Consider the following 132,635-nt stretch of genomic DNA (forward strand, 5'->3'; position numbering starts at 1 on the left):
CTTCAATGCCCTTCTTCTGTGCGCTTCTCAACCGTGCAATCAGCCCGTCCTCACACTCAGCCACATACACAGCACCCGGCAGTGAATTTCTACTCGGGGTATCCGTGTACTCCATATTTTTGCCCGGCCTATGACATACCTGACACTTAAAATCGCCTTCGTTTTTTCGCAACTTCACCAAGTCGTCTATTTCTCTTTTCTCAGACGGCGCCAGTCTTCGCGGTCTTTGTACTACGGGTTTGTCGCTTTTCAACACGATTTTCGCGGTTATCCCGACATCCCGCGTCTTCTCTGGCTTATACCCCCTAAAGATATCGCGAATCGCTTCACGGTAGTGAGGTTCCTCTATGTGCGCTACATCTATCTCGTCAAACTGTTCTATCACGTTGACCCTCAATATATCCGACGCGTCTTCGTGACCGTCAGCCTGCCCGTCGGCCGTCATTACCTTCGTAAATTCACCCGAGGTCTCATTGTCAGCGGAACCCAAACCATCAAACTTAAGTTTACAATTTCCTAGCGGTGGTGATCCTAACCTCGCATACTCGTCTGATCGTATGAACGTGAGATCACTACCCGTATCTACTAACGATGTAATCTTACAGTCATCTATCGACACTTCTTTCACGTACTCCTTCTTCTCGGGCCTCGAGATGACGTAAGTCTCCTTTGGTCGTGCAGTACACTTCGCCGCAACATGTCCAAATTCGTTGCAGCTAAAGCACTTCACACCTTTCTCTTTCTTTGGACACGTAACACTTAAGTGATCGTCACCGCCGCAATTGAAGCACCTTTTGGGATCACTGCTCGTTTGCCTCGACTGCTTCCGTATTGCTGATCGTTCCGCTTCATCGTCCTTGCATTCCCCAAATTTTGTTTTCGTCCTCATCTCACTTTTCATCGCTTCATACCGCTTGAAGCGTTCCTTCAGCTGCTGCATATTCCTGGCCCCGTATAGTATGGCTTTATTCGCGACCTCATCGGGAATACCCTGGATAATATAGTCGATTACCGACTGTGTATCGACTCTTCCTTGTCCCGCAATCTCACGCATATTATACATATACTGAAGCAGACTCTCGTCTGTTCTTTTCGTTCTATGTGCTAATTCTTGATGTACCTCCCGGTCACTCACTATGTCTGGGAATTCATCTACCAACGCCTTTTTAAACTTCGCCCAGGACTTCGTGCATCGTTCTTGGCGTGCGAAAGCTTGAGCAGAGCCTGTGAGAAGCTTTCTGGCGAAAACCACCATGTGGATGTCCGACCAGCCACACACTTCCGCCATTTCCTCGAAATCCCTTATCCATTGGCTCACATTCGGTAGGTCATCTCCGCTGAATTTTCCTAACGAGTCTTTTACGTCTTCAAACGTTAACACCGTGCACTTAGGCTCGTCTTGCCCTCATCGTCTTACCACTGGAGTCACCCGAACTCCGCCGTCATGAATACTGAGATCGTGATTCCCTGGACCGTTGCCGTCTAAACGGTCCCCAATCACGCCCATCTCGTCGTCGTCGTCGTCTTCTAAAACATCGTCGTCATCATCGTCTTCTTCTCGTGCACCATGTTACCGATCTAAACGTACCGCAGCCAGCAATCGCGCTACCAGCTCGCGCATTCTACCCGTTAATCTCAGCCGTCGTTTTCTCAGCTCGTCTTTTAACTCAGGTATTCGCATCTGAGCCACCTGCTCGTCAGTCAAATATGCTTCTCCTGCAATGTAGTTACTCATCGTTCCGAAATATCACTTTCACTTGCCACTTAGCGCTCTAGATCCCGGCTGAGCCCCCAAAATTATGTAGTATCTTAATGGGTCTTAGAGGAAAGGACAAGTAATGATGTTTTGATTTAATTAATAATATTCGAAGCAACGAAATAATTACAATGCTGTCGTACGTCTTATTTTCAGACGCGGCTTTCGACTTCCCGATTCACACTCTTCGGCTTCTACACTCGCTCGCTCTCGCTTCTCAATTCACACTCTGCACACCTTTTGCATCCGTTCTCTCCGGCTTCTCAACTAATACTCACTTTAACGTCTCTTTGTCTTTTCCCGCCGTTCGAGACACGTCCCGAAACGCCCGTGGCCAGGGTCACGCGCGCTCTTTCCACGAAACTATCCACTTAAAAAGGATCGACGACACATTGATGTACCCGACGATGCCGCGGCTCTCGCGACATTGTTTACGATTCGGCAGATATCTTAGGCCTTTTGCCCACGATACTACATATATATATATATATGTGTGTGTAGTAAACAAATTCTATCAACAATACAGGTGTAATATTATTTAATATAAACAACGTATATAATTTAACAGAGACATTGATCTTTTTTCGTAAGTTTGATTAATTTCTTATTTCTTAATTTCTTCTCACTTTTTAATTCTATTTATTCAAAACATATATATTTAATATAATCGATACAGCTGCATAATGCGAAGCTTCATTAATTAATATCAAAAACGTTCATCGTTTTCAAACGTCAACTGTAAAAAAATAATAATATATAACAAATTATTAAAAAACAAAGTATGCGGGGAATCGATTCTCGATTTTCAGGTAAACATTGCACCAAAGACTTATAATTTCCCGTTTAGATAATCATCGTTATTGATTGTTATAGACGCATATTAATTGTTGTTCATTTTTGTATTTTATCAAATCATTTCATAATAAAAAAAACTCGATTTTCAGACTTCAGCATCGATCCCAACCAAGGTAGGCCAATATGGAAATATTAAATTCACAATAGACGATGAGACAGCAGCACTGATACCGATACGGATTCAAACTTCGTTTTCCGAGACATTGTCTTAGAGGAAGCATAAAGAACACCCACAAGAAAAACAAAGACGGAAATCGAGGAACTCAACGTGGAAATGGAAAAACTTCTAGAGACCCTTTAAAGACGAGATAAGAGGGAAATAGTTGAAACAAACAACAATATAGAACGATTAGAAGGAACTCAGAAAGCCACAAACTGAATATCAGAGTATGAAGAGGAATGCAAAAAATACAAAATAAAAAGCGATGAGGAAAAGTCAAAGGTTTGAGAAAGTACCTAGGAAAAACAGCAAAAAGGTGGTACCAAACAAATCTACTGAAAGCTGGAGGACACAACTGGGAAGATTGGAAAGAAGCATTTCTCAACGCCTTTAAGAATAAAGGTTGGCCTGCAATACGATATGCTTACAACTTTAAATACCTTTCAGGTTCGTTCGTAGAATATGCAATAGAGAAAGAACGACTAATATTGGAAGTAAAAAGGGAAATGGATGAAGAGGTGAGGATACACCTGATTGTCATTGGATTACCTATCGAAGTCCAAGACAAAATCGAAAGCGATAATATACAGACAACAAATGACCTAATAGGAATTTTGGGACAATATGAAGACTGGAGAAAAAGGAAAGAAACACAAGAAAGAAAGATAGACATGGTTAGAAAGGTAAATCCACCATTCAAAAAAAAACCGTGCACAATCTGTGAAGCACTGAACTTCCCGGGCCGATTCCACCCAGTGGAATTATGTAGAAATAGAGACAGAAACCCCCAGAAGAAACCCAAACAAATAAATTCACTGGAGGCGCTCACATCAGAAAATGAAATAGCAGGAACATCGGATGGGAAGGAAGAAAAACACTAAAATGCCCGGAGAAGTACGAACCATTGATAAAACTGCGAGTTAAAGTCAACGATCAAAAAGAGATTAAAGGTGTTTACGGGAGCGAATGCAAGTTTTATCGATCAAAGGATCATTGATCAGATAAAAGAAGACAAGAGCATGTTCAAAACCATCAATGGGGAAGACTTCACGAGTAGCCGGGCAAGACTAAAAATGAGGATAAACAAGATAGAGAAAGAGATAGATGTGTATATAGTACGCAATAATAACTTCACATATGATCTCATCTTAGGGCTGGACGCCATAAGGGAATTCAAACTAAGACAAGACGAGAATTTGAGGGTTAGCCAAAAAGTAGACGACAAAGAGGAAGTAATATTTAATAGAAAAGAAGAAAGAAGAAATAACCAGAGAAGAAAGGTAAACGTTACCGAACACAAGGAGACGGGTAAGCCTATGGACAACCTAGAACACCTAAATAACCTACAAAAAATAGAGGTAAGCCAACTTATAGAGAGATGTATTTGCTAAACACAATGTGGGAACCAGGAAATCACAAGAAGCTTCTATTAAGCTAATCGAAAATAAATACATATCAAAGAAACCATACAGATGTAGCATTCCAGATCAGAGAGAAATAGAATTCCAGATTACGAAACTACTAGAACACGATCTCATAGAGGAATCAAGTTCACCATTTGCAGCACTAGTGACACTAGCCTTTAAAAAAGAGTCGAATCGTAGAGATAGACTATGTATTGATTTCAGAGAGATAAACAAAATTGTAGTTCCGGAACCACAACCATTCCCAAGAATTGAAGATATCATAGTCAAAGCGGGAAATTGCCATTTCTTCTCAACGTTTGACATTAATTCGGCGTTCTGGTCAAAGAGGCGATTCAGTACTGGCAGCATTGGTTAATCGGTAGATACTTCACTGTCCTTTCAGACCATAAACCGTTGGAATCAATGAGAATCAAAGCAAGAACCGATGAAACTTTAGGAGACCTGATGCACTACTTATCGCAGTACGACTTCAAAATCATCTACTCACCAGGAAAACACAAGATAGAGGCAGTCGCACTATCCAGGAACCCCGTCTTAGAAAGTTTTGAGAACGAAGAAGAGGTTTTGAAAGTAGCGAATATTATAAAAAAACAAGACATAATCCGAGATCAGAAAGAAAACAGAGAAGATATTAAAAATACGAAAGACCTTATAAAAAAATCAGAGATTTTTTTTAAAAATATTAAAGGACGCCAACGTATATTCGTCTCACAAGAGTTTAGTTTAGGCGAGCATATCATAAAGACGGTGCATGATTTCTTTGGCCATGTTGGAAGGAATCACATATTGAAAAAAATCCGACCCTTTTATTATTTCAAAAATATGGACCGAATTGTCGACAAATTCTGCAAACAATGCGAAACCTGCATTAGGAATAAAAGCAGAACGAGAAGACCGATCGGGCTTATGTGGAGACTAGGACCAGCGAGGAAACCGTTTGAAATAATGTCATTCGATACGGTCCGAGGTTTTTCCAACAACAACTCACCAAAGAAGTATATGCATATACTCATAAATCACTTTTCAAGGGCTGTTTTTATGTCCACATCGAAAACACAACGCGCGGAAGATATCATAAAACTTATAAACTCGACAGGAGAAACTGACTCCATAAAAATTATCCTTGCAGACCGATACCCAGCGATGACATCCAAGGAAATTCAAGAGTACGCGAGAGAGAAAAACATTAAATTAATTTTCACCTCGACAGACTGTCCATCCTCCAATGGACTAAACGAGAGGGTAAATCAAACATTAGTAAACAGAATCAGATGCAAGATCAATTCGAAAAAAAAAAAGAAACTGGACAAAGATCGCAGAAAAAAGCGTAGAAGAATACAATCACACCAGACACAGTGTAACGGGATTTGCCCCAAATCACTTACTGTATGGGAAAATGATCGAAATCATCCCTAAGGGAATAACAGAGAAGAAGATAAACTTAAAAAGAGACGGAGAAGAAGCATTTAAAATCTCAGCAAGAAATTTCGAAATCAACAAACAAAAATATGACAAAAAAAGACGAGAACACGAGTTTAAAATTGGTGATACGGTCTTCACCCACAACGGAAACAGAATGAATAGAAATAAGCTGGAAGAAATTAGGAAAGGACCTTTCAAAATTTTGAGAAAGATTTCAAACTCTATATATGAAGTGGATAACGGTAACCGGAGATCTGAAGGGAATTTCTTCAAACTGGCCCGGAAAAACGACCGAACAGAAAGGAAGTCGATCGAAGAGCTTCCGTTCCAACAGCTTCGACGTGTCGACATTGCACGGAGCTAAAAGTAAGCTTAGCGGATCCTCGAAAGCCGCTATTTCGACCTTTATGGCACCGTCGAATTGGTTCACGAAGAGACACCAACCGATGTCGAAGAAGCCGGAAGATTTAGTAACGGCCAGTTTAAGTCTCAAGTTCGATAAATCGAAGGTAGTGAAGGCGGTGAAGGAAACGTTGGGTAAAAAGTCCCCTAATAGCGAGGTCAAACACAAAGTCGTATGGGACAACACTAGTGGAACCAAAGTGGACGCTCAGGTAAGTTGTATTTCTCGTTACGATATCGTTTCTTGTTTAAGAGCCATCGTAGGTGAAAGGGGGAATGAAAAAGAAAATCGTAAATCGTAAAATCTCTTCCAGAGAATGCACTTTATCGTAAAAATTAGTAAAGTCAACAACAACGTGAAATTAAATAATTGTTGTTTGATATTCTGTATTATCGATATAGGTGAAACGTGGAGAAGATAATTTGCAATCATTGCGGACAATATCGCAGTGACATTATTATCAATCGGTAATATTAAAGATAAAATTCATATGGGATGAAAACAGAGCGTCAAAAGTGGTTATTTTCCGATCTTCTTGCGAAGGGAAAAATGTTTAAGAACGGCTCTCAGCAAGGAATAAAAAATGTTATTACAGTTCCATTTTCGTGTTCGTTTTTTTTCTACATGATCCATGTGAAATAATTCTTCAGATGCTCTGCTGGTAAATGAATCGACGTTTGTAATAGAGGAAATATGAAGTACAGCGAGATCGTTGTTGACTATTGTTCTACACCGATATCGACAAAATAATTCTTCGACAACTCTATTGATAAATCAATTGTAGTTTGAAATCAAACGAATCTGAAGTACCATCAGTTTGTTGCTACGAGAACAATAGTCACCAACGATCTCGCAGTAATTCGGATTCGTTCGATTTTAAACTTCAATTGTTTTACCGACAGAATCTCTGAATAATTATTTTGCTGGTAAATTCTGTTGGTATATCGATTAGAGTTTGGAATCGAGCAAGTACGAAGTACAAGATGGCTATTGTTCTCCAGTAGCAACAGTCTGATAGTATTTCAGATTCGCTTGATTTCAAACTTAGTTCCTTTGGTTTAATTACTGATTTATCAGCTGGATCAAAATTTAAAGAAAATGAAGATCAAGTGTAGCGCGTAAGTTTTACCTCTGCTTAATTTTTTCATCTCTACACTCATCTTTTTCAACTTCCATGTCACATTTCGTATAAATGCTAATAATTCTTTGTTTTTTTTTTGATAAATTCTCTTAAACGTCGCACAAGAATTTTTCGTTCGCGAGGAGGTGCAAAAATGGCCACTTTTTGACTTAGGTCAAAATTTGCAAATTTGGGGTTAGCCCCAACTTAACCACACTTTTAATCCAACATGAATTTTATTTTAATATTACTGACCTCTGATGGTGGATCTGCGATACTGTACTTAATGATTGTAAACTATCTTATCGACTTCTCATCTATATTAATAATATAGAAATGTTAAATATTATTTTGAATATTAGGAATATTAAATAACAGTTAAATACTTAAATATATGTTATTTGATTTGTTTTAGAACGAAGCTCATTCTCTGGAGTGAAACCTTTAGTTTCTCTTTCTTACGCGATAAAGGAGAGGTGCAAGGATTTAAATATTTATAACATTATGACCTTTATTCTTTAAGCATGAAAATATTTTAAATACAAGCATATAAATATTACATATAAATATTTCTATTTACATATACATCAAGTAAATTTACATGTACATTTTCATCTTGGTAAAAAGAACGTGTAAATTATCGTATTTACTATTACGTATTTTAACGCGAAATCTCGTTTCATAAAAATTTTCATTCAAATACGTAAATACATAATATTCATAAATTTATAAGAACAATTTTGTCCGTAGGTATTTGGTAGCGCAATTGAGAAGATGTTAACGGCGGAAAAGGGAAACGATACGGGGGCTTCCGGGTCGAGCGGAAAGCCCTCGGTATCTCCGAACAAACCAATGTCAGGCAAAGTGACAAATTGGTTTTCAAATACCAAGAATCAAAATCGGAATCAGACGGAATCCAGCGAACCGTCTCTCTGTTCTTCCCTAAAGGACCTATTCAAGAAGTAATGGGGAAGAACAAATGCTAATAAATGTTAAGTGTCTCTAGTTTAATTAACACTTCTTTATCTTTATCTTTATTAACACTTATTTATTTAAGAATTTATTCAGAGATTAACACGACCTAATAGATGACTGACAATCTGGTGTAATTCAAATTAACGAGCTATACTTTCCTTGTATTTTCTTATTGCTATACCTCTACAATATTCTTTTATCGTATCTGTCGATTTTAATCTCACACAAATATCTAATAAATGTGTATACAGTAGTTGACGAAAATATTAGATAGAAGATTTTTGCGAATATATATTATGTGTGTTAGTGTTTTTCTTCACTTCACTTCAATGTAACGAGACGTGTCTATCATGATTACACCGGTAAAAATTGAGACTAATTTGGAAATATATATATGGAAGCTAGAAGATGCTTATTGCAGACGTACACATAGCAAAAAACTAATGTACAATGTAAAGAGTATTTTTAAACATATGATTGATTAGGGGTAAAAATGCTCCTACTAAAAATATTGTGACTTATTTATACAATACATAATTAACTGTCCAAATACCGATGGTAATCAATAAGCATCTTATAATTCCTATTTACATTTGTTTCAAAAGCTTCTTTCGTTTCATAAGGAAATAATAGATGCACGACACTTTTTGTTTTATATTATTCTATCGATTTATGTATGATCTATTTTGTAGTAATAGAACAAAACGAAAGAAACTTTTGAGACAGCCTAATGCATCTTGAAATTCATGAAAAGCTTCAACAAAATATTCATGGAAAGTTTCTGTAAGCGTCCGAGTACTTTCGTGAGCCGTTATATGTATAATAATTCGTTACAATGTTAGTGATAGCTTGGAAAGTGAACTATTTTTATTATACATCTTTTTACTTTCCATATTACGCTCATAGATACTCTAAAACGCCGCGATACTAACTCTTATCTATCATGTTTACGAATGCCTATAATTTGTGAAACCGCTTCTGATTTTACGGAAATTTTGCAGTTGCTTGATGAATGAAACAGATTTGTTAAGAGAATCACATGTTATAGATACCTGAACTGTGATTTATTTAATATATCTTTTCTGATTTGTTATCCTGCAACATTTCCATGTTTTACGAAGCTTTAAATTAAATTTCACAAGTTTATTTTCCTTAAGCTAAAGACGATGCTGGTGAAATATTTATTTCTGAAGTAAAAAGTAAAAATATAGCTTACATATTGCTTGTATTTAATCATGTATTACGATTAATCCTGTTGCGATACTCGTATATTTCAGTTAGGCTCTGGTTTTAGTAAACAAGAAAGATTTATAATATCTTAAGAGGATGTTTAGCATGAAATCATGCTAATAAGAAGTTTTTCATGTTTTTCTTCAGGCTTAAAATATTTTTTAATGTTGTGAAAAAATTGGGTTGAAAATGAATAAAAGGGTGCAACAGGGTATTTAAACAAACTAATGTCTCTTATATGAATAAGTCGAGTGATATGCTGTAAATTATTTTCACAAAAAGACACCCATTTTTATTATTGTTTTCTAAACAAAATTCAATAATAATAGGAAGTTTCTTTAACTAACATTTAGTTATCGATCCTATTTTTATTGAAGTTTAACAATACTGTTCAATGTTAATAATTATTAATTTATAAGTGAAGGGTAATTCCAACGAAGAAAGATATCATTTGCAAACAAATAGTTTCAGATGAAATCAGCATTGGTACTGTAAATTTAAGATATTATAAATCTAATATGTATTGTATCGCAAAGCGGGATTCATGATGAAAAATTAAATATAAAAGTCCATGAAATTTCGCAAATTTAAACATCTCAGTTGATACAGCTTTAATAAATGTGGACAAAAGTTTAGTCTATCTTTATATTTAAATAACGCATGATATTTAATTCTACAGTATAATTAAACAAAGATTCGAAGCTGAAAATTTCGAAATATAATTGAACAATATATCGTACAATAAATGTTATATGATGTTCTGTAAAGGAGAATTGCATTTTTATGAAGAGGATCAAAGATAAAAGAGATTTTTGTTGAACGATACGACCGTTTCGAAATTCCATTTTGATCTTGTGTATGTATAGTGTATCTCGTACAAAAGATATTACAACAAGCGTCCAGTCATAATGTGAAACATTAATCAAAATTTCTAATCTCGAGTGTTTCAAGTCCCAGAACTCATCTTAATAAATATAAGAAGGACAGATTAAATTCAATCTTATTTTTCTAATTTTCTCGTTAATAATTAAATATGAGCATCAATCAATCAATAGTTCATAATGCACGGTATAATGCGTGTATAACATTCATCTGATTTCAATTAACTTACGTTTAAGCAAAATAATTATTCGAACTAGTTTATCATTCACATTATTACACATTTTAATTGTATATATATCTAGTACAACATAGAAAGGATATTTTAGGATTATGAGTATTCCTTTAATTTTTAAGAAGAACAATAAGTATGCATAGAGTATTTCTTTTATCTCATATTCTAATTTCACCACATTGAATTTTCTAAAGAAAGATGATCTATTTATTTTAGATAACGCAAATCCTTTATTTTAGATATGCAAAGTCAAATATATTTTTGTCAATAAAGACACAAAAAATCTTAGATGTCTAAATGTCAGCTTTAAGAACAGTAGACTTGCCTGCCTTCAAACTTAAATGTCCTTTCCAGTAGTAAAACTTAAAATGACATTAACAACGGCAGTAATATTTACGCCTACAGATGGAGGATATTAGACTTCGATTAAAATACAAGTAGCTCAATAAATATGAGTCTAAGTACGATGGTTAAAGAATAACGATTCGTCATTCTTTATTCCAGCGCTTAATGCTATCCTTCTTTCAACAAATACAATCCTAGAACAATGCCGCTGAAGAGAAATGTTATGCGTGAATTTATTTGCCTTTGCGGGACGAAGGTTTATTAAATTATTAAATGAAAATATTAAATGAAAATGAATATGTATAATTGTGTGTATAAAAATTGATATATGTATGTATGTATAAAATATATATATGTATGTATATATATATATATATATATATGTCGGGTTGGCGTTAAGATTAGAGTTAGGGATAAGGGCGTGAAACGAATCCCTATTGGCGCTAGACGTGATCGTTATGCAATAGAGGAGATATTTACTAGTGCAAATATGACTATGATGGAATTGGACAAGTAATCGCGATAATTAGATACTCGAGAAGCAAATGACGATGATCCTAGGCTCAATAACGAATCCGCGGTCAACGGGATGACGAACTTTACCCTTCGTTAGCGTCTAAGTTACACTGTATGTTAGAGCAAGGGGCAATTATTACGTATACGAAAGACAGGTCGATTGCCGATGAGATCGCACTAGAGTGAGTGGCTCTCCGTCGCGGTGACGCTGTCGAAGAAATCTATGATGGGTGTGCCTAAGGGAACGAGATCTCGGAGTCGTCATCGACTCCAGTCGGAGGTTCGGTACGCATATCGAGATGGTGTGTAATAGAGTCGACAAGTTAATAGGAGCCCTTAGGGGAATTCTACCCAACATCAACGGGCCGCCCAGCTTGGCTCGTAGGCTCTACTACAACGTGTGGGAGTCCATCGTAACTTACGGAGCGCCGGTGTGGGCTAGAGCAGCGAATGCCGATAAGAACAGGTAAAAGCTGAAACGAGCACAACGAACGGCCCTGTGCATAACAACGCCGGCATACCGTACCGTCTCCCACGCGGCACTTTGCGTGTTGACCGGGAATCTCCCGATTTACATAAAGATAAAGATGCTCGGAGAGACCTACGAGAGGAACAAGATCCATGGGTCCAGGATTGGCACGGATGACGGCTGCAAGCTGAAGGAGGAACTGGAGGCGATTCGCAAGAAGGCCCAAGATGACTGGCAGAAGGAGTGGAACAACCACAAAAAGGAAAATATCACAAAGAAATTAATACCGAGTGCGCTGCTATTTACCAAAAAGAAGATGGACATCGATCACCACACCATGCAGCTGCTAACCGGGCATGGGAGCTTCGGTGTCTATAGAAAAAGGATTGGCAAGGACAGCGACGGCAACTGTCTCGACTGTGTAGACCCGAACGACGATGCAGAGCACGCCCTCTTCGCGTGCCCGAAGTGGACGGACAGAAGGATCGAGCTGGAGAACGCTCTGGGCGGGAAGATAGACGTGGGCAATCTGATCGCCACGTTGACCGCCAAGAACGAGAGCTGGAATAAATTCAGGCAATTCTGCAAGACCGTCATGTGTCACAGGAGGGTGACAGCGAGGGCCTGGGAAGAGGCAAGGGGGAGAACGAGCGAAACAACAACTACGTGGAGCAATGAGGGCAAGAACACGAAACAACGAAAAACCGCAGAAGGAGACCAGTCCAGTATTCTGAACTGGCTGAGAGGACGACATGAGCAGTAACTGCCCGAAGAAGTAGATACAACGGGGCACGAAAGGACAACCCTGATGACTGCCGACAGGTTTTACCGGGGTTGTCTGCCCTCTAAGCGGAGGAAGAAGGAGGAGGGGTTTTTAGTGGGTATGGCAACGACAACCGACCGACTCCCACATAACCCAGTGATGCGGGTCACTGGGCACGCGTAATAGCATTTTCCCCTCCCCACGCAAAAAAAAAAAAAAAAAAAAAAAGGGCACGAGATCATCGGATTCTTGGACAGCGGAGAAAAGTCTCCGTTCGAAGGGTGTGGGAAATTGACGTTGCTGTTAATTGGTCAATTTCCATGTTGGTGGTTAGAGAAAGATATTAGCTGTCCTTGGGAAAAGTTGCTAGCGGGAAGCGTCGTTCGTGGAAGGATAGATTTCTCTTATCTTCCCATAGTTGGGGCACAGGCTATTTGTCTATTTGAAAGACTTTGTATAATTGAAACTTAATATTCGTAGCCGGTCCTCGCCCAGCTAAACATATACTGTGAAGATGCGTTGGCATCTGGCAATCATCTTACCCGAAGGACAAAGTCTGCGTGTGGCGAGCCACGGGGCAGAAACCATTGAAACGTTTACCGTCGTGCCCTGTCCCAAGTATTTCTTTTAAGAAGAGCTATAGAATTACTTCATGCCTTTGTTAGACAAAACGTTCATCCCTTTGACCGCGGCTACGTTCGGCGACTGATTGTCGCCTCACTATCATAAATCTCAAATAAATACAGTCGGATCGAATGACGACAGTTTCTTAATACGGCTATGGTGAAATCTAAATTTCAATACTAGGGGTCTTCCCAAAGTTCCAAAGGGAACGTTCCGGTGTTCTTTCATCTCCGACATATATATATATATATATATATATATATATATATATTATTATAATGACTTATTTTAATAATGACTTAATTTGTATAGTAAAAACAGCTAAAATCTCATGTAAGATTGTTGGGATGTTACGTGATATTTCTGTTGCATCATTGATTATCGTTATACTTTGAAAAATAATTAAGGAAGCGAACAATGCGTGGACGATTATGGCAGTTTTATTAATAAACGAACGTTTAGTAGAGAATATGGATTTATTGGATAAGTAAATGTTTCATTAAATGTAACTGCTACATGCAGAATAATATGTTGTTACATGTATGAACTAAAGTTGATGTAATACTCATATTGTATTTATGGTTTCAAAGAATTAATAAAATCTGCTGAGATTCAAACGTATACTCTCCCTTTTATTCTATGAGAATTAAACATTTAGAAGATTTTATGAAAATGCACTAAAAAACAATCAGAAGCATCTGTTTCTCCTCTTTTTTTTCTTTTTTTTTTTTTAAATATGTTGATTGCCACGCGATTTTTATACTTATTTTGACTTGGATAGATAGATTAAAGCGTACCATACCAAGACATTTCATTCTTGCAAAATATTCTAGTCTATTTGCGTACGTGCTCATAATCTTGGCTGATAACCGCCATTCGCTATATACATCGTTGGTATCGACGTCAAAGGATTAACACAGACAAATACACAATCCATACAATCCGATTTGATTGATTTTAGATCTTGCATCAAACAGATCTCTATATAAACAGATAATTTCTGATTCTAAACATTTGTATCGCTTCTTCTTCCGCTTTGAAATCCTCTACAAACGCCTTTTATAGTCGTTCAACTTTTCAGCTCACAGAAAAGAACATTACGCGTATTCCTAGCAATCGCCCAAAGACTCGAACGTGTGCTTCGATAAAGCTCGCTTAACTTTCATCGACACATCGATAACTTTGCGTTCCAAGATGTTATTACGCCCTAGAATCCCTAACATAATTTTAGAACCAGAATTTCTGTGCAAAACAATTCCATCGCTTTGTCACGCTTAACGGCTCAATCATCGAAACATGTATCATAACGCACGAATTATGATAAAAAAGAAACTGTCTTTCGAATAAAAGCAATCCGTTTGCCAGGTGCGCTTAAGGATGTACAGGACGTCGACGGAGCAAGTGTACGAAATACAGCCGCTGGAGGGTAACAGTTCCGCTCAACGTTACACTCAACAGCCGAAACAACGATTCTCTGAAATGCCTACTCCGTCGGTTTCGCCGACGTCTTCTCTCCGAAAGCGCGTCTCGGAACTGCCAAGAGCCGCGAGTGCATCCGTTTCCGGTGCTGCGGGCATTGTCTGCTCTAATACGGATCTGATATCGATCCTAAGCTCGTTAGAGTCTTCCGCGACGAAAATCAACCGATGCGGCGAGGAAGCGCCGAGTTCCCGGGACGATAGCAAATCAAACTGGCCCGGAAAAACGACCGAACAGAAAGGAAGTCGATCGAAGAGCTTCCGTTCCAACAGCTTCGACGTGTCGACATTGCACGGAGCTAAAAGTAAGCTTAGCGGATCCTCGAAAGCCGCTATTTCGACCTTTATGGCACCGTCGAATTGGTTCACGAAGAGACACCAACCGATGTCGAAGAAGCCGGAAGATTTAGTAACGGCCAGTTTAAGTCTCAAGTTCGATAAATCGAAGGTAGTGAAGGCGGTGAAGGAAACGTTGGGTAAAAAGTCCCCTAATAGCGAGGTCAAACACAAAGTCGTATGGGACAACACTAGTGGAACCAAAGTGGACGCTCAGCTAAGTTGTATTTCTCGTTACGATATCGTTTCTTGTTTAAGAGCCATCGTAGGTGAAAGGAGGAATGCAAGAACGCACATAATACGCAAAAATCTATGGCAGATTCAAAGTACAGTACTCGTTGTGATATTCGGTAAAGATAATAAGTTCTCCTATGGAGATTTCATTTTTCAAATTATTCTCGTAAAAGTACGTATTTGCATAAATAAATAGCACACGGTCTCTGCGTAAATACCCAGGCCAGTTATAAATATTTCAGTTTGCCAACGATATCCCAACATGTGGGACACTCACATGTGTGCTACTTCGTGAGCGATGATAAAGGCGCTGGTCAAGCCTTCGTCTCGATTTAACGCGCACGATCTCGCGGGATAGCATACTCCTGACACAGGTGCGTAACCGGAAGGACCTCCTATATCTAATCGCGTCAACCATACAGCAACATCGTGATTTACGTCCTTCGAGGACAGCATCTTTCTGTTCCATTTGTTCACGTTCTCGAGAGATCGTCTGGCATCGCCACGGCGGACCTACGACAACGTTTAATATTTTCTTAATAAAAGCTAGCAAATATTACGAATATATTATATTTATTATTACATCATGCATTATATACTATATATAAATATTCGTCAATGATAATAAATATATGTGCAAGTAATCATGTTGTTGATTGTAATCAAATGTAACTTGTAACGCTATTAGTATTTTAATCTTCCTGAAAAATGTTGAAATGTTGATTCAACAGCAGAGAAGAATAGCAGAAAAAGAAAAGTAAAAGGAATCGCAAGTGTCGTATATCAATGATATTATCATAGGTCTATAACATTAAATTAAGATTCTTAAGAGATGAAAAAGGTTTAATAGTCGATTATACAGATATTTCGGATACACGATAAATGCGAGGTTTGTCAATGATCCGTGAAAATTGTTTGTTTGGAAATTTGTTTCCAAGGGATCGTTCACGGTTGTCCAATTTAACAAAATGGAACTCGTTGCATTTTATCGACCTAAAACGTCATGCGCAGATATTTTGACCTATATAATTTATATACCATACACTGTACAGATAAGTAGAAAATAAAATAATTGACACTCGCATATGCGTATCTCAGATAGTTACTACTTTAGTTAAATGATTTAATTTAATGGAAATCGCTTACCATAACGTCTCGTTTTTCCGCGTATAAAATCATTCGTACGATCACTAGAATCATGTTGGATTCGAGCGATGGGTCCATGTAAATTGCACTGACCTAGGATTAAAATACGTACGAAAATGTAACAGGCGTTAAAACAGTATTACAGCCTTACAAATAAATTATTATTCAAAACTCTCGTAAATACATCGTATCTTATATAATTTTCCTAAAAAATTAATTTTATTCGTTATATTTATCTTAGGAAATGTACGTTATTAATCTCAACAGCATTGGAAAACCAATTACCGAATGGCTGAAATTAATCGATTACAAAATTCCATTACGGATAAATTATTTGCAGAACTCTTTAAAAGATACGTGTAAGCTTTGAACAGTGTAAACAGAAAATACAGAGCTTCCATCCGAGTATACGATCGAGATGTTTGAAAGCAAGTAGCGTACCTTGAAAATACAGAGATACGCATAACTCTGCCCTATGTTTCCCGGTTGCTCGCGTACATATGTAGGAAAAGGTATTCTATATCTAAGTATAATAACAGAATTTCGTTTGGTATTACTTACGATGTTTAAAAGAGCCAAGATATATTGCTGTACTCGAATTCCATGAAAATCTACCACGGAGTAATCAGCAGCTATTCCAAGCTCTAGCCATCGTGGCGGCGAATCCTTAGCAGTTGGTCTTTTCTCTAGAAATGACTTATCTTAGAAATCGACTTATCTTCCACGAAATTAGAAAGTCTACTCGACTCGACTTGATAGCTTAAACGCATGATTATTAAAAGCATAAATTAATATCTACGAGCAAGTATTCGTGGAATAATTATTATGATATAAATAATTATTTCAAAAGTATAATTTCAAAAATATCAATTCGGTATCACCGTGAATTTCATCCTGCAAATTTCTTTAAAATTCTTGACAAATTTTGGTAAACGTATTCCTCCAGCAAATTTGTCTATTTTTCTATTTTTTTACATTAAATTAGGCAAGATAGATAAAGATTCGTGCAATGGACAATATACATATGTGTAATAGACAGGGAATAATAAAATAAATTAAAAACAGCGAAATATAGATGAACGTGTAGAAGATCAAGCGAGAGTGGAACGCAATAGGGAGAATAATTGTAAACCGAGTTCCTTTTAAGGCTGAAGATAAGCTATTCTTATATTACATGCTGTTATTATTACTTTTGTACACGATAGATTGGAATATCAGTACAATTTCTTTCTTTCAGTAATATTCGATGATTCGTTAATTTATTAACCGCTATATTGTACGTGGTAAGTAAAAAAGCAACGATTGTACAAGAATGGCATTTGGAAAAATATTTGACTTACTTGATAATCTGTTCCTTTGCCATTTAGGACCAGAGAAGTATCCAATTTCCTCGGGATTTGTTATTTTATATAGGTTGGGGTTGATAATCAATCTCGGATCCACTCGGATTGGTTATCACACCTTTTATTTTCTCTCTTATACAAAACACCAAATCACACAGCAAACGTTTAAACTCTCCCAATGCGTCTTAGCAATTAAGGCGTGGTCGACTCCTATGACAAAAGAGCGTCGTTAGGAGTCGTACCAACACAACCCTAGTAACCTTTTAGTAACTAGCGGTCATACCAACTGAGCATTTCTCAACAGGATTTACGTCGATCGATAATTCTTCCACTATTGTATCGTTGTATTCTGTGGAGACATCGTCTTTTTCATCGTACAGAATCAATTTCTCAGCTTCTGGGTATTCCACGTCGAAGACGTCACCGGAAAGATTATAAAATCCCTGAACATCGTGGCTTAAGGAATCGCGTTTGCTTCGTTTCGACTTTCTCTTACTTTCTTCAACTTCGAATTTATTCGATTTCCCTGTAACCGAATTATCAACGTTTTACCACGTTTGCCTGTCTTATCTTCGCTATTCTCGTTACGGATAAAATGAAAAAATAGTTGCAAAATTTCTGAAATTGTAAATACGACCAGACTGGAACGTATCAACGACATATACGGTGTCACAAAATTGTGACAAGTCAATATTCCAGTTGTTAGTTTGTTGAATTTACGCCACCGCTGATTAAACGTATCACGCTTTAATAGAAAATTCAATTTCCCAGCGGGGAAAATGGAATTTTGCGCTAATTAAAGTATTGCGCTTTTGTACAAAATTCCATTGTTTTCTGTTGCCCGCAAAAATGCAATTTTACGACGGACATTTCAGACAAATTTCCATCAGACGGCTTTCCATCCGTAAAAAAGAATGCTATCTATAAAAGTGTCAATGGAAATTGATCAAAGTAACGTCAAACAAACCCGTTTAAACAGCGAGGTAAATAGACCAATTGCTTTTAACAAAACCTGTATCGTTGCTCTTAACCGTTTCACTTTTAAATATCAATCGGCGCTGTTCCTCATTAAAATTTCGATTCAAATCGAACGAGAAATACAGCGTAACACTTGGAATTTTCTATCGTTTCTCAACCATACTTCGAACATTTACGTCGCATTCTTCGATTCATAGGATCGCGATGTTGGATTCTTCGATTTCGATACAAAAACGTTTCACAGCTTTCGACGCGGGCAATTTAATTAAGAGAACAAATAATTTGTTTATAAACTGCCAATTACGTGCCTTGAATTTCCGATATATGCAATAAATTTCATTGCTACTTGACCTAAGTGGGTCATAAAGTTGCAACCGTGTAAACCGTGCCACGTAATTTTATTGCATTCAATTTTCCACGTTTCCAACAATTTATCAAATTAGAATTTATCCGCGCATCGTACGAAATTTTTCATAAAAATTGATTAATAATAGTAGATATATAGCTCCTCGTATTCGTAAAACAGATTTTTAATCTGTAAACAACGAGTCGTGGTAATTACGATACGATCGATTTTCAACTTAGCAAAATTTGTTTCCATTTAACATTCACATCCAGATTGTATTTCCTTTGTAATAAATTAATTATATAATTAAATAAATTTATTATTCGAACCGATATTCAGATACAGTTCGAGTATACTTGATAAATTTTCAGACTCGATTCTCCAAGTCGAAAATGAGAACGTTTTATCCTATACTTTTTCTTCATTTTTCCACAAGGATTCGCGTTGTTCTCGCTTTCAGACGTTGTTCCGTTGCATCCTGTATATACGGGGTGTGCGAAAACCGTGTGTTTAAACCGTCAAATTGTAAGGAGTTGATTTACAGACAAGAAGAAGAAGAAGAAGGAAGAACTTTATATAATGTTCGTCAACGGACGTTTCTTTACAGAATTACAAACGAGTATCGTTCGTACGAAACAGGTAACGACGCGTTTTCCATCGCAGCGTGCAAAAGTTCGCTGTATTATCGTGTCAGCGCAGTTGCATGCTTTTTATCATGCGACAACAAGCCCGTGTCGTTAATAGCTACAATAATGATACAATGAAAAATTATTATCTGGTATGTTTGATTGGTCGTTGGAGAACGTTGTCCGTGTGCTCGGATAGAAGCCTGACATCGATCAACGATGGGAGTAATACGATCTCGTACACACAGTTGCTAACAATTCGATCGAGTTGCAAAAACCGCGTGTTTTTACTCGTTGCGCTAGTTGTTCACGCGAACTCGCATCTCCAGAATAAACCTTCCGTTTTACAGTTGCGAAACCATAAATACAGAAAAGAAAACGCAGTTCTTGAAACTCTGACGAAACGCTGATAATACGGTCAATTGTCGCGTGCCGTGGAATGGAAAATTCGTCGTTACTTGTTTCATACGTACGATACTTGTTTGTAACTGTGAAAAAACGCGTTTATTGCCCAGCTTCGTACGACATGTTTTTCGGTAAATATTTACAAAGCGGACAATCTCGCCATATTCAACGGCTTTGAAATATGTTTGCCAAGGCTAATATTCCGAACAACTTTTTCCTGTAATACTCTTTACCGTCGCTCTGCTTTCCGCGATATTCGCAGCAATTTCTGTCTCGACGACAGCGATGATTTCGTAGTTTCGTTTTTCTCGATATCACTGCTAAAGCTTTTCCTACCTCGAATAACGACGCAAAGCTTCGTATGAATCGTATCTATCCTGTTACTTGATACGCGAATTTAATTCGCGGTAGCCTCAATGATGTTTCTTCCCTGTGCGAGTTGAAAATGATTATCAGAACTGCATATATATATATATATATATATATAAATGTACGGACATCAACGTCCGAGACGTTCGTCCATGCCAAACGGTAACGCGTACAGGAAACATTTGTTCAAAATGACTTTGACTTTAGCTATATTTTTAAATTGGAATTAGCTAATGGTCGTTCGCTTTGTAAATGATTATTTCTTTTTCTTCTTTTTGCCTGCAGATTAAGCCCTCCCTGTTTGACGGTTTAAATTTATTAAATTAAATTTATTAAACCGAATATATATATATATATATATATATATATATTCGTTTGTACTACGATTACTCTCATACTCTATGTATGGTATTATAATATCGACGCTATCAGTTCTTACAGTATCACGATCAGAGTCAATTTTAGAATAGAAGAAGCAATTAACGGCGGATCGCAAAGTAAGAAGCTTATAACATAATTGGCAAGGAAGTCGGTAAATCGATCAACCAATCACCTACATCCAACCGTCTAACGAAAGATGAAAAGCCATCGCGATAACGATCCTTCTCACCTGCAGGATTTTCCGGATTCACAGACACGAAGCTCGAATTATTCCTGATCGACCACCACTTTTCGTTTTTCGGCTGAAACATCACATGCTGGCCATTCGTCAGCGGCTGAACGAAGAACGATCTCTGCCCGATCAACATCAAGGCGTACACTTCTTCTTCGCATATCGTCACGACGACGAAGGAACTCGCGTCTCCTTCCAAGCTGCCTTGTCGAAGATCGCAGTTCGCCTTGGCGTTACGTCGCTCGGACTTGGTTTTACCCTGACGCACCCAATTCACGGTGAAATTCGACGACAGTATCAATCGATCGTTGGCCATGGTCCTTAAGGTCCAGTTGCTGATCTCGAGGAACACCGGCTCTTAGTGGAGATACTCGCGCCAAGTTTCTCGGTCTTCGTGGGTCGATCTTCTGTTCCGCGCGCTCTCATTCGGGATCACTCGAGGGTAAACGATCTCGTACTCCTGCAAGCTTTGCAGAAAGTCGCTCATTCGCGACTTAGTAGCGATCGTGCCGAGCAGCCACGTGGCGAGGAGAAAACTGGGAAGTTTCGATCGCGTCATGTCTCGCGCGCTTTGATCGAAATTTCAATAGGATTTTCTGGCTACCCAAAACTCGCCAGGCATGCTCGTTCACTCGCAGACGTAGTTATCGCGATGAAAGCAGCTAATTCGCAGACCCGATATTCTCATTTCATTTCGCCGGTTCGTAACGCTTTCGAAACGCCGTGTCATATAGACGCGGATGCGACGATACTCTCGCGTTCTAACATTTTCAATGTCTCGCGCTTTATCACGTAGCTCGCGCGGAAGTAATACGAAGGTGAATCGTTGGTTTTAATACACAGGGTGTTGTTTAATCGATCGTATAATGGAGAAAGGAACGATTCTACGGTACACCAGAGATGAAATGAAATCATAGAATGCAGTGGTTTTGTAGGTAGTGCTTTATCGAAAAGATTAACCGTGAATATTTGCTCGACCTATTTATACCAAATTGATACAGAATCTTAAAATACAGACGAATCTTTCTCAATTTCCTTCGATCATCGTCTCTAGGCGTACGAAACTGCCTCGTTGAATTCGAACGTTCGTCGATTTCCTTCGACGTCTTTCAATTTCTTCTTTTTTCAATCGCCGTTCGCCTTCTCAAAGCTGTCTTCGAACAGAATTCTTAGAACGACTTCCAATTCCTTTCGATTCGTCCAATCGTTTAGCTTTACGAAACTGTTTCGCTAAACTCCTTTTTCCACTGTACTTGCGTATCGTAACCAACTCGTGGGCGGTAACTCGCGTCGATTAACGATTCACCACCAGTAAAGTAACCGGGAATGCAGCAAACTAGTAGTCGGTAGAACGAAGCGGAACGTAAGTGGAGCGAGCGATAAGAGCGATCGCGACAATCGCACGCCTCGCCGTGCGATTCCCACGCGAGCGAATCATCAAATTCGAGCCAAAGATTCTCACCAACTCGAAGATTCGCGCCAGTATTTTCCACGCGCGCGTCACAGAAATTCGAACGACTTTCGCGAAAAGGACGGAAGGATAAGACGATCGATCGGATCTCGGGTCGATCGCGATACCCCCGGACAGAAGGTTTCGACGAAAAAGTGGAGTAGACGCGACGAAGGAGCGTCGTGCAGCAACTGGTGGCCAATTTATTCACCACGTGCCGTAGGAATTTAATTTTCTTTCGCGCAAGAACGATCCACCATCGGAGAAAGTAGAATATAATTAATTTCGATCTCGCGTCGATCGCGACGTTCCGGATGGAACGTTTCGCCGAAGAGGTGGAATAAACGCGACGAAGGAGCGTCGTACAGCAACCGGTGGCCATTTTTTCCACCACGTGGCACCACGTGGAAATTTAAACGTTTTCCATGAAAATGATGCACCATCGGTAAAAGTAAAATACGATAATTAATCGGTCGTCGAGTCGAACGTGATATTCCGGATAAAATTTTTCGATGAAAAAAGTGGAGTAAACGCGACGAACGAGCTTCGTGCTACGACTGGCAGCCACATGGAGGGATGAACGCGGCTGGAAACGCACGCGAGTGCAGCGGCGAATTGTGCGTAAGAGTAAGCGCGAACGCGAGACTGGAAAAAGCACCAGCGCTTACCGCCCACTGAAGTTCTAATAATGGCAGCTTTATGTGCAATCACCGAGAAACGAGGATGCTGGCGAACGCATTGTTCGACCCCGACCGAGACGATTTAACAAGGGCCGAGGATTTCATCTTGAACGTTGCTCTTGTCACGACCGGCATACTTCAAATCCGATGGACCGATGATGGAGATAGAGATGTGGCGGCCTTGGCGACAATGTTGTGTACAATTTTCTAATGTTATGTGTCCACGAGAAAATTCCCATTCTATTGGGTTTTCTCAAAAGTTTCTTTCGTTTTATAAGGAAGTGACAGATGCACATCATTTTTTGTTTTACATTATGATTCATTTTGTTCTATTAGTAGAAAACGGATCATACAAAATTCAATAAAATAATATAAAAGAAAAAATGTTGTGCATCTATTATTTTCTTATAAAACAGACAGAGACTTTTGGAACAACCTAATATGTTTCTCATTGACATCCTTGGGAATTAAGTAGAGGATAATGGAAAAATGGAAATCGATAAAAAGTATTTATTATTATATCGAGAGTTTTAATGAGTTTTTTTTTTTTTAGAAAAGTTTGTTACTTTATACAATTTATTGGTAGTGTATTGCTATAACAATTTTTCTAAAATTTACAATTTAAATTACATTGGTTCGTTGAACGATCGAGTAATAACTTAACAGTGTTTTAAATCTCATTCTCGTAGATTTGATTGTATTTGTAATTATTATAATTATGAGCATCGTATTCTTAAGAACATCCCCTTTTTACATTATCAATTGTTCTTTGATTTATCGACATCATTAGAACGAGAACATCATTATTATTTTCTTATTTCTGAGCTTCGTATTATCGATATCGTCGTAATTTTATTGACTTATTAATCAATATTCATCGTAATATTATTATGAAACACATAAGGAATGAAACTCCATGTACACATTTATAAAATGAAAACAGCATTTTCATTGGTAATGCGATAAATCTTATGTATCGTGTTGTTGTGTAATATTACAGTGTATGTTACAATGTACGTGTAAACGCGTTAATAGAACCAATTATTCTCATCGGCGACTAAAATGATTCACGATCGTGTGTTACTTCGTCTGCAATGTCAGGACGGATACATGATAATTGTTAATGTAATTTGTAATACTAAAGCTAGAAACAGATCGATCCCTCTTATCGTCAGATCGTTCGCAGCACCGGTACCGATATTGCAAAACGATTTCTCGCAGCAAGTGGTGCAAGCGGAGAGTTTTGTTCGTTCACCGACCACTATACATCCGGAGTCGCATTTGTTAGTACACTTTCTCTCCACCGACCAAGTTTGTGGACTAGACGTTGAATCTTCGGTGCTGGTAGTGTAAGAAAATCGCTTTACCTGAAGAGAAAGAAGCAAACGTGAAAGGAATATTTGCAGATTTTAAACTTTCACGATGTTCGTTATATGACATGTCCTAGCGGATCGCAAGAGACACTCGTACGCTAAAATATAGTATTTCTTTTAATTTTGTCCGAGTACGAGCTCATTTTGGGCGGCATTAAACCACGAACTTGATAGTATCGAGCGAAAAGAGAAAAAAGAAGACTGAAAAGAAAAGATGAGAAAGAATTCTACATGTACGTAGAATGATTCTTGATACTAAAATTAAATTAATATTTGCAACAATTCCTTGTTTCACTCTGTATGACATTTCACATTGGAACTTGTAACGAACACGAGTGAGTGTGAACGTAACATATTTTTAGTCAAGGGAATATCAATTTTCCAGAATATCTCGCATCATTTCCAGAGAATACGGCTCGTTCATGGTTAATTCGGTCGGTTAATATCGATTACGGATTTCGTAAAATTTTTGCCGTGTATGTGCAAACTGTACAATTATATCATATCCAATATCATTGTTGATTACCAATAAATAAGAAGAACAAATAAAAAATTGCATTTGCATATTCCCTCAAATGTGTACACCATGTACATATGTTCCTATAAAGCGGATTCAATTTCAATAAAGTACGTAATTATTATGAAACTGAATTGATCGACTATATTGAACATTTCCAAACACTAAAATCGCGTTATGAACGAAATGAAACTGTGGCTCTATCTTGAACAGCTTTCTCTCGCTCTCTTGTTGACGATAACTAATATCGCTTTTAGCTAGCTGTTTGCTATATTCTGTTTGCTTTAAAAGCACGCGATCAAAGCAAAATATCAAACATCTGCTGAAACACGTGCGTGACCTGTGTATAATCAACAAGCGTTTGAATCGCTGTTATCATTTGTCATTACCATACAGGTCCTTTTATCACCAGTGCACTTGTGCCCGAAAGTGGTGAAGTTTCCGGTCAGATTGGCGCATCTCTCTCCATCTTCCATTGTATCACACTGATGACACCATAAATCGTTTGCTCGTTCCGACGCTGCGTGAGTTCGATGTTCCGTAGTTAACAGTTGGCCTGATCATCGGACACAATCAACCGACAAATACGTATTAATTAATAGAAATCGTGATTTATCCTAGATTTCTAAAGATTATTAAAATCGACGTAGGAATCGGACGTAAGACGTTGGGCAAATCGTTGTCTACTTTTTAATGCTTCGCATCTTTCTCTCTTTTATTTCTTAGAAATTACTTCCTTCTACTTCTTCCTTTCTTTCATTTTTCAAACAAATGTGTCGTGCTTTCATTAACGTCAGATTTTTGTACATTTTTGTACAAATAAATAGATATTAGTCTTGACATTTACAGACACATCGGCGATATGCGTAAGATGAAATTTCGTCGCGTTCGTTGACAAGATTGCTAGGAAGATTGCGGAAAGGGATATCATCGAGGAAATCGTCTAATAAGGTGAAACATCGGTTTAGGTTTCTTATTTAGAACGGAATTCTTCGGATGTTTAGCTTTTCCGTCGAATAGCGTCTCTAACGATATTTCGCCAAATTTTCCTGCTGTTCTTGCGATACGTCCGACGGTAAGACTTGGCAAGCAAAATATCGTAAACGTATCCGGAAATTACGAAAAATTTATTTCGATTTATTTCAATTAAACGTATTCCGAGAGCAGCAAACGTATTCCTTATCCATTGGCAGGTAATCAACGAAATCATACACGGGTACTTAAAAATACCTACAGTTATGAAAGATATTTCCAAGTTCGGAAAAACGCTTCCACGCAAGTTTGATCAATCGTACCAATCCTCTAGAGTTTCAGCTTCTTAACAGATTCGATCATCTCCGAAGACTAAACAGACGGTATACGACTACGTTTGCATCTACACGACAATTGGATCTACGCAAGACTGCAGATTCGATATCCACGAAATATTCTATGTATATTTCATGAAGTTAAAAATTATACTGTTTTATTTCACATCTGGTTCCAATAGAATAAGATGGATTAAACGTAATTCAATAAAATAATTTAAAACAAAAAATGTTGTGCGTCTATTATTTCCTTATAAGATAAAAGACACTTTTGGGACGGTCTAATGTTAAAAATTCTCTGTGAAAGTTGATTGTAATATTCTTCTTATCTAAAGAAAAAGAGAAAATAGAAATAGATGTATTCAGTATGAATTATTTATTTTATACATAGGAAGCATAGGCAAGACGGTAAATGAAAAAGGTAGCCTCGAAATGAGAATTCATCGCGAAGCTTATCACGGAAGAAAAGTCAATTAAATGCACCGTGTACGATGATCGTTGTTTACACGATTCGTAACACAAATGGCTAACACCTACGAGTGAAGGCTTCAACAGGTGCACTTTCCTCTATATGCAGTTTATATGTAGAGGAAGATCTTCGCTATAAATAGACGAAACATCGTTCCTTCAGACATCTAGTGAAAACTCCCTCAACGAAACACGCTCCTAAAACGCAACTTGCTCGTAAAACAAATAGGGCCATGTAACTGAAAGGAACCTCGAGAAAGAAAGAGAAAAATGGGAAGAAACAGAAACTTCCATTTTCCATTACAGAAACGCTCTTTGTTGAAAGAAAAATTCCTCAAATTAAAAATTCTCAAAGACGAAATACCGCCATTGTCTATCCTGGCAAATTATCTTCCGTCTTAACCAGTTACCTACTCTTGACGAGTATACTCGTCACGCGTAAAAAGCAGTTTTTGCTGTTTAAACTGCAATTTCAGCGAAAACTAAAATATATTCGTAAATTTGAAGACGTTTCGACCATTTGGAAGCCAGGACCAGGTAAAACGAACAAATGAAGAGATATAAATAATTATTATGAAAAAACTATAATACAGCGTGAACAAAGTAGTTGTTCTGTCCTTTCTAACGCATTTTAGTCGCATTAGTCGCAACGGCTAACTGGTCAATACATTGTCGAGTCGATCAACTTTGGTATTCCGATCGTATCGACGTGAAAATCGGCGTGACGAATAAGGCGCAAGAATCGTTTTCTTCTCTCGCAAATACCGAAGATGGACAACGCGTATCGGCGAATTTTTAATTTCAGAAAAATGTAATTTGATTCGTGGCGAAACGTGTGAGAAACGCGTCGAATTAAAGAGGCGAAGGTTTAAGCAGCCCGACAAAGCGAGTGAAATGCGAGGCTTACCATTGATGCTTACGACCATGGAGATAGACACGACGATCAGGAAGTACGTGACAGGGTACATGTATCGGCCATGTTGATAACGTCTAGCGCGTCACATTCGAAAATAAATTCGGCTGATGTCATTGGCGCATTGATCGCATGCTGGTGTATGGCGGCGAGCGCGTTGCGACGCAAAACGAGCGGATTTGGGTACAATAGGCAGCCATATTGAGAATAGCCGGAGTCTGCGCTGGATGGGTACAGCTGCTCCAGAAACCTTGAAGCCCAAGGAAAATCAATATCCATGGCAGCCGGAAGGTCCTGTTCGTTCAGCGGGAACGTTTGACGTCAAAGTTTCTGCGCATTCGCATCACACCCAGAAAAAAGAAAATTCACTGTCACTGAATCAATGATTTGTCGACACCGCAACTAAAATTCAACTTACAATGCCTCGAAAGCTAAAATAGTCCGACACTCGCCGTAAAAATATCTTTCGTTTCGTACGTTCATTCGAACGAAATAACTCGTCTGCAACTGTGGACCGAACCATTTGAATTTTGCTCGACGAGTTAGAGGAAATCTTCGAAATGTGTTATTTAAATCTTCGTTACAGGTCCAGCTAGAAAAGTTGTAAAAAGCTACCTTTACTTTCTTCTTCGCTATTCCGACTAATTGTACTTCTTTCAACATTTCTTTACACGTCACCTATTGTTAATCTTTCCAATTCTTCTAACTCGTAAAAAAAAAAAAAAAAAAAAAGAAAAAAGGAAAGAAACAAATTGTTTGACTCAATTTTTGAAAAGTTATTCTGTTTTAAAGAACGCACCAACGCCTCCTATAGCCCGTTACACGAGACTTCGGGATTTTGTTCGTTTTGTAACGAAACACGACTATCCAGATCACATTGGTAGAATTTGAAATCATCCTGAAAGTGCAAATGTAAAAGGCAGAAAATAGTTGTGGCGAATATTTGGGGGGAAAAATAGTACATAGTATAGATAGGTATTTTGAGCGTACAATAAATATCAAAAATTATTCCATTGAATATCAAGACGTATCGGTACAACAGATAATTGACTGTTTAATTAATTTCGTGAAATTAATTTCCTCCACGAGATACACCATAAAGAGCTATCTTCAACATGTTATAGACGCGAAATACTGTCCCATTGAACATTGAGATGCATCGATGTGATGGATAATTGACTGTTTAATCACTTTTGGAATCTCTGCGAAATATACACTCGCACTAAATATCTTGTTACTTAAAATACAATATAATATGTAATATGCGATATGTAATATAATATGTAACATACACGTACACACGCGATATATTTATAAAGAAGCACGTATCAGAGTTGGAATAATTTCGTGAGCAACAGTAGACGGTAAATGTAATTTGCAAACGACCTCTTTATCAAATATCGATAAACGCGATCGATATGGAAGGGATCAGTCCTTATGCTGGCCAAATATTCCGTCATCATTCAAACATCCATCGAAACTAATCCCAGTACATACCATTCGAATAATCGAGTAACTTCGTTATCGCGTATGATACAGTGCAATTACTTGATTGCAATGATATCTCAACGATTATTAACAGATACCCAGATGTCTCGACAGTTGCAAAAATCTTTTATAAATAAATTACACGTGGCTCGCGAAGCTGTTTCAACGTTGCTGGAAACTTTTTGCGTATATGATATACGAAGCATTTCGAAATGATCATTGCAGCACTGTAGCGAGACACGCCTAACTTGATCGTATCGGTGAAATTTCAAACGGATTTGGAAGTGTGCATAGAAGTTATATTTATCAGGGACACGTACTTTCCAAAAATCATCAAACTATTCGAACAGTCAAGTATTATTTAGTATGTTAATAAGTAATACTCTTAAAGAGTTAGAAAGAATAAATTTTCGGAAAATGGAACAATTTGACTTTCAAATGGCTCGTACGTGATGTAATCATCTGTTTGATGAACTTTTAATTGCTATCGTAGATAGGATCGTAAAATACTACGAATGTTACAGACATTGTCGTGATTTTCCTATAAAGTAACACACGACGCGTAGTCCGTTTGATGTTCGATTTGCTTGGCTCTTGTAATCCAATTTCAATAAAATTGTACAAAATGCACGTGATACGAAAGAAAATATAAAATATACAAAATACTCTTTACTTCTCTTTTTTTTTTTCTTTTCAATCATATCCTCAAAAATATGAATTTGCATCAAAATCTACAGTCTAATTAGAATATTAGAAAGAATATTCAGACAGACGATGTATATAAAGGAGATACAAATTACGACGATGAGAGAACTCGCAAGATATTTGTATCTGTGAAATTGCAACTGTTGCGTCGATAAATATCTACGCCGATTAAATGTTTGATACACTTCGGATTCTCATCGGAAAACCAGTAATAACATATTTCTATTTCGTAATATATTTCTGATGTACAGAGGATGCTCTCAAAAAAATATACACCCACTTTAATTAAATGGTATCGTAAAATTGCTGCATCGTATTATTACAATTTTTATACAAATCTTCCTTTCCTTCAATTTTGTGTACATTTCGGATGTATTCCTTTCTTTTAATCCTATTAATGGATCGATAGATTTAATTTTATAAAATTGATTTTTTGAATATTTATACATTCCATATCTTTTTAAGCACCACGTCACACGATTCTTTCGGTAGAAATAACTGCGTAAATTTAATAACTGCGTAAAATTACATTTTCTCTGTACCTGGGAGCTTTTGCGCGGTGAATTTTATACGATCGAAGCCCCTTTTTCGAATGGCATGGGTGCTTCGGCATGGGAAAGTGCCTCTCCATTATCGTTTTAGCTGGCTGTTTCCATTTGTATAAAATCGTCGTTATTATCGTCTTTATCACAACGAAACCATCCCATTACATCAGTGTATTTAAGGTTTCCCCACAGTTACCCCATCATTCGAGCAATCCACGTGCTTTACATAATTCTCAATATCACGTTTCCATTTTCTAACATCTGTGACTGTAGCTTTTCCAACGTCACGTACTCTTGATGAATTCTATCGCCGATTCTTACACCACCTCCCACCTTTTTAATTAAATTCTATTTTCTTTCTGTACGACTGGAACGTTGTTAGTTTCATACCAAATTCTTATTTATCGGAATTCTATTCTATCGAACAGAGAAAAGAATGTGTAGATTTTTTAAAAAGAAACTTATCCGTCACTGAGAAATGTTAGGTTCGATTGATAAAACGTACAGACACCAGAGTATTCGTGGGAGCAGTCGAACATCAACGATCTCGGCATATTCCACCTCAAACGCGATTCCGTAAAATTCAAACTAATCGTCCAGCGAGCTGTTCCATGTTTTCCAAACTGAACAGATCGTGAGCATCGGCCAGCGATATGGGAAATGAAGATAATTTCCAATTGTTCGTAACATCTGACGATCATTCGACTTAAAACATAGTTCTCGCGGTCGCGGCAAACAAGTTACGCAGGCAATTTGTCAGCTGTCGAACGAGAGAGCTGGCTGGTCGTACTGCGTTGAAGCAGAGCGATGCGAAGAACGGGAGAGACGCGAAAGGGAAGCGTTCACCGAGAATACGTCCGTTTCGTCTTTCTCGTTAGACGGTGGAAATGAATTGGCGATTTCACCATGAATACTACAAAGGAAGTTAACGCTGTAACTGGCGCGAGTTTCGCGTGAAACGTAGCCTTTGACGAGGTGAAAGCCGGTTTGTTTGCACGTCTCGCCGAACAAATCCGATAACCAAAATTGTCTGACGAAATTGTTTTACACGAGCCGTGTTCTCGGTAACGCTAGCGGCTATTTAATCAAAATTGTCGGCCGCGTTTCTCGTTGGCCGTTCGATCGACCAACGTGTAATTAAAATGATACTCTTAATAGATCCTCATGGACAAAGATAGCGAGGCTGGCAGTTGGCGAAGCGAGCTAAGCAAATAGCGAATTATATCGCGTGTTATAACTGGATCGTGGAAGTTTGCGCATATTTTTACACTGATAAATTAACCCTGCTGCTGATCCTCTTGTCGTAAGACAACATAGGAAAATATATAAGTAAATAGTATCGCGAATAATTACGAATAATTGCATTCATTTTCGTTAAAGGTAAATTATATTGTATTTACGTGCCAAGGATAGAACTGAAATTGCCGCTAATATTGATTTATTCTTGTTAAATTTCAATGTCAGAATAAAAAAGTTTAGTAGTTAGCGGTTGCGACCTCTTTGAAAAGCGTGTACCTAAAAGTGTGTCGCGAACAGTAAGCGATGGCGAGTATACTCGTCGAACACGGAGTACGGGTGGCTGTTATAATATAGAATTAAGTTGTTACGAAACGACTGTTTTATTTTTCAATTTAGTACTGACGGGGCTCGTCGTAACGTAAAATACTGCCATCTCTTCGTGACGAGTATACTCGTGGAAAACAGCCAATTGGTTAAACCAGGACCAGATCACGATACCGTTTAAAGATGAAATTTGTAGAATGGTTAGAGTTAGAGAATATCGGAACTTTGTATTATTATAACGTTTACCATCGCTGCGCTCTCGATATTAACCCTTAACTGCTGCTCTGGGACTCCCAGACGATATAAACATCCGCGTAACTTCGCTCTCGAGCAACGCGTGATGTCAAGTAATTTTCAATTAAGTCGCCCCTTATGACTATAACTTATAACTTCTGATCTTTGTTCCGTATAGGAGTAATTGAGAACGTACAACTTTCCTTTCGCTTTGTTTCGTCTTGTCCATTATGGATGAAAATGCGATTATAGTTACGAAACGAATCATTCTTCGTTGATCGCGATACAATGGAAATGTTTACAGCGAACGTTCCCGAGTGCTTCGAATAAAGAAAGAACGATGCAATACGATACTCTTTGACTTATAAATAACTTTCCTTTGAGACCAATCGGTGGATCAATTTTCTGGCTCCGCAGACGCAATGTTACACGTAATCCTAGGAATCGTGAAGTTTTCAGTCTTTTCTAATATTATTTTTCAACTTGAAATTCAATCTATTGGACGTAGGAATATTTTTACTGTAAACTATTAGAAAAATGTCCATCGTATAATCGACGAGCATCGCGAGAGTAATATCCAGGCTTTAAATTCTAAAGGCTCGTTACCGTACAACTGTAGTAGGCAACGTCGTTGCTCTAAACACGTACGTAATTTTGTTCACATTGTATAACCGATAACTATTTTCTTTTTATTATTTCTTTTTATTCGAATGTCCTTCAGCTTTCGCTTTACCACCGTACATCATCCCTACGTCATGCACCGATACTATTTTTCTTTTACACTGTGACACTTACTTCTCTGCTTGACCATGAGATCCTGATCATCATGCAAATGGTCTAAGACTGTTGTCGTAATACTCTACGGAATAACTAAAATTGTTGTATCGTTCTAACACGTTATAGATTTTATTAAAGAGGAACGTTTACTCGATAGAAGACTCAGATTCATGAAATAAGACACCGGTTTTCCCTGACGCCACTTTACGATATAAATAATTAAACTTTTTCTCCCTCGTATATGGAAAGCTTAAAATACTTTTCCTGTATTATCTATGCCAAATCTCCTGTCAATTTCGTTACTAAAATAAATGTTACAGTTATCAGCAATAATCGCTTGCACTCGACTATACGTTTCTTTAATTAAAAATTTATCAAAGCGAAGTCTTCGATTCTTTAAATTCTGCAAAATTTGATGAAACGCGCAATGACTCGAAACTTCCGACGAGTAATGTACGCGAAAGACTCTGTATACTCGTTAGGTCGTTCCTCAAACGAGAAACAGATCAAACTGTTCGCGTTCGAGTCAAACGTAAAGGGAAAAGATTAAATTTCCTAACTTTCCGTCGATAGGATCTTCATCGATGTTTATGACAGTTGACTTCTCTTAATTAGCGAAGCTTCAAGCTTTCGATATTTCCAAGTTTCAATAATTCTCATTCTCCGTTCGCCTTTCAATGACCGTTATTAGCGTGAGCGTGTGTCAATAATCAAAGCGAACGATGCTCTTTTGAACCTTCCTTTCCTCTTCCATTCGTCTTCCTTTTCAGAACGGAATAATGGCTAGATCTACTTTACTCGTTGCGCTGATTTAACGAGTGCGTGTTTATTCTCTCTTTATTCTTCGTCTGCTTCTGCCCTCGCATCTGTTGAACATCGATTCGATTGCTGAACTCGACTGTGTGATTCTCCTATCAGGAACGACATTTGCGTCGGAATATACATGTTACGGTCGTTCTTTAAAATTCTTCTAAATTAAAAGTTCCTTAAAACTCTCCTAGCTGCAAAGTTCTTCTCCTGAAAGAGTCGCGGTAAACGTGGATATCTGACGTTACGCGTTCGTTAACGAGCTTCTCTTATGTCAAATATTACAAAGCAACGATTTACCCAAAATATAGAAATATCTTCCGAAATAGCGGACTCATCGTTAGATTATTAGATCGCGGATGTTCGTGCATTTGTGGGAATTTTAAAAATGCAAAAGTCCATGAAACGTTTAGGAAACGTAGAGGATGAAATAAATCTTATCTATATATATCTTGAATATGTTTGTGTATGAATATCTTATGATTTGTGTGTATGAATATCTATATCTTTGTGTATGAATATGAATATCTTTGTGTATTTGCTACGATATAATTATTAAAAAGAAGAAGAAACTTTCGATCATGAGAAAGATGGAATATAATGAAATATATTCAGACATTGAATAAAAATTTTTATTTTCATTTCGGAAGATGGAACGAACACAAAATATGCAGCAAATTTTGCGAATATTTCAAAATGAAGGAACTGCGCAAATATAAATATTTGCAAGTTAATTGCACTTAATATGGAACACCTGACTTTAAAAGCTTCCCAAAAACAGAAACATGCTTTTCTTTTCAATTGCCTTCGAGAAATTAATAAGTCCTTTCTGTGTCGCTTTATAAATTCTTTTAACATCGATATTACGTTTTTTCCTAATATTAAATTCTAACAATTTCTTACAATTTTTCAGCTGAAAGTTGTATTAAAATAATTTTGGCAACTGCTGAAAATTGTTGAAATTGTTGCACCAAGAGCGTAATTTCTGGGAAAAAAGGGTCGATGAGAACTCAAATCCTTCCGGGACTGTTTTACTCGCTCTATTAAACAAACATGTTTAATGATAAATCATGCAAAAAGTAATATTTTTTACGTTCATTATTTAACACGACTCTCAGAAAAATTTTATAGGCTGTCAAACGTAACAATCAACTGCATTCGATCAACGCATGCTTTCATTTTTAAGGAAATGTTTCATTTATTATTTGCGTTATTACTTTAATAAACGTTTGCTATACCGTTAACGTTCATATCTATAAACCAACGTTTACTTACAGCTTTACCCTTACATAACGTCAATCTTCGAAAGAATTACGGATTTTTGTTATACAATATATTAATCTTAGTTATTATAACGTTAAGTTATTAGCAAAATTACAAGATTGAAGTTACCAGAAGAAAAAAAGCGAGGTGTTCGTTTCCTCTTTTACAAATATAGAAGAGGAAGGTTGCTTAAGAATGATTAAAACGTAAAATGAAATTCTAATTAAATAAACGCCGTATTACCATTTTTCTACTATAGTTTCGAGTAAATTCCGCGCACTAATCGTATTTCTCTACGGCACAATAATAACATTCTGTTAATCAGCCTTTGAAATGTCACCGCAAATGTTCCATGTGCAACGTGACGTGTATTCCGTGATAATTTTCTTAAACTATATGAAGTTAACGTTTATAACATTCTATAAAGTAATAAGCAAACTAAATGAATAGCCTTCATCACGCTGTATATCCTGTTTGCATATTTAATATTAATATCAAAGCTTCCATGCAAAAAGATGTTTTGATATTTTGCAAGCGTATTTTATTACCGAGTGCATAATAATTCATTAACAATCCCCACGATTTATCGTCACAGTACGAAAGTACGTTCAATAATTTACATTCTGTTTTTAAACAGCCTGTTGTAGCTATACTTTGTTTTCACGTATTTCAAGTAAACATATCATCGATAAATAAACCAGTACAAACGCTATTATATCGATGCAAACGTTAAAACATTTTCATCATGGTGAAATGTATTTGGTACATCAATTTTAGCGAATTCAATTAATGTATGACGAATGTTAAGCATTTACTTTGATTCGTTGAGTTTTAAGAATGAAATTAATTAAAATTTCCTTCAATCAAGGTAGATGTAATTTTAACAGAAAATTCCATTAAATTTCTATAAGTATTTCTAATGGTTACTCTTATGCCTATAGATAAAAATTAAAAAGCAAACTATCCTATAAAAATTAACAGATAAGATTATTTTTTCCTGTTAATTTCTATGCCATAATTGCCTCTTCGATTCCCCATTTCTCTACGATTTATTCGTCCCGTACACAATTTTAACGTAATATTTGTAACAACAGACAGAGATACTTAGTTAGATTTAACACGATTCTTTTTTTCGCTTTTGTTAAAAAATTATTCGCAGACCGCAGCTCCTCCTTCGATAAATTTTAATTCTCATTACGTGTACGTACATAAAACGTAGCGAGTACGAAACAATCACAGAATAACGTGATCTTCGATGAGATGCGATGTTTTAATAAGTTCTGATAATAGATGCATCATTAAATATGTAATTGGAAATGGTTGTTAATCGCGAGCATTAAATAATAATGTAATTTGAAAATAAATTAAATTCGATATATTTATACCGAATATATTAAAGACGTTTTAACATCGACATATTCAACATTTACTACTATTTTCCAGGCACAATATCTTCTTGTCGTTACGTATTTGAAACCTCCATAATATCTGAACTTATTTTAGCGGACACAGCAGTATGTAATAGTTACATTAATGAATAAAAAAAAAAAAAAAAAACAACAACAAATCGCGAGTATCTTCGTTAACTTACAAGATACGTATTATTAAATAACATTCCAAACAAATATAATACTTATTAATTGATATATTAAATTCGTCGGATGCAATTTTTTAATCGCACATGAAACAAACGTATATTTCTCATTTCGTTGAATTGTTTTCTACATTTAAATTATTCCTGGATAGATGAGAATTATACGAAACTCACGAAATAAGGAAATAAGCAAAATAAAAAGAAAAAAAGAAGAAAAAAGAGAAGAAACTGGTAGATTTCACTTATCGTTAAACTTATATTCTTAAACCAAGTTAAACTTAGTTCGCCATCTTCGTGATATTACGCAATTCAACAAACTGTCAGATGCAAATACAACGTTAACATAGAATTGTAACGATAAAAGTTATATTCGAAGTTATGGTAATCTCTTCTGCTATGACTCATCATTGTGCAACTGTAACTTATACCATTAACAAATCTGTATTTTCAGCCACGTTTCTAACTATAATCGTACATTCCATGTACATAAGTAATGTCCACATTGAGGAACGTATAACGCTTAGTTAATAAATTCGAAACCACATCGTTCGCGTGTAGTCCACGCGAACTATATTTGAATTGTGTTAAAATGGCAATTTGTAAATTTTATACGTCATATCGAAGGGATTAAGGATATTGAAGGAGAATACATAAATATTCGAGTCGCGTACATAAGTCTTAATATTATAATAATAAATAATGTAGTATCGTGGAAAAAAGGCCCAAGGTATCGGCCGAACCGTATACAAAGTGGCGAGAGCCGTGGCGCCGTCGAGTACATCAATGTGTCGTCGGTCCTTTCAAGTGGACAGTTTTGTGGAAAGAGCCTGCGTGACCCTGGCCACGGGGTTTCGGGACATGTGTTCGATGGGACGAGAAAAGACAAAGAGACGCCAAGGGTAGAGTTAGTTGAGACGCCAGCGAGAACGAATGCAAAAGGCGTGCAGTATAGGTTGAGAAGCGAGAGCGTGCGAGTGCAGATGCCGAAGACGAGAGTTGTAGAGTTGCTAGCGTTGTAGAGAGATCGAGTTGTTAGTTATAGAGTTGCGAGAGTGATTTGAACGGAATAAGACTTTTGTGTTTTAGTTCAAGTTGAACATTTATCGTTCTCTGTCCAATTAATCTCTGTTATTTTTATTAATCTTAATAAATAGCATTAGGAGAATTTTACAAATCTAAATCATCCTAATCCTATCCTTTTTCCGATACTACAATAATAAGTCATAAATAAGTCATAAATAAATCATAAATTTTCATAATCTTAGTACGTTATTGATCTACGATATAGTAAAAGTTCTATACAATAAGTAATAAGCTTTATACAATAGCTCGTGGTTGATAACTCCGCGTTAAATACAATTTATGGCAACAAAATTTTATCCTATTCTAACAGTTCGTGGAAATAAAAATCGGACGGACTTAAATAAAAAAGACGGACTTATGTAACTTCCAGTTGGCGAACAAATTAACGCAAGTTTCCAACGAATGAAACGCGAATAATGGGCCAAGGAATTTCCGACGATATGAAGGAATTAGGTAACGTTGTCGGAGAAGAGTGCGCGAATGTAATACAATACCTTGGAAAAGTAAAACGTTTCTTTTAATAATGTAAATGGGCTGAAAAATATTGCGGCAGAAGCGAGCAATTACTGATTCTACGTGAAAAACCGAGTGGAAAATGTGGAATAAAATTTGTAAAAATTTCAGTACACCGGTTAAATCCTCAATTTCGATCCTCGGATGAAAAAAAATTAATTGTAATAAATCATACCAGGTGTTTTTCCTATCTTTCTTATTTTTCACGTAGAATCACACTCTGTGTTTCTATTCGATCTATTGGCCAAAATCTATAAAATTCACGTGGCGATCAACGTATCGATGCATTCTGTCAATTAAAAAAAGAAGATATAGCTTAACGTAGAATAATCTTTTTTATTGCGATAGTGATGGAAATTTCATTATCGAGATTAATCGTGAGCTTGTTGAAAGTCTGATCGGCGCTATAACGAAAGAGTAGTTAGGCGAGCGGAATCACGGCGTGGAATGGAAAAGCGTGAGAAAGTAGTCTCATAATGTAATTAATGATCGAGGAATCGAAATTCTGTCGTATTTTACAGCGAGGATAAGAACTACTCAAGCGACAATCGAATGTCACTTAAGCGCTCTGGAGATGGAATCAATTAGTACTTGAGTGGCGTTAATTCTTGCGCGAAGATCAATTCTCGCAAACTATTCGAAAAATAAGGATTAAAAGGTTTTTACATAGGGAAGCGTAGGATTGAAGCTTAGGATTTAATTTTGACGCGAATAAATGAAAGTTTAAGAATCGAGATATAATTGAAATAAAAGTAGGATCGTTAAATTAAAAAACGTGAATAATTCTCAATTTTTGTCGCATATGAAGTATAGACACAAGTCTTTCAAATAATAAAATATTTAACCAACGTTAAATATTTAACTATAACGTGAAAGTAATATAAATGTAAATGAATATCGAACATTCTGAATTATAACACCAATTAATCGCATGCTAATTAATATTTATGAATCATAAGCGAAACACGATGGAAAATCGAAATTCGATATATATATTTCGAACCGTAAAAATAAGATCAGTAGAATGAACATGAGTTGGTGTACACTAGTTTTTTATTAAATGAAAAATAATAGATACGAATAGTAATAATAATAGGATATTTCTTAATTAACTTTTTCATTAATAGATATTATGTTTACATATATACAAATAAATATAATTTTCTACAAATAATATATATGTTATCAATTTAGGATATGAGTATAAAATTTCTCACCATGTCACAAATTTTCCCGAACGTTATTTTTCGCATTTGAACTTGCAGTTGGATACTACGACTATATTTCTTATATCTGTTTACAAGTTTAATAAAACTATTTTACGCTATGGCTTCGCTTGTTACTTACGGCTTCTTCAAACCAAGCGATTAAGAGATGGAATAAAGCTGAAATTACGTGATATAATATGCGCGTATACTTCGTGTGCCTGACATTGCGAGCATCACACTACTTACAAAGGAGATTTTACCATGTATAAATCATACTTTTACTTTAGCAGCATGATAAATTTTATCCGATTACTTGAAAGCTGTTTGTATTCCGAGTTATTAAGCATCGTTATAACAACGAATGGTGTTGATAATTCTCTAATTTATTTAAATTTCCAAATTAACATAAAGTGTTACGTAATCATTTTATAAATGTCTTAAAACGTTATGAAAATTATTTTATATCAAATCTTCCCTTAGAGAACGTGGGCAGATGAATATTAAACTTTGATGGAACGCATCTAACGATTAAATATTACATATCTATGAAATTCATCTAAATGATTAAATATCAGATATCTATGGTATTCATCAAACGATTGAATATGAAATAATATAAAATAAATATAAAATAACAGTTAGCAACATTTCGATATTATGGATTAATTGAATTAACTTTTAAATCGAAACACAAACGTGTTAACTACAACCTGCGGATTAAAGCGATTACATCTTTTTCCTTTTTTTTACTTTTTTTTTTTTTTTGATAGGAAAACTTCAACCAATACTTTTGTGTAAGCCTGTGAGGTAAGCCTCGACTTCTAAACTAACTTCGTAAGCTATAGAACTAAAAGAGCATAATCGTAATGTGATACGAATAGTCGGAAGAAATTTAACATTTATTTAAAAATTATATATGTGTATTTAAAAACCACTATATTACAAAGTCTTTAACTATATTTTTATGAATCTGTATAATTTGTTAGAATTTTAAAAGGATACATATATATATGCAAGCTCCCTAGATTTCATGTAGGATAGGGATTCTTTTTGTTTCGCGGGTAGCACGACAGGCTGTGTTTCACGGACAGACCGATCTTCCCTTGTTTTACGGACGACCATTTTAAGAAGCACGTTTTTCCCGAACGGACGGACAGAGAGTTACATCAGAGACAAACAAGGTTACGGAATAGTTATTTAAGATTTTAAAGACTGAAGAAGAAAGATCGGTAGCTCAGGACGTTGAAAATCGATTCTCAATTTTCAGGTAAACATTGTACTAAAGACTTGTTATTTCCCGTTTATATAATTATTGTTATTTATTGTTATAAACGCATATTAATTGTCGTTTATTTTTGTATTTTATTATTTACTTTATAATAAAAACTCGATTTTCAGACTACAGAATCGATCCCTGAATTATCACCAAATTACGATCTTACAAATCGATTTTCACTACGCCATGCCGTTAGAAGTGAAGCTACGTATCGCCATGAACGAGAACGCAAGGGGGAGAAAATAGAATGCATAAGAATCCATAAGAAAACCAGAAGATGAAGTATGTGATGTCTTTCCTCCAGAATATCAAGCAAGAGATCATCGTCCGCGATTATTCAGTTTATCGATAGTGAAGAAAGCCGCAAACAGCTTAACCAAGGTAAGCCATTACAGAAACATTGCACTCACGATGGATGACGCAACGGCAGCGTCATACATCGGTACAAGTTTAAACTTCGTGTTTCGAGATATTTACTTAGAAGAATCGGAGATCATCCCCACAAGGAAAATAAAGACCGAAGTCGAAAAGCCCAATCTTCAAACAGAAACATTATTAGAGATCTTCCAGAAACAAAACATGCATGAGAGAGAAGGCACAGACTTTGTCATAAAACAATTTGATGGAAGGCAAAAAGCCACAGATTGGAGTATGAAATATTCATATTTCACATACGGATCCCTTCCATACTCTAATATGAGTATGAAACCGAATACGAAAAATACGAAATCCAAACTGATGAAAAAAGGATCAAGAATTTGAAGAAATATTTGGGAAAAACAGCATCAGAATGGTACCAAGCAAATCTGCTGAAGGATGAAGAATACAACTGGGAAAATTGGAAGGTGGCAGTTCAAAAAGCTTCTGGCAATAAAGGTTGGTCTGCAGTACGATACACTTATAACTTTAAATACATTTCAGGTTCATTCACTGAATATGCCATAAAAAAGGAATGATTAATATTGGAAGTAAGGAGGAAGACTTCTGAAGAGACAGGGATAAATCTAATTGTTATTGGATTACCCATACACATTCAAGATAAAATGGATAAAGAAATAGTACAATCAACAAATGAGTTAATCGGATTCTTGGGGCAATATCAGACGAAGGGAAAAAAAACACAAGGGAGTAACGCAAGATTGGACAGAAAGCCAGAGCCACTGTCCAAGAAACAACCTTGTGTGATTTATGAAGCACTGAATTTCCCAGGTCGATTTCACCCAATAACAACTCACCAAAGAAATACATGCACATACTCATCGATCATTTTTCAAGGGCTGTTTTTATGTCCACATCGAAAACACAACACACAGAAGATATCATAAAACTTATAGACTCGACAGGAGAAACTGATTCCATAAAAATTATCCTTGCAGACCAATACCCAGTAATGACATCCAAAGAAATTCAAGAGTATAGGAGGAAAAGGAACATTAAATTAATTTTCACCTCGACAGACTGCCCATCCTCCAATGGACTGAACAAAAGGGTAAATCAAACATTAGTAAACAGGATCAGATGTAATTCAGACAAAAATAAGAGAAACTGGACAAAAATCACAGAAGAAAGCGTAGAAGAAAACAATAACACCAGACACAGTGTAACGGGGTTTGCCCCAAATCATTTACTGAATGGAAAAATGATTGAAATCATCCCTAAGGAAATAATGGAGAATAAGATAAACCTAAAAAGAGACAGAGAAGAAGCATTCAAAAACTCAACAAGAAATTTCGAAATCAACAAACAAAAATACGATAAAAAAAGAAGAGAACACGAATTTAAAATCGGTGATATGGTCTTCACCCATAACGGAAAAAAAATGAATAGAAATAAGCTGGAAGAAATTAGGAAAGGACCTTTCATAATTCTAAGAAGGATTTCAAACTCCATATATGAAGTGGATAACGGTAATCGGGGATCTGAAGGGAATCTGTTTCACTCCCCATTCGAGGGGCGGTGTAAACTCCCTAGAGTTCCTGTAGGATAGGGATTCTTTTTGTTTTACGGGTTGCACGACAGGCTGTGTTTCACGGACAGACCTTCTTTTATTTTATGGACGACCATTTTAAGAAGCAAATTTTTCGCGAACGGACGGACAGAGAGTTACATTAGAGACAGACAAGGTTACAGAATAGTTATTTAAAATTTTAAAGACTGAAGAAGGAAGATCGGTAGCTCAGGACGTTGAAAATCGATTCTCGATTTTCAGGTAAACATTGTACTAAAGACTTTTTATTTCCCGTTTATATAATTATTATTTATTGTTATAGACGCATATTAATTGTTGTTTATTTTTGTATTTTATTATTTACTCCATAATAAAAACTCGATTTTCAGACTACAGAATAGATCCCTGAATTATCCCCGGATTACTATCTTACATATATGTACATATTTGTATATATATATATATATAGAGAGAGAGAGAGAGAATGTTACAAGGAAGTAATCTAAAACTCCGTAAATTTGTAGTACATGTTTAATGAGAGAAGTATAAAATATCTGATAAGCGTAGATCCAATAATTAATCCTATTTATTTGATATACCGTACTTTTTATTTAACATTTAAATCGAACGTTTAAATCGAACCCTCGATAGAATAGATAGAATAAACGTGTCCAATAAAATAATCTCGTCCATCATCTGATTTGAATCCAACGAATTTTTTTTTATGAATACACATAGAGAGAAATCTACCTATTGTGGACACACGTACAAATCAATAAATAATGCATGTCGTGGAATATCGGCTACAGAAGGAATAAATAGAGAATTATGTATTATCCACAGATGGCAGTTATACAGTGACTACGAAAGGTATTTAAATAATATGAATATAAATACATGATACACGTATTAAACTTGGTATTATTTAATGGTACTTTCATACGATTATAAGGATTTGATTTGAAATATAAAAGCTGATAGGAAAACGGTTCATTGGAAAATATGGACACGCGCAAATATTTTCTCGTGCCCGCAGTATATTAAAACAGAAAGTCAAATATTTGTTATGAATGGCGAAGGATATTTTTCTCTTCTTCTTGACCCAGCAATTGGATTTCATCAATATTATATAACGTTGATTAAAATTTACTTTTCTCTCGAGTGAGTACTATAAGATCACAAAATGACATAGATCTTTTCTTTGCAACTTGCTGAATATAAAACTGCGTCCTTTTACAGGCAACCATGTATATTCCAAGCGTGATGAAGGGATTAGATCATCGTATCGTAAATTATGCTTACTTCCAACCCCAAAGGCAGACTTTCTATGTGCTTGTCTCTTTGCTTCGAGGGCCAGCGAACTCTTCACTCTATATGACAGAAACAGCCTAGAATCCAGGGGGAAATTTGAAAGTCAATCAAGGAAGGAACTGCAAGATGGACAGAGCAAGGTCTCGTAGAAATGTATGTGAGATTCGTTTCTCGCAAATTACGAGATACGGAAACGTTTAAAGTCATCTACAGGCGGAAATCTGTTCAAGACAGTCGCGGTAATATTTCGACGTTATATTTCATACGTTAAGCCAGCTATTATTTAAATATGTTCTTTGAAATTAAGTAAAATCAAAGTAGCTGAAAAAGTACAGCTGATAAAATTACGTTCAAAACGTGAATGAACAATAATTTTTACTTTCGTTACGCTGTTGTTATCTATTATCCATTATTTCTTATGGCAAGAAATGGGAACGTGCTTAATTTACGATAAAAACGAGAAACAATACGTAAAATATTTTTCACGATAAATTATTTTCATATTGTTTGAAAGAATTGTACGCTTCCGCGATATAAGTGGCGAATGTAATTGAACAAGAATCATTTTTGATAAATGTAACAGATATATACCGTATATATATGCAAAATATATTGTAACGTGTTAATTCATAAAGTTACGTAAAATTATTGGAAATCTATGTACGTAGGTATGTTTAAATATTTCATTCATGTTTTTATTCCATTGAATTGCAAGTTATATAAAATCATTTCATTAATAGTATAGTTCAATGATATAAGAATTGCGAATTAAGAATATTGTTTATTAGTGATATAAATAATTAAATTAGTAATAATGTATACTTAACACGTTCTTGTATTTTGTTATTAAGGTAGAGTTAAATGGTTAAAGAATTAAAATTATTTTGTTCTTCTTTCAAAATTATTTCAATCTCAATCTCATGTTTTAGAAGGGAAAACTATAATTTTTGTTCTTAAAACATATCATCCCCTAATAGTCTGCGTTCGAATCATGATTATTCTAAAAACCACTATGATTGTGTTATTGAAACAACGTCATCAACTAGTTTCTTAAACTATGTAGATGCTATTGAAACAAACTACGTACATGCATAGTAAGTTTATATGAATATTAAACATAAGAAACTTCGTTTGACTTGATTTGGCTGAAATCAGCTTGTCGAAGTGCATCATAGAAATAAGTCACGTCGATCAAAGTTGTAGCGCAATATCTATTAGACTGTCATTAAAGTCATCGTTGATACATTAATAGATGGTATCATACAGTTAAACGACATGTCATAATATTCTTTCATCTAAACCATAGTAGCAACAGACTGTTTCCTACAGACTAGAGGTATTTCAGGGGACGATCATATAAATTCTTAAATACAATAATGTATAATACACATACGTACATACATGAACCAAGTCTGTAAGCATAATCTATAGACTATAATAAATACGTGAAACATTTTGAATTCTGTATTAGATTTGAAGAAATCTCGAATAAATCAAAAGATATTAAATACTACAAAACTGTGAGCATTATTAAGGATTAGGATGTGATATATTGAAAGATATAAATATAATTTATGAATAGTTTCAAAGATGAAGGTGAAAGAAATCTGTAACAAGAATTAGTCCCTTAAGGAAACGTTAATTACTTTGTTACTGTAGAAACACTTGTGGATTCTTCGTTATAAAACTAACAATTATCTTTCATCTAAAGGATATGTTATAATACAAAGATCCTTAAAATTATTCGATGGAATATCCTATTGATATTAATGCTGATTACCTACTTTTTAACCTATCATTTACAAAGAACAGTTTATTTATCGAAGCTATAAACTTTTTTGCCCGCTTCAGAGCTTTCATCGACGATTTATGACGTACATGGTGCAATAATGCCTAATGCGATTCTCTTTAATATCCCATATTGCATACATTCTCGTACCGATTACACAAATTGTTTGAATTCAAGAAACATGAGATCACTATACCGGTATAAATTTGTTATTTACTTGATCTGAAATATCCTTTCAAGTTTGAAGTGAAATTGAAATTCTTTCAAATAATCTTTGACTTAATATATTCCCTATTGATATTGATTCGATATTGATTCCCTAAATTTAACTGATTTTACATGTATATCTATTTTACGATTTAAGCATTACATGTTAGTTTAAGTATCATTTACATACCAGCTACTTGAAATCCATTTAATTTCATGTAACAACTAATTACAGAACAAGGTTTAACTTTTACGCTAACTAAGCTCAAAATGTCCATGAAGCATGATTTGTTTCTGGAAAGTCATTTAACTATTTTAACTAACGAAATGTATAACGAAAACTATCGATTTTCAGAACTTTATAATATAATGGAATCGTTTTACATATTTGCGGACAAACAACACAACACAGTTTTCGTCTATGAATACGAAATAAAAAATTTAAATAAAAATTATATTAATCCTTTCGGTACGAGTTGTTTTTTAACATCGATAGTACGTATAAAGCAGTAAAGCATGTGCGTGACCTGAATACATTTCCGGTCTTTTTATAACGATTGTGAACAAATAATGTAAAACTATAACTTCAAAACTGTAACGTATGTTTCCAGATAAAGAAAATAATCACAGACTTCGCTGGATGCATAAGCATTCATAGACAACATCAATGGAATTTTTTCTGATGAATATGTACTTCTCCTGTAGGAAAGTATGAGATGACTCGTTTGTTTGTAAGAAATGTTCAAGAGCAGTTATGAAATCATTTACGGATTTCACTACGTTTTACATATTCGAAACTTTCCATCTTTGCATTTCTTTTCTGTCTCCCCTTTCTCGTGAATACTTAAATACATGATTTTTTCAAATGCAATAAAAAAAAAAAAAAATAAAAAAAAATGCTAATTCGTATATTACAAAACTTCACAAAAATAATCGTAAGAATCTGTTCTATTTTTTCTCGTATATTTCCTTGTTTGGAAAAAGGAATAATTTATGACTTGTAATTTGTAAAATTACGCTAAAAATATCAGTTTACTTGTACAAGATGGCCACCATACACATATTTGTCACGTTAGAAAATATAGACCTAACCAAAGAGGAATATTACACATTACAAGTTAACGTACATATATATGTAGTATCTATTTACAAGTATCGCAGATTACCTCTTGAAAAGTAAGAAAACATAAAGACTAAAGTAAAGTTGTAAATCTAAACTACAGTTCAAGTTATACAAGGCATGCAAAGCTTCTCTTGAAACGTTAGGTGCGTACTTCGATATACAATATAAAGAAACATAGCCCGCGAGAAAAGCTATATAGTACATACCATACAGATCCCTCGCCATAACTTTGTCAATATGCGCAACGAAATCGGTAATTTTCGCGCCACCACTCAAACACCGTTTCTCTCGCTTTGGATAATTGAATCAAATTCAGATCGTCCATGTTTACCCCCTCACATAACTGACATCGGCCGTCCGTGGATCCAACGGAAGGATTTTGAACGTTGGAGAATGCGTAACGGTGATTGGCTATTGAGCTCGGGGGTCGATCGTATAAAGGGACGCCGGGTCGCAACGAGCCTCACAGTACCGCTTCGACTGTGAACGCGATAGGAATTGGATCGTCTATTTTACAAAGGTCCTTTATCTTTTGCAACAATTACATTCGAATGTCTTTTCAAGCGCTAACGACATAATCGACGTTTGGTAAGCGATTAGTAACTGCGAATTCGTAAAATTCGTGGATAATTCTCGAGCTGTTTCGTGCGTACGCGATATTAAGTGGCACGCAAACAGGTGCACCTATTCGCGTAGCGCAAGAAATGTATCACGGAGGTCGTTGCAGGTAATATCCATCGACAGACGGGACAATTCGGGTGCACGATCTACGCCTATGATTGTGCAGTAGGGCATACTCTTCTCGACCACTTGTCTGGCGCCAACCACCACTATTGTCTCGCGAAGGCCAAGCTGTAAATCTTCGTTGCTTATACCGTTTTCTTGGTGAGTGTTAATTTTTTACTTATTCGATGGTATAATAATACCGTTATTACGAGGTAAAAGTTTTTGGATGTGTGATTTCTTGATTGAAGAGACGCTATCATTATTAAAAGTTTGAATATCCCGCCACTAGCGAGGGAAACATAATACAGAATGATTCTTTCATTTGCTTACATTCGATTTGTTAATTTTACTCTTATTCTCCTTTTTAATTCGTAATTTAATTGTGAGGACATATGCTATGGAGCAATTTTTGTTACTTTTAGCATCGTTGCTTTATTTGTTAAGACTGTTGAGCAATACGATCGTTTACTTTATTTACTGCCTTGTTTGCTATTATTTTACTTTTAAAGACAGGTATTTTGGAAATATAAACTTATACATATTGGTATAATATTGATATACTTGAGATAAGCTCGTTTATGCTGTTACTGTTTAGGATCGTTTATTCATTAAGGTCATTGTAATCATATGACAACGAGAACTAGTGTAAAATATATAAAATGTATAGTTCTATTTTAATAATCAATTTTTAGTGTCTTTAGCGAAACGAATTGATTCGTATTAAAAATGTCGTTTAGTGAATAGGAAAATAGGACACTGAAGGTTTAACTAATTTAAAAGGATTTAGTTATTGAAGATAGTACTTGCTGAGCAAATGGATCGCTAAGTTGTCATAATGCTACAAATGATACACGCTTGTTAAATGAAAATCCATCGACTTTTCATTTTTCCATTTGTTTAAGAAATATGTTATCCTATTAGTTTATTCCATTAATTTTTATAATGATATATGCAAACAAAAGTGTATAAATAATAATATGCAAATAATTTTTTAACTTAAATGTCACTTATTTAATGTTTTATAGAATGATATAAGTATACTACTGATAAAATTAATTAATCGAGAACGGAATTAATGCTGTTTATTGTAATCAGAAAGAAAATGGATTAAGGAGCGAGAAGATTTCGAACGTAGCGAAATTATTTGTTGATTGAATATCTTCTCCTACCTGACAAGCAATGCGGGTTATTACAAGTAGTTTTTACTTAATTTCCAATTAGTTATCGTATCTATAAGGTGTTGTCAAAGTTTTGGTACATAAATTTAGCTTGCATCGTATTGTACCGATTTATTTATATATCCTTTTTTATATGATTTATGTTATTGAGCTAGGATTATATTAAATTATTAATAAAATGAAAGAAAAATGGAAATTAAAATTAAATAAAATAGAATTGCATTAAATAAGAAATAGAAATAAAGTCGAACTAAAGCAAATTCAATTAAATTATTTCTTTTTACTTGCCTATGGGATTCTGGGATTATTAAAGTTCCTATTACGTACTCGTATTCCCGCTAATTCTTAAAATGAATTGACTATGAAATGAATGAGATTATTTCTCCGATTATATTAAATAGGCAATATCAATTACGTGTAATTGAATACATTATTCGAACGTTTTCTACAGAACTCTTGTTATTAATACATTATGGAAAATTTGAAACCAATTCGATATATATATAGACGTTGCAAGGCATTTATTGCAAACATATGCTTAACGAAAAATTAGTATACAATATTAGTAGTAGTCTCAAACATACAAATAATCGCAGTAAATGTCCTGCGACTCTTACATACATTGTCATACTCGTTTGAAATTGTAATAATACGTTAATCTTGTCACAGTATCGATAGGATATCAAGATATTCTTAATAATATGTCCACAAGGAGTTTGCAGGGATATTCAAATATTTTCGCGAACCACTGTAATTCAGCACAAGAGCAGAAAATTCCAGATTTTTTAGTTCTCGATCAGAGTGAATGTTTATACAAGTAACATTCGCTATCTGTGTCCATATTTACCGAACATTTCTATTAAACCTGCGCCAAGCTCGTAGAATGCCTCAGGTCGTATATGAGATGTCAGTTTTATCAAACGAAACGGGACCAGCTAATGTTTAATCTCGTAAACTGAAGTTGCCAGCAGAAAAGTACGGCTCTATATAGTAATTGGTGAAGACCGTGAAACGCGAAAGATGAGAAAGAAACAAAAGGCGGGGGATACGACGAATCATGGCAATCCATTTTATTTTCCAGCCATCGATTAACGGCCAACGTTTAATTTCATTTCTTTCGCAAAACTCAATTAGAATCGTCGCGACAATCGCTAGAAACCGCAGGCAAATCTGCCAACGTATCGATCGTAGCGGACGCCAATCCCTCTGCGTTAAATGAAATAACGAAATTCAAGATGTAAATTTCACGAAACTTTTCCTCTCGCATTTGTTCGCCAGTCGATGCTTCAAATACTACAGAATATAGCTATTTGCTTTTTGCTGGAAAGCTGAGCGCTATTTCGCTTATACGTGAAACAGCGAGAATTAGGTATTTCAAAGACACTGTCTATGGAAATCGCTGAAAATTCCAGCCATTTAATTTCACACTGACCTACTCCTGTTTTTTAAATACTTTAGAAGAGGGCGCTACTCGTTACCATTTTATATAGCCATGAAGCGTTTAATCCTCGAAGGAGGATAATCTTAACAAGATACATCTCGGAGAGATGAATAGATATCGGAGATGAATAAAAGTTTTTCGATTCTTCATATTTGATTTTTTAAGTAAAACTTTCCGTTGATCCTGGCTTGAATCTTCTACTTTTTCGTGCACCCAAATGCTTATTATTAGATGAGAGCGATAGGAAGGTTTTTCCTGTTTCGCAACATTAAAGACAGCAGGAAACGAGCTAATAAAATTGAAGTCACTTAGCCCTTAATATATTTAATATGAGTAATTTTTTAAATATAGCCATCTATTAGCGTGCGTTTGAACTTTGCGTTTTTCTTTTTCGCGCACCTGAACGTTTTTTATTAGACTGAGTGGGACACGTACCTAGGAAGCTTTCCGTGCTTCGCAACTTCAAAGTAAACAAAGGACATTTGACAAAGTCAACAAGCGACGAGTTAAAAAAATTGAAGTTAAGATAGACAGAAAGATAATACGTATGTAGTACCTCTGTGGAAGATAATATAAAATGGAAACGTATTTGACGCAACAGAAATATCTTTCTGCAAATATAGGAGACGAGGAATCAATTTAGCAAAATAATTAAATAAAGTTATTGACTCGCGAATTACACGCATGTAATACCAGATAAAATAACTTTAATAATCTTTGTTTCTTATATTCTCGTGAATAATAATTCTTTAATCGATAGTTCCATGGATATTTAGAATAATATCTACAAATTATTTAGAAATGCATAAAAATCCACGGTTTGTTTAATCGTATAGATACATACATAGATAGGTTGAAGGTTTATTTTGAAAATTCATTAGAAACCTAAGAAGTGAATTTACGAACTGCACAGGCGGATAAGTTTGAACGCGAGGAAGAGTGTGGTTCTTGAGTTCGATGATTTTTCCAAGTAACAGTCTTAATTCACGTGCGAATGTTAAATTGGAAATCTTTTAAGCTTTACGCAAATTATACACACGGTTTACACAATAAATATTTATAGAGGTGAAAATGATCTTTAAAACAATCCTTCGTATTAAAACCAAATATTTGAGTAATTCTTAAGGCGAAGATCGCGTATACAAACATTGAATATATTACATAGAGGAAACGTTGCAGAGTAACGTAAAATAATGTTCGTGATACAATTAAAGGCCGCGTTTAAACTAACAGTTCGATCGGGAAAATTCATTACCTTTTAAAAATTCAAATCCAATTAAACAGAATCCAACGAAATTGAATTTCCGCTTAAAAATCTTGTACAAGCCTTTAAAAATCAACGTATGTACCTACTTGTCGCTCTACAAATGCTCGCCGCTATAAATTTCCCTGTCTTAAAAGAAGTAGAAGATACAAACTATATAAACCACATAATTTTTATCGCTTTATATCACGTTGCTATAATACGTTTTATATCACGCGTAATATAGTTTCTCAGCCACAGTGGCGTTACAAGGGCGAGACCATACGTGTCTTAATGGCGTTGTTTCGTTGATATCGAATAATATCGCGCATCGACGATAGGCGACGCGAAAGAAACGCGCCGAGCAAAATCTCAAAGAGACGCTGACAATGCCTTCGTGTAACGTAAGGGATGAAATGAAAAGTCGAGAACAAGTCTTTTTTCCTTTCCTCGTTCTTAGTCAGTTAAGAAGAAAGCGAGAATGGAAGGGACAGCAGCCATGAAGTATGTACGTTTTCACGTCGGTGCCTCTCATTGTCTGCTGCAACGTTACACTGCGTTTCGTTGAAGATACTCTAGTATTGCGAACCTTTATGGTCAAAGCACGTCGAATAGCCATCAAGCGGGTGTATACGACCTATTTGTGACCCAACAACTAAGCTCGATATTAATTCTAGACCCTTGATCCTTGGCCAATGAGTTCACCTGATTATCGTAATTAAGCAGTTATGATTTTAATCGGTTTACGAACGCTTCGATTTTAAAGTAGGATCGGATATCAAGAACAACAGATTTTAAACTGTCGGATTGCATCCGACGGGACTCGTATTTTCTGCTTCGTCGATCCCGTTTTTATCGATGTTTTGATTCGAAGTTTCATGAACATTGCAGATCGTTACGTTGTCGATTATGATAAATCCTGTAAGAATATATTGTATAGATTTGTATTAACATAATGATACATACATAATGATACAAATATTACGCAATACGTGTATCGTACGTATTTCACCTGGATGTTAAAATCAATGGAATTGTGTTTCTACTAGAAATCTTCGTCTCTGACGTATACAGTGGATAGAAAGGCAGGAAATTTGTGAGATAAATTATAATACGTATCCGAATGTGACAAAAACGTCTCGTATAAAAGCAAGTGTTTGTTTATTAGGGCGAGAGCTGTGCTTAATTGCGGAAAAACAGACGCGCGGAATATCTCGTCCGTGGGAATGTACGAACGGTATTGTGTTGCGAAATAACGCATTCGTAGCGTCGTACAAACGTATTGTGTCGTGAAATAACTTGTCCGTGGCCATCGTACGGGCTGTGTATATGCAATGTCGTGAGATATCTGTACCATAATTGCGATGCGGTTAAACGAATATATTCAATGATTTCATCGTCTTTATTGCATAATTAGCTAAAGATGTCGACGGTATTTGTTGATGTATTTTTTATCTTGGCCTAAAGAGAGAAATATTAGAAATTAGGATTTCCAGTAGTTTCTATCCTATGTGATGATGTATCGATAGATGGATTAATTACAGTGGATTAAACAGAAAACGATGATCATTGAACTCGAACTTGATCTTAAAGCAGTCGTGCGATATGACAACTCTCGATTTTAGCGATTCTTCACTCTTGACTCTCCGGTGGCTAACTGACGATCAACGACTGTGATGTCGAAATATTAGGTCGTTCGAAAAGTTTCTTTCGTTTTATAAGGAAATAATGGATGTACAACATTTTTCGTTTTATATTATTTTATCGAATTACGTATGATCCATTTTGTTCTGTCAAAATAGGTTTCATGTTGTATGAAGATGCATCGTTGTAAAAGACGTGTCTGTAAAAGAAAAACACAACCTAATATATTGATGGCCGTTAGGTCTATCGAAGTTTTCTGATCCTTTCGGTTTGTTGGCATTTCCGCTTTATTGTCTATGTTGTCTGTATGTCGGCGATGATTTTCGCGGTGCTATAATTGAAACCAAAGAAGCCTCTGAAAGAGGATCGTTATGCCGAGGCCTAATTGTATCTCTCGCAGGACTAAGGAAACTAAACACTAGAGAGAAGATGTAAAGTTTTGTTTGAAGTGAGATCCACTTCAACGGTATTAATAACTTTAGAATAAGAAGAAGTTTCGGTGAAGTTGAACCGAAAAATTTGATTTCAACGCAAATCAAACGCTGGTTGGCCGTGTCAAACACGTATCGCCGTATCCACTGTTTTGGTCCGGTTATTTCATGCGTGATGACTGACACATATGCAAAATTGAAAGTCCTTTACAACGTACGTACACAAGTGTCCCGTGTGCTTCTTATCTCTCCTTACGCATAAAACGCTATGTGTATATTTCGAAATATGAGAAACGGTTGATTTGCTGTACAAAGTGCAACGTTACATAATACAAAATGAAATTTATTTTCTTACAACTGAAACGGAGACTCGGTTTATTATCTGTGATTTTTATCGAAAGGTATAACCATACCAGATATAACGTTACAGAATAAAATACGTCGCGAAATACCATTACAGCGTGCTTGGTTTTATTTTCTAATCTTTTTATCCTAACTTTGTCATTTCGCTCGTGCGTGTGCCTTGTAACGTAACGGTAGTAATACAGTTTTTACGTTCACTCGTAGCTTGCAACGTAGTATACTTTATGTTCAGACTGCTGGCCATAAACTCGATTTACAATAATTATCCTCCCTCTTGCCTTGTATTCTCGCTTAATCATACACACACACGCAAAACCTTATTTTTATTATTCTTTTATTTTATTCTTTTTTTGTTATTTTAGCCTCAGTTGCGATATGTAAAAGATTCTTGTAATTACGCTCCATCTAAGTGTTAGCCTTATACCTCTAACGTTATAAATAAATTCTTAATATCGAATCGACATCGCAGAAAAGGTAAAATATGGAACACTCAGATCGGTTAATAGAACAGAAATGTAATTGTTCGCAATCATCGAGATCCGAGCATCAAATTGTTTGACTACTTGATGATCTTATTTGCGTAAATATACAAAGAAAGACAGACGTCTGTCTCAGTGTGGTTCCGATCGTTCGTGATCTAAATTCAGACCTAAAACTGTAGGTTCATTCTTCGCCATGAGTTTCATAAGACAGTCGCTAACGAGCTCGCTAACCGAAAGGTCTGCGACTGCGACCAAATGCTCTGGAACCGTACGACTTTTAAAACGATAAGGATCGACGACGACGAAGACTGAAAATGCGAAATATATATGTCGGCTAGATGATAGGATTGGGGGTGGAGGTGTTCGATGAATCTTCGTTGATATTGGCCATCGATGCGGTGTAACAATGGTAGAGTTTATTGGCACAAGTGAGTGGTATTACAGCGTTGGTAATTAATCACAATGTTAGATACTCGCGGCGTTATGACAATGGCCTCGGGTCCGGTAACGAATCCGCGGTCAACGGGATGTCGAACGTGTATACTTCGTGGAAATCTAAGTTATATTCAGGTCGCCACAGAACAAGCACTACGTATCGGAGAATTACTTGTATCGTCGTTAAAATCGTACGATAGAGTGTCTCTCCATCACGGTGACGCTGTCGAGGAAAACTACGATGGGTGTGTCTAAGGGCACCGGATCATCGGATTCGCGGAGAAAAGTCTTCATTCGGAAAGTGAGGGAAATTGGAGTTACTTAGTTGGAGGAAATAGGGGAAGGGTGCTAGCCGCCCTTAAGAGAAAGTCGCCATCGGGCCGCGTCGTTCGTGAGAAAAATAGACTTCTCCAATTTTCCCGTAGTTGGAACAAAGGTTGTTTGTCGGTTTGAAGGACTTTCGTTAAATAGATCTTAAGATTTATAGCGGGTCCTCGGGCTAGCCGAACATGTACTGTGGAGACGCATCAACATCTGGTAATCGTCTTACTCGAAGCATAGTCTGCGTGTGGCGAGCCACGGGACAGAAACCATTGAAACGTTTACCATCGTTACCATCGTTTACCATCGTATAGAGTTACTTCCTGCCTTGGTTAAACAAAACGTTCATCCCCTTGACCGCGACTACGTTCGGCGACTGGTTGTCGCCTCGAGCCCGAGCTCATTATCATAAATCTCGAATAAGTACAGTCGGATCGAATGACAACGGCTTTCTTAATACGGCTATGGTGAAATCTAAATTACGGTACTAGGTGTCTTCCCAAAGTTCCGAGGGGAAGGCTCCGGTGCTCTTTCATCTCCGACATATATATAATGCGTTCGTCTAATAACGCACGCACATTCGTACGGTAAATACGTGAGGTTATTTGGTGCAGGATGTGTAGATGTTTAATAGTATATTTATTAACAATTCTCGTTTTCGACTCTTTACGTACAACTCTCGATTCAACAAATGTTTTCTTGATCCGATTCGTTTCTTTTTGTCGCCCTTTAATATCCCCACTACGCACGCGGTTGGTAGGCGTTCGCGACCATTGTTACCTGACGTTTGAAAACTAAAATTCCTTTCTTTTTTCGCCTCTGAATATCCCCACTACGCACGCGGTTGGTGGGCGTGCGTGACCGTTGTCACGTAACAACGGTCGCGGACGCCTACCAACCGCGTGCGCAGTGGGGATATTGAGAGACGACAAAAAGAAAGGAATTTTATTTTTCGAACGTCATTTTCGTCCGTGACCGTTTACACGTGGCAATGGTAGCGGACGCCTACCAACTGCGTGCGTAGTGGAGATATTGAGAGGCGACAAAAAGAAAGGAATTTTCCTTTTCGAACGTCCTTTCGTCCGTGACCGTTTACACGTGGCAATGGTAGCGGACGCCTACCAACCGCGTGCGTAGTGGGGATATTGAGAGACGATAAAAAGAAACGAATTATCGTTTTCGAACGTCACTTTCGTCCTTGACCGTAGACACGTGGCAACGGTAGCGGACGCCTACCAACTGCGTGCGTAGTGGAGATATTGAGAGGCGACAAAAAGAAAGGAATTTTCCTTTTCGAACGTCCTTTCGTCCGTGACCGTTTACACGTGGCAATGGTAGCGGACGCCTACCAACCGCGTGCGCAGTAGAGATATTGAGAGACGACAAAAAGAAAGGAATTTTAGTTTTCAAACTTCATTTTCGTCCACGACCATTGTTACACGACAACGGTCACGGACGCCCACCAACCGTGTGCGTAGTGGGGATATTGAGAGACGACAAAAAGAAAGGAATTTAATTTTTCCAACGTCATTTTCGTCCGTGACCGTTTACACGTGGCAATGGTGGCGGACGCCTACCAACCGCGTGCGCAGTAGAGATATTGAGAGACGACAAAAAGAAAGGAATTTTATTTTTCGAACGTCATTTTCGTCCGTGACCGTTTACACGTGGCAATGGTAGCGGACGCCTACCAACCGCGTGCGTAGTGGGGATATTGAGAGACGATAAAAAGAAACGAATTATCGTTTTCGAACGTCACTTTCGTCCTTGACCGTAGACACGTGGCAACGGTAGCGGACGCCTACCAACCGCGTGCGCAGTAGAGACATTGAGAGACGACAAAAAGAAAGGAATTTAATTTTTCCAACGTCATTTTCGTCCGTGACCGTTTACACGTGGCAATGGTAGCGGACGCCTACCAACCGTGTGCGCAGTGGAGATATTGAGAGACGACAAAAGGAAACGAATTTTCGTCTTCGAACGTCATTTTCGTCACGCCTTTTTTCAAATATTCGTTGGAGGGATTGTAGGGATATCGATGACTGGTTAGGCCTATTGGCACTTACGCTTCGATGTTATACTTGTATCGACGAAACCGTTGGAAAGTTTTGTTATCGCAGCTACATACGTAAGTGTGTAACACAGATTAACCATCGTACCTGATTAACACTAACTCTTGACGAAATGAATAAGGGCAAATGCACAATTTTAAATCGAATTTTCTATGTCGTTTCGCCGGGCTTGGTAAGATTAGCGTTGAACAAGGACAAAAGGCGCCTTTATCCGTCTAACAGGGCATTCTCTTGCCATTCTCATATCGCATCCATTTACACGGTAACGTACGACCCTCGTACTCTGTATCTCTATATCTTTATGGTTATTCCAGACAATGCCAACAATAGAAAGAAAGATTGGTTGCTGACGGCTCGTAACGTATAGCTGGAAAAGTTAGAGTTGCAGAGAGCAACTTGTTAGAGTAGCGGCAATATGGAAGTTGTACTCGCACAGGTAAACTTGGCCATGTAGAAGTCTGGGCTGGGTTAGATCGTGTTCTAAACTCGAGTTACAGAGCTAAAATAACGTATCCGGACGTGTAGATGATTCGAGTTAAAGCAAGCTTTATTTTCACTTATAGGAGGCAGCGAAACGAAAGGAATCAAAGAAAATTGTTGCAGCCTCGTGCAGGTTTTTGAAGTCATAGGGGCTCGATCGTAAAACAAAATTCGTCGAACGAGCGGGTATTCTATTTACCTGATAAAGTTAAATATTATCGCCCGCGCTACAAAAGAAAAAATCTATTATCCATTTGTTCCTATCTCCACCATTTACATACACCGTTTTTGCAACGGTAAAATTCCTTTGCAAATCATTTTTTAACGAAAACTACGAACAATGTTTTCCGCGTTACTCTGACGCGCTTTTAATTCGCCGTGCTTCATGCGGCTTTTGTCGCAGCCGCTAGCATTGAAATACGTGTCGCGGAAAGGTCGTAGTTGAAGCTGCGCAATAGTAAAGGAAAAAAGGCGCGATATCGGTTCATGTTGTAGGCGATTCGGCGTAAACGCGTGGGAGAGATACCCTGCAACGATTGCCACGCTTTATTAACTAGCGTAGAGAAGTTGAAAGCGAGAGAAAATTTCAGTGACATCGATGAACACCCGGCGGTATGGAATACGGGTCACGCTTATCCCGGGCATCGATTGGAATTACTCGCACGAGATACGACCACGGATAAACGTTTCGAGGAACTTTTCCGTTGTTCCCAGCGTCGTCTCCTCCGATTTGCGAAATCTTTCGTACTTTTTCCGTCGATGTAACGAGCGTAGTTTCGGTCCAATTGGAACAAGGGTCAAAGAAAGGAAGCTTTTTGACTCTCGATGGCTCGCTAAATCGCGACCTAGCAAACAACGAATCAGCTTACGCGGAAATGCTGCATTTATGCATAAGAAGCGCGCAAGCCAATTTCTTCGAAGATAACTACGTTCAATTAGCATAGAATTAATATCGTAAGGTCGGAATTTTTTTCCTTTTTATATAAAATGAAAACTGGTATTTTTAACGAGACTTTTTACTCGAGCAGAAAGAACGAGATTGGTTGTTGGTTGAAGTAGCAATAACGATGTGACGAATATCATCATTCGTTCGTTTCACTATTAATTTGGTGACGTTTTAACGACCAGGTATATCGGTTTCATGTTCTGTGCGAAACAATCAGATTGTGACGCGTATACGTGTGGGAAATGTTTAAAGATTCGGAAGATAAAAGAAGCGAGTAATAGAATTTAAGGATGCATAGAATTCACAGAATATGCAACGATATATAGGACATTCAAAGTATAATCTTCGTTAGGATATTTAAAAAGTACGACAAATATCTGTCCGGGTTTTAACACTTTAGTGTGACCGTAAAAATATAAATATTCGTATATCCACAATGTAAATATAAAAATTTCAAACAATATTTCTAAGTGATGTGGAATAATCGACGAGGAAGTAACAGTCGAAGACTGTTTGATGTACCCTTCTTGCGTGTCAGTATTGTTTCATAAAAATGAATTTAAAGGAAACTATTTGGAAATTGAGGTGGAAGATACCCTAAACTACGATAAAAAATACACACGTACACACTATTTATACATACGTACTGAGAGTGTTCCAAGGATGAAATGTTAAACAGCTTTGAATATTAAAATGTTAAACAGCTTTGAATATTAAAACTATTTTAAAAATTAGAGGAAAATTAAGCCAGCTTACTGCTATTACTATTAGGACCGAGTATTAAGAACCAGATGTTACTAATCAGATGAATAATGAATGAACGAACAACGCAACGACAAGAACAAATTCTTTTTTTCGAATAAAGTCATCACACACGCGCGCGCTTGTACGTTCACCTGAAGTATATAATAATTTATTATATTAATTAATAAGCCTATATACTCTACAATGATATAATTAGTTAATCGTTGAGCGTGGTATCGCAGAAAATGCGTGGACGAAACGTGCAAGTGCATGTTTATGCTCGAACGAGAAACTAAGTTTATCGAATAATTGAAAATATTCCGCGAACCTATTCCATAGAATTACATAAAACGTGGCTTTAGACGTTATAAAATTCCTTCTTCTTCTCGTCTATTCGATTTAAACCCGACTTTTTCGCGCCTTCTTCTCGAACGACAGTAAATTAGAGTTGGAAATATTTAACGTCTCAAATAAATAAATAAATAAATCTAATCGAAATTCTGGATTGCATGATTGTGGGAATAATTTTCCCAAGTATTGAAAATTCAGGCAACATAAAGAGCTTAATACGTAAAGGTCGAAAGAATGATCGAAAAGTAAAATAGAATTACCTGTCTGTATTATTTATTCCCGAAACTAATGAACTAAATAGAAAGAGAATGAAGGTGAATTTCCTTTTGAAATTTTATCTCGCATGGGCAAATTACTCTATACTTTGTAGTACGTATACAGGAAATTCAATTTTCATTTAAATGCAGTGCACGTAACCTCTGGTCTATCGAAAGGAGAAACCTACCTGAAGAGTTCAATTCTGCCATGTGATATTTAGACTCATTCTTCTTTCATACATTTTTTCTATATTTCCATTTTAACCTCGTTTCTCCTTTCCCCGCTACCGATAATTTCGCGTTTCTGTCTCCTCCAATGTTCCATCTGTCCACGGGTGTGTACGGGTGTACGGGTGTCTCGTAGAATTTGAATTTCAATGCGCCGCAATGAGTTACCTACCTGCGGCTACTTCATCGTCCTATTCGAGAGAGTTTACGCAATAGGTAAATTTCGTTTGTTTCGATAAGTCGGTTAAATTAGAAGCGATGCATAATAAAATACGGGTAAAATGTTTCGGGCGAGAAAGACTCCGTGGAACAGCGATTAACCTTTCGCGATTGCATGTAGATTCGATGACGAACTCGAAGATTCTTTATATCGAATAACCTTTGAAGCCACCATCTATGTTTATTTGTTAAGATTCAGATTCAAGTGATCGACCATTTCTGATTTCAAAGAGATGGGGCTTGGCTTTCTTATTTAGAAGTTTTACATTCGATCTTATGTACGAAGGGAACGTGAATCTTTATATTACTGCAGGGGAAGCTTGAAAGTTGGGGAAAAGGTAATTTCGTATTCTACATTCACCTTTGTTCAATTCATTTCTATGTAAATCATTCCGCGACACAGATAATCGCAATAGAAAAGGACTGAAACTTCGATAAAAACGTCCCGACAATCCGATAAAAATTGTCTATGCAAAGATATTTAATGTTTTCCACGCCTTTCCTCGATCTAATGTTTGTTATCTAATTTTCTATTCGTGCATTTATTCTTCAGACTCGACGAAAAGATTCGCGGACATATATACACGTGGTTTCACGAAATTCTCGGGAAACCGTCCAATTTTCCAATCGTCAGAAAGATTCAGTCATTGATATGAAAATTGGTTTTGTTCCGCTTTCGAAATTTTTCAATTCGTCGTACTCGGGTTTTTGAATCCGATTGGTCTGCCCCCAACAACCTTACGACGAATCGCTCGCTAGGAGACGCCTCCATAGATGTCGGTAGAATTCGTCCAAGTCAAAAATATCCGTGGATCGTCTACCCGCTGCGGAGCAAAACAGATTTCAAGAAAATTCTCTCCGCCCATTATCCAGCAGTGTTTCGTCTTAATGAACAGTTCAAAAGACTATTAATCAGAGGATACGCCGCACGAAATCCTTTTTACGATCCGTCTCACAGTTTGCTAACCGTCGCCAGTAACAAACTCCAATCTGTTCCACAATCAACTCTAATTTCAAGGCAATCGGTCGATCGCACGGCTGGCGGACGTAAATCTCCACGCTAATTTCATTTTGGCATTCCAAATCGTATCTCGAAATGGAAATCACGTCCGAATACCCGGAAGATATAGTTCGCGGACCATCTTCGCGGGAAACATCGACTTTCTTTATTAATTCGTAATTGAGACTGATTTGTGTGGTTCGCGTGCTGTAATTCTCCGTATGTGCGTATAGCGCACGCGTGTGTGCGAGATACGTGACGGGGGAAAAAATGTGTGGGCGAATGGGAAAGACAGGGGTGGAAAAGAAATGTAGACGCCCAGTGGTTGCAAACAGTATCCGTACGTCGGTGTATTTACTGCTTCATCTACGTTGGCGGATAAGGTGAGGCAGCTTCAAATTGATACATCACGAATTTTATTAAGTTTTCTTCTTTCTAAAATTTGTTCAAAATCGTCGACGATAGTCGTCTATTCTGTGGCACGTACGTGCCGGTGGCTGTGAAATTGCAGCAAGTCGTATACGATGGAGGACGAGAGGAAGTTTAAAAAAAAAAAAAGGATAAAAGAAACGCGACAGTTTTAGAAAAAAAGAAAAGTTGTAATTGATAAGAAGAATTGGATTGCGAACAAGCTTGATACGGATGACTGTCTTCAACGTTGTTGGTGATGAAAGTCGCAATTAGTGCAGTTATCGTACACAGTTTTGTGAATTTTAAACTTCCCTTCGATCGCCGCTGTATCTCGTTTTTAGACGCGTTTCGACGTTCGACGTTCGGCGTTCGAGCGCGTTAAAAAGTATTTTTCCGACACGCAATAAAACGTTTCGTAAAATATACGATCTTCTAAAGTGAGATTTACGCGTCGTACAATTTTACGAGCAGTTTGTTCAAAAATGTGCCTCTTAAATGCTTAAATCACTTGCACTATTTTTAGAATTAATCGTATATTCTAGCTGCCGACTTACGATAATAAAAGATAATGGATTTTGTTGAAAAGACAAGTGAGAAACGAACAGATTTATTCTTTTTATATCGCATATATGTATTGTAATTTTGCACCATTACATTGTTACATTCTCATCTGCTTCGATAACGAAATTTTCTGTTCCGTACGCTTTAAAGGCTCCAAGATATTTCGTGGTTCGATGGAACGTAGAATATAGCAGATCCATCGTGTCTTTACATTTTATCTTTTATCACTGACCTCTCACCTGCATATAATGTGGATTATAACGTTATTTCAGCATCCGCCTTTTCAGCGAAAGGTGTAAAACGCAAAACTCCTCTTCGAGATCCATCGATGTATCCATAAAACATTTTGTATGGGGTATTACCATACACGACACTTTAAGCTTTATAAACAACGTTTTCTCACTCAGTTACAGCATACGAGTTACGCCATTGCCAAATTTTAGGCCGACATTAATAAAATTACAAGATAAAACAGTCGTTTCGTTGCAATTTCATTCTACGTTATAACAGCCACACGTACTCCGTGTTTGACGAGTATACTCGTCACCGTTTACCTTTTGCGACACATTCTAGGCACACGCTTTCAAAGAGATCTGGAAGAGCTGATTAATCGTATCATAAATTCACTTATCACTCGCTTTTTATCGACCAATTATCACAATTTATTAATCACTGACAATTAGTCGGCTAAATGGTAACATGGACCGTTAGCATGGAAACGTAGAAGCATTTCAGCGTTCGCTGCGTACACGGGATTTATCGAGAAAAATACAAGTAGAGTAGAAATGCGTTTATTGAAACAAAACTTTAATTAACGCCCAATTAACGGAACGTTTGCTGGTATTATTCGAGCAAAGAGCGATACGTAGCGAGAAAAATTGGTAAGCTTCCATTATACGAACTCCAATTATATAAACTGTTCTCGTTTCCTGACAACTTTAGATAAATCGTCTTCCGCCATATTTGTCGAACGCGGTTTAACATCCGCAGCGGTCTCTCTGAATCCCGTAAAAACTGTGAAATGAAAGAAACGCATTTTGATCGTTCGCCTGTGCAACAGAACGAACGTTTCTACGTCGCTTTTGTTATTAAATGGTTTCGTAGAAAGTATTACGTGTTTCGTAGTATAGAGCCTTTTAATACAGTGAAAATACGGTCAGTTGGAAAAATCTGCGTACATCTCTTGGATAGAAAAAATATTTTCTACGTAAAGACGCAGGCAGAGAGGCGTGTGCAGTTGTTTAAGCTGTAAGCTGTTTGATAAATGTATTTTTAATATCTTTCTCGATAAATCCTCGTACATAGAAATACTCCGAAATGCTTTCACGTTTCTCTGCTAACGATTGATATTACATTTAGCCGACTAAAAGATTATGACGCGTCAGAACGCCTAGCGTTGCAGCGCGTGAAGTAGATGCGACAGGAACACGTTTACGCGTATACGGTAATAACTTTTAGTTAAATATCAACGTTTTCCTGACTTATCGCTCGTACGCAGAGACGAGCTCTGTCACGAAGCTGATCCTCGCTTTAAATTCTTACGTACTTCGACGATATGATTATTTAACGGGGTGTCCTGAATTAGAATGTTCTAAAACAGCGTCTTTTTGTGATTTTTTTTAGAAGGGAAAGAAAGAAACGAAGTTATTGAATTTTGAGGTGTGGCTTTATATATATTTAACGAATACAACAAATTTTTTTTAATGTTAACAAAAGAATTATATCAGATTTCTAATCGTTTTCAGTCGGCGTGAAAGATTCACCTCGTAATTCTTGACTGAAACGGAAAAACTAGAAAGGATTAAATTATTATATATTTTTCTTCTCGATGAACTAAAACAGTTTGTCAAAAAGTTGATTTAAATAATTGTTATAGCACCTTGAAGTTTATTCTTTCTTCTTAAAAAACACATTTTTTTATTTTCCGCCTTTTTTTTTTAGTCCACCGAGAAGAAAAATATATAATAATTTAATCCTTTTTTGGTTCTTCGTTTCAGTGGAGGATCACGCCGATTGAAAAATGCAGCCCATGAAATAGGCTTAGAAATAATTTTACGCTGTTATAATTTTTCTTTTACTTTAAAAAGAAATTTTTTGTATTCGTTAAATATATATAAAAACATACCTCAAAATTCAATAACTTCGTTTCTTTCTTTTCCTTCTAAAAAAAAAAATCACAAAAAGACGCTGTTTTAGAATTGATTAACTTGCGATTTATCGTATATTTCATCTGTTGAAGTAACTTCATGAAAAACTCTATATCTTTATTTATGTATATCCATGGCCTGGAGATTGCTATTACGCAGATATATTGCAAATAAGGAGCGGCGCATATTATCCTACCCTTGAATGTATATTATGTCCTGGGTTGCAAGGTCTAGGAACAAAGAAACTAATAAACAGATTTCTCTTTATGTTCCCTGTAGCCTCTAGCCAAAGCCAGAAGCTTACCTTTTTTGGTACTATTCTTTTGCATAAATTTATGAACGTGCTCCCTATCCTTCCATTTTCTAGTAATACTAAAAAATTAAGGATCTGAATCAGTATTATATTATATTTATACCTTTATATTTATTTATACCTTTAATTTATACCTTATATTTATACCTTTAATCATTTCAGTATACTTTTCTATTACAAATTCATCCACTCGTTCTTCGATCAGTCAACGTCAAACTCAGCATCATTCAAAACACGAATTAAACGACGAACGAGAAACGCCAGTTCTACGAAACATAGAAAAATAGAAACATTCCGATTTTTCTGATGAAACGTTATCGTTTCGAGTCAGGCGTTTCCGCTCGATGCGTAACATTTTTTACAATTGAAAGTGAAATTGTCGAGCATCGTTGAAAAAAAATTCTACGTCGCAGCATGTACGAGCAATTTCAGATAAACACAGTTTATATTTTAATCGATGAACGGAGGCTCGATCTCGAGAACGTTTGTCGAAATTAATATTTGTAATTGTGGATTTCGATAATCCAAGAATTAGCTTTTACCTGATAGAAAAGAACTTAGTGGTAAAATATTGTTTTGTCAAACGAGAGGCTGTCTTTAAGTTTCAATCATATCGGGTACTTCGATTTCTTTAGGTGACTTTGATATTAACCCTTTCCACTCCGAATTTTATTTCAATTTCGTTACCAGCAGCTCGCAACGCTTTTAAATTCAATTTGAAATTTACTTTAACTAAAAAAGAAGACAATTTAAATAAACAAAGGAAGAAACAAATTCATTTAAATACCAGTTTTATTCACACTATTGTCGTACCTTGTAATTTTTAAGTGTATGGTATATCTTGGAACAACTTCCATGCAATCCTGGATTTTTTTTCGCGCGTTTCACAAAAAGGTGGGTCTGAAAGAATGTCTAGTGGGACTCGACAAAGGAGTTCCTGAGGTAAAAACTGATGTCGAGTCACACTCCACACAGGAATACAAAGGGTTAAATATGCCATGTATCGTTCGTGTACATACATAATTTTCTAATGTAATTTGATTAAATCCGCATGTTGCACGGTTGCACTTGATTGTCCGTGCGTTAAACCACCAAGATCAATTTACTGCCGGTATCGACATTAGTATTGACATTGCTAGTATTACGCTTGACGCTTTACGCCATCAAGATCATGAAAATCTATTTCGTCTATTTTTTCACATATGCCATGCAATTTCACTCCTTATCGATATATTTCAATTTAACTTTATTCCAACTTGATCGTGGTGTTTGAAATTAGAGAAAAACGTAAAATAATAAACAGAAAATAATTCTAGTAGTTTCTTACAGTAATTTTCTAAAACGATGCTACGCAATTGATAGAAATATATAAAATAACACGTAGGGCAACTGCTGTATCATTTTACCGTGTTGCTGATTTTATCGATATAGACGTAAATTCGAAATATCAAATACCTTGACAGGATATTCGACCGGTGATCAAGCTCCTATAAACTCGATGGTATAAACTCTTGGTAAATTATATCGTAAGCATTAAGAATTTGCTATAAATCGTTCGTCGTGCCGTAAAACGTATCAGTTACAGAGCTGATAAAATTTTTCCATCGACGAACGAAATAGACACGCGAATATTTATTCACTTGACCGTGTAACGCTGGCAATTTGCAAGTCGTGCCAAATCCGCCGACACGGTTTTGCCTCTTTCTCGCCATAAAACGCACGTGTCAAGAGATTCGTGTGACAATCGATTGCGTTGCTCTTGCTTGGTGATGTTAATCGTAATTAGAAATATGTGCGCACGAATAAATTTGCAAATAAAGCCAAGAGCAGCTTGCAGCTTGCAATTTCCGTTCCGTCGGGCGATACTGCGCGAACAAATCAAAGAGGACAACAGAGTCTCATAAACAAGCGAATCTGCTAAACAAGATCTAAAATGTTAAAAACACGTCGCTGATGGCCACGAGTGGTTTACTGCATATCGATACTTTAAACTACGTTTCTAATTCGCGAGATGCGCGGGTTACTCGTGAGATAAACGAGATATAGTGGAAACTCATTGTCTAACTCGCTACAAGTTGCAAAGATGAAGCCACTGATCATTACTACGACGTCGTGCACTGTGCACATTGATTCGTTTGAAACGAGGTCTCTTTATTTTTAAGCGAACTCTATTTATTACCGAACCGAGGTTTTACCAATCTACGCAATTAAATTTTTGCGTTTGCACGCGAAAATTTTATCCGTCGCTCGACCCTTGACCCAGACTAGTAGTCGGCCAAACTCGCGTTTCCGCAGGGAGAGACTTACTCAAATTTCTCATCGACCGCTCAATCGACCCGTTTGTACCGTAACTACCCTTAGGTAACACGAAAACAGAGGTCCTTGCGCCCCGGAGTACCACAGCACAGCTATATGCCTGACGATATACGCGTTAATAAGCCACGACCCATGCGCATTCTTGAACCCGATAACAGGATAGTTGCGTTGATGCGTAACATTAACATTCGTCATTTTTTCGATCAATCTACTTTATCCAATTCTATGGGATTTACGTTGCAACTATGAAAAGAATTTGCGACTGTTTAGTCGGTATTTTTCTACTTGCTATTTATTACTCTTCCACCTTTTTTTTCTTTTTGTACGTGAAGAAATCCTCATGAACACTCCGCTGCTGCTAATAATCGGTAACAGTAGAGTACTGTCGGACTCTTACCGACTAAAATTTCACGATGATCATTCTACGCGTACGACAGGAGTGCTCCAGGAACCTCTCATGAATTGTCTTCAGTTGCACCCTTTTCCGTCGTCCTCTTGTTCGAGCCAATCCTAACAATTCTCCGACTGTTGAATTTGATGCTAGGGAGGGGGGGCATTGCCCCTAGCGTTATCCCCTGTTTTAGTCGTGGGTCCGTTGGGACGGCGATGAAGCGGTTCTAGGGCCGCCTGAACGCCATCCCCCTGCATGCGTGATCCTACAAGGGTGAGAGTTCTTCTTTCTCTCCCTTTCTGCTCGCTCGCAAAAGAGGCGGACAGCCTCGTATTCCTATGGTTCGCTCTCAACATCGTTTCTAGAATCGCCGAGGGTGTGTCAATCTTTCACCTATGACGTGCCGCAGGGAGTAGCTGTGTAGCTCCCACGCCGGACAAAGCTCCAGCGCGTGCTGCGCCGTGTCCCTGCCCTCCCTGCTTTTTCAAATTCGCGATTTAAAATTTATATTAATTTATATTATATTTAACATTTTCGCGATTCAACGTTCAAATTGAAATCTCTTTCGTTCTTTATTAAGTTAAGATTACTAGAAAATAATCGTAAATGCTGCTTTATAATCATATAATTCAAGTTAGAAGTGTGCACATACCTTACTATTATATATAGAATGAGCAAATACTGTTTACTAATATCTTCTACACGTTTCAACGATATATTCTGGACGTTTTGCTTGCGACGAAATAACGAATGCGACTGGTTTGTTGAAATAAACGAAGCCTTGTTATAATGCGTCGCTATCAATTGCGCCACAGTGGCCTCCCCTGACCACCAATAAGATAAATGGTCCATTGGGGAAAAATGTTGTCTTACATCGTCATTTTATTATTATTTTGCCATTATATGCTTGGAACAATAAAAATATTCCCGTGGCGTGCTGAGTGAAACATGTGATTTCGGCGTGTCAGTCAAAGTGTTAAGGAAATTGAGCTACTTCGTAGTAATACGTCGAACTATTTTCTTTTAATTACACAACTTCCGTTTGTGTCTTGAAGTTTCGTAATAGACCTCCGTGGCCTGTCCGTGGTCCGTCGTGTTGATACGTCTTTTGCATATTCTCACACTGAGTTTCACATCTTGTACGTCTGTACGTTGTCAAAGTTTAGGCGCAGCGATAGTGCAAGTAGTTAGAGGTACGTTCGAAGGTGAAGTTCAAGTTTCAAGCTTCGAGCGTAGATGTTCAGTAGGAGAGACGCGAAGGTCGTTGGTTGAAAGAGTAGACCATGGACGTAAACCAAGGAGAAACGTAACTGAAATTCTGTGCTACCCAGGAGAGCGAGGATGATGAGAAGCGAATATAAAACAAACATATAGGTTGCTGGCAAACTCGAGGGAACAATAACTCGCCTCGTTCGCGTCAATGTCGCCATTGGTACGCGGTTATTCCGCTTTTTGATCCTCGAATTGAATTAACGCGAAATAGCAGCCGAAAGCCTTTGTGATTGACGTGACTTTGAATAACAGCGAACAACAAAAATTCGATGCGACGCTCGAGCGCGTGGCAATGGGAGCAGAGGACGCAAGTTCGTCAACAGCGGTGCAATTTAACAATTCGAATGTGGTGAAGTGCATGGAAACCTTTAATCCGAAAAATAGCAAAGAAATAACTGCTGTCCCTTGCACGATTCTCGAGTGGCGTCATCGACCGTCAGCTCTATCGATAGCGTCCGTCGCGAAACAACAGTTTGCGTATTGTTCGTTGATAAAATTGCCGAGTATCGATTATCGTTCAACCCGGCGCGGCAATCTTTGACCCGCGGCAGGCATTATTGTCCAATTATTGGAAGAATTCGAGAATCGACGCAGCTTCCTATTGGCTTTGTTCGAATTCACATCCAATTCGCGGAATTAATTGGATTCATTCCTTCAAACGTATCTTCATTTACCTTCGATGTGCGAACGAGTTTCGCAACGTGATGGAACGTACCTTGTGCTACTTCGTTTACCCCAACAGACACAAAACAGAACGATTCTATCGATCAACGAGGATGAGGTGCCTTTATTTCTTTTTTTTTTTTCCACCTCGGTTTGAGCAGAATAAAAACAGTGCGCGTTGAGTGCGTTTTGGCACTCGGTTCGGGGATCGGCAATCCATTAACGCTTCTCTGGCTCGTGTTGTTGCAGTTGTTTGCGATTCAAAGTGATTCGAGTTATCAAGCGACGTATAGTTTGGCGGCGTAGCCTGTACAGCTCTTAACGTACCAAGCTAAGAGTTCTCGTAGAAATCACCTCGAGTGCCAAGAAACAAGTTTTTTCGCCAGCAGGAGAAAACTTGATGTAGTTCAGCCTTAACATAACATCCAGATTCACGAACGAGGGAAGCGTACGGGTAGAGAGGCGTGTGTGTGTGTCGGCTGTTACTTGCAAAGGAAATTCTATTCGTCGAGATCGATGGCATAGACGAAAGCTAAGAAACGATCGACCAATGTTTATTGAAATTTATATTCTTTTTTCAGAGAAACGACGTTGCGACACAATCTTCCAGTGTTAGTGGTAGCTTATTCGGTAAGTGAAATCACAGTTAAATTTCATAATACGGTATTTTTATCGGTACGTAGAACGTTCTCCGGTAAAACATCAAAATTATTCAATTTTGCAATTTACAATGTTTTCTTCGCGCAAGTACCCTTCAAGTAAATTTATTAATTTACTGCAGAGATTACTCGCGTGTTTTTATTCTTCGAAAGAATTGCAAATTAAGCGTCTAACGCAATTTTACGTCGTGCATATTTATGCGCAACTGTGATACGAATTCAGAGGTTCGATAAGGAAAAAAAAGAAAAATGAAAAAATAATGTGTATTCTGTGCAACCACGGAGAAAGGAATATCCGTTGAACAACCAGTTTGTGAAATATCGATTGAATTTTTTACCGAATAACTTGCTGAAAATAACGTCAATTGTTTTAAAATTAATAAAATTTGTATTCCATGCAAAGATATTAAACCGATAGAAATGCTGATTTTATCTTGACGTTTTCCATTATTTTCCAAACAATTTTCTCAACATTTGTAGCCTGACCTTTTACGGTACACAGTTTAACCTTTATACGGTAACGCACTGTCGTAGAACGTATTTCGCGTCGTATAAGAAACAACAGAGAATAGATTTTCTGTTCGAAAACAATGAAAGAGATTTAATAAAAACAGTTTTATTGTCGTGCAGGTACGAGAGACTTTTATCGTGAAAGCTATTTCACGAACATATTTACCATGGTGTACAAAACGGTGGAAAATTCAGGAGATAATTTTCACGAAAAAGAGATATATCACGTAGAAACGTATCATCGAGAAATATATATTAATTATCGTTTGTTCTAATAAATAATTAATAATTCAATTACGATACGCTTATGGTCGATTACAACTCATTCGAATACCTCGTAATGATTTAAACGAAGACGTTTAAAAGACATGCATTGCTCCTTCTATCAGCTCGACCATCGTTAAGATTCTCTGAAAAAGATCATTCCGCGAGTATAAAAAATTACCTTAAGTAATTTAAGGTTAAGTCCACACCGTTCATCAAGTCCGTTATGAAGTTCATCCTCCGAGGAAATGTTTAAGACAGGGGACCGAGGCAAAGCGTTCGATGAAAGGGCAATTAAAGCGAACGCGTCCAATGAAAACATATCAAATCGAATTCGTTGTTAACTAATTTCTCGAATTATCGAAAAACATCGCTTTAATTGATTTTCGAACGAAATACATCGGTTCGAGGGTTTCAGGGTTTCAATTAGACTGCCGATGTTTATATATTTATGGAAATTCGCGTAGCATGAAAAAAAAAATATATATATATATATATGTCGGAGATGTAGAGACATCGAGCCTTTCTTTTGGAAGATTTCTCAATACTTGGGCTCGGGGTGACATAACTGGTCGCCGAACGTAGCCACGGTCACGGGATGAACGAAATGTTTTACAAAGGAGGTTCCAGTGTTAAGGGATACGCTGTATAAACAATCAAGTCTTGATCAGGAGCAATGCTGGTTTATGTGGAACTGCCTAGTTGCGGCGCTTCGGAATTTGTTGATATTCCCGATCGATATGTATTTGATATATGTAACTGTATCTGTCTTTTATTTTGCAATCTCCTTGGAGAGTTTACTGTCATCGTCTTGGAGTCAGTCTTAGAGAAACCCTGTGCCTGAGTGAACGTGTCAGTGAGCTATCAAAAAATATTAAAACGTACAGAAAGTTTCCCGTTGACCGTGGATTCGTTACAGAACCCAAGAATATTATTAAAAGCATTTGTTTACTTATTGTTTGTTATCTTAGTTAACCGTTAAACTAATTGTTTATCAAACTTTGTAAAGAAATATAATTTTATGTAAATACAACCTTTATTGAACATCATGATGGCAAATGCTAACGAAGAATCGTCTCGCGCTCGAAATCCAAACGACAATTCGACATATATATACGCGAAACGTGAGAAGCGGAAAACACATTGTAGATGTGGCAATATCAATAGTGGACGAAACAAATTTTAATTTGGCTCGCATATTTTTATGGAAATTCGTAATTCCATCGACCCGAAATGTTATTAAAAAATATTTTTTATCGCTTCGATGAAGGTACGAATGAATTTACGCGTGAACACCAGCGATCTAGTTATCACGCAGTTGTAAGTTAGTTATGCTCTTAACGGGACCCAGAACTTGGCAGATTTGTCATCTATTTTAAAAAACCTTCCATCGTTCGATTTGATAGGCTGTTTCCCTTTTTGATCTGGTATTAAAATATTCCCTTTGCTCAGCCTGGAAGTGATCTCCAAGTCACGGAAATAAAACGATAAAAGAAAAACAGAGCGCAGATAAAATTTTCCACGAAACGTTGGACATGTCTTATGCCGTTAAAATTACTGAACCTGCTAGAACGAGCTGAATAGCTTTTTTCGCAGCTGTACGACAAGTTGCACATCGTTGCACGCCATTTGTCGCGATTAGCTGCCGCCGACTAATGCGGAGAATTTCGTACAAGTCGTTGACTCGCTGCTAATTAAGAAGGCAAAGTTGCCGAGTAAGACGTCCGAATTATCTCCCTTTCTTTTTTCCCTTTGTCTATCCAAACGAAACTGACAGTATCAAAAATGAACGTTTTGGCGGCGAATAAAAAAGCTGAAACTGCGTTCCTACTAACGCGATTCTTGTCGTGATAACAAAACGCAATTACTATGCACGCCGATTTATTTAATTTTGCTTCTCGTTGGAATTTCTGAGAGAAATTTTTAGTGATAGTGAAAGTAGCGCAGGATGACAGCTAAAACAACTTAAGGCAACTTCGACGAGTTAAAAAAAGGGCAGAAGTTTATTCTACGTCGAAGATAATACCGAGCTTAAGCGGGCTTTATCGCGATATCGTTTCACGTCAAAATATTTTTCTCAATAACGTCAAAGTCTTACGTTCGTTTTTAAAATCCTACAATTTCGATTTTCTTAACGTCTCGGAAGATCGCAGAGGAGAAAAAGCGCGACAAGAATATTTTCATTGACCTTTTCGCTTTGTGACCACCTTGTAATTAAACGGAAAGATTTTAATACTCCATTTATTCCATTCCTAGGATTCCTTAATTCCATTCATAGGAAATTCGAAATGGAACACGAAAAAATATATAAAATATATAAAGTAGCGTTTTCTACAGCAATTGGTTGGTAAGGCAATTTTCAACCGAGATTCTACCTTTTTACATTCTCCAAATAAGGATCCGCGGTTTAATTAGAATTTATTGGGAAGAATATGCAGAAACACGATGCAAGGACGAGATACAAGTTACGAAAGGATTTGCGAGTAACTTACGAGTAGCTTAGCAGCTACGATCTGTGAAATTTCAACTTAGTAAATCTTCTACACGAGGAATAGCGAGAGACAGGAATTTTGCGGAATTGGTCTTGTCGAACTTGGATTCGGCTTGGATTATTCGATAGAAAGAGTGACGATCTGTCGTGTGTAGCGGAAAAGCGTGTGAAGCTTTTCACAGAATCGTCGCAAAGGGAAACGATTATCGCGCGAATCGCTTCACCGAGATATCGAAAGCTGCATCAGACCTGTTTCGAAGAAAAAGAATTTAACATACCGTGTCCCTTATCGATCCGGAGCTTTCACGGGCATTTATCCGCCAACAAGAGAAAGCTTTCGCTTTCGATATTTCTATCGGGCGCGGTGTGCGTTGTCCTGGAAAACGGCCACGAGTTTAAAGCGTCGTTGAAAGGCGTATTCGCAAGAATTGTAAAGATCAGATCGCAAGCCGAAGGCAACGGGAAACCGATGCTGACAAATGATGTTCATCGTAATATCGTAACACGACGTATTGTACGGGATATCGACGACGTTGTGTTCGCTACCGATGTTTTCCACTTAGCTGTAATTAAATAAAAGCGAGGATGATCTGAAAGATCAACGACGACAGTCAGTGGCTCGTTCTTCAACGTTACAAGTTCTTGCGATTATCGTTCATTTTCAAAAAACGAGATGCATAGAACAGTCGTCGCGTACGTTTTCTCTGCGTTTATGAGAAATTCGAAAACGAGTACACAGAGTGTACGAAATAATGCAGAAGCGTATAAAATATTCAAAACAGATATAAGCAAATTTTCTACTTACAAGACAAGTTTCGAAAGATTATGAAACTTCCGAGACGCGTACAGCACATTCTTTCGCTGTCCAAAGTTGCTCTAAGGGGATGAAATTCACCTCCGAGAATCGGCCTACTTTCCGATTTTCCGTTATAGCTTTCAAGCCACAAGTATACATAGAAAGAAACTTTTCGGACGAGAGTTACATCTTTCGATCAGCGCCTATCGTTCGATAAAAGTATCCGTCAATGTTACAGCAATAGCGGGAAATTGTCAGAGGTAGATTTCACTCTCCGAGGGTGAATTGTGGTAGAAAATAAAAATTGCGCCATACGCATCCACGTATTGTCTGCGTGCAATTTCAAAGTTCCACAATTTGTTGAATTTACGCGTTGACGTGTGCCTGGTTAATGAAGCGCGTTTTTATTTATTTTCGTTGGAATATGTATATCGTAGTACCTGTTGCTTGTAACACCAGCAGGTTGTCCCCTAATCGTCTTTGTTTTACAAACATATCTTTTACGACAACGCATCTTTATACAAACACGAAAATTCAGTCAAACAATGCGATCTTCATCTTAATAGGACAAAATGGATCGCACGTAATTCGATAAAATAATAGAAAACAGAAAAATGTTGCGCGTCTATGATTTCCTTATAGAACGAAAGAAACTTTTGCCACGATCTAATATAATATTTAACAAATAACGGCAACTTCCGGTTCAAGTGTCTCTCTTAATTATTTTCGTGGAAATATGAGCGCGCAATAAATATTCACAGTCTAGTTAGACACAGTACTGTGAGAAGAAAGTAATAGAATTTTTATCACTATAAATAATAGATGCATATCCTTTATCACTGGTGGCATCCTAAATCATGCTAGTGGCTTTTGTCGTGTGACACAGCCTGGATATTTCTCTTCGGTTATTATCTGTTAGTCTGTATGTCCGGAGCAAGCTACATATGTAAATGTACGTACATATATATGTCGGAGATGAAAGAACACCGGAACCCCTCCCTGGATTCGCGGGAATACCGCAACTCTGTAACTTAGATTAAACAAATGCCGCACCGATTATTCGAGTTTTATGATCATGAGCTTGGGCTCGAGGCGACAATCAGTCGCCGAACGTAGCCGCGGTCAAAGGGATGAACGTTTTATCTAACAAAGGCACAGAGTAACTCTATACCTCTCCTTAAAAGAAATAGTCGTAGCGATACGTGGAAGTAAATACTTCAATAGTTTCTATCCCGCGGCCCGCCACACGCAGATTTTGTCCTTCGGGTAAGATGATCGCTGGGTGTCGGCATGCCTTTGTGGTGTATGTTTAGCTAACGTGAGGACCCGCTATAGATCTTAAGATTTAGTCAAGCGAAGTCCGTCAAATAGTCTTTGTTGCAACTACGGGAAGATAGGAGAAACCTATCTTCCACGAACGTTGCCCCCCGTCAACAACCTCCCCTCAAGGGCGGCCAGCATCTCTTTCAAAACGCCGATATGGAGATCGATCAATTAGCAACAGCGCTAATTTCCCTCACCTTTGGAACGAAAGCTTTCGTTGACGAATCCGAGGATCTCATGTCCTTAGACACACCCATTATAGTTCTCCTCGACGGCATCGTCGAGACGGAGATTCATTCTTTCGTACGATCTCATCGACGAATGACAGTACCACCTTACAACCAGTGAATACCTCACGTCTAGTTAACAAAGAGTTAGACTTGAACTGTGCGAGAACATATGTTTATCATCCCGTGACCGCGGATTCGTTTCGAACCTAAGGTCATTATCACTAGTGCTACGAGTGCCTAATCTTGTTGATAAGCCTGTGTTAGTAAACTCTTTATTGTATCACGGCAATGGCTAATTGTAATGAGAACTCATCAAACGCCCCTCTCCATAATCCTGACCCTAATCCGACATATACATACATACATACATACATACATACATAGTATATAGCAACGACAGGAAAAAGACTCGCAGCGATTAATTTTCGTTTGCCACGAGTCTATGAATCATTGGCGTTAGTCTGCTTGTTCGACTGCATTTTCCGTGATAGTTCGATGTGATTAGGATAGCTCGTTACATGGTCGAAACATTGTTGAAACTGCTATATGACCATGATATTACACAATGAGTGTGTAAAGATGAGAGAAAAGAGAGCGCGATAGGGAGAAATTTTGGATCTTTGTTTTGGTCTCAAAATGGATCTTTGTTGAAACGACCTTTTTCGTTTAAATAATATGTAAGTTTTTTATTTATTTAAAGATAGCTACGCATCTTTCCATTTACGTAAATCGATCTCTTCCATCTTCGTGAGTTAGATCTGTCGAAAGTTTTTTCGCTTTCTCGAGTTGGCAAGTTGGAAAAAAAAAGAATCCCTGACATCGCGACGCGAAAGAATGATCGATTTGCCATAGAATGGTCATGTACAGTGAACGGCAATACTATCGCAACATCCTTTGCAATTGAATAATTTCTTCGTAAGGTCAGACCAAACGACTTGAGTTTTTGCGATGAACAAGGTAGAGGTTTATTTTTCAAGCTTTCTTTATCTGGGTTTAGAGCAACGGAAATTGGAACATCTTTCGAAGATTCGCACACGTACAGAACGTTAAAAAAATAATTTATTCCGAAATCTTTCAACTTTCGATTCGCCTTTCATCTCTTCGATTCGCCATCTGAACAAATATTTTGAAAAATTCAAATCAATTTATATGCTCGTCCTTGCTTCTTTCATAACACGGATTACTATCATTTTGAATGAACATGTGTGTAAATTTCGAGCTATCGCGGGGAGACGCGGTCGTTAGAATACGCGTCAACGAGAGTCGTAAATTCCCGTTACGATTAGAATAATCGACACCACGAATAGTTCGATCCCCGTATTTCGGTTAGGATAATCGGGGTGGTTGATGCGGTATAACACTGAGAGTCACAGAATTATAATAATGTATATTTCCAACAATTAGTCTACACGATTGAAAAGAGATAAACAATTAACAACTTTATCGCACGCAGATAATGTAGATGTATACAATATAGAGCAAGGCTCTTACAATTGAACTTAGTCTCTTGGTGGACGTAGCACGATATGATACTTAATAGAATAAGCGAATGTTTGGCAATGTCGCGGATCGACTTGAATTGGTGTTCTGTTCAGAGTTAGACGTTAGGCGTTAGAATTTTGACTATTTGGTCGCTCTTGCGTTGAGATGGAAGAAAGTTCAGTGTGGGTGTGCCCTTTTGCATGACGAACGCGGATTCGTTGTTCACACTTTTCGTTAAGAAAAGTGAGGGTAATGATCCGCGATGTCGATTGGTTATGCCCTACGCTGATGCTTGAAGGGATGGGTAGAAGGCCTCCTACCATCGTGGTTGATAGGAGACCTTGTTCATGGAAAAACCTGATTGATTTATTAGCTAGCTATTCGATTCTTCCCGATGGGTGCGTGTTCGCTTTCTCCGTATTTTTTCAGCGCGCCTGATAAACCCAAGGACCTCTCTAAAAACCAGATGTGCTTCGACAAATATTTTTTGGCTTAAGAAATTCTTCAGGACAAAGGGGTTGACTGAAGACGCCTGTTGATACAATACAGTGACAGCGAAAGAATATATTGGGTCCTTAGGTTTATTGAGGGTCGGAGTGACGTTACGCAGGCCGCTGGCTGTCCGGTCGCGAGGGCTGGCATGCAGATGTTTAGGCGACGTAACAATGTGCTTTTTTCGTGATTCGAATTAAAAGAATTAAACAAATCGGAACGTTGTTTTCCTTGTTGTAGCAATTGTACCTTGTGTAACATTTTTATTGCGCTCGTAATTCACGATACTTAGGCTGCAACATACCGAAGCTCCTCTCATACTTGTATCGCATTAGGGGCAAATGTTACATGGTTGCAGAACCGTACAAGCAATATGCTGGAGACAAAGTGGGGTGGGATTTTATGTACCAAGTTAATGCTACATTCCGTTCTCGTATTTGCCGGTGTGGAGACGCGGATAGCGTTTATTATGCTCGCATTTAGGTATTCCGTGGCTGCTTCGATTTCATCATTGGTTTTTAGTGAGGATGAGGCTGAAGTTGTGTGGGTAAAGACTTCTCTAAAGAGCTGCCAGTTGGTGTGTTGGTTATGAATGGAGCCATTAGGTGTATTCTCGATGATAGTTGAACTGACTGTTACTATCACGAGGGAATGATCAGAGGAGAGATCAGCCGAGGAATTGATTTGGACGTGTCTTGACGAGATATTTTTAGTTATGAAGAAATCAAGGAGATCGGGTATTTTGTTTGTGTCGGTGGGCCAGTGTGTGGGTTCGTATGTGGTAAGGTAGTTGAGGTTGTTGGTTATTATGCTGTTGAGGAGGTTTTTGCCTCTTACTGTAACCAGTCTGCTACCCCATTGGGTGTGTTTAGCGTTGTAGTCTCCTCCGGCTATGTATCTGTTGCCCAGGGTGTCCAGGAAGTGGTCAAAGTCTTCTTTGGCGATGGAGTGTCTGGGAGGGCAGTATACAGCTGAAGTGGTGATTGTACCATGACAGTCTTCTATTGCTACGTTTGTTGCTTGGAGGTAGTCTTTCTGGAATGGTTGAAGTTCGTAGTGCTTGATGTTTGATTTGATTATGATTTCGGTGCCGCCGTGGGCCTTTCCGCTGGGGTGTTGGGTGTGGTAGAAGTTGTAGACGTGTATTTTGAGGTAGTTTTTGTCGGTGAAGTGGGTTTCGCATATGAGCATCACATCGATTTGCTGTTGTTTTAAGAATAGTTCTAGTTCAGATTTGTGCTGAGCTAGACCGTTGGCGTTCCACAGAGCTATTCGCATTGGTTTTATTTTGCTTCTGTGCGTATGAATTTGTCCATGAAGAGTGTGAGTAGTGACAGCAAGTTGTTAATTTGCTCAGTTTGCTTCTCGATAAGTTTTTCGAGTCTGGTAAAGTTGTCTGTGCTTTGTGGGGTGGGAATTCTATTTTCTGTGTGTACACTGTGTGTTTTCGAGTTGTTTACGTTTCCTTGCGTTGCCTGCGCATAGGATACTGTTGGTGTGGTGAGTTTTTGGGGTTTAGGTTCTTGTATGGTTATGTCCTTGGGTCTCAGTTTTGGATACTTTATATTATGTAGTGTTTTGTAGGCTGAGCATCCTTTGTAGTTCGCAGGATGCTCTCCTTGACAGTGGATACACTTGGCGGGGGTTTCCGGGGATTTAGTGTATTGGTCAGTGCGGTGATTACCTGCACATTTTACGCACCGGAAGTTGTGATTGCAGTATTTCTGCGTGTGGCCGTACCTTTGGCACCTTTTGCATTGTATTATTTCTTTCTTTACAAGAGGTGGCTCGAACTTAACTATGGAGTTCATCAGCCGATTGATGTTGTAGATTTCTTTGTTGTTTGTTTTTTGTTTTAAGTCTATAAAAAATAAGGATAGTGGGTTTTTTGTGATTCTATGCCTAATGTTGCTGATGTTAGTTACTTCGTGGCCGTGATTTAACAGTTCGCACTTTAGTTCGTCTAGATCGACTGAGTGGTGGATGTTGCGTAGCACCACTCGAAATGGTCTTTCTTGTTTGAGCTGGTATGTGTGGAATTTAGCGTTTAACGTTTTTAATAGCTTGGTTAACTTTCTATAGGCGTTTGGGTGGGTCGGCAGTATTTTCACGTGGTTGTTGTTAATCTTTAACTTGTAGTCCTCTTTGCTGATGTCTTTTTCGATAGTCTTAATCATTGACTGTATGTCGATTACGTCGTTAATGAATATCGGTGGGGGAGGGGGAATTCTTTGAGTATGGAGATTATTTACCTTTTCGGTTGTAATCATGGAGTCTTCCGTGGACTCCAGTATTGAAAATCTATTGTAGGTGGTCACCTGGCTGGCTGATGGTTTAGTTTGACTCTTGTTTACATTTGTCTTGGTTGGTTCGAGCTTTCGTTTTTTCGTGTGATGGTCGTTTACCAGGATAGATGTGTTGCCCTTTTGCCACGGGGGAGGAAAAATGGCGGTGTTATAATTTAGCTCCGGGGAGCCTGTTGGGAATGATAGAGCCATCATCGAGCTAGTTAATTCAGTGTGAAAGAACTAATCGAGAGGCTGTTAACCCCTGGCTAGGTTAGTTGGATTCGCTTTCGACAGATGGGCGTCACGTGGAGTTTTGTGAACTTCACAGGGCACTGGACACACGTCTGCACGTCTCGGCACTCAGCAGCAACTGGATGCTCACGTGCTGCTTTGTGAACATTGCCGGGCACTGGACACACGTCTGCACGCCTCGGCACTCACGAACGAACTGGATAATGTATGTGATAATGTATTTTTAGTGTATCCTGTTAGCTTAACAAAACATAACTTTGTTCAACGTTTGCATAATATATTTAAAGAAAAAGATTCGTACTTCTCCGGGCATTTTAGTGTTTTTCTTCCTTCCCATCCGATGTTCCTGCTATTTCATTTTCTGATGTGAGCGCCTCCAGTGAATTTATTTGTTTGGGTTTCTTCTGGGGGTTTCTGTCTCTATTTCTACATAATTCCACTGGGTGGAATCGGCCCGGGAAGTTCAGTGCTTCACAGATTGTGCACGGTTTTTTTTTTGAATGGTGGATTTACCTTTCTAACCATGTCTATCTTTCTTTCTTGTGTTTCTTTCCTTTTTCTCCAGTCTTCATATTGTCCCAAAATTCCTATTAGGTCATTTGTTGTCTGTATATTATCGCTTTCGATTTTGTCTTGGACTTCGATAGGTAATCCAATGACAATCAGGTGTATCCTCACCTCTTCATCCATTTCCCTTTTTACTTCCAATATTAGTCGTTCTTTCTCTATTGCATATTCTACGAACGAACCTGAAAGGTATTTAAAGTTGTAAGCATATCGTATTGCAGGCCAACCTTTATTCTTAAAGGCTTTGAGAAATGCTTCTTTCCAATCTTCCCAGTTGTGTCCTCCAGCTTTCAGTAGATTTGTTTGGTACCACCTTTTTGCTGTTTTTCCTAGGTACTTTCTCAAACCTTTGACTTTTCCTCATCGCTTTTTATTTTGTATTTTTTGCATTCCTCTTCATACTCTGATATCCAGTTTGTGGCTTTCTGAGTTCCTTCTAATCGTTCTATATTGTTGTTTGTTTCAACTATTTCCCTCTTATCTCGTCTTTAAAGGGTCTCTAGAAGTTTTTCCATTTTCACTCGATTCCGGTTTCACACTCGATTTTGCACTAGCGACTGGGTTACTCGCGCACGATGGTCGTAAGTTCTAGCACTGTTATAATCGGCACTGATCCCACTTCTGATGTCGGGTTGGCGTTACGATTAGAGTTAGGGTTAAGGGCGTAAACGAATCCCTATTGACACTAGACGTGATCACTATGCAATAGAGGAGATATTTACTAGTGCAAACATGACCATGTTGGAATTGGACAAGTAATCGCGATAATTTGATACTCGAGAAGCTAATGACAATGATCTTAGGCTCAATAACGAATCCACGGTCAACGGGATGACGAACTCTACTCTTCTTTAGCGTCTAAGTTGTACTCAATGTTAATGCATGGGGCCATCACTATGTATCCGAGAGTTACTTGAATCGTCGTCGAGATCGTACCGGATAGTAACTCTCCGTCTCGACGATGCCGTCGAGGAAAACTATAATGGGTGGGTCTAAGGACATGATCCTCGGATTCGTCAAAGAAAGCTTTCGTTCCAAAGGTGAGGGAAATTAGCGCTGTTGCTAATTGGTCGATCTCCATATCGGCGTTTTGAAAGAGATGCTGGCCGCCCTTGAGGGGAGGTTGTTGACGGGGGCATCGTTCGTGGAAGATAGGCTTCTCCTATCGTCCCGTAGTTGCAACAAGGACTGTTTGTCTAAATGAAGAACTTTGCTTGACTAAATCTTAAGATTTATTGCGGGTCCTCAAGTTAGCTAAACATACTGCGGAGGTATATTGACATCTGGAGATCATCTTACCCGAAGGATAGGATCTGCGTGTGGCGAGCCACGGAACAGAAACCTTTGAAATATTTACTGCCACGTGTCGCTACGGCTATTTCTTTAAAGGAGAGGTATAGAGTTACTCTGTGCCTTTGTTAGATAAAACGTTCATCCCTTGACCGCGGCTACGTTCGGCGACTGGTTGTCGCCTCGAGCCCAAGCTCACTATCATAAACCTCGAACAATCGGAGCAACATTTGTTTAATCTAAATTACGACATTACGGTATTCCAAGAATCCAAGGAGAGGTTCCGGTGTTTTTCCATCTCCGACAAATATATATGTTTTGAATAAATAGAATTAAAAAGTGAGAAGAAATTAAGAAATAAGAAATTAATCAAACTTACGAAAAAAGATCAATGTCTCTGTTAAATTATATACGTTGTTTATATTAAATAATATTACTCCTGTATTGTTGATAGAATTTGTTTACTACACACACATATATATATATATGTAGTATCGTGGGCAAAAGGCCTAAGATATCTGCAGAATCGTAAACAATGTCGCGAGAGCCGCGGCATCGTCGGGTACATCAATGTGTCATCGATCCTTTTTAAGTGGATAGTTTCGTGGAAAGGGCCCGCGTGACCCTGGCCACGGGCGTTTCGGGACACGTGTCTCGAACGGCGGGAAAAGACAAAGAGACGTTAAAGTGAGTATTAGTTGAGAAGCCGGAGAGAACGGATGCAAAAGGTGTGCAGAGTGTGAATTGAGAAGCGAGAGCGAGCGAGTGTAGAAGCCGAAGAGTGTGAATCGGGAAGTCGAAAGCCGCGTCTGAAAATAAGACGTACGACAGCATTGTAATTATTTCGTTGCTTCGAATATTATTAATTAAATCAAAACATCATTACTTGTCCTTTCCTCTAAGACCCATTAAGATACTACATAATTTTGGGGGCTCAGCCGGGATCTAGAGCGCTAAGTGACAAGTGAAAGTGATATTTCGGAACGATGAGTAACTACATTGCAGGAGAAGCATATTTGACTGACGAGCAGGTGGCTCAGATGCGAATACCTGAGTTAAAAGACGAGCTGAGAAAACGACGGCTGAGATTAACGGGTAGAAAGCGCGAGCTGGTAGCGCGATTGCTGGCTGCGGTACGTTTAGATCGGTAACATGGTGCACGAGAAGAAGACGACGATGACGACGATGTTTTAGAAGACGACGACGACGATGAGATGGGCGTGATTGGGGACCGTTTAGACGGCAACGGTCCAGGGAATCACGATCTCAGTAGTCAAGACGGCGGAGTTCGGGTGACTCCAGTGGTAAGACGACGAGGGCAAGACGAGCCTAAGTGCACGGTGTTAACGTTTGAAGACGTAAAAGACTCGTTAGGAAAATTCAGCGGAGATGACCTACCGAATGTGAGCCAATGGATAAGGGATTTCGAGGAAATGGCGGAAGTGTGTGGCTGGTCGGACATCCACATGGTGGTTTTCGCCAGGAAGCTTCTCACAGGCTCTGCTCAAGCTTTCGCACGCCAAGAACGATGCACGAAGTCCTGGGCGAAGTTTAAAAAGGCGTTGGTAGATGAATTCCCAGACATAGTGAGTGACCGGGAGGTACATCAAGAATTAGCACATAGAACGAAAAGAACAGACGAGAGTCTGCTTCAGTATATGTATAATATGCGTGAGATTGCGGGACAAGGAAGAGTCGATACACAGTCGGTAATCGACTATATTATCCAGGGTATTCCCGATGAGGTCGCGAATAAAGCCATACTATACGGGGCCAGGAATATGCAGCAGCTGAAGGAACGCTTCAAGCGGTATGAAGCGATGAAAAGTGAGATGAGGACGAAAACAAAATTTGGGGAATGCAAGGACGATGAAGCGGAACGATCAGCAATACGGAAGCAGTCGAGGCAAACGAGCAGTGATCCCAAAAGGTGCTTCAATTGCGGCGGTGACGATCACTTAAGTGTTACGTGTCCAAAGAAAGAGAAAGGTGTGAAGTGCTTTAGCTGCAACGAATTTGGACATGTTGCGGCGAAGTGTACTGCACGACCAAAGGAGACTTACGTCATCTCGAGGCCCGAGAAGAAGGAGTACGTGAAAGAAGTGTCGATAGATGACTGTAAGATTACATCGTTAGTAGATACGGGTAGTGATCTCACGTTCATACGATCAGACGAGTATGCGAGGTTAGGATCACCACCGCTAGGAAATTGTAAACTTAAGTTTGATGGTTTGGGTTCCGCTGACAATGAGACCTCGGGTGAATTTACGAAGGTAATGACGGCCGACGGGCAGGCTGACGGTCACGAAGACGCGTCGGATATATTGAGGGTCAACGTGATAGAACAGTTTGACGAGATAGATGTAGCGCACATAGAGGAACCTCACTACCGTGAAGCGATTCGCGATATCTTTAGGGGGTATAAGCCAGAGAAGACGCGGGATGTCGGGATAACCGCGAAAATCGTGTTGAAAAGCGACAAACCCGTAGTACAAAGACCGCGAAGACTGGCGCCGTCTGAGAAAAGAGAAATAGACGACTTGGTGAAGTTGCGAAAAAACGAAGGCGATTTTAAGTGTCAGGTATGTCATAGGCCGGGCAAAAATATGGAGTACGCGGATACCCCGAGTAGAAATTCACTGCCGGGTGCTGTGTATGTGGCTGAGTGTGAGGACGGGCTGATTGCACGGTTGAGAAGCGCACAGAAGAAGGGCATTGAAGTCCGTAAGATTTTAGATGCCGCAACGTGTAGTCAGGCCGATAGATATGTAACCAGAAGATTAATCGACGAAGAGTGGGGCGTGAATTTCGAAAAACAGCGTCGTGAGTTACGTGAGGACGCGAAAAGGAAGATCGCTGCGACGCAAGAAGAAAACAAAAGGAATTTCGACAAAAGACGGAAGAGTGCGAAGCAGTACCTAAGGGGAGATCTGGTAGCCATTAAGAGAACTCAATTTGGCCCAGGTTTAAAATTCGGGGGCAAATTTTTAGGTCCGTACCGGGTATTGCGAACAATGTGGAATGACCGATACATGGTGGAGAAAGTAGGGGAGCATGAGGGGCCTACGCACACGTCGGCGACCGCCGACTTCATGAAGCCTTGGGTCCTCAACGCCGAAGACGACGCATCCGACGATAGCGAAATTGAAGACCACATCTGAGGGCAGATGTTATTGCAGGATGGCCGAATGTAGTATCGTGGGCAAAAGGCCTAAGATATCTGCCGAATCGTAAATAATGTCGCGAGAGCCGCGGCATCGTCGGGTACATCAATGTGTCGTCGATCCTTTTTAAGTGGATAGTTTCGTGGAAAGGGCCCGCGTGACCCTGGCCATGGGCGTTTCGCGACACGTGTCTCGAACGGCGGGAAAAGACAAAGAGACGTTAAAGTGAGTATTAGTTGAGAAGCCGGAGAGAACGGATGCAAAAGGTGTGCAGAGTGTGAATTGAGAAGCGAGAGCGAGCGAGTGTAGAAGCCGAAGAGTGTGAATCGGGAAGTCGAAAGCCGCGTCTGAAAATAAGACGTACGACAGCATTGTAATTATTTCGTTGCTTCGAATATTATTAATTAAATCAAAACATCATTACTTGTCCTTTCCTCTAAGACCCATTAAGATACTACATATATATATATATATATATATATATAAATTATATATAATAACAATTGTACAGTGTATAAGTATAGCAAATGAAGATACAGTGTAGCCTGAAAAGTAGTATTAGACAGTAACTAGTCAGACGCGAGTGTTTCAATGATCGTTCGATGTTTCTTATTACTAAGGTGGATAGTTTCATAAATTTTTCCAAAGTAAATTAATATTTCTTTGTTATTTAGTAAAAAAATGGATCAGTGTTCCATCAATGATTAAGGAAAAGAATTAAATATTAATAAATTATGATATAAAAAGGAAGCTAAAAAGCTAAAAAGGAAGCACCCAGCAGACCTTATAAAGGACATAACCTAACAAACACGAGGATGGTACCCCGCTGGGGGTAGCCACCAACATGCTAATTTAACCGTTAAAAAATTCCACCAAATGTCCAAATTGGACAAATTGTGAATTTTAATTCGTTATTTTACATATCGTAATTAAAGTACAATAATTAACTCTTAATTAATTTAATATATATCATAATTTATTAATATTTAATTCTTTTCCTTAATCATTGATGGAACACTGATCCATTTTTTTACTAAATAACAAAGAAATATTAATTTACTTTGGAAAAATTTATGAAACTATCCACCTTAGTAATAAGAAACATCGAACGATCATTGAAACACTCGCGTCTGTCTGACTAGTTACTGTCTAATACTACTTTTCAGGTTACACTGTATCTTCATTTGCTATACTTATACACTGTACAATTGTTATTATATATAATTTATATATATATATATATATATATATATATATGTAGTATCTTAATGGGTCTTAGAGGAAAGGACAAGTAATGATGTTTTGATTTAATTAATAATATTCGAAGCAACGAAATAATTACAATGCTGTCGTACGTCTTATTTTCAGACGCGGCTTTCGACTTCCCGATTCACACTCTTCGGCTTTTACACTCGCTCGCTCTCGCTTCTCAATTCACACTCTGCACACCTTTTGCATCCGTTCTCTCCGGCTTCTCAACTAATACTCACTTTAACGTCTCTTTGTCTTTTCCCGCCGTTCGAGACACGTGTCCCGAAACGCCCATGGCCAGGGTCACGCGGGCCCTTTCCACGAAACTATCCACTTAAAAAGGATCGACGACACATTGATGTACCCGACGATGCCGCGGCTCTCGCGACATTATTTACGATTCGGCAGATATCTTAGGCCTTTTGCCCACGATACTACATTCGGCCATCCTGCAATAACATCTGCCCTCAGATGTGGTCTTCAATTTCGCTATCGTCGGATGCGTCGTCTTCGGCGTTGAGGACCCAAGGCTTCATGAAGTCGGCGGTCGCCGACGTGTGCGTAGGCCCCTCATGCTCCCCTACTTTCTCCACCATGTATCGGTCATTCCACATTGTTCGCAATACCCGGTACGGACCTAAAAATTTGCCCCCGAATTTTAAACCTGGGCCAAATTGAGTTCTCTTAATGGCTACCAGATCTCCCCTTAGGTACTGCTTCGCACTCTTCCGTCTTTTGTCGAAATTCCTTTTGTTTTCTTCTTGCGTCGCAGCGATCTTCCTTTTCGCGTCCTCACGTAACTCACGACGCTGTTTTTCGAAATTCACGCCCCACTCTTCGTCGATTAATCTTCTGGTTACATATCTATCGGCCTGACTACACGTTGCGGCATCTAAAATCTTACGGACTTCAATGCCCTTCTTCTGTGCGCTTCTCAACCGTGCAATCAGCCCGTCCTCACACTCAGCCACATACACAGCACCCGGCAGTGAATTTCTACTCGGGGTATCCGTGTACTCCATATTTTTGCCCGGCCTATGACATACCTGACACTTAAAATCGCCTTCGTTTTTTCGCAACTTCACCAAGTCGTCTATTTCTCTTTTCTCAGACGGCGCCAGTCTTCGCGGTCTTTGTACTACGGGTTTGTCGCTTTTCAACACGATTTTCGCGGTTATCCCGACATCCCGCGTCTTCTCTGGCTTATACCCCCTAAAGATATCGCGAATCGCTTCACGGTAGTGAGGTTCCTCTATGTGCGCTACATCTATCTCGTCAAACTGTTCTATCACGTTGACCCTCAATATATCCGACGCGTCTTCGTGACCGTCAGCCTGCCCGTCGGCCGTCATTACCTTCGTAAATTCACCCGAGGTCTCATTGTCAGCGGAACCCAAACCATCAAACTTAAGTTTACAATTTCCTAGCGGTGGTGATCCTAACCTCGCATACTCGTCTGATCGTATGAACGTGAGATCACTACCCGTATCTACTAACGATGTAATCTTACAGTCATCTATCGACACTTCTTTCACGTACTCCTTCTTCTCGGGCCTCGAGATGACGTAAGTCTCCTTTGGTCGTGCAGTACACTTCGCCGCAACATGTCCAAATTCGTTGCAGCTAAAGCACTTCACACCTTTCTCTTTCTTTGGACACGTAACACTTAAGTGATCGTCACCGCCGCAATTGAAGCACCTTTTGGGATCACTGCTCGTTTGCCTCGACTGCTTCCGTATTGCTGATCGTTCCGCTTCATCGTCCTTGCATTCCCCAAATTTTGTTTTCGTCCTCATCTCACTTTTCATCGCTTCATACCGCTTGAAGCGTTCCTTCAGCTGCTGCATATTCCTGGCCCCGTATAGTATGGCTTTATTCGCGACCTCATCGGGAATACCCTGGATAATATAGTCGATTACCGACTGTGTATCGACTCTTCCTTGTCCCGCAATCTCACGCATATTATACATATACTGAAGCAGACTCTCGTCTGTTCTTTTCGTTCTATGTGCTAATTCTTGATGTACCTCCCGGTCACTCACTATGTCTGGGAATTCATCTACCAACGCCTTTTTAAACTTCGCCCAGGACTTCGTGCATCGTTCTTGGCGTGCGAAAGCTTGAGCAGAGCCTGTGAGAAGCTTTCTGGCGAAAACCACCATGTGGATGTCCGACCAGCCACACACTTCCGCCATTTCCTCGAAATCCCTTATCCATTGGCTCACATTCGGTAGGTCATCTCCGCTGAATTTTCCTAACGAGTCTTTTACGTCTTCAAACGTTAACACCGTGCACTTAGGCTCGTCTTGCCCTCATCGTCTTACCACTGGAGTCACCCGAACTCCGCCGTCATGAATACTGAGATCGTGATTCCCTGGACCGTTGCCGTCTAAACGGTCCCCAATCACGCCCATCTCGTCGTCGTCGTCGTCTTCTAAAACATCGTCGTCATCATCGTCTTCTTCTCGTGCACCATGTTACCGATCTAAACGTACCGCAGCCAGCAATCGCGCTACCAGCTCGCGCATTCTACCCGTTAATCTCAGCCGTCGTTTTCTCAGCTCGTCTTTTAACTCAGGTATTCGCATCTGAGCCACCTGCTCGTCAGTCAAATATGCTTCTCCTGCAATGTAGTTACTCATCGTTCCGAAATATCACTTTCACTTGCCACTTAGCGCTCTAGATCCCGGCTGAGCCCCCAAAATTATGTAGTATCTTAATGGGTCTTAGAGGAAAGGACAAGTAATGATGTTTTGATTTAATTAATAATATTCGAAGCAACGAAATAATTACAATGCTGTCGTACGTCTTATTTTCAGACGCGGCTTTCGACTTCCCGATTCACACTCTTCGGCTTCTACACTCGCTCGCTCTCGCTTCTCAATTCACACTCTGCACACCTTTTGCATCCGTTCTCTCCGGCTTCTCAACTAATACTCACTTTAACGTCTCTTTGTCTTTTCCCGCCGTTCGAGACACGTCCCGAAACGCCCGTGGCCAGGGTCACGCGCGCTCTTTCCACGAAACTATCCACTTAAAAAGGATCGACGACACATTGATGTACCCGACGATGCCGCGGCTCTCGCGACATTGTTTACGATTCGGCAGATATCTTAGGCCTTTTGCCCACGATACTACATATATATATATATATGTGTGTGTAGTAAACAAATTCTATCAACAATACAGGTGTAATATTATTTAATATAAACAACGTATATAATTTAACAGAGACATTGATCTTTTTTCGTAAGTTTGATTAATTTCTTATTTCTTAATTTCTTCTCACTTTTTAATTCTATTTATTCAAAACATATATATTTAATATAATCGATACAGCTGCATAATGCGAAGCTTCATTAATTAATATCAAAAACGTTCATCGTTTTCAAACGTCAACTGTAAAAAAATAATAATATATAACAAATTATTAAAAAACAAAGTATGCGGGGAATCGATTCTCGATTTTCAGGTAAACATTGCACCAAAGACTTATAATTTCCCGTTTAGATAATCATCGTTATTGATTGTTATAGACGCATATTAATTGTTGTTCATTTTTGTATTTTATCAAATCATTTCATAATAAAAAAAACTCGATTTTCAGACTTCAGCATCGATCCCAACCAAGGTAGGCCAATATGGAAATATTAAATTCACAATAGACGATGAGACAGCAGCACTGATACCGATACGGATTCAAACTTCGTTTTCCGAGACATTGTCTTAGAGGAAGCATAAAGAACACCCACAAGAAAAACAAAGACGGAAATCGAGGAACTCAACGTGGAAATGGAAAAACTTCTAGAGACCCTTTAAAGACGAGATAAGAGGGAAATAGTTGAAACAAACAACAATATAGAACGATTAGAAGGAACTCAGAAAGCCACAAACTGAATATCAGAGTATGAAGAGGAATGCAAAAAATACAAAATAAAAAGCGATGAGGAAAAGTCAAAGGTTTGAGAAAGTACCTAGGAAAAACAGCAAAAAGGTGGTACCAAACAAATCTACTGAAAGCTGGAGGACACAACTGGGAAGATTGGAAAGAAGCATTTCTCAACGCCTTTAAGAATAAAGGTTGGCCTGCAATACGATATGCTTACAACTTTAAATACCTTTCAGGTTCGTTCGTAGAATATGCAATAGAGAAAGAACGACTAATATTGGAAGTAAAAAGGGAAATGGATGAAGAGGTGAGGATACACCTGATTGTCATTGGATTACCTATCGAAGTCCAAGACAAAATCGAAAGCGATAATATACAGACAACAAATGACCTAATAGGAATTTTGGGACAATATGAAGACTGGAGAAAAAGGAAAGAAACACAAGAAAGAAAGATAGACATGGTTAGAAAGGTAAATCCACCATTCAAAAAAAAACCGTGCACAATCTGTGAAGCACTGAACTTCCCGGGCCGATTCCACCCAGTGGAATTATGTAGAAATAGAGACAGAAACCCCCAGAAGAAACCCAAACAAATAAATTCACTGGAGGCGCTCACATCAGAAAATGAAATAGCAGGAACATCGGATGGGAAGGAAGAAAAACACTAAAATGCCCGGAGAAGTACGAACCATTGATAAAACTGCGAGTTAAAGTCAACGATCAAAAAGAGATTAAAGGTGTTTACGGGAGCGAATGCAAGTTTTATCGATCAAAGGATCATTGATCAGATAAAAGAAGACAAGAGCATGTTCAAAACCATCAATGGGGAAGACTTCACGAGTAGCCGGGCAAGACTAAAAATGAGGATAAACAAGATAGAGAAAGAGATAGATGTGTATATAGTACGCAATAATAACTTCACATATGATCTCATCTTAGGGCTGGACGCCATAAGGGAATTCAAACTAAGACAAGACGAGAATTTGAGGGTTAGCCAAAAAGTAGACGACAAAGAGGAAGTAATATTTAATAGAAAAGAAGAAAGAAGAAATAACCAGAGAAGAAAGGTAAACGTTACCGAACACAAGGAGACGGGTAAGCCTATGGACAACCTAGAACACCTAAATAACCTACAAAAAATAGAGGTAAGCCAACTTATAGAGAGATGTATTTGCTAAACACAATGTGGGAACCAGGAAATCACAAGAAGCTTCTATTAAGCTAATCGAAAATAAATACATATCAAAGAAACCATACAGATGTAGCATTCCAGATCAGAGAGAAATAGAATTCCAGATTACGAAACTACTAGAACACGATCTCATAGAGGAATCAAGTTCACCATTTGCAGCACTAGTGACACTAGCCTTTAAAAAAGAGTCGAATCGTAGAGATAGACTATGTATTGATTTCAGAGAGATAAACAAAATTGTAGTTCCGGAACCACAACCATTCCCAAGAATTGAAGATATCATAGTCAAAGCGGGAAATTGCCATTTCTTCTCAACGTTTGACATTAATTCGGCGTTCTGGTCAAAGAGGCGATTCAGTACTGGCAGCATTGGTTAATCGGTAGATACTTCACTGTCCTTTCAGACCATAAACCGTTGGAATCAATGAGAATCAAAGCAAGAACCGATGAAACTTTAGGAGACCTGATGCACTACTTATCGCAGTACGACTTCAAAATCATCTACTCACCAGGAAAACACAAGATAGAGGCAGTCGCACTATCCAGGAACCCCGTCTTAGAAAGTTTTGAGAACGAAGAAGAGGTTTTGAAAGTAGCGAATATTATAAAAAAACAAGACATAATCCGAGATCAGAAAGAAAACAGAGAAGATATTAAAAATACGAAAGACCTTATAAAAAAATCAGAGATTTTTTTTAAAAATATTAAAGGACGCCAACGTATATTCGTCTCACAAGAGTTTAGTTTAGGCGAGCATATCATAAAGACGGTGCATGATTTCTTTGGCCATGTTGGAAGGAATCACATATTGAAAAAAATCCGACCCTTTTATTATTTCAAAAATATGGACCGAATTGTCGACAAATTCTGCAAACAATGCGAAACCTGCATTAGGAATAAAAGCAGAACGAGAAGACCGATCGGGCTTATGTGGAGACTAGGACCAGCGAGGAAACCGTTTGAAATAATGTCATTCGATACGGTCCGAGGTTTTTCCAACAACAACTCACCAAAGAAGTATATGCATATACTCATAAATCACTTTTCAAGGGCTGTTTTTATGTCCACATCGAAAACACAACGCGCGGAAGATATCATAAAACTTATAAACTCGACAGGAGAAACTGACTCCATAAAAATTATCCTTGCAGACCGATACCCAGCGATGACATCCAAGGAAATTCAAGAGTACGCGAGAGAGAAAAACATTAAATTAATTTTCACCTCGACAGACTGTCCATCCTCCAATGGACTAAACGAGAGGGTAAATCAAACATTAGTAAACAGAATCAGATGCAAGATCAATTCGAAAAAAAAAAAGAAACTGGACAAAGATCGCAGAAAAAAGCGTAGAAGAATACAATCACACCAGACACAGTGTAACGGGATTTGCCCCAAATCACTTACTGTATGGGAAAATGATCGAAATCATCCCTAAGGGAATAACAGAGAAGAAGATAAACTTAAAAAGAGACGGAGAAGAAGCATTTAAAATCTCAGCAAGAAATTTCGAAATCAACAAACAAAAATATGACAAAAAAAGACGAGAACACGAGTTTAAAATTGGTGATACGGTCTTCACCCACAACGGAAACAGAATGAATAGAAATAAGCTGGAAGAAATTAGGAAAGGACCTTTCAAAATTTTGAGAAAGATTTCAAACTCTATATATGAAGTGGATAACGGTAACCGGAGATCTGAAGGGAATTTCTTCAAACTGGCCCGGAAAAACGACCGAACAGAAAGGAAGTCGATCGAAGAGCTTCCGTTCCAACAGCTTCGACGTGTCGACATTGCACGGAGCTAAAAGTAAGCTTAGCGGATCCTCGAAAGCCGCTATTTCGACCTTTATGGCACCGTCGAATTGGTTCACGAAGAGACACCAACCGATGTCGAAGAAGCCGGAAGATTTAGTAACGGCCAGTTTAAGTCTCAAGTTCGATAAATCGAAGGTAGTGAAGGCGGTGAAGGAAACGTTGGGTAAAAAGTCCCCTAATAGCGAGGTCAAACACAAAGTCGTATGGGACAACACTAGTGGAACCAAAGTGGACGCTCAGGTAAGTTGTATTTCTCGTTACGATATCGTTTCTTGTTTAAGAGCCATCGTAGGTGAAAGGGGGAATGAAAAAGAAAATCGTAAATCGTAAAATCTCTTCCAGAGAATGCACTTTATCGTAAAAATTAGTAAAGTCAACAACAACGTGAAATTAAATAATTGTTTTGATATTCTGTATTATCGATATAGGTGAAACGTGGAGAAGATAATTTGCAATCATTGCGGACAATATCGCAGTGACATTATTATCAATCGGTAATATTAAAGATAAAATTCATATGGGATGAAAACAGAGCGTCAAAAGTGGTTATTTTCCGATCTTCTTGCGAAGGGAAAAATGTTTAAGAACGGCTCTCAGCAAGGAATAAAAAATGTTATTACAGTTCCATTTTCGTGTTCGTTTTTTTTCTACATGATCCATGTGAAATAATTCTTCAGATGCTCTGCTGGTAAATGAATCGACGTTTGTAATAGAGGAAATATGAAGTACAGCGAGATCGTTGTTGACTATTGTTCTACACCGATATCGACAAAATAATTCTTCGACAACTCTATTGATAAATCAATTGTAGTTTGAAATCAAACGAATCTGAAGTACCATCAGTTTGTTGCTACGAGAACAATAGTCACCAACGATCTCGCAGTAATTCGGATTCGTTCGATTTTAAACTTCAATTGTTTTACCGACAGAATCTCTGAATAATTATTTTGCTGGTAAATTCTGTTGGTATATCGATTAGAGTTTGGAATCGAGCAAGTACGAAGTACAAGATGGCTATTGTTCTCCAGTAGCAACAGTCTGATAGTATTTCAGATTCGCTTGATTTCAAACTTAGTTCCTTTGGTTTAATTACTGATTTATCAGCTGGATCAAAATTTAAAGAAAATGAAGATCAAGTGTAGCGCGTAAGTTTTACCTCTGCTTAATTTTTTCATCTCTACACTCATCTTTTTCAACTTCCATGTCACATTTCGTATAAATGCTAATAATTCTTTGTTTTTTTTTTGATAAATTCTCTTAAACGTCGCACAAGAATTTTTCGTTCGCGAGGAGGTGCAAAAATGGCCACTTTTTGACTTAGGTCAAAATTTGCAAATTTGGGGTTAGCCCCAACTTAACCACACTTTTAATCCAACATGAATTTTATTTTAATATTACTGACCTCTGATGGTGGATCTGCGATACTGTACTTAATGATTGTAAACTATCTTATCGACTTCTCATCTATATTAATAATATAGAAATGTTAAATATTATTTTGAATATTAGGAATATTAAATAACAGTTAAATACTTAAATATATGTTATTTGATTTGTTTTAGAACGAAGCTCATTCTCTGGAGTGAAACCTTTAGTTTCTCTTTCTTACGCGATAAAGGAGAGGTGCAAGGATTTAAATATTTATAACATTATGACCTTTATTCTTTAAGCATGAAAATATTTTAAATACAAGCATATAAATATTACATATAAATATTTCTATTTACATATACATCAAGTAAATTTACATGTACATTTTCATCTTGGTAAAAAGAACGTGTAAATTATCGTATTTACTATTACGTATTTTAACGCGAAATCTCGTTTCATAAAAATTTTCATTCAAATACGTAAATACATAATATTCATAAATTTATAAGAACAATTTTGTCCGTAGGTATTTGGTAGCGCAATTGAGAAGATGTTAACGGCGGAAAAGGGAAACGATACGGGGGCTTCCGGGTCGAGCGGAAAGCCCTCGGTATCTCCGAACAAACCAATGTCAGGCAAAGTGACAAATTGGTTTTCAAATACCAAGAATCAAAATCGGAATCAGACGGAATCCAGCGAACCGTCTCTCTGTTCTTCCCTAAAGGACCTATTCAAGAAGTAATGGGGAAGAACAAATGCTAATAAATGTTAAGTGTCTCTAGTTTAATTAACACTTCTTTATCTTTATCTTTATTAACACTTATTTATTTAAGAATTTATTCAGAGATTAACACGACCTAATAGATGACTGACAATCTGGTGTAATTCAATCAAATTAACGAGCTATACTTTCCTTGTATTTTCTTATTGCTATACCTCTACAATATTCTTTTATCGTATCTGTCGATTTTAATCTCACACAAATATCTAATAAATGTGTATACAGTAGTTGACGAAAATATTAGATAGAAGATTTTTGCGAATATATATTATGTGTGTTAGTGTTTTTCTTCACTTCACTTCAATGTAACGAGACGTGTCTATCATGATTACACCGGTAAAAATTGAGACTAATTTGGAAATATATATATGGAAGCTAGAAGATGCTTATTGCAGACGTACACATAGCAAAAAACTAATGTACAATGTAAAGAGTATTTTTAAACATATGATTGATTAGGGGTAAAAATGCTCCTACTAAAAATATTGTGACTTATTTATACAATACATAATTAACTGTCCAAATACCGATGGTAATCAATAAGCATCTTATAATTCCTATTTACATTTGTTTCAAAAGCTTCTTTCGTTTCATAAGGAAATAATAGATGCACGACACTTTTTGTTTTATATTATTCTATCGATTTATGTATGATCTATTTTGTAGTAATAGAACAAAACGAAAGAAACTTTTGAGACAGCCTAATGCATCTTGAAATTCATGAAAAGCTTCAACAAAATATTCATGGAAAGTTTCTGTAAGCGTCCGAGTACTTTCGTGAGCCGTTATATGTATAATAATTCGTTACAATGTTAGTGATAGCTTGGAAAGTGAACTATTTTTATTATACATCTTTTTACTTTCCATATTACGCTCATAGATACTCTAAAACGCCGCGATACTAACTCTTATCTATCATGTTTACGAATGCCTATAATTTGTGAAACCGCTTCTGATTTTACGGAAATTTTGCAGTTGCTTGATGAATGAAACAGATTTGTTAAGAGAATCACATGTTATAGATACCTGAACTGTGATTTATTTAATATATCTTTTCTGATTTGTTATCCTGCAACATTTCCATGTTTTACGAAGCTTTAAATTAAATTTCACAAGTTTATTTTCCTTAAGCTAAAGACGATGCTGGTGAAATATTTATTTCTGAAGTAAAAAGTAAAAATATAGCTTACATATTGCTTGTATTTAATCATGTATTACGATTAATCCTGTTGCGATACTCGTATATTTCAGTTAGGCTCTGGTTTTAGTAAACAAGAAAGATTTATAATATCTTAAGAGGATGTTTAGCATGAAATCATGCTAATAAGAAGTTTTTCATGTTTTTCTTCAGGCTTAAAATATTTTTTAATGTTGTGAAAAAATTGGGTTGAAAATGAATAAAAGGGTGCAACAGGGTATTTAAACAAACTAATGTCTCTTATATGAATAAGTCGAGTGATATGCTGTAAATTATTTTCACAAAAAGACACCCATTTTTATTATTGTTTTCTAAACAAAATTCAATAATAATAGGAAGTTTCTTTAACTAACATTTAGTTATCGATCCTATTTTTATTGAAGTTTAACAATACTGTTCAATGTTAATAATTATTAATTTATAAGTGAAGGGTAATTCCAACGAAGAAAGATATCATTTGCAAACAAATAGTTTCAGATGAAATCAGCATTGGTACTGTAAATTTAAGATATTATAAATCTAATATGTATTGTATCGCAAAGCGGGATTCATGATGAAAAATTAAATATAAAAGTCCATGAAATTTCGCAAATTTAAACATCTCAGTTGATACAGCTTTAATAAATGTGGACAAAAGTTTAGTCTATCTTTATATTTAAATAACGCATGATATTTAATTCTACAGTATAATTAAACAAAGATTCGAAGCTGAAAATTTCGAAATATAATTGAACAATATATCGTACAATAAATGTTATATGATGTTCTGTAAAGGAGAATTGCATTTTTATGAAGAGGATCAAAGATAAAAGAGATTTTTGTTGAACGATACGACCGTTTCGAAATTCCATTTTGATCTTGTGTATGTATAGTGTATCTCGTACAAAAGATATTACAACAAGCGTCCAGTCATAATGTGAAACATTAATCAAAATTTCTAATCTCGAGTGTTTCAAGTCCCAGAACTCATCTTAATAAATATAAGAAGGACAGATTAAATTCAATCTTATTTTTCTAATTTTCTCGTTAATAATTAAATATGAGCATCAATCAATCAATAGTTCATAATGCACGGTATAATGCGTGTATAACATTCATCTGATTTCAATTAACTTACGTTTAAGCAAAATAATTATTCGAACTAGTTTATCATTCACATTATTACACATTTTAATTGTATATATATCTAGTACAACATAGAAAGGATATTTTAGGATTATGAGTATTCCTTTAATTTTTAAGAAGAACAATAAGTATGCATAGTATTTCTTTTATCTCATATTCTAATTTCACCACATTGAATTTTCTAAAGAAAGATGATCTATTTATTTTAGATAACGCAAATCCTTTATTTTAGATATGCAAAGTCAAATATATTTTTGTCAATAAAGACACAAAAAATCTTAGATGTCTAAATGTCAGCTTTAAGAACAGTAGACTTGCCTGCCTTCAAACTTAAATGTCCTTTCCAGTAGTAAAACTTAAAATGACATTAACAACGGCAGTAATATTTACGCCTACAGATGGAGGATATTAGACTTCGATTAAAATACAAGTAGCTCAATAAATATGAGTCTAAGTACGATGGTTAAAGAATAACGATTCGTCATTCTTTATTCCAGCGCTTAATGCTATCCTTCTTTCAACAAATACAATCCTAGAACAATGCCGCTGAAGAGAAATGTTATGCGTGAATTTATTTGCCTTTGCGGGACGAAGGTTTATTAAATTATTAAATGAAAATATTAAATGAAAATGAATATGTATAATTGTGTGTATAAAAATTGATATATGTATGTATGTATAAAATATATATATGTATGTATATATATATATATATATATATGTCGGGTTGGCGTTAAGATTAGAGTTAGGGATAAGGGCGTGAAACGAATCCCTATTGGCGCTAGACGTGATCGTTATGCAATAGAGGAGATATTTACTAGTGCAAATATGACTATGATGGAATTGGACAAGTAATCGCGATAATTAGATACTCGAGAAGCAAATGACGATGATCCTAGGCTCAATAACGAATCCGCGGTCAACGGGATGACGAACTTTACCCTTCGTTAGCGTCTAAGTTACACTGTATGTTAGAGCAAGGGGCAATTATTACGTATACGAAAGACAGGTCGATTGCCGATGAGATCGCACTAGAGTGAGTGGCTCTCCGTCGCGGTGACGCTGTCGAAGAAATCTATGATGGGTGTGCCTAAGGGAACGAGATCTCGGAGTCGTCATCGACTCCAGTCGGAGGTTCGGTACGCATATCGAGATGGTGTGTAATAGAGTCGACAAGTTAATAGGAGCCCTTAGGGGAATTCTACCCAACATCAACGGGCCGCCCAGCTTGGCTCGTAGGCTCTACTACAACGTGTGGGAGTCCATCGTAACTTACGGAGCGCCGGTGTGGGCTAGAGCAGCGAATGCCGATAAGAACAGGTAAAAGCTGAAACGAGCACAACGAACGGCCCTGTGCATAACAACGCCGGCATACCGTACCGTCTCCCACGCGGCACTTTGCGTGTTGACCGGGAATCTCCCGATTTACATAAAGATAAAGATGCTCGGAGAGACCTACGAGAGGAACAAGATCCATGGGTCCAGGATTGGCACGGATGACGGCTGCAAGCTGAAGGAGGAACTGGAGGCGATTCGCAAGAAGGCCCAAGATGACTGGCAGAAGGAGTGGAACAACCACAAAAAGGAAAATATCACAAAGAAATTAATACCGAGTGCGCTGCTATTTACCAAAAAGAAGATGGACATCGATCACCACACCATGCAGCTGCTAACCGGGCATGGGAGCTTCGGTGTCTATAGAAAAAGGATTGGCAAGGACAGCGACGGCAACTGTCTCGACTGTGTAGACCCGAACGACGATGCAGAGCACGCCCTCTTCGCGTGCCCGAAGTGGACGGACAGAAGGATCGAGCTGGAGAACGCTCTGGGCGGGAAGATAGACGTGGGCAATCTGATCGCCACGTTGACCGCCAAGAACGAGAGCTGGAATAAATTCAGGCAATTCTGCAAGACCGTCATGTGTCACAGGAGGGTGACAGCGAGGGCCTGGGAAGAGGCAAGGGGGAGAACGAGCGAAACAACAACTACGTGGAGCAATGAGGGCAAGAACACGAAACAACGAAAAACCGCAGAAGGAGACCAGTCCAGTATTCTGAACTGGCTGAGAGGACGACATGAGCAGTAACTGCCCGAAGAAGTAGATACAACGGGGCACGAAAGGACAACCCTGATGACTGCCGACAGGTTTTACCGGGGTTGTCTGCCCTCTAAGCGGAGGAAGAAGGAGGAGGGGTTTTTAGTGGGTATGGCAACGACAACCGACCGACTCCCACATAACCCAGTGATGCGGGTCACTGGGCACGCGTAATAGCATTTTCCCCTCCCCACGCAAAAAAAAAAAAAAAAAAAAAAAGGGCACGAGATCATCGGATTCTTGGACAGCGGAGAAAAGTCTCCGTTCGAAGGGTGTGGGAAATTGACGTTGCTGTTAATTGGTCAATTTCCATGTTGGTGGTTAGAGAAAGATATTAGCTGTCCTTGGGAAAAGTTGCTAGCGGGAAGCGTCGTTCGTGGAAGGATAGATTTCTCTTATCTTCCCATAGTTGGGGCACAGGCTATTTGTCTATTTGAAAGACTTTGTATAATTGAAACTTAATATTCGTAGCCGGTCCTCGCCCAGCTAAACATATACTGTGAAGATGCGTTGGCATCTGGCAATCATCTTACCCGAAGGACAAAGTCTGCGTGTGGCGAGCCACGGGGCAGAAACCATTGAAACGTTTACCGTCGTGCCCTGTCCCAAGTATTTCTTTTAAGAAGAGCTATAGAATTACTTCATGCCTTTGTTAGACAAAACGTTCATCCCTTTGACCGCGGCTACGTTCGGCGACTGATTGTCGCCTCACTATCATAAATCTCAAATAAATACAGTCGGATCGAATGACGACAGTTTCTTAATACGGCTATGGTGAAATCTAAATTTCAATACTAGGGGTCTTCCCAAAGTTCCAAAGGGAACGTTCCGGTGTTCTTTCATCTCCGACATATATATATATATATATATATATATATATATATATTATTATAATGACTTATTTTAATAATGACTTAATTTGTATAGTAAAAACAGCTAAAATCTCATGTAAGATTGTTGGGATGTTACGTGATATTTCTGTTGCATCATTGATTATCGTTATACTTTGAAAAATAATTAAGGAAGCGAACAATGCGTGGACGATTATGGCAGTTTTATTAATAAACGAACGTTTAGTAGAGAATATGGATTTATTGGATAAGTAAATGTTTCATTAAATGTAACTGCTACATGCAGAATAATATGTTGTTACATGTATGAACTAAAGTTGATGTAATACTCATATTGTATTTATGGTTTCAAAGAATTAATAAAATCTGCTGAGATTCAAACGTATACTCTCCCTTTTATTCTATGAGAATTAAACATTTAGAAGATTTTATGAAAATGCACTAAAAAACAATCAGAAGCATCTGTTTCTCCTCTTTTTTTTCTTTTTTTTTTTTTAAATATGTTGATTGCCACGCGATTTTTATACTTATTTTGACTTGGATAGATAGATTAAAGCGTACCATACCAAGACATTTCATTCTTGCAAAATATTCTAGTCTATTTGCGTACGTGCTCATAATCTTGGCTGATAACCGCCATTCGCTATATACATCGTTGGTATCGACGTCAAAGGATTAACACAGACAAATACACAATCCATACAATCCGATTTGATTGATTTTAGATCTTGCATCAAACAGATCTCTATATAAACAGATAATTTCTGATTCTAAACATTTGTATCGCTTCTTCTTCCGCTTTGAAATCCTCTACAAACGCCTTTTATAGTCGTTCAACTTTTCAGCTCACAGAAAAGAACATTACGCGTATTCCTAGCAATCGCCCAAAGACTCGAACGTGTGCTTCGATAAAGCTCGCTTAACTTTCATCGACACATCGATAACTTTGCGTTCCAAGATGTTATTACGCCCTAGAATCCCTAACATAATTTTAGAACCAGAATTTCTGTGCAAAACAATTCCATCGCTTTGTCACGCTTAACGGCTCAATCATCGAAACATGTATCATAACGCACGAATTATGATAAAAAAGAAACTGTCTTTCGAATAAAAGCAATCCGTTTGCCAGGTGCGCTTAAGGATGTACAGGACGTCGACGGAGCAAGTGTACGAAATACAGCCGCTGGAGGGTAACAGTTCCGCTCAACGTTACACTCAACAGCCGAAACAACGATTCTCTGAAATGCCTACTCCGTCGGTTTCGCCGACGTCTTCTCTCCGAAAGCGCGTCTCGGAACTGCCAAGAGCCGCGAGTGCATCCGTTTCCGGTGCTGCGGGCATTGTCTGCTCTAATACGGATCTGATATCGATCCTAAGCTCGTTAGAGTCTTCCGCGACGAAAATCAACCGATGCGGCGAGGAAGCGCCGAGTTCCCGGGACGATAGCAAATCAAACTGGCCCGGAAAAACGACCGAACAGAAAGGAAGTCGATCGAAGAGCTTCCGTTCCAACAGCTTCGACGTGTCGACATTGCACGGAGCTAAAAGTAAGCTTAGCGGATCCTCGAAAGCCGCTATTTCGACCTTTATGGCACCGTCGAATTGGTTCACGAAGAGACACCAACCGATGTCGAAGAAGCCGGAAGATTTAGTAACGGCCAGTTTAAGTCTCAAGTTCGATAAATCGAAGGTAGTGAAGGCGGTGAAGGAAACGTTGGGTAAAAAGTCCCCTAATAGCGAGGTCAAACACAAAGTCGTATGGGACAACACTAGTGGAACCAAAGTGGACGCTCAGCTAAGTTGTATTTCTCGTTACGATATCGTTTCTTGTTTAAGAGCCATCGTAGGTGAAAGGAGGAATGCAAGAACGCACATAATACGCAAAAATCTATGGCAGATTCAAAGTACAGTACTCGTTGTGATATTCGGTAAAGATAATAAGTTCTCCTATGGAGATTTCATTTTTCAAATTATTCTCGTAAAAGTACGTATTTGCATAAATAAATAGCACACGGTCTCTGCGTAAATACCCAGGCCAGTTATAAATATTTCAGTTTGCCAACGATATCCCAACATGTGGGACACTCACATGTGTGCTACTTCGTGAGCGATGATAAAGGCGCTGGTCAAGCCTTCGTCTCGATTTAACGCGCACGATCTCGCGGGATAGCATACTCCTGACACAGGTGCGTAACCGGAAGGACCTCCTATATCTAATCGCGTCAACCATACAGCAACATCGTGATTTACGTCCTTCGAGGACAGCATCTTTCTGTTCCATTTGTTCACGTTCTCGAGAGATCGTCTGGCATCGCCACGGCGGACCTACGACAACGTTTAATATTTTCTTAATAAAAGCTAGCAAATATTACGAATATATTATATTTATTATTACATCATGCATTATATACTATATATAAATATTCGTCAATGATAATAAATATATGTGCAAGTAATCATGTTGTTGATTGTAATCAAATGTAACTTGTAACGCTATTAGTATTTTAATCTTCCTGAAAAATGTTGAAATGTTGATTCAACAGCAGAGAAGAATAGCAGAAAAAGAAAAGTAAAAGGAATCGCAAGTGTCGTATATCAATGATATTATCATAGGTCTATAACATTAAATTAAGATTCTTAAGAGATGAAAAAGGTTTAATAGTCGATTATACAGATATTTCGGATACACGATAAATGCGAGGTTTGTCAATGATCCGTGAAAATTGTTTGTTTGGAAATTTGTTTCCAAGGGATCGTTCACGGTTGTCCAATTTAACAAAATGGAACTCGTTGCATTTTATCGACCTAAAACGTCATGCGCAGATATTTTGACCTATATAATTTATATACCATACACTGTACAGATAAGTAGAAAATAAAATAATTGACACTCGCATATGCGTATCTCAGATAGTTACTACTTTAGTTAAATGATTTAATTTAATGGAAATCGCTTACCATAACGTCTCGTTTTTCCGCGTATAAAATCATTCGTACGATCACTAGAATCATGTTGGATTCGAGCGATGGGTCCATGTAAATTGCACTGACCTAGGATTAAAATACGTACGAAAATGTAACAGGCGTTAAAACAGTATTACAGCCTTACAAATAAATTATTATTCAAAACTCTCGTAAATACATCGTATCTTATATAATTTTCCTAAAAAATTAATTTTATTCGTTATATTTATCTTAGGAAATGTACGTTATTAATCTCAACAGCATTGGAAAACCAATTACCGAATGGCTGAAATTAATCGATTACAAAATTCCATTACGGATAAATTATTTGCAGAACTCTTTAAAAGATACGTGTAAGCTTTGAACAGTGTAAACAGAAAATACAGAGCTTCCATCCGAGTATACGATCGAGATGTTTGAAAGCAAGTAGCGTACCTTGAAAATACAGAGATACGCATAACTCTGCCCTATGTTTCCCGGTTGCTCGCGTACATATGTAGGAAAAGGTATTCTATATCTAAGTATAATAACAGAATTTCGTTTGGTATTACTTACGATGTTTAAAAGAGCCAAGATATATTGCTGTACTCGAATTCCATGAAAATCTACCACGGAGTAATCAGCAGCTATTCCAAGCTCTAGCCATCGTGGCGGCGAATCCTTAGCAGTTGGTCTTTTCTCTAGAAATGACTTATCTTAGAAATCGACTTATCTTCCACGAAATTAGAAAGTCTACTCGACTCGACTTGATAGCTTAAACGCATGATTATTAAAAGCATAAATTAATATCTACGAGCAAGTATTCGTGGAATAATTATTATGATATAAATAATTATTTCAAAAGTATAATTTCAAAAATATCAATTCGGTATCACCGTGAATTTCATCCTGCAAATTTCTTTAAAATTCTTGACAAATTTTGGTAAACGTATTCCTCCAGCAAATTTGTCTATTTTTCTATTTTTTTACATTAAATTAGGCAAGATAGATAAAGATTCGTGCAATGGACAATATACATATGTGTAATAGACAGGGAATAATAAAATAAATTAAAAACAGCGAAATATAGATGAACGTGTAGAAGATCAAGCGAGAGTGGAACGCAATAGGGAGAATAATTGTAAACCGAGTTCCTTTTAAGGCTGAAGATAAGCTATTCTTATATTACATGCTGTTATTATTACTTTTGTACACGATAGATTGGAATATCAGTACAATTTCTTTCTTTCAGTAATATTCGATGATTCGTTAATTTATTAACCGCTATATTGTACGTGGTAAGTAAAAAAGCAACGATTGTACAAGAATGGCATTTGGAAAAATATTTGACTTACTTGATAATCTGTTCCTTTGCCATTTAGGACCAGAGAAGTATCCAATTTCCTCGGGATTTGTTATTTTATATAGGTTGGGGTTGATAATCAATCTCGGATCCACTCGGATTGGTTATCACACCTTTTATTTTCTCTCTTATACAAAACACCAAATCACACAGCAAACGTTTAAACTCTCCCAATGCGTCTTAGCAATTAAGGCGTGGTCGACTCCTATGACAAAAGAGCGTCGTTAGGAGTCGTACCAACACAACCCTAGTAACCTTTTAGTAACTAGCGGTCATACCAACTGAGCATTTCTCAACAGGATTTACGTCGATCGATAATTCTTCCACTATTGTATCGTTGTATTCTGTGGAGACATCGTCTTTTTCATCGTACAGAATCAATTTCTCAGCTTCTGGGTATTCCACGTCGAAGACGTCACCGGAAAGATTATAAAATCCCTGAACATCGTGGCTTAAGGAATCGCGTTTGCTTCGTTTCGACTTTCTCTTACTTTCTTCAACTTCGAATTTATTCGATTTCCCTGTAACCGAATTATCAACGTTTTACCACGTTTGCCTGTCTTATCTTCGCTATTCTCGTTACGGATAAAATGAAAAAATAGTTGCAAAATTTCTGAAATTGTAAATACGACCAGACTGGAACGTATCAACGACATATACGGTGTCACAAAATTGTGACAAGTCAATATTCCAGTTGTTAGTTTGTTGAATTTACGCCACCGCTGATTAAACGTATCACGCTTTAATAGAAAATTCAATTTCCCAGCGGGGAAAATGGAATTTTGCGCTAATTAAAGTATTGCGCTTTTGTACAAAATTCCATTGTTTTCTGTTGCCCGCAAAAATGCAATTTTACGACGGACATTTCAGACAAATTTCCATCAGACGGCTTTCCATCCGTAAAAAAGAATGCTATCTATAAAAGTGTCAATGGAAATTGATCAAAGTAACGTCAAACAAACCCGTTTAAACAGCGAGGTAAATAGACCAATTGCTTTTAACAAAACCTGTATCGTTGCTCTTAACCGTTTCACTTTTAAATATCAATCGGCGCTGTTCCTCATTAAAATTTCGATTCAAATCGAACGAGAAATACAGCGTAACACTTGGAATTTTCTATCGTTTCTCAACCATACTTCGAACATTTACGTCGCATTCTTCGATTCATAGGATCGCGATGTTGGATTCTTCGATTTCGATACAAAAACGTTTCACAGCTTTCGACGCGGGCAATTTAATTAAGAGAACAAATAATTTGTTTATAAACTGCCAATTACGTGCCTTGAATTTCCGATATATGCAATAAATTTCATTGCTACTTGACCTAAGTGGGTCATAAAGTTGCAACCGTGTAAACCGTGCCACGTAATTTTATTGCATTCAATTTTCCACGTTTCCAACAATTTATCAAATTAGAATTTATCCGCGCATCGTACGAAATTTTTCATAAAAATTGATTAATAATAGTAGATATATAGCTCCTCGTATTCGTAAAACAGATTTTTAATCTGTAAACAACGAGTCGTGGTAATTACGATACGATCGATTTTCAACTTAGCAAAATTTGTTTCCATTTAACATTCACATCCAGATTGTATTTCCTTTGTAATAAATTAATTATATAATTAAATAAATTTATTATTCGAACCGATATTCAGATACAGTTCGAGTATACTTGATAAATTTTCAGACTCGATTCTCCAAGTCGAAAATGAGAACGTTTTATCCTATACTTTTTCTTCATTTTTCCACAAGGATTCGCGTTGTTCTCGCTTTCAGACGTTGTTCCGTTGCATCCTGTATATACGGGGTGTGCGAAAACCGTGTGTTTAAACCGTCAAATTGTAAGGAGTTGATTTACAGACAAGAAGAAGAAGAAGAAGGAAGAACTTTATATAATGTTCGTCAACGGACGTTTCTTTACAGAATTACAAACGAGTATCGTTCGTACGAAACAGGTAACGACGCGTTTTCCATCGCAGCGTGCAAAAGTTCGCTGTATTATCGTGTCAGCGCAGTTGCATGCTTTTTATCATGCGACAACAAGCCCGTGTCGTTAATAGCTACAATAATGATACAATGAAAAATTATTATCTGGTATGTTTGATTGGTCGTTGGAGAACGTTGTCCGTGTGCTCGGATAGAAGCCTGACATCGATCAACGATGGGAGTAATACGATCTCGTACACACAGTTGCTAACAATTCGATCGAGTTGCAAAAACCGCGTGTTTTTACTCGTTGCGCTAGTTGTTCACGCGAACTCGCATCTCCAGAATAAACCTTCCGTTTTACAGTTGCGAAACCATAAATACAGAAAAGAAAACGCAGTTCTTGAAACTCTGACGAAACGCTGATAATACGGTCAATTGTCGCGTGCCGTGGAATGGAAAATTCGTCGTTACTTGTTTCATACGTACGATACTTGTTTGTAACTGTGAAAAAACGCGTTTATTGCCCAGCTTCGTACGACATGTTTTTCGGTAAATATTTACAAAGCGGACAATCTCGCCATATTCAACGGCTTTGAAATATGTTTGCCAAGGCTAATATTCCGAACAACTTTTTCCTGTAATACTCTTTACCGTCGCTCTGCTTTCCGCGATATTCGCAGCAATTTCTGTCTCGACGACAGCGATGATTTCGTAGTTTCGTTTTTCTCGATATCACTGCTAAAGCTTTTCCTACCTCGAATAACGACGCAAAGCTTCGTATGAATCGTATCTATCCTGTTACTTGATACGCGAATTTAATTCGCGGTAGCCTCAATGATGTTTCTTCCCTGTGCGAGTTGAAAATGATTATCAGAACTGCATATATATATATATATATGTCGGGTTGGCGTTACGATTAGAGTTAGGGTTAAGGGCGTAAACGAATCCCTATTGACACTAGACGTGATCACTATGCAATAGAGGAGATATTTACTAGTGCAAACATGACCATGTTGGAATTGGACAAGTAATCGCGATAATTTGATACTCGAGAAGCTAATGACAATGATCTTAGGCTCAATAACGAATCCACGGTCAACGGGATGACGAACTCTACTCTTCTTTAGCGTCTAAGTTGTACTCAATGTTAATGCATGGGGCCATCACTACGTATCCGAGAGTTACTTGAATCGTCGTCGAGATCGTACCGGATAGTCACTCTCCGTCTCGACGATGCCGTCGAGGAAAACTATAATGGGTGGGTCTAAGGACATGAGATCCTCGGATTCGTCAAAGAAAGCTTTCGTTCCAAAGGTGAGGGAAATTAGCGCTGTTGCTAATTGGTCGATCTCCATATCGGCGTTTTGAAAGAGATGCTGGCCGCCCTTGATGGGAGGTTGTTGACGGGGGCATCGTTCGTGGAAGATAGGCTTCTCCTATCGTCCCGTAGTTGCAACAAGGACTGTTTGTCTAAATGAAGAACTTTGCTTGACTAAATCTTAAGATTTATTGCGGGTCCTCAAGTTAGCTAAACATACTGCGGAGGTATATTGACATCTGGAGATCATCTTACCCGAAGGATAGGATCTGCGTGTGGCGAGCCACGGAACAGAAACCTTTGAAATATTTACTGCCACGTGTCGCTACGGCTATTTCTTTAAAGGAGAGGTATAGAGTTACTCTGTGCCTTTGTTAGATAAAACGTTCATCCCTTGACCGCGGCTACGTTCGGCGACTGGTTGTCGCCTCGAGCCCAAGCTCACTATCATAAACCTCGAACAATCGGAGCGACATTTGTTTAATCTAAATTACGACATTACGGTATTCCCGAGAATCCAAGGAGAGGTTCCGGTGTTTTTCCATCTCCGACACGGCCATTCTGACTATCACACGTCCTCGGGTGCAGCTACAAGATTGAGTCTTTCTAACATTAGGTTCGGTACAATTAGCATGTCTACAATTTAACTTAATGTCTAAATAAGCTGAGGGTCCGGTGTAACAACAAAATTTTGTTCGGAGGTTTGACAACAAAAGGAATAGAAGAGCACATGAATTAGTAACGTTGTAATTAGTATTGGAAGTGCTAGTTGCATCCTGTGGGTTATCAGTCGGGTCATAACGGCGAAATGGACCAGTCTCGATTTCGCACCCCAATGGATCTCGTTTTTCTAGATCGCACGACCGCACCAAACTTCGTAACACTATAGCTCATGGTGCGCGTGAACACATCACTTGCCCCTTAGTCGAGCTTCATAACACTATAGCTCATGGTGCGCGTGAACACATCACTTGCCCCTTTACCAAGCTTCATAACTCTATAGCTCATGGTGCGCGTGAACACATCACTTGCCCATTTACCAAGCTTCATAACTCTATAGCTCATGGTGCGCGTGAACACATCACTTGCCCATTTACCAAGCTTCATAACTCTATAGCTCATGGTGCGCGTGAACACATCACTTGCCCATTTACCAAGCTTCATAACGTACTCCGTAAGGTGCTACGGTCTTTGTGCTAAGGATCTTCCGAGATCGAGGTGCTCATGTCGTCGTGGTCACTGTTATTGCCGTCACTACCGACGTCCAACTCAGCGGGAACGCGACTGTCCGGCATTTTTCTTAATCTGTCGTGACTGTTTTTATACGATCGTTTGCCGTCTAGCGTTTTTAAAATATATCTATCTCGTTCCAAAATCTCGGTTATTACGAATGGACCCTTGAATTTTGGCTCTAGCTTGGTTTGGTTTCTTTTCTCATTTTTTGCGTAGTACGAAATCGCCGAGGTTAAACCTAACCACTTTAGCTTTGTTTCTATCAAAACTTTCTTTGTTGTACTGGGCTTTACTCTCTATGTTCTATACAGCCTGCTGTCTTACATCAGGGATATCGACTTCCTTTTCTTCGATATTGTCAGGTAGTAATAGGTCGTACGGTCTCGCTGTTCTACCGATTAGTAGTTGTAAAGGGCTCGAATTAGTCACGCGGTTGGTGGTGCAGTTCAACGCTAGCTGTATTTCCCCAATCGCGTCTTGCCACGGCCGCCCGGTCGTTTCTACTGTCGTGAACGTATTTTCAATGTACGCATAACACGCTCTACCTGTCTATTGGCTCTATCATCGGTCGCTGTCGGGTGAACTTTAATTCGTTTGCTTTCGCAGAATTCTCGAAATTCATTACCTTTAGAACATCTTTCCTGATCTGCTATTATCCGGCAGGGACTTCCGAATAAAATATAGCGGGTTTAAGCGCTTTAATGGTGTTACGGAAATCTATCTTACGAGTACGATGCAGGTACACGAATTTAGTGAACACATCGATCAAAACAATGACGTACTCCTTTGAATCGCTTTTACCACTCAACTTGCCTGTTATGTCCATGTGGACCGTATGCCAGGGTATGCTGGTCTTAGGTATAGGATGTAGTTCGGCTTGTATCTTACCTGAACTAGCTTTCGAAACTTGACAAGCATGACAGTTCTCAATGAATCGGCGAACGTACTTCGCCATCCCTTCGAACCAGTAATACTCGTACAGTCTCTCGAGCGTTTTCTCCCAACCTAAGTGCATAATTGACTGGTGCACATAGTTAATAACAGACTATCTAAAACCTCTTAGGACTATAGGTAAACAGAGAGTCCTGCCTTTTCTTTGTATCCTACGGTAAAGAGTACCGGACCGTAATTCGTATGTATTCGCGATGTCTTCCGCGAGCTCATCGTTTTGCAATTTCTTGACGATTCCCAAGGTTTGAGAATCACGACGTTGTTCGGCTAATCGCCAGTATTCCGATATTTCGGCCAGATTGATTTCTTTCTCCGCAATTTTATCAATTTTACGGTGGTCTAAATCTACGGGGTTTCGCGAGAAGAAATCTACGTGGGCTGTCCGTTTACTTTCCAGATACATAATGTCAAAAAAACAAAAGTCTGCAAGTAGGCCCATCACCGATGGTCCCTGTCATTTAAATGTACTTTGTTACTCGACGCTTTCGACGAGTCGCAATCCGTGACGACAAGAAATTCCCGCCCATGTAGATAGTGACGGAAACGCTCGACTGCGTTTACGACTGCTAACGTCTCTAGTTCGTAGGAATTATACCTAGATTCTGCGAGGGTAGTTCTTTTACTGTAATACTCTATTACTTTGCCTTTACCTTCGACTTGATGCGTCAAAATCGCCCCGTAACTCTCTCCGAGCTAGCGTCAGTATGTAGTTCTATCGGGTAATTGGGATCGAATATCATTAACACCGGCGCGTCGGTCAGGGCGGAAACTGCCTGTTGTCTTATTTTCTCGTGCCTATCTGTCCAAGTTATATTTCTGTTATTCGAGATGAGCGCATACAGGGGTTTCATTACCTGTGAGAATTTAGGGATGAACTTTCGGAAGTACGAAGCTAACCCTATGAACTGCCTGAACTGTGTGACGGCTGTTGGCACAGGAAAAAGCTTAAGGTGTGTATTTTACCCGGGTTCGGACGAACTTCTTCGTTATGAATTACATATCTCAAACAGAGCACCGATGTCTTTAGAAAAGAACAGTTCGCAATGTTAACAGAGAATCCTGCTTTTACGAGGGTATCTAATACGGTGTTCAATCTTCCTAAAGCTTGATCTATCGAGTCGGCAATAATTAGAACGTTATCGAAATAAATAACAACGTACGAATGAGCGAGGTCGCCTAGGGCCTTGCGAATGGCCCTCCGAAAGACGGACGGCGCAATTTTTCAGTTCAAACGGCATCGTTATCTACTCATATTGTCTGTCGGGAGTAACGAACGCTGTATACTCCGCTGAATTAGGATAAGTAGGAATTTGGTGAAACCCGCTGGCCATATCCAGGCTAATAAAATATCTCGCCTCTTGCAATCTCGCGACTTGATCCGCAATAAGGAGTAAAGGGTACCGATCCGCGACGGTACTTTGATTTAGTTCTCGGGGATCCACTCATAATCTATCTGAGCCGTGTTCTTCTTCACGAGTTACGTAGGGCTCGCGAATGGCGAATTACTAGGCCTTATGATCTTTGCTTTAATTAAAACGCTTATTTTCTCACGTACCGCTCTTCGGTCCTCCTCGCTAAATCTATAAGGACTTCCTCGTACGGTGATGTTAGGATCAATTAATCGTATTTCTAACCGGCCTGTATTTACGCGAATACGTAGGGAATCCGTAACGAATGAATCTTTGAATTTGTCGAGAAGAGAAATTGATCGACTTTTATTATTACCATGTACATCAATGTCAGCTTCATTAACGACGATCTCGTTTGCAGTGGTTTCCTTACAGACATTAATTATTTTTGTTTTACACATAGCGAGGCTATTTTGTGTAATGTTACGTCAAAACCCAGACTTAGAGTTCCACAACTAATCGCGATATCATATTTTAGATAACTATCAGCAAGGACATGAGAAATTATCTTCGATGTAAAAATCATTAATACACACGATGAACAAATGGGAGGCGTATGTTTAATACAAGTATTTCCTGCTCCTCGCATTACTAATATGTCAGTCATTCTTTTGCCAGAAATCTCGAGGTCACGGACTCTTTAATTAGTGAACGCTCGGCTCCCGAATCGGAGTAAAAATGGAAACGACTCACCCAGATGACTTGATCTACCCGATGATGCTTCCAGTACGTAGAAGTCGACTCGCCACTCGTTATTGAAATTATGGTTTTCTTTCATAATCAGGTTAACAGTTACGCCCCGTGCAGCGGGGTCGGAACGTGCGATTTTAAGGGTTAAAACGTGGTAGCGAAAACTTGTTAGGTTTCACACTCGATTTTGCACTAGCGACTGGGTTACTCGCGCACGATGGTCGTAAGTTCTAGCACTGTTATAATCGGCACTGATCCCACTTCTGATGTCGGGTTGGCGTTACGATTAGAGTTAGGGTTAAGGGCGTAAACGAATCCCTATTGACACTAGACGTGATCACTATGCAATAGAGGAGATATTTACTAGTGCAAACATGACCATGTTGGAATTGGACAAGTAATCGCGATAATTTGATACTCGAGAAGCTAATGACAATGATCTTAGGCTCAATAACGAATCCACGGTCAACGGGATGACGAACTCTACTCTTCTTTAGCGTCTAAGTTGTACTCAATGTTAATGCATGGGGCCATCACTACGTATCCGAGAGTTACTTGAATCGTCGTCGAGATCGTACCGGATAGTCACTCTCCGTCTCGACGATGCCGTCGAGGAAAACTATAATGGGTGGGTCTAAGGACATGAGATCCTCGGATTCGTCAAAGAAAGCTTTCGTTCCAAAGGTGAGGGAAATTAGCGCTGTTGCTAATTGGTCGATCTCCATATCGGCGTTTTGAAAGAGATGCTGGCCGCCCTTGATGGGAGGTTGTTGACGGGGGCATCGTTCGTGGAAGATAGGCTTCTCCTATCGTCCCGTAGTTGCAACAAGGACTGTTTGTCTAAATGAAGAACTTTGCTTGACTAAATCTTAAGATTTATTGCGGGTCCTCAAGTTAGCTAAACATACTGCGGAGGTATATTGACATCTGGAGATCATCTTACCCGAAGGATAGGATCTGCGTGTGGCGAGCCACGGAACAGAAACCTTTGAAATATTTACTGCCACGTGTCGCTACGGCTATTTCTTTAAAGGAGAGGTATAGAGTTACTCTGTGCCTTTGTTAGATAAAACGTTCATCCCTTGACCGCGGCTACGTTCGGCGACTGGTTGTCGCCTCGAGCCCAAGCTCACTATCATAAACCTCGAACAATCGGAGCGACATTTGTTTAATCTAAATTACGACATTACGGTATTCCCGAGAATCCAAGGAGAGGTTCCGGTGTTTTTCCATCTCCGACATATATATATATAAATGTACGGACATCAACGTCCGAGACGTTCGTCCATGCCAAACGGTAACGCGTACAGGAAACATTTGTTCAAAATGACTTTGACTTTAGCTATATTTTTAAATTGGAATTAGCTAATGGTCGTTCGCTTTGTAAATGATTATTTCTTTTTCTTCTTTTTGCCTGCAGATTAAGCCCTCCCTGTTTGACGGTTTAAATTTATTAAATTAAATTTATTAAACCGAATATATATATATATATATATATATATATATTCGTTTGTACTACGATTACTCTCATACTCTATGTATGGTATTATAATATCGACGCTATCAGTTCTTACAGTATCACGATCAGAGTCAATTTTAGAATAGAAGAAGCAATTAACGGCGGATCGCAAAGTAAGAAGCTTATAACATAATTGGCAAGGAAGTCGGTAAATCGATCAACCAATCACCTACATCCAACCGTCTAACGAAAGATGAAAAGCCATCGCGATAACGATCCTTCTCACCTGCAGGATTTTCCGGATTCACAGACACGAAGCTCGAATTATTCCTGATCGACCACCACTTTTCGTTTTTCGGCTGAAACATCACATGCTGGCCATTCGTCAGCGGCTGAACGAAGAACGATCTCTGCCCGATCAACATCAAGGCGTACACTTCTTCTTCGCATATCGTCACGACGACGAAGGAACTCGCGTCTCCTTCCAAGCTGCCTTGTCGAAGATCGCAGTTCGCCTTGGCGTTACGTCGCTCGGACTTGGTTTTACCCTGACGCACCCAATTCACGGTGAAATTCGACGACAGTATCAATCGATCGTTGGCCATGGTCCTTAAGGTCCAGTTGCTGATCTCGAGGAACACCGGCTCTTAGTGGAGATACTCGCGCCAAGTTTCTCGGTCTTCGTGGGTCGATCTTCTGTTCCGCGCGCTCTCATTCGGGATCACTCGAGGGTAAACGATCTCGTACTCCTGCAAGCTTTGCAGAAAGTCGCTCATTCGCGACTTAGTAGCGATCGTGCCGAGCAGCCACGTGGCGAGGAGAAAACTGGGAAGTTTCGATCGCGTCATGTCTCGCGCGCTTTGATCGAAATTTCAATAGGATTTTCTGGCTACCCAAAACTCGCCAGGCATGCTCGTTCACTCGCAGACGTAGTTATCGCGATGAAAGCAGCTAATTCGCAGACCCGATATTCTCATTTCATTTCGCCGGTTCGTAACGCTTTCGAAACGCCGTGTCATATAGACGCGGATGCGACGATACTCTCGCGTTCTAACATTTTCAATGTCTCGCGCTTTATCACGTAGCTCGCGCGGAAGTAATACGAAGGTGAATCGTTGGTTTTAATACACAGGGTGTTGTTTAATCGATCGTATAATGGAGAAAGGAACGATTCTACGGTACACCAGAGATGAAATGAAATCATAGAATGCAGTGGTTTTGTAGGTAGTGCTTTATCGAAAAGATTAACCGTGAATATTTGCTCGACCTATTTATACCAAATTGATACAGAATCTTAAAATACAGACGAATCTTTCTCAATTTCCTTCGATCATCGTCTCTAGGCGTACGAAACTGCCTCGTTGAATTCGAACGTTCGTCGATTTCCTTCGACGTCTTTCAATTTCTTCTTTTTTCAATCGCCGTTCGCCTTCTCAAAGCTGTCTTCGAACAGAATTCTTAGAACGACTTCCAATTCCTTTCGATTCGTCCAATCGTTTAGCTTTACGAAACTGTTTCGCTAAACTCCTTTTTCCACTGTACTTGCGTATCGTAACCAACTCGTGGGCGGTAACTCGCGTCGATTAACGATTCACCACCAGTAAAGTAACCGGGAATGCAGCAAACTAGTAGTCGGTAGAACGAAGCGGAACGTAAGTGGAGCGAGCGATAAGAGCGATCGCGACAATCGCACGCCTCGCCGTGCGATTCCCACGCGAGCGAATCATCAAATTCGAGCCAAAGATTCTCACCAACTCGAAGATTCGCGCCAGTATTTTCCACGCGCGCGTCACAGAAATTCGAACGACTTTCGCGAAAAGGACGGAAGGATAAGACGATCGATCGGATCTCGGGTCGATCGCGATACCCCCGGACAGAAGGTTTCGACGAAAAAGTGGAGTAGACGCGACGAAGGAGCGTCGTGCAGCAACTGGTGGCCAATTTATTCACCACGTGCCGTAGGAATTTAATTTTCTTTCGCGCAAGAACGATCCACCATCGGAGAAAGTAGAATATAATTAATTTCGATCTCGCGTCGATCGCGACGTTCCGGATGGAACGTTTCGCCGAAGAGGTGGAATAAACGCGACGAAGGAGCGTCGTACAGCAACCGGTGGCCATTTTTTCCACCACGTGGCACCACGTGGAAATTTAAACGTTTTCCATGAAAATGATGCACCATCGGTAAAAGTAAAATACGATAATTAATCGGTCGTCGAGTCGAACGTGATATTCCGGATAAAATTTTTCGATGAAAAAAGTGGAGTAAACGCGACGAACGAGCTTCGTGCTACGACTGGCAGCCACATGGAGGGATGAACGCGGCTGGAAACGCACGCGAGTGCAGCGGCGAATTGTGCGTAAGAGTAAGCGCGAACGCGAGACTGGAAAAAGCACCAGCGCTTACCGCCCACTGAAGTTCTAATAATGGCAGCTTTATGTGCAATCACCGAGAAACGAGGATGCTGGCGAACGCATTGTTCGACCCCGACCGAGACGATTTAACAAGGGCCGAGGATTTCATCTTGAACGTTGCTCTTGTCACGACCGGCATACTTCAAATCCGATGGACCGATGATGGAGATAGAGATGTGGCGGCCTTGGCGACAATGTTGTGTACAATTTTCTAATGTTATGTGTCCACGAGAAAATTCCCATTCTATTGGGTTTTCTCAAAAGTTTCTTTCGTTTTATAAGGAAGTGACAGATGCACATCATTTTTTGTTTTACATTATGATTCATTTTGTTCTATTAGTAGAAAACGGATCATACAAAATTCAATAAAATAATATAAAAGAAAAAATGTTGTGCATCTATTATTTTCTTATAAAACAGACAGAGACTTTTGGAACAACCTAATATGTTTCTCATTGACATCCTTGGGAATTAAGTAGAGGATAATGGAAAAATGGAAATCGATAAAAAGTATTTATTATTATATCGAGAGTTTTAATGAGTTTTTTTTTTTTTAGAAAAGTTTGTTACTTTATACAATTTATTGGTAGTGTATTGCTATAACAATTTTTCTAAAATTTACAATTTAAATTACATTGGTTCGTTGAACGATCGAGTAATAACTTAACAGTGTTTTAAATCTCATTCTCGTAGATTTGATTGTATTTGTAATTATTATAATTATGAGCATCGTATTCTTAAGAACATCCCCTTTTTACATTATCAATTGTTCTTTGATTTATCGACATCATTAGAACGAGAACATCATTATTATTTTCTTATTTCTGAGCTTCGTATTATCGATATCGTCGTAATTTTATTGACTTATTAATCAATATTCATCGTAATATTATTATGAAACACATAAGGAATGAAACTCCATGTACACATTTATAAAATGAAAACAGCATTTTCATTGGTAATGCGATAAATCTTATGTATCGTGTTGTTGTGTAATATTACAGTGTATGTTACAATGTACGTGTAAACGCGTTAATAGAACCAATTATTCTCATCGGCGACTAAAATGATTCACGATCGTGTGTTACTTCGTCTGCAATGTCAGGACGGATACATGATAATTGTTAATGTAATTTGTAATACTAAAGCTAGAAACAGATCGATCCCTCTTATCGTCAGATCGTTCGCAGCACCGGTACCGATATTGCAAAACGATTTCTCGCAGCAAGTGGTGCAAGCGGAGAGTTTTGTTCGTTCACCGACCACTATACATCCGGAGTCGCATTTGTTAGTACACTTTCTCTCCACCGACCAAGTTTGTGGACTAGACGTTGAATCTTCGGTGCTGGTAGTGTAAGAAAATCGCTTTACCTGAAGAGAAAGAAGCAAACGTGAAAGGAATATTTGCAGATTTTAAACTTTCACGATGTTCGTTATATGACATGTCCTAGCGGATCGCAAGAGACACTCGTACGCTAAAATATAGTATTTCTTTTAATTTTGTCCGAGTACGAGCTCATTTTGGGCGGCATTAAACCACGAACTTGATAGTATCGAGCGAAAAGAGAAAAAAGAAGACTGAAAAGAAAAGATGAGAAAGAATTCTACATGTACGTAGAATGATTCTTGATACTAAAATTAAATTAATATTTGCAACAATTCCTTGTTTCACTCTGTATGACATTTCACATTGGAACTTGTAACGAACACGAGTGAGTGTGAACGTAACATATTTTTAGTCAAGGGAATATCAATTTTCCAGAATATCTCGCATCATTTCCAGAGAATACGGCTCGTTCATGGTTAATTCGGTCGGTTAATATCGATTACGGATTTCGTAAAATTTTTGCCGTGTATGTGCAAACTGTACAATTATATCATATCCAATATCATTGTTGATTACCAATAAATAAGAAGAACAAATAAAAAATTGCATTTGCATATTCCCTCAAATGTGTACACCATGTACATATGTTCCTATAAAGCGGATTCAATTTCAATAAAGTACGTAATTATTATGAAACTGAATTGATCGACTATATTGAACATTTCCAAACACTAAAATCGCGTTATGAACGAAATGAAACTGTGGCTCTATCTTGAACAGCTTTCTCTCGCTCTCTTGTTGACGATAACTAATATCGCTTTTAGCTAGCTGTTTGCTATATTCTGTTTGCTTTAAAAGCACGCGATCAAAGCAAAATATCAAACATCTGCTGAAACACGTGCGTGACCTGTGTATAATCAACAAGCGTTTGAATCGCTGTTATCATTTGTCATTACCATACAGGTCCTTTTATCACCAGTGCACTTGTGCCCGAAAGTGGTGAAGTTTCCGGTCAGATTGGCGCATCTCTCTCCATCTTCCATTGTATCACACTGATGACACCATAAATCGTTTGCTCGTTCCGACGCTGCGTGAGTTCGATGTTCCGTAGTTAACAGTTGGCCTGATCATCGGACACAATCAACCGACAAATACGTATTAATTAATAGAAATCGTGATTTATCCTAGATTTCTAAAGATTATTAAAATCGACGTAGGAATCGGACGTAAGACGTTGGGCAAATCGTTGTCTACTTTTTAATGCTTCGCATCTTTCTCTCTTTTATTTCTTAGAAATTACTTCCTTCTACTTCTTCCTTTCTTTCATTTTTCAAACAAATGTGTCGTGCTTTCATTAACGTCAGATTTTTGTACATTTTTGTACAAATAAATAGATATTAGTCTTGACATTTACAGACACATCGGCGATATGCGTAAGATGAAATTTCGTCGCGTTCGTTGACAAGATTGCTAGGAAGATTGCGGAAAGGGATATCATCGAGGAAATCGTCTAATAAGGTGAAACATCGGTTTAGGTTTCTTATTTAGAACGGAATTCTTCGGATGTTTAGCTTTTCCGTCGAATAGCGTCTCTAACGATATTTCGCCAAATTTTCCTGCTGTTCTTGCGATACGTCCGACGGTAAGACTTGGCAAGCAAAATATCGTAAACGTATCCGGAAATTACGAAAAATTTATTTCGATTTATTTCAATTAAACGTATTCCGAGAGCAGCAAACGTATTCCTTATCCATTGGCAGGTAATCAACGAAATCATACACGGGTACTTAAAAATACCTACAGTTATGAAAGATATTTCCAAGTTCGGAAAAACGCTTCCACGCAAGTTTGATCAATCGTACCAATCCTCTAGAGTTTCAGCTTCTTAACAGATTCGATCATCTCCGAAGACTAAACAGACGGTATACGACTACGTTTGCATCTACACGACAATTGGATCTACGCAAGACTGCAGATTCGATATCCACGAAATATTCTATGTATATTTCATGAAGTTAAAAATTATACTGTTTTATTTCACATCTGGTTCCAATAGAATAAGATGGATTAAACGTAATTCAATAAAATAATTTAAAACAAAAAATGTTGTGCGTCTATTATTTCCTTATAAGATAAAAGACACTTTTGGGACGGTCTAATGTTAAAAATTCTCTGTGAAAGTTGATTGTAATATTCTTCTTATCTAAAGAAAAAGAGAAAATAGAAATAGATGTATTCAGTATGAATTATTTATTTTATACATAGGAAGCATAGGCAAGACGGTAAATGAAAAAGGTAGCCTCGAAATGAGAATTCATCGCGAAGCTTATCACGGAAGAAAAGTCAATTAAATGCACCGTGTACGATGATCGTTGTTTACACGATTCGTAACACAAATGGCTAACACCTACGAGTGAAGGCTTCAACAGGTGCACTTTCCTCTATATGCAGTTTATATGTAGAGGAAGATCTTCGCTATAAATAGACGAAACATCGTTCCTTCAGACATCTAGTGAAAACTCCCTCAACGAAACACGCTCCTAAAACGCAACTTGCTCGTAAAACAAATAGGGCCATGTAACTGAAAGGAACCTCGAGAAAGAAAGAGAAAAATGGGAAGAAACAGAAACTTCCATTTTCCATTACAGAAACGCTCTTTGTTGAAAGAAAAATTCCTCAAATTAAAAATTCTCAAAGACGAAATACCGCCATTGTCTATCCTGGCAAATTATCTTCCGTCTTAACCAGTTACCTACTCTTGACGAGTATACTCGTCACGCGTAAAAAGCAGTTTTTGCTGTTTAAACTGCAATTTCAGCGAAAACTAAAATATATTCGTAAATTTGAAGACGTTTCGACCATTTGGAAGCCAGGACCAGGTAAAACGAACAAATGAAGAGATATAAATAATTATTATGAAAAAACTATAATACAGCGTGAACAAAGTAGTTGTTCTGTCCTTTCTAACGCATTTTAGTCGCATTAGTCGCAACGGCTAACTGGTCAATACATTGTCGAGTCGATCAACTTTGGTATTCCGATCGTATCGACGTGAAAATCGGCGTGACGAATAAGGCGCAAGAATCGTTTTCTTCTCTCGCAAATACCGAAGATGGACAACGCGTATCGGCGAATTTTTAATTTCAGAAAAATGTAATTTGATTCGTGGCGAAACGTGTGAGAAACGCGTCGAATTAAAGAGGCGAAGGTTTAAGCAGCCCGACAAAGCGAGTGAAATGCGAGGCTTACCATTGATGCTTACGACCATGGAGATAGACACGACGATCAGGAAGTACGTGACAGGGTACATGTATCGGCCATGTTGATAACGTCTAGCGCGTCACATTCGAAAATAAATTCGGCTGATGTCATTGGCGCATTGATCGCATGCTGGTGTATGGCGGCGAGCGCGTTGCGACGCAAAACGAGCGGATTTGGGTACAATAGGCAGCCATATTGAGAATAGCCGGAGTCTGCGCTGGATGGGTACAGCTGCTCCAGAAACCTTGAAGCCCAAGGAAAATCAATATCCATGGCAGCCGGAAGGTCCTGTTCGTTCAGCGGGAACGTTTGACGTCAAAGTTTCTGCGCATTCGCATCACACCCAGAAAAAAGAAAATTCACTGTCACTGAATCAATGATTTGTCGACACCGCAACTAAAATTCAACTTACAATGCCTCGAAAGCTAAAATAGTCCGACACTCGCCGTAAAAATATCTTTCGTTTCGTACGTTCATTCGAACGAAATAACTCGTCTGCAACTGTGGACCGAACCATTTGAATTTTGCTCGACGAGTTAGAGGAAATCTTCGAAATGTGTTATTTAAATCTTCGTTACAGGTCCAGCTAGAAAAGTTGTAAAAAGCTACCTTTACTTTCTTCTTCGCTATTCCGACTAATTGTACTTCTTTCAACATTTCTTTACACGTCACCTATTGTTAATCTTTCCAATTCTTCTAACTCGTAAAAAAAAAAAAAAAAAAAAAGAAAAAAGGAAAGAAACAAATTGTTTGACTCAATTTTTGAAAAGTTATTCTGTTTTAAAGAACGCACCAACGCCTCCTATAGCCCGTTACACGAGACTTCGGGATTTTGTTCGTTTTGTAACGAAACACGACTATCCAGATCACATTGGTAGAATTTGAAATCATCCTGAAAGTGCAAATGTAAAAGGCAGAAAATAGTTGTGGCGAATATTTGGGGGGAAAAATAGTACATAGTATAGATAGGTATTTTGAGCGTACAATAAATATCAAAAATTATTCCATTGAATATCAAGACGTATCGGTACAACAGATAATTGACTGTTTAATTAATTTCGTGAAATTAATTTCCTCCACGAGATACACCATAAAGAGCTATCTTCAACATGTTATAGACGCGAAATACTGTCCCATTGAACATTGAGATGCATCGATGTGATGGATAATTGACTGTTTAATCACTTTTGGAATCTCTGCGAAATATACACTCGCACTAAATATCTTGTTACTTAAAATACAATATAATATGTAATATGCGATATGTAATATAATATGTAACATACACGTACACACGCGATATATTTATAAAGAAGCACGTATCAGAGTTGGAATAATTTCGTGAGCAACAGTAGACGGTAAATGTAATTTGCAAACGACCTCTTTATCAAATATCGATAAACGCGATCGATATGGAAGGGATCAGTCCTTATGCTGGCCAAATATTCCGTCATCATTCAAACATCCATCGAAACTAATCCCAGTACATACCATTCGAATAATCGAGTAACTTCGTTATCGCGTATGATACAGTGCAATTACTTGATTGCAATGATATCTCAACGATTATTAACAGATACCCAGATGTCTCGACAGTTGCAAAAATCTTTTATAAATAAATTACACGTGGCTCGCGAAGCTGTTTCAACGTTGCTGGAAACTTTTTGCGTATATGATATACGAAGCATTTCGAAATGATCATTGCAGCACTGTAGCGAGACACGCCTAACTTGATCGTATCGGTGAAATTTCAAACGGATTTGGAAGTGTGCATAGAAGTTATATTTATCAGGGACACGTACTTTCCAAAAATCATCAAACTATTCGAACAGTCAAGTATTATTTAGTATGTTAATAAGTAATACTCTTAAAGAGTTAGAAAGAATAAATTTTCGGAAAATGGAACAATTTGACTTTCAAATGGCTCGTACGTGATGTAATCATCTGTTTGATGAACTTTTAATTGCTATCGTAGATAGGATCGTAAAATACTACGAATGTTACAGACATTGTCGTGATTTTCCTATAAAGTAACACACGACGCGTAGTCCGTTTGATGTTCGATTTGCTTGGCTCTTGTAATCCAATTTCAATAAAATTGTACAAAATGCACGTGATACGAAAGAAAATATAAAATATACAAAATACTCTTTACTTCTCTTTTTTTTTTTCTTTTCAATCATATCCTCAAAAATATGAATTTGCATCAAAATCTACAGTCTAATTAGAATATTAGAAAGAATATTCAGACAGACGATGTATATAAAGGAGATACAAATTACGACGATGAGAGAACTCGCAAGATATTTGTATCTGTGAAATTGCAACTGTTGCGTCGATAAATATCTACGCCGATTAAATGTTTGATACACTTCGGATTCTCATCGGAAAACCAGTAATAACATATTTCTATTTCGTAATATATTTCTGATGTACAGAGGATGCTCTCAAAAAAATATACACCCACTTTAATTAAATGGTATCGTAAAATTGCTGCATCGTATTATTACAATTTTTATACAAATCTTCCTTTCCTTCAATTTTGTGTACATTTCGGATGTATTCCTTTCTTTTAATCCTATTAATGGATCGATAGATTTAATTTTATAAAATTGATTTTTTGAATATTTATACATTCCATATCTTTTTAAGCACCACGTCACACGATTCTTTCGGTAGAAATAACTGCGTAAATTTAATAACTGCGTAAAATTACATTTTCTCTGTACCTGGGAGCTTTTGCGCGGTGAATTTTATACGATCGAAGCCCCTTTTTCGAATGGCATGGGTGCTTCGGCATGGGAAAGTGCCTCTCCATTATCGTTTTAGCTGGCTGTTTCCATTTGTATAAAATCGTCGTTATTATCGTCTTTATCACAACGAAACCATCCCATTACATCAGTGTATTTAAGGTTTCCCCACAGTTACCCCATCATTCGAGCAATCCACGTGCTTTACATAATTCTCAATATCACGTTTCCATTTTCTAACATCTGTGACTGTAGCTTTTCCAACGTCACGTACTCTTGATGAATTCTATCGCCGATTCTTACACCACCTCCCACCTTTTTAATTAAATTCTATTTTCTTTCTGTACGACTGGAACGTTGTTAGTTTCATACCAAATTCTTATTTATCGGAATTCTATTCTATCGAACAGAGAAAAGAATGTGTAGATTTTTTAAAAAGAAACTTATCCGTCACTGAGAAATGTTAGGTTCGATTGATAAAACGTACAGACACCAGAGTATTCGTGGGAGCAGTCGAACATCAACGATCTCGGCATATTCCACCTCAAACGCGATTCCGTAAAATTCAAACTAATCGTCCAGCGAGCTGTTCCATGTTTTCCAAACTGAACAGATCGTGAGCATCGGCCAGCGATATGGGAAATGAAGATAATTTCCAATTGTTCGTAACATCTGACGATCATTCGACTTAAAACATAGTTCTCGCGGTCGCGGCAAACAAGTTACGCAGGCAATTTGTCAGCTGTCGAACGAGAGAGCTGGCTGGTCGTACTGCGTTGAAGCAGAGCGATGCGAAGAACGGGAGAGACGCGAAAGGGAAGCGTTCACCGAGAATACGTCCGTTTCGTCTTTCTCGTTAGACGGTGGAAATGAATTGGCGATTTCACCATGAATACTACAAAGGAAGTTAACGCTGTAACTGGCGCGAGTTTCGCGTGAAACGTAGCCTTTGACGAGGTGAAAGCCGGTTTGTTTGCACGTCTCGCCGAACAAATCCGATAACCAAAATTGTCTGACGAAATTGTTTTACACGAGCCGTGTTCTCGGTAACGCTAGCGGCTATTTAATCAAAATTGTCGGCCGCGTTTCTCGTTGGCCGTTCGATCGACCAACGTGTAATTAAAATGATACTCTTAATAGATCCTCATGGACAAAGATAGCGAGGCTGGCAGTTGGCGAAGCGAGCTAAGCAAATAGCGAATTATATCGCGTGTTATAACTGGATCGTGGAAGTTTGCGCATATTTTTACACTGATAAATTAACCCTGCTGCTGATCCTCTTGTCGTAAGACAACATAGGAAAATATATAAGTAAATAGTATCGCGAATAATTACGAATAATTGCATTCATTTTCGTTAAAGGTAAATTATATTGTATTTACGTGCCAAGGATAGAACTGAAATTGCCGCTAATATTGATTTATTCTTGTTAAATTTCAATGTCAGAATAAAAAAGTTTAGTAGTTAGCGGTTGCGACCTCTTTGAAAAGCGTGTACCTAAAAGTGTGTCGCGAACAGTAAGCGATGGCGAGTATACTCGTCGAACACGGAGTACGGGTGGCTGTTATAATATAGAATTAAGTTGTTACGAAACGACTGTTTTATTTTTCAATTTAGTACTGACGGGGCTCGTCGTAACGTAAAATACTGCCATCTCTTCGTGACGAGTATACTCGTGGAAAACAGCCAATTGGTTAAACCAGGACCAGATCACGATACCGTTTAAAGATGAAATTTGTAGAATGGTTAGAGTTAGAGAATATCGGAACTTTGTATTATTATAACGTTTACCATCGCTGCGCTCTCGATATTAACCCTTAACTGCTGCTCTGGGACTCCCAGACGATATAAACATCCGCGTAACTTCGCTCTCGAGCAACGCGTGATGTCAAGTAATTTTCAATTAAGTCGCCCCTTATGACTATAACTTATAACTTCTGATCTTTGTTCCGTATAGGAGTAATTGAGAACGTACAACTTTCCTTTCGCTTTGTTTCGTCTTGTCCATTATGGATGAAAATGCGATTATAGTTACGAAACGAATCATTCTTCGTTGATCGCGATACAATGGAAATGTTTACAGCGAACGTTCCCGAGTGCTTCGAATAAAGAAAGAACGATGCAATACGATACTCTTTGACTTATAAATAACTTTCCTTTGAGACCAATCGGTGGATCAATTTTCTGGCTCCGCAGACGCAATGTTACACGTAATCCTAGGAATCGTGAAGTTTTCAGTCTTTTCTAATATTATTTTTCAACTTGAAATTCAATCTATTGGACGTAGGAATATTTTTACTGTAAACTATTAGAAAAATGTCCATCGTATAATCGACGAGCATCGCGAGAGTAATATCCAGGCTTTAAATTCTAAAGGCTCGTTACCGTACAACTGTAGTAGGCAACGTCGTTGCTCTAAACACGTACGTAATTTTGTTCACATTGTATAACCGATAACTATTTTCTTTTTATTATTTCTTTTTATTCGAATGTCCTTCAGCTTTCGCTTTACCACCGTACATCATCCCTACGTCATGCACCGATACTATTTTTCTTTTACACTGTGACACTTACTTCTCTGCTTGACCATGAGATCCTGATCATCATGCAAATGGTCTAAGACTGTTGTCGTAATACTCTACGGAATAACTAAAATTGTTGTATCGTTCTAACACGTTATAGATTTTATTAAAGAGGAACGTTTACTCGATAGAAGACTCAGATTCATGAAATAAGACACCGGTTTTCCCTGACGCCACTTTACGATATAAATAATTAAACTTTTTCTCCCTCGTATATGGAAAGCTTAAAATACTTTTCCTGTATTATCTATGCCAAATCTCCTGTCAATTTCGTTACTAAAATAAATGTTACAGTTATCAGCAATAATCGCTTGCACTCGACTATACGTTTCTTTAATTAAAAATTTATCAAAGCGAAGTCTTCGATTCTTTAAATTCTGCAAAATTTGATGAAACGCGCAATGACTCGAAACTTCCGACGAGTAATGTACGCGAAAGACTCTGTATACTCGTTAGGTCGTTCCTCAAACGAGAAACAGATCAAACTGTTCGCGTTCGAGTCAAACGTAAAGGGAAAAGATTAAATTTCCTAACTTTCCGTCGATAGGATCTTCATCGATGTTTATGACAGTTGACTTCTCTTAATTAGCGAAGCTTCAAGCTTTCGATATTTCCAAGTTTCAATAATTCTCATTCTCCGTTCGCCTTTCAATGACCGTTATTAGCGTGAGCGTGTGTCAATAATCAAAGCGAACGATGCTCTTTTGAACCTTCCTTTCCTCTTCCATTCGTCTTCCTTTTCAGAACGGAATAATGGCTAGATCTACTTTACTCGTTGCGCTGATTTAACGAGTGCGTGTTTATTCTCTCTTTATTCTTCGTCTGCTTCTGCCCTCGCATCTGTTGAACATCGATTCGATTGCTGAACTCGACTGTGTGATTCTCCTATCAGGAACGACATTTGCGTCGGAATATACATGTTACGGTCGTTCTTTAAAATTCTTCTAAATTAAAAGTTCCTTAAAACTCTCCTAGCTGCAAAGTTCTTCTCCTGAAAGAGTCGCGGTAAACGTGGATATCTGACGTTACGCGTTCGTTAACGAGCTTCTCTTATGTCAAATATTACAAAGCAACGATTTACCCAAAATATAGAAATATCTTCCGAAATAGCGGACTCATCGTTAGATTATTAGATCGCGGATGTTCGTGCATTTGTGGGAATTTTAAAAATGCAAAAGTCCATGAAACGTTTAGGAAACGTAGAGGATGAAATAAATCTTATCTATATATATCTTGAATATGTTTGTGTATGAATATCTTATGATTTGTGTGTATGAATATCTATATCTTTGTGTATGAATATGAATATCTTTGTGTATTTGCTACGATATAATTATTAAAAAGAAGAAGAAACTTTCGATCATGAGAAAGATGGAATATAATGAAATATATTCAGACATTGAATAAAAATTTTTATTTTCATTTCGGAAGATGGAACGAACACAAAATATGCAGCAAATTTTGCGAATATTTCAAAATGAAGGAACTGCGCAAATATAAATATTTGCAAGTTAATTGCACTTAATATGGAACACCTGACTTTAAAAGCTTCCCAAAAACAGAAACATGCTTTTCTTTTCAATTGCCTTCGAGAAATTAATAAGTCCTTTCTGTGTCGCTTTATAAATTCTTTTAACATCGATATTACGTTTTTTCCTAATATTAAATTCTAACAATTTCTTACAATTTTTCAGCTGAAAGTTGTATTAAAATAATTTTGGCAACTGCTGAAAATTGTTGAAATTGTTGCACCAAGAGCGTAATTTCTGGGAAAAAAGGGTCGATGAGAACTCAAATCCTTCCGGGACTGTTTTACTCGCTCTATTAAACAAACATGTTTAATGATAAATCATGCAAAAAGTAATATTTTTTACGTTCATTATTTAACACGACTCTCAGAAAAATTTTATAGGCTGTCAAACGTAACAATCAACTGCATTCGATCAACGCATGCTTTCATTTTTAAGGAAATGTTTCATTTATTATTTGCGTTATTACTTTAATAAACGTTTGCTATACCGTTAACGTTCATATCTATAAACCAACGTTTACTTACAGCTTTACCCTTACATAACGTCAATCTTCGAAAGAATTACGGATTTTTGTTATACAATATATTAATCTTAGTTATTATAACGTTAAGTTATTAGCAAAATTACAAGATTGAAGTTACCAGAAGAAAAAAAGCGAGGTGTTCGTTTCCTCTTTTACAAATATAGAAGAGGAAGGTTGCTTAAGAATGATTAAAACGTAAAATGAAATTCTAATTAAATAAACGCCGTATTACCATTTTTCTACTATAGTTTCGAGTAAATTCCGCGCACTAATCGTATTTCTCTACGGCACAATAATAACATTCTGTTAATCAGCCTTTGAAATGTCACCGCAAATGTTCCATGTGCAACGTGACGTGTATTCCGTGATAATTTTCTTAAACTATATGAAGTTAACGTTTATAACATTCTATAAAGTAATAAGCAAACTAAATGAATAGCCTTCATCACGCTGTATATCCTGTTTGCATATTTAATATTAATATCAAAGCTTCCATGCAAAAAGATGTTTTGATATTTTGCAAGCGTATTTTATTACCGAGTGCATAATAATTCATTAACAATCCCCACGATTTATCGTCACAGTACGAAAGTACGTTCAATAATTTACATTCTGTTTTTAAACAGCCTGTTGTAGCTATACTTTGTTTTCACGTATTTCAAGTAAACATATCATCGATAAATAAACCAGTACAAACGCTATTATATCGATGCAAACGTTAAAACATTTTCATCATGGTGAAATGTATTTGGTACATCAATTTTAGCGAATTCAATTAATGTATGACGAATGTTAAGCATTTACTTTGATTCGTTGAGTTTTAAGAATGAAATTAATTAAAATTTCCTTCGATCAAGGTAGATGTAATTTTAACAGAAAATTCCATTAAATTTCTATAAGTATTTCTAATGGTTACTCTTATGCCTATAGATAAAAATTAAAAAGCAAACTATCCTATAAAAATTAACAGATAAGATTATTTTTTCCTGTTAATTTCTATGCCATAATTGCCTCTTCGATTCCCCATTTCTCTACGATTTATTCGTCTCGTACACAATTTTAACGTAATATTTGTAACAACAGACAGAGATACTTAGTTAGATTTAACACGATTCTTTTTTTCGTTTTTGTTAAAAAATTATTCGCAGACCGCAGCTCCTCCTTCGATAAATTTTAATTCTCATTACGTGTACGTACATAAAACGTAGCGAGTACGAAACAATCACAGAATAACGTGATCTTCGATGAGATGCGATGTTTTAATAAGTTCTGATAATAGATGCATCATTAAATATGTAATTGGAAATGGTTGTTAATCGCGAGCATTAAATAATAATGTAATTTGAAAATAAATTAAATTCGATATATTTATACCGAATATATTAAAGACGTTTTAACATCGACATATTCAACATTTACTACTATTTCCCAGGCACAATATCTTCTTGTCGTTACGTATTTGAAACCTCCATAATATCTGAACTTATTTTAGCGGACACAGCAGTATGTAAAAGTTACATTAATGAATAAAAAAAAAAAAAAACAACAACAAATCGCGAGTATCTTCGTTAACTTACAAGATACGTATTATTAAATATCCAAAGAACAATTCTAAACAATTTTGCAGAAATAACATTCCAAACAAATATAATACTTATTAATTGATATATTAAATTCGTCGGATGCAATTTTTTAATCGCACATGAAACAAACGTATATTTCTCATTTCGTTGAATTGTTTTCTACATTTAAATTATTCCTGGATAGATGAGAATTATACGAAACTCACGAAATAAGGAAATAAGCAAAATAAAAAGAAAAAAAGAAGAAAAAAGAGAAGAAACTGGTAGATTTCACTTATCGTTAAACTTATATTCTTAAACCAAGTTAAACTTAGTTCGCCATCTTCGTGATATTACGCAATTCAACAAACTGTCAGATGCAAATACAACGTTAACATAGAATTGTAACGATAAAAGTTATATTCGAAGTTATGGTAATCTCTTCTGCTATGACTCATCATTGTGCAACTGTAACTTATACCATTAACAAATCTGTATTTTCAGCCACGTTTCTAACTATAATCGTACATTCCATGTACATAAGTAATGTCCACATTGAGGAACGTATAACGCTTAGTTAATAAATTCGAAACCACATCGTTCGCGTGTAGTCCACGCGAACTATATTTGAATTGTGTTAAAATGGCAATTTGTAAATTTTATACGTCATATCGAAGGGATTAAGGATATTGAAGGAGAATACATAAATATTCGAGTCGCGTACATAAGTCTTAATATTATAATAATAAATAATGTAGTATCGTGGAAAAAAGGCCCAAGGTATCGGCCGAACCGTATACAAAGTGGCGAGAGCCGTGGCGCCGTCGAGTACATCAATGTGTCGTCGGTCCTTTCAAGTGGACAGTTTTGTGGAAAGAGCCTGCGTGACCCTGGCCACGGGGTTTCGGGACATGTGTTCGATGGGACGAGAAAAGACAAAGAGACGCCAAGGGTAGAGTTAGTTGAGACGCCAGCGAGAACGAATGCAAAAGGCGTGCAGTATAGGTTGAGAAGCGAGAGCGTGCGAGTGCAGATGCCGAAGACGAGAGTTGTAGAGTTGCTAGCGTTGTAGAGAGATCGAGTTGTTAGTTATAGAGTTGCGAGAGTGATTTGAACGGAATAAGACTTTTGTGTTTTAGTTCAAGTTGAACATTTATCGTTCTCTGTCCAATTAATCTCTGTTATTTTTATTAATCTTAATAAATAGCATTAGGAGAATTTTACAAATCTAAATCATCCTAATCCTATCCTTTTTCCGATACTACAATAATAAGTCATAAATAAGTCATAAATAAATCATAAATTTTCATAATCTTAGTACGTTATTGATCTACGATATAGTAAAAGTTCTATACAATAAGTAATAAGCTTTATACAATAGCTCGTGGTTGATAACTCCGCGTTAAATACAATTTATGGCAACAAAATTTTATCCTATTCTAACAGTTCGTGGAAATAAAAATCGGACGGACTTAAATAAAAAAGACGGACTTATGTAACTTCCAGTTGGCGAACAAATTAACGCAAGTTTCCAACGAATGAAACGCGAATAATGGGCCAAGGAATTTCCGACGATATGAAGGAATTAGGTAACGTTGTCGGAGAAGAGTGCGCGAATGTAATACAATACCTTGGAAAAGTAAAACGTTTCTTTTAATAATGTAAATGGGCTGAAAAATATTGCGGCAGAAGCGAGCAATTACTGATTCTACGTGAAAAACCGAGTGGAAAATGTGGAATAAAATTTGTAAAAATTTCAGTACACCGGTTAAATCCTCAATTTCGATCCTCGGATGAAAAAAAATTAATTGTAATAAATCATACCAGGTGTTTTTCCTATCTTTCTTATTTTTCACGTAGAATCACACTCTGTGTTTCTATTCGATCTATTGGCCAAAATCTATAAAATTCACGTGGCGATCAACGTATCGATGCATTCTGTCAATTAAAAAAAGAAGATATAGCTTAACGTAGAATAATCTTTTTTATTGCGATAGTGATGGAAATTTCATTATCGAGATTAATCGTGAGCTTGTTGAAAGTCTGATCGGCGCTATAACGAAAGAGTAGTTAGGCGAGCGGAATCACGGCGTGGAATGGAAAAGCGTGAGAAAGTAGTCTCATAATGTAATTAATGATCGAGGAATCGAAATTCTGTCGTATTTTACAGCGAG

General features: G+C 37.9%; 2 protein-coding genes and 2 long non-coding RNA genes across 10 annotated transcripts; 2 read left to right on the forward strand and 2 right to left on the reverse strand.

Annotated features, from left to right (window-relative positions):
- The first annotated feature begins 5,676 nt into the window (after positions 1-5,676).
- On the forward strand, positions 5,677-100,546 carry LOC126926796 (uncharacterized). 6 transcript variants are annotated; one of them, XR_007714874.1, is made up of 3 exons: positions 5,677-6,234; positions 7,559-7,775; positions 7,894-8,190. XR_007714874.1 is itself a non-coding variant. In XM_050743153.1 (3 exons), exons 1-2 carry the CDS (start codon positions 5,848-5,850, stop codon positions 8,107-8,109), a joined length of 603 nt encoding a protein of 200 aa, XP_050599110.1. In that variant the 5' UTR covers positions 5,677-5,847; the 3' UTR covers positions 8,110-8,134; positions 98,763-100,546. The 6 variants fall into 6 exon arrangements, 5 of the variants coding, with proteins under 5 accessions (XP_050599110.1, XP_050599109.1, XP_050599113.1 ...); XM_050743153.1 differs by lacking the exon at positions 7,559-7,775 and adding an exon at positions 98,763-100,546 and having other exon boundaries at positions 7,894-8,134; XM_050743152.1 differs by lacking the exon at positions 7,559-7,775 and adding an exon at positions 10,967-12,750 and having other exon boundaries at positions 7,894-8,134.
- Positions 16,050-17,888, reverse strand: LOC126926847 (uncharacterized). The gene is made up of 4 exons (XR_007714941.1): positions 17,714-17,888; positions 16,935-17,059; positions 16,374-16,466; positions 16,050-16,220 (listed from the first exon to the last, which is right to left on the reverse strand). It is a non-coding gene; the product is annotated as an uncharacterized LOC126926847 (long non-coding RNA).
- Positions 93,473-95,984, forward strand: LOC126926799 (uncharacterized). 2 transcript variants are annotated; one of them, XM_050743162.1, is made up of 2 exons: positions 93,473-94,030; positions 95,688-95,984. In XM_050743162.1, the coding sequence occupies exons 1-2, from the start codon at positions 93,644-93,646 to the stop codon at positions 95,901-95,903; spliced, it is 603 nt and encodes a 200-aa protein (XP_050599119.1). In that variant the 5' UTR covers positions 93,473-93,643; the 3' UTR covers positions 95,904-95,984. The 2 variants fall into 2 exon arrangements, with proteins under 2 accessions (XP_050599119.1, XP_050599121.1); XM_050743164.1 differs by lacking the exon at positions 95,688-95,984 and adding an exon at positions 94,219-94,417.
- Positions 100,547-103,845: 3,299 nt separating the features above from the next.
- Positions 103,846-105,683, reverse strand: LOC126926843 (uncharacterized). The gene is made up of 4 exons (XR_007714932.1): positions 105,510-105,683; positions 104,731-104,855; positions 104,170-104,262; positions 103,846-104,016 (listed from the first exon to the last, which is right to left on the reverse strand). It is a non-coding gene; the product is annotated as an uncharacterized LOC126926843 (long non-coding RNA).
- Between the last annotated feature and the right edge of the window lie 26,952 nt (positions 105,684-132,635).

The sequence above is a fragment of the Bombus affinis genome, unplaced genomic scaffold, assembly GCF_024516045.1.
Source record: "Bombus affinis isolate iyBomAffi1 unplaced genomic scaffold, iyBomAffi1.2 ctg00000059.1, whole genome shotgun sequence".
NCBI classification, from domain to species: Eukaryota; Metazoa; Arthropoda; class Insecta; order Hymenoptera; family Apidae; genus Bombus; species Bombus affinis.

Excerpts from the sequence above, each read along its gene's own strand:
- LOC126926796 (XM_050743153.1), top strand. The coding sequence starts at position 5,848 with ATGAAGTGGATAACGGTAACCGGAGATCTGAAGGGAATTTCTTCAAAC. Across the intron at positions 6,235-7,893 it reads GAACCAAAGTGGACGCTCAG|GTATTTGGTAGCGCAATTGA; the intron begins GTAAGTTGTATT and ends TTTTGTCCGTAG.
- LOC126926799 (XM_050743162.1), top strand. The coding sequence starts at position 93,644 with ATGAAGTGGATAACGGTAACCGGAGATCTGAAGGGAATTTCTTCAAAC. Across the intron at positions 94,031-95,687 it reads GAACCAAAGTGGACGCTCAG|GTATTTGGTAGCGCAATTGA; the intron begins GTAAGTTGTATT and ends TTTTGTCCGTAG.